The sequence below is a fragment of the Drosophila montana genome, unplaced genomic scaffold (genome assembly GCF_035044405.1).
Source record: "Drosophila montana isolate Dmon_TW-CO22-7 unplaced genomic scaffold, ASM3504440v1 contig_3213_1, whole genome shotgun sequence".
NCBI classification, from domain to species: domain Eukaryota; kingdom Metazoa; phylum Arthropoda; class Insecta; order Diptera; family Drosophilidae; genus Drosophila; species Drosophila montana.
In genome coordinates, this window is record NW_026998093.1 from 1 (window position 1) to 123,114 (window position 123,114).

General features: G+C 41.9%; 14 protein-coding genes across 26 annotated transcripts in view; 5 read left to right on the forward strand and 9 right to left on the reverse strand.

Annotated features, from left to right (window-relative positions):
• The first annotated feature begins 2,010 nt into the window (after positions 1 to 2,010).
• Positions 2,011 to 5,552, forward strand: LOC135432730 (nardilysin). Its single transcript, XM_064688527.1, has one exon. The coding sequence runs from the start codon at positions 2,094 to 2,096 to the stop codon at positions 5,340 to 5,342; it is 3,249 nt and encodes a 1,082-aa protein (XP_064544597.1). The 5' UTR covers positions 2,011 to 2,093; the 3' UTR covers positions 5,343 to 5,552.
• Positions 5,553 to 8,557: 3,005 nt separating this feature from the next.
• On the reverse strand, positions 8,558 to 50,102 carry Mrtf (Myocardin-related transcription factor). The gene is made up of 5 exons (XM_064688405.1): positions 49,931 to 50,102; positions 18,627 to 19,445; positions 18,415 to 18,555; positions 13,935 to 14,000; positions 8,558 to 13,253 (listed from the first exon to the last, which is right to left on the reverse strand). Exons 1-5 carry the CDS (start codon positions 49,992 to 49,994, stop codon positions 8,950 to 8,952), a joined length of 5,394 nt encoding a protein of 1,797 aa, XP_064544475.1. The 5' UTR covers positions 49,995 to 50,102; the 3' UTR covers positions 8,558 to 8,949.
• On the forward strand, positions 21,228 to 22,042 carry LOC135432709 (dynein light chain Tctex-type protein 2B-like). Its single transcript, XM_064688480.1, has one exon. It carries the CDS (start codon positions 21,363 to 21,365, stop codon positions 21,921 to 21,923), a length of 561 nt encoding a protein of 186 aa, XP_064544550.1. The 5' UTR covers positions 21,228 to 21,362; the 3' UTR covers positions 21,924 to 22,042.
• A 6,661-nt stretch (positions 50,103 to 56,763) lies between the features above and the next one.
• Non2 (upstream activation factor subunit spp27 homolog Non2) lies at positions 56,764 to 58,356 on the forward strand. Its single transcript, XM_064688407.1, has 2 exons — positions 56,764 to 56,922; positions 57,008 to 58,356. Exon 2 carries the CDS (start codon positions 57,080 to 57,082, stop codon positions 57,821 to 57,823), a length of 744 nt encoding a protein of 247 aa, XP_064544477.1. The 5' UTR covers positions 56,764 to 56,922; positions 57,008 to 57,079; the 3' UTR covers positions 57,824 to 58,356.
• A 184-nt stretch (positions 58,357 to 58,540) lies between these two features.
• Positions 58,541 to 61,886, reverse strand: AhcyL1 (Adenosylhomocysteinase like 1). The gene is made up of 3 exons (XM_064688406.1): positions 61,254 to 61,886; positions 60,106 to 60,555; positions 58,541 to 60,019 (listed from the first exon to the last, which is right to left on the reverse strand). The coding sequence occupies exons 1-3, from the start codon at positions 61,776 to 61,778 to the stop codon at positions 59,426 to 59,428; spliced, it is 1,569 nt and encodes a 522-aa protein (XP_064544476.1). The 5' UTR covers positions 61,779 to 61,886; the 3' UTR covers positions 58,541 to 59,425.
• Positions 61,887 to 62,344: 458 nt separating this feature from the next.
• LOC135432663 (uncharacterized) lies at positions 62,345 to 63,750 on the reverse strand. The gene is made up of 3 exons (XM_064688420.1): positions 63,212 to 63,750; positions 62,939 to 63,138; positions 62,345 to 62,867 (listed from the first exon to the last, which is right to left on the reverse strand). Exons 1-3 carry the CDS (start codon positions 63,659 to 63,661, stop codon positions 62,429 to 62,431), a joined length of 1,089 nt encoding a protein of 362 aa, XP_064544490.1. The 5' UTR covers positions 63,662 to 63,750; the 3' UTR covers positions 62,345 to 62,428.
• A 3-nt stretch (positions 63,751 to 63,753) lies between these two features.
• Svip (small VCP interacting protein) lies at positions 63,754 to 64,629 on the reverse strand. Its single transcript, XM_064688422.1, has 3 exons — positions 64,372 to 64,629; positions 64,150 to 64,320; positions 63,754 to 63,999 (listed from the first exon to the last, which is right to left on the reverse strand). Exons 1-3 carry the CDS (start codon positions 64,519 to 64,521, stop codon positions 63,985 to 63,987), a joined length of 336 nt encoding a protein of 111 aa, XP_064544492.1. The 5' UTR covers positions 64,522 to 64,629; the 3' UTR covers positions 63,754 to 63,984.
• Positions 64,630 to 64,973: 344 nt separating this feature from the next.
• UGP (UDP-glucose pyrophosphorylase) lies at positions 64,974 to 73,212 on the forward strand. Of its 2 annotated transcripts, none has more exons than XM_064688418.1 (8): positions 64,974 to 65,124; positions 70,513 to 70,699; positions 70,756 to 70,847; positions 71,429 to 71,775; positions 71,828 to 72,053; positions 72,111 to 72,249; positions 72,324 to 72,733; positions 72,802 to 73,212. In XM_064688418.1, the coding sequence occupies exons 1-8, from the start codon at positions 65,098 to 65,100 to the stop codon at positions 72,907 to 72,909; spliced, it is 1,536 nt and encodes a 511-aa protein (XP_064544488.1). In that variant the 5' UTR covers positions 64,974 to 65,097; the 3' UTR covers positions 72,910 to 73,212. The 2 variants fall into 2 exon arrangements, with proteins under 2 accessions (XP_064544488.1, XP_064544487.1); XM_064688417.1 differs by lacking the exon at positions 64,974 to 65,124 and adding an exon at positions 66,440 to 66,693.
• LOC135432664 (uncharacterized) lies at positions 68,764 to 70,026 on the reverse strand. Its single transcript, XM_064688421.1, has 2 exons — positions 69,417 to 70,026; positions 68,764 to 69,355 (listed from the first exon to the last, which is right to left on the reverse strand). The coding sequence occupies exons 1-2, from the start codon at positions 69,852 to 69,854 to the stop codon at positions 68,873 to 68,875; spliced, it is 921 nt and encodes a 306-aa protein (XP_064544491.1). The 5' UTR covers positions 69,855 to 70,026; the 3' UTR covers positions 68,764 to 68,872.
• On the reverse strand, positions 73,198 to 74,848 carry PGRP-LF (Peptidoglycan recognition protein LF). The gene is made up of 4 exons (XM_064688419.1): positions 74,613 to 74,848; positions 74,397 to 74,545; positions 73,854 to 74,238; positions 73,198 to 73,801 (listed from the first exon to the last, which is right to left on the reverse strand). The coding sequence occupies exons 1-4, from the start codon at positions 74,752 to 74,754 to the stop codon at positions 73,353 to 73,355; spliced, it is 1,125 nt and encodes a 374-aa protein (XP_064544489.1). The 5' UTR covers positions 74,755 to 74,848; the 3' UTR covers positions 73,198 to 73,352.
• A 21-nt stretch (positions 74,849 to 74,869) lies between these two features.
• Positions 74,870 to 83,097, reverse strand: PGRP-LC (Peptidoglycan recognition protein LC). Of its 9 annotated transcripts, none has more exons than XM_064688412.1 (5): positions 82,842 to 83,097; positions 79,914 to 80,933; positions 78,333 to 78,500; positions 76,738 to 76,877; positions 76,280 to 76,675 (listed from the first exon to the last, which is right to left on the reverse strand). In XM_064688412.1, the coding sequence occupies exons 2-5, from the start codon at positions 80,746 to 80,748 to the stop codon at positions 76,295 to 76,297; spliced, it is 1,524 nt and encodes a 507-aa protein (XP_064544482.1). In that variant the 5' UTR covers positions 80,749 to 80,933; positions 82,842 to 83,097; the 3' UTR covers positions 76,280 to 76,294. The 9 variants fall into 9 exon arrangements, with proteins under 9 accessions (XP_064544481.1, XP_064544478.1, XP_064544479.1 ...); XM_064688410.1 differs by having other exon boundaries at positions 78,276 to 78,500; XM_064688413.1 differs by lacking the exons at positions 76,280 to 76,675; positions 76,738 to 76,877 and adding exons at positions 77,248 to 77,709; positions 77,778 to 77,905.
• A 1,691-nt stretch (positions 83,098 to 84,788) lies between these two features.
• Positions 84,789 to 88,405, reverse strand: PGRP-LA (Peptidoglycan recognition protein LA). Of its 4 annotated transcripts, none has more exons than XM_064688618.1 (5): positions 88,024 to 88,405; positions 85,961 to 86,200; positions 85,675 to 85,910; positions 85,361 to 85,567; positions 84,789 to 85,050 (listed from the first exon to the last, which is right to left on the reverse strand). In XM_064688618.1, exons 1-5 carry the CDS (start codon positions 88,319 to 88,321, stop codon positions 84,907 to 84,909), a joined length of 1,125 nt encoding a protein of 374 aa, XP_064544688.1. In that variant the 5' UTR covers positions 88,322 to 88,405; the 3' UTR covers positions 84,789 to 84,906. The 4 variants fall into 4 exon arrangements, with proteins under 4 accessions (XP_064544688.1, XP_064544689.1, XP_064544690.1 ...); XM_064688619.1 differs by having other exon boundaries at positions 84,790 to 85,050; positions 88,039 to 88,405; XM_064688620.1 differs by lacking the exon at positions 88,024 to 88,405 and adding an exon at positions 86,294 to 86,832 and having other exon boundaries at positions 84,793 to 85,050.
• A 9,899-nt stretch (positions 88,406 to 98,304) lies between these two features.
• On the forward strand, positions 98,305 to 99,674 carry LOC135432724 (uncharacterized). Its single transcript, XM_064688516.1, has one exon. The coding sequence runs from the start codon at positions 98,345 to 98,347 to the stop codon at positions 99,206 to 99,208; it is 864 nt and encodes a 287-aa protein (XP_064544586.1). The 5' UTR covers positions 98,305 to 98,344; the 3' UTR covers positions 99,209 to 99,674.
• Positions 99,675 to 118,072: 18,398 nt separating this feature from the next.
• Positions 118,073 to 123,114, reverse strand: part of GluRIA (Glutamate receptor IA) — a 13,372-nt gene continuing 8,330 nt past the window's right edge. The window contains exons 5-14 of the mRNA XM_064688623.1: positions 121,857 to 122,110; positions 121,501 to 121,677; positions 121,160 to 121,396; positions 120,133 to 120,493; positions 119,965 to 120,059; positions 119,727 to 119,894; positions 119,194 to 119,646; positions 118,894 to 119,138; positions 118,435 to 118,825; positions 118,073 to 118,364 (exon numbers count right to left, since the gene is read on the reverse strand). Of these exons, the coding sequence (XP_064544693.1) occupies positions 118,329 to 118,364; positions 118,435 to 118,825; positions 118,894 to 119,138; positions 119,194 to 119,646; positions 119,727 to 119,894; positions 119,965 to 120,059; positions 120,133 to 120,493; positions 121,160 to 121,396; positions 121,501 to 121,677; positions 121,857 to 122,110 (2,417 nt within the window). The 3' untranslated portion in view covers positions 118,073 to 118,328. The remainder of the gene's footprint in view (positions 118,365 to 118,434; positions 118,826 to 118,893; positions 119,139 to 119,193; positions 119,647 to 119,726; positions 119,895 to 119,964; positions 120,060 to 120,132; positions 120,494 to 121,159; positions 121,397 to 121,500; positions 121,678 to 121,856; positions 122,111 to 123,114) is intronic.

Sequence of the window (123,114 nt, forward strand, 5' to 3'; positions counted from 1 at the left end):
GATTATACATTTTGCTATACTTACCGATTCAGATTTCTTGATCAGCTCTAGTCGATTCTATAGCATACTTCTTCGCATGGCTCGAGACATAGGGCTCTGCCGGGAGGACTGATCCATATCAAAGTTGAAGAAGCCCTTGTGAAAGTCATTCTCGAAAGCGGCATTAGCGAACTGTGATACCTTGACTTTATCATCGAAGCGTCGTTTCTGGGTTATGGGAGGCGTCGAACTGGGCGCCGCCTCCAGGTTGTGGTTGCTGCTGCTTCTCGCGCTCCGAGAATTCATTGGAGAAACGTAACAGCGATTTGGAGCCGAGATCATCCCAGCCAACGTGAAATGGCAGCTGGACGCAGTGCCACTGGGCGCTGGCGGTGGCGAGCTTTAATTGAAGTCCCATTCATTTTTATTCGTTTAAGTTGACTGGTAAATAGAATTTGTTTGGGGTGACAACTATAGTGACCGTTGTTTTTTTTTGTCATCTGTATATAACTATAACTCATATAATCTTTGTCTACTTTTAGTATTATATAATAATATAAACAGCTGTGATATGTTGGCAATCAACGACGCTTAACTCTAATCGATACCAGAAATATCTGTTCGGCTTTTTATTGACCCAGTCTGAGTGTGCGAATAGAAATTTCTTCCTATTTGTAATAGGGTCATTTTTCAATGGCTGTTCATCCCCGCAAATCATACTTCAGTTTCTTGCTTTTATATACCGTTCCACAGCAGTTGGTATGTTTACTCTCTTAGCAGTACTACTACTACTATGACTACACACACACACAGAAGTACAATTCTGCATATTTACTTTTTCTCAGAAAATTGATCAAAATTTCGATTGCATTGGCAACTGGTATTGGTTGCTAATTGCCTGTCATCAAATTGGATTAAAATTCTATTAAGCTGTCAGCCATTGCAAATGCAATTGAAACTGTCGTCGAGTTCAGTGCACAAATGGTCAAACGGCTGCCATTTGCCCGAGGTTCGTACGACTAAAGGCTTAAGCTAATTTTGCATTTGCCATGACACTCAATTAGTGCAGCCCCAACCAAGGGAAGCGGTGCGAGGTGCCTAATCCTTTGAAGCCTTTCAATGGCAACAAACCAACAACTGCAATTTATAGATCCCATAAAGAAAGATGCGCTAATGAAAGCATTTGAAACGGAATACTGCTGAGTTCTGAAAGCGACTGTTGCACTAAAAGGCAATAATGGGTAGATAAAAGCAGAACTAAACGGCTTTAATACAATGCAGAACTAGTTAATACCATGCTAGTTTTAAATCGTTTTGTTAAATATGATAAATCAGCAGATTAATTAGGTAAACATCAAATTGAGATACTTTAGTAAAACGGAATAAATTCGACTGAACTTGATTAAGTTTAGCAAATGGCGAATTTAGTTAAGCACTGATTAAACCCCTTCTCGATGATAGCCCAGCTCAGTTATATGCCTAAATGCTTTGTTAACTAAATAACGCAATGCTTACATGTACTCGTCCTACTCTGCACTCTCTGGACAACTCTCTGTCTGGGTGTTAGCTGTAATAGAGAAAACAACAAGGAACAGCGCTTCATTACAATTTTAATTTGGCATTTTAGCTGCCGCGAGCCTGACAGAGCTTAATTAGTACAATTTGCGAGGCAGGACAAGTGTCTCCTTAGCTAAGCCTTGCTGCTAGACTGCGTTTAAGACTGGCGACAAGTCGAAATTTTGTTGATTGTTCACTGTAAATAGTTGGGCATGGCAGAAGCAGAGGCAGCGGCTGGGCAGCAAATGCAGAGCTGCAAAAGACGATTTGTTTTTTATACTTTTTTTTTTTGGTTTACAGCAAAGTTAATTGAATTTTCACGCCAAAAAGCTGCCGCCCTGCCTGTGGCTATTGTGCCTGAGTTAAAGTGGGGGTGCTGTAGAGGGCTGGTGTAGAGGTTTGTCAACTGGCTCTTAATGCTTTATTTGACATCATAATTAAGTCGGAATAATGCGCATGGAAATTGCTGTCAAGTGGCTCATAATTTATTAGGCAATGCGGCAGTTAGCTTCTTTGTGGGCTGCCAAAGGTAAAATCATATTGTTAACAGGAGTGTTATGTTGCTAAGGATGCCTTTGAAGCAACGTATTGACATACGCCACTTCTTAAAGCAACTGCAGAAGTTGAGGTCTCGGCACACAAAAAGCACTAACGTCACCCAAATGGACTTACCCGACAAGTCCGAGGGGGATCGGAAGATCTATCGTGCCTTGAACCTATCGAATGGCACGCGCGCCATGCTTATTTCGGATCCCGGCATGGGCGAATCGAATACAGCTTCGCGTACGTCGGTGGCGAAGTCGGCGTCGTCTAAAAGTGGTACCTCCGATTCATCGCTGGAGCACTACCAAGGCAAGTTGGCGGCCTGTGCGGTGTTGATGAGCGTGGGATCCTTCTACGAACCGCCTCAGTATCAGGGACTGGCGCATTTTTTGGAGCACATGATATTTATGGGCTCGGAAAAATATCCAATTGAAAATGCCTTTGATTCGTTTGTAACGAAAAGCGGGGGCTTCAGCAATGCGCACACAGAAAACGAGGACACGTGCTTCTATTTTGAAGTGGAGGAGCAGCATCTAGACAAGACACTGGACATGTTTATGCATCTGATGAAAGAGCCACTTATGTCCATCGATGCTATGGCACGTGAACGCTCCGCACTGCAGTCCGAGTTCGAGCAGACCCACATGATCGACGAGGTGCGACGCGATCAGATCCTGGCCAGCATGGCGACCGATGGATATCCACATGCCACTTTCAGCTGGGGCAATCTCAAGTCCCTTCAAGAGAACGTCGATGATGATGACCTGCATAGAACGCTACACGCGTTTCGACGCAATCATTATGGAGCCAATCGCATGACAGTTTGCCTGCAGGCGCAACTATCGCTGGACGAGCTGGAAGAGCTGCTAGTGCGCCACTGTTCGAGCATACCCAAAAGCGAGCAGTCGCCGCTGGATGTCAGCAAGTTCAACTACAAGCAGGCGTTTCGGGAGCAGTTCTTTCGCGAACTGCTGCTAGTGCAGCCTGTGGAGGATGTGTGCAAGGTGGAAATCACCTGGGTGCTGCCCGCCATGCGCCAGTTCTACAGATGCAAGCCGGACGCCTTTCTCTCGCAGCTGCTGGGTTACGAAGGTGTCGGCAGCTTATGCTCCTACTTGCGCCGCCGGCTGTGGTGCATGAGCGTCATAGCCGGCGTCGGAGGCAGCAGCTTTGAGACGAATTCGATTTACTCCCTCTTCACGATGTCCATTTACTTAACAGACGAAGGCTTCGAGCATCTGGATGAGGTGATGGCCGCCACCTTTGCTTGGATACGCATGCTTAACGAGTGCAACACGCTGCAAACCACCTACAAGGAGATGCAACAAATCGCAGCCACCAATTTCCGCTTTCAAATCGAACTACCCTCCATGGACAATGTGCAAAGCATAGTAGAGGCCCTGAGATTTCTGCCGCCCAAAGATGTGCTCACCGGCACGCAGCTATATTTTGAGTACGATGACGCGGCGATGTCGATGCTCAAGCAGCACCTAAACGAGTTTCGATTTAATATCATGATCTCTTCGCATATACCGTACGAGCATCTGATTTATGATCAGGTGGAACCTTGGTTTGGCACACACTACACAACCGTCGATATGCCCGTTAAATGGCAGGCCATGTGGTCAAAGCCCGAGCCGCATCCGGAATTAAAAATGCCTGAGCAGAATCAGTTTGTAACCACGGACTTTACCGTGCATTGGATAGAGGCGGGCAAGCCGCATGTGCCGCGTCGCCCCAAGGCTCTTATCAAAAACGATTTATGCGAGCTCTGGTTTCGACCAGATGACACCTTCCTGCTGCCAGATGGCTTCGTAAATCTATACTTAATAACGCCCATAATGCGCAGAAGCCCACAAGATTACATGTCGGCGGTGTTGTACACCTATTTGGTGGAATTCAGCATCGCCGAACAGTTATATCCGGCGCTGGTCGCAGGTCTGACCTATGGCCTGGATACGGCGGATAAGGGCTTAGTGCTGCGCGTCAGTGGCTACAATCAGAAGCTGCCATTGCTGCTGGAGATCGTCATGAATGTGATGCAATCGGTGACAATAGATCCCGCTCAGGTGGTATCCTTCAAGGAGTTAAAGAAGCGGCAGATTTTCAATGCGCTTATCACTGGCAGATCCCTCAATCTTGATCTGCGTCTTACAGTACTTGAGCACATGCGCTTCACCCTGCTGCAAAAGTACCATGCCTTGGAAACCATCACCGTGGATGACATACAAAATTTCAAGGATAACTTCTACAAGAAGATGTACGTACAGGCCCTGATCCAAGGCAACTTCACAGAGCAGCAGGCGCGCGACATCATGCAGAAGGTGCACAGCACATACCAAAGCGAAAAAGTGGAAAACTTGGTGGATCAGCACAATCGATTGGTTCAGCTGCCGCTGGGTGAGCATTTTCTGCGCGTAAAAACCCTTAATGAGGATGATCCCAATACCATTGTGAGCAACTATTATCAAATTGGACCGTGCACTCTAAAAATGGAATGCCTGATGGATCTGGTCGATCTGGTTGTGGAGGAACCGTTCTTCAATCAGCTGCGCACGAAGGAACAGCTCGGCTACAGTCTGGGCGTCTACCAGCGCATTGGCTATGGTATTCTTGCCTATATACTGAATATAAACACTCAAGAGAACAAGCACAGGGCCGAGCATGTGGAGGCGCGCTTGGAAGCATTTCGCAGCCGCATGCCGGAGCTGGTCGCTCAACTGACAGATGAGGAGTTCGATGATGTGCGCGAAACGCTCATCAATGGGAAGAAACTGGCTGATTACAGCCTGGACGATGAGGTAATGCGCAACTGGAGCGAAATAGTCAGCATGGACTATTTTTTCAATCGTACTGACATGCAAATACAAACTCTGAACAGCCTCACAAAGGAGGATGTGGTCACATTTCTTTTAGACTACGACAAGTTCCATCTACGTAAACTCTCTGTTCAGGTGATTGGCGCTTCTACCGTGACCAGGCATTCGACAACCCAATCTATTTCCGATTCCGTTGCCGCCAGGCAAAGCTCTGTGACTGGCCTGGGCAGACGACCTGGCTCGCTGGCCATGATGCTCGATGAGGTGCAGCGCAACATATCCGAGGAACAGTTGCTGTTCGAACAGATCGGCGATCGCATCAGACTAGAGTTCATTGGCGTGAGCAATGACCCCTCCCACATAACGGATATATCCGCTTTTAAGAAGGATCTGCTCGTCTATCCGTTCATCACTAGCAATCCGAAGCTCGACAACAAGTCGTAAAAGCCAGCGATATAAGTATATCTGTTTTTATGTTGTTCAAACAACTGTTTAAAAGTCGTCGCGGACGAGCCTCAGGCTCAGGCAACGTGCTGCTAATGGGAAAGAGCCAAGAATTTTTGAAATATGTATTGGTAGACCTATTAGCAATGTACAAATTAGTGTCTTACCTTTTTTGAATCTGAAAAGCCATTAAATTTGTAATACAATTAAGTGTGGGTTTCCTTAAAATGCAACGTTAGATCAAGCAGCAAATCCTTTGCCTGCGAGGGATTAAGCAACCAAATCTCAGACGTCAAGATTTAATGTTGTGACGGAACGGGGCAGGGTCTCAGGAGTCAACTTATTGCTCTAGTCAACAACTGACGCCATTTAAAATAGCCCAAATTACAGTCAGCCGTATAAGTTTAGTTAAAGCCGATGTCTGGGCGTGTGCGCATTGCCGTGGCAACTGTTGCTGGCACATATTGTGGCTGCTGTTGCTTTCATCACCAGCAGCAACGGCAACAAAAAGAACACTGATGCTGCATAAGAAGTAATGGTTAGTAATTATATATGTATAGGGTAATTTATAAGCAAAAGCATATGCTAGACTACACAATACTCTGCATTAAATAGAAATAAAAAATGTATAGCATACTTTTGCGCGCAGGTGGTGTGTTGATTGATAAATTGAAGGAACAGACGTGACTTTGAGTCCGCACCAATATTTTATATACTTATTTTAATTTTCTTATGACAACACTATACTAATTCATGCTTTAATAAAATTTAAAGAAGTTTCTTAACTGAAATAACAAGCATTGCAACAGAATTGTTCACGCGATGATTGCCGTTGGCTTAAAAGGATTCAGCTCCTGCTGGCGTTGTTGAGCACTGAGCTTCATTATGAAAGCATATTGTGTCAGGCACTGTCCGCACTCAAATCTATATATATATTTCTGTGTATGTGTGTGTGTGTGTGTGTTGGAGCTCAGCAGCCTGTGTGCTGCTTGGCAGCTGTCCAACTGTTCGGCATTGTCGTTGCTGCTGGTTATATCTGCAAATTGTGCTGCTGCAATTTTGCGTTATATTGTTTGCGTATTTCGTTTCGGGTCTAAAAATAAACAAAACACAACAACTGCTAATGCCAATTGAAACGCCCCGCCTCCCAAACAGTACCGCCCACCAATCAGGCAATGGCCGGTTTTGCTAATGATAAGCCTTGCTTTGTAGCTATTATTATTATTGCTGATGCTGCTGCTTGTGGCTGGGATTGCCATAAAATAATTATGAGAGCGCATTATTTTGCCATTGATTCTGGATTTAATGAGCTGACTTTAATGGGCAACAACTTTAAGCCTTGAAATGCCATAAAAAGAATTAACAAAAGTTATTATTTAAGTGTTTATCTTTACTTACTTGACAAGTTGAAAGTATACAAGTGCATTGAGTTCACAAAATGCATTTTGCAAAAATGAGTAAAGTTTTATTTACGCAATGATTTCTTGCACAGCTATATTTATATATGTATATATATATATATATATGTAGTATATATAGATATATAAGTACATGTTTATCACTTGTTATAATTAATTTTATAAAACTTGTGTATTCCTTTTGTTTGCCAAAAAAATACACAACTTTTATGAAGTCATAGAATTGATGCACTGCATTTTATTGATTGTATTTGTATTGTATTTAAATTAAATTTTAAACGCAACACATAAAATTTTTAAGCCAACATTAAAGTAAATATATGTATTTATAATATATATTGTGTAATTGAATTATGCATTTAAAAAAAAAAACAATAAATTTAGTTATTGGTAATTAAATTCTGTGCGCCTGTCAGGCGCTTAACAATAAGTAAACTTTTAGCAAACTCTTTTTTTTTGTTTTTATTTTTATTGTTGTTGTTTTGTTTAAATTAATTAATGAATTGATAATAATGGAAACATTTTTTCAAGCGCATTGATGATAATATGATTTATATTAAGCATACAATTGAATTTTCGATGCACTGTAAACCAGTTGCAATTTCATGAATATCTAAATAGATTATTGCAAATGTAAACAAGTGTTAATTGAATTGTTGCCAAAGTTTTTGGGCGCATTTTAACGCTTTTTGACTTAGGCTATAATTTAATAAAGTAATTTACTTATATAAAAATATATGTATATAGTTAGGTGTATTTATGCGTTGATTATTATTTTTTTTTACGATTTTATATTTTTCATTTTTAGCTCAGTTTTTTTCTTTCATTTTAATTGTTGAAATGTGTCGATTAATCTACATATTGTTCAGTTTAATTTTTTTAATTTGGTTTTTTTTCTATTTGCGAGTGTGTAAAACACTAAAAATATGTCCGAATGCTAAGCATGCTCTAAATGTTCACTTACATTTAAGAAAAATGTATTAAACAAAAATTACTTATTTATAAACATTAGGTTTACTTTTTAAATTTCATATAACAAGTTAGAATATGCTGTGAAGTACATAGCGCCTTAAAGAAGTTTTTAGTATATGTTTTAATTATTTTAAGTAACGGAATTTGCTCTTTTTTCTATTTGCCCCAAAGTTAATTGAATGCAAAAATGTGCCCTTTGCGTTTAAAAAATTATTGACTTAAAAGGCATTAAATGAATTATTTTAATTGATTTAATTAAATTTAATTTTTGTTTCGACTACTTTAAAGGCTTTTTCTTTCCTTGTAGGAAATACTTCTCAAATTGTTTACATTAATTTTTATTTGATGTTAAATTAAAGTTTGCAAGTGTTTCTTTTTTTTTTTTAATGATTTTTAGGCTCGCTATTGCTATTCTTTAAAATTAATTTCATTTTAAATAGAACTTAAAACAAAATTCTTGAATGTGTTTTAATTGTTTTTTTCGCAATGACAAGACATGTTTTTTTAATGTTCTTTTGCTCACTCACCAGAACAGGCTCAACCAAATTAAATTGCTGATTAACAATATCATCATCAATTTTTAATTATCATCCTTAAATCATCTCATTCATGCTCTCGAACTCTCTGCGCTCGCTCTTTCGTACCCTCTTTCTCTCTGATAGACTTTTAGTTAGATTTCACTCGCGATATTTTCAAATTGGAATGACCTTAATTAGAAACATGTACTTTTTTCTCGAGCTTTACAACATTTTTGCTTATGTTTTTCTATATATGTATATCTTTTTTTTATTATGTATTTTCACTCATTTCTAAACGTTTTGGCTGTTTTATTTTTTCTCTTTTTTTTTTTTTTTGTTGTTGCTGCTGCTTATAGGAAAGGGTGCTGAAATATTGTGGAGTGTTTTTTGGACTAACTCTCCCGGCAATTTTGGCTTTAGTTGTGTATGTGTATGTGTTTTTTGTTTTATATATATTTTTTTAATTGGAAATAGTAAAGTTTTGCAATTTCATCTATATCGTTCAAATGTTTTAAATGCATTTAGAAAATAAATAGGATTTCTTTTTAGTTGTGTTTTTCATCTTTGTGTTTTTCGTAACGAATTTTCAGGAATATTTGAGAATAGTGAGCCACACGATAGGGTGTATTGCATAAGGATCGTTTAAATGGGCAAAGCAACAAGTTTGTCCAAATTATTGGCCCATTTCAATGTATTTTATTATACGGTAAAATCACCTGCCGCCCAGCTCATCTTGTAGTCATCAATGTTGAACAAATCAAATATATCGCCACTAGCATTGAATGCATCCACAGCACCACCACCGCTGCCGTCCATGGCATTGCCCATGCCGTTGGCCATGCCCGTTGCCGCCGTGGCATAGTCACCATGTCCGCCCGATTGCGGTTGGGTGACCGCCTGCATTATGGAGTTCAATGTGCTCTCGAAGTCATCGCAAACATCCATCGGAGTGCTGCTGTAGTGACCATTTGCCGTGCCACACTCCACGGCGGCGGCATTGTTGCTATTGTTGTTGCTATTGTTGCTGCTGGCGGTGGTGGCAACGTGCTGGCTAAGCTGCGCCACAAAGCTGTCCGCATCGAAGTCAACATCGGCGCCGTGATTGTTATTCAAGAGCACGCTGTCCGGACTGCTGGCATCGAGCAGCTCATTGATGCTGGGCTGCAGGCTGGGATTGAGATCGCGTCGCATGCTGTTGTTATTGGCGCTGTTCTTGCCGGCACAATAGTTGTTCGAGTCGTCGCCAATGTCCATTTCCAGTTGCTGCGACATCAGCTCCAGCAGCTCATACTCATCAAAATGATTGAGTTTGGCATCCGGACTGTTCGGTTTGTCGCTGGCACTGCCACTGACGCTGTTGCTGCTGCATTTGGGCGGCGTGCTGGGCGGTGGCGTGGCATGATGCTGTTCCAGAAATATGTCCAAAGTTTTTGCCACGCTCTCCGCATCAATGGCCGACACATCTGTCTGCAGCGGCGAGGCCATATCAATATTCTCAATGTAACCATGCGTTGTGGCTTGCGGATTGCTGGACGCATAGCTGACGTGGCTGTCGTTGGTGTCCATGGCCATGTCCAGGTTGGGCAGCGATTGTGGTGTGGGCGGCGCCTCCAATTTGGGCACCAGCGGCACAATGCTGGCACCGCCAGCTGCTGTTCTTGGCGTCACACCATTGAACATGGCCAGCTCGGGCAGCGGCGTCAGTGGCGTTATGGGCTCCAGGGCAGCGCTCTCCGGCAGCTCACCCTGCTTGATTAGTATGTCCAGCACATCGCTGACCTGCTCCGATTTGATGCCCGTTGGCTTGCGCTGTATTTGGCATTTTCCGGTTGCCGTTGCTGTTACTGCTGCTGGTGGCGCGGGTGATGCTGCCGGCTCCTCTTTGATCTTCATTAGCGGCATGCTGTTGCCCATGGCAGCGGCTGCTTTGCTGGCTGCCAACTGCTTCGTCGCCTCCTCGTACTGGGGTGGCGGCGCTGTTGTGGGTTTTATGTCTAGTTGTATGAGCTGTTGGCCAGGCTGAAAATGTTGCTGCTGCTGGTGTTGTAGTTGCAATTGCTGTAGCTGCTGCTGTGTGATGATGGGCTTGGCATCAATGGGAAACACAATGCTGGGCAACGAATTTGTGCGCTGGTGTCCATTGAGCAGTTTCTTTGTGGCAGTTGTTGCTCCTGCTGCAACCGCTGGCGGCTGCGGCGGTGTTGCTGTTGTTGTTGTTGTCGCTGTGAGGCTAATGTTGCCCAGCGTGTGCGCCGTCATCTGCTGATCATTGAGGCCCAGCAAAAATATGGTCTGGTTGCCCTCATTCCAGACGAGACCCACGTTGTTTGGATGCGGCACGGCGGCTGTTGCTGCTGTAACTGGCTTGGCTGCATGCAATATTGCTGCCGTGTTGCCAGTAGCATTAACAGCATTTGACTGCTTTGTGGGCGTGGCTGGCAGCTTGGGCACGCTATTTGTATTGTTATTGTTGTTGGATGGAATGAGTACAGTTTGTGTCTTTTGCGTAAGCAAACGCATCTGCTGCTGTTGTGCCTGCTGCTGTTGCTGTTGTAGTTGCTGCTGTTGTAGTTGCTGCTGTTGCAGTGCCGCTGCGGCAGCGGCCGCCTTTTGCTTTTGTATCTTGGCTTCCAGCTGTTGCTTGACCACCATTTTTTGATTGATCGGCGGTGCCTGTTGTCCATTGCCGTTAGCCTGAATGCCGTTGCTGCTGCTGTTGTTGACGGGCTTCTTAGCTTGACTGCTGCTGTTGCTGTTGTGCATACCATTTAGCTTGCCGGCTGGCGTTGTTGTTGCCGGCTTGACGGTCACCTTAGCGGGTATAGTCTTCTCCAGCTGCGGCAGCACCGTCAACGTTTGCTGCGGCCCGTTCGCCGTGGTGGTTATCAGCGTTATCTGCTGCGAGGGCAGCGCATTAACCACCTGAGCTGTAACCGTCTGCTGCTGCTGCTGTCGCCGTATTTGCTGCAGCTCCTGTTGGGAGCGTTGCAGCTGCCGCTGCAGCTCGTCGATTTTACGCTGCTGCCGGCGCAATAGCTCCTCGTTCTGTATAATGGTCGCCGTTTGGGGTTGCGGTGGCAAAATTGTTTGCAGCGTCATCGCATGACTGCTGTCCAGCTGCTGCACCACATCCATTTGCTCGTGCTCCATGGTGCTAGCGGGCGACTCAGCCACCAGCATGGCCACTGGCGGCGGCTGCCCATCCGTGGCTCCACAATTGCTGGTATCCATGGCATCGCTGATGGTGATGACCTCGCTGACAGTAGCAGGCGTGCTGGCCGGCGTGCAGCATTCGATGGGCTCCAGTGGCAGATAGGGTTTCAGTCGATCAATCAACTGCGGCTTAGGCCCCGAGACGGGCAAATTGCGACGCTTGAGGTGCTGCTTCAAATCGGATACCTTCATTTTCTCCAGACGCGTCAGATCTGTTATGGAGCTGGTGGACTCGGCATAACTATTGGCCGGACTGGCCGGTATGGAGGAGCTCACTGAGAGCGCTGGCGAGGGCAGCGGCGGAGGATGTTGCTGATGATGCTGCATCGCGGCCGTAGCAACTGTTGCTTGTGTCTGCTGTGTGGCTATTAGCGACAACGTTGGGGGTGTGGGCGCAGGCGTTGCTACGGGCGTTGCCGCCAATAATGCCGCGTCTCCAAAGTTCAACGGTGCGCCACCCGTGCTGCTGGTTATAGAAATGGTGTTGGGCAGCGCAATGGGCGCCGGTGTTGCCGCCGTCGTGATAGATGTGGCCAGCGCCGGCACCGTCTTAGTGGTCACCGTGATGCTGTTCGCTGTGGTGCTGATGGAGCTGCTGGGGGTGGCTGTGGCAGCGCTGGCTGGGGGCAGTATGGATTGGTTCTTGTTGAGGTTCTCCAGAAACTTGAGCAAATAATTCTGCTGCTCGAGAAGCAGCTGATAGGAGGTTGTTTGATCCGACTGCGTTTGATCCTGTGCTTGGCCCGCGGCGCTGGGTGGTCCCTTATATTCGTGAAATTTGATGGTGCGCGCCTTGGACACAGGCTTCGACTTGGACTTTTTGCGATTCTTGTCTTTGCCGGGCGCATCCGACTTGATGGATACAGGATGCAGCTGCAGCCGTGTCGGCGGCGGCGGCGGCGATGCAATGGAAGACAATGGACTCAATGTGGATGTGCTGGAGCCCAAGGAGCAAGGTGACGCGAGCATCGGCAGCATGTGATTGCTGGCTGGACTGGACGTTGGCCCGGCCACGCTCTGGCACAGCTCCTCAAACAGATTGGCCGTCTCCTGCTTCACCTTGATGGCACTGGCAACAGGCATGGGCGGCGGCGGTGGCGGCGGTGCACTCACAATATGTGTGCCGACCATGTGACAATCTGTCGTATTCAGCAGCTGTATGGAGGGCACCACGCTGAGCATCAGCTGCCCACAGTTGCTAGTCGTTGACGTGGGCGTGGTCAGCGCCACAGTGACAATGCCCGCTGAGGCGGCAGCTGCCTGTAGCATGTCCTTAGGCGTCGATGTAAGCGGCTCGGGTGGCACCACTGCACCGCCGCTTGCCGTTGTGGCCGCTGGGCCCGCAGACATGAGCTCGTCCAGGCGCGGCGGCGTCTGCCGTGTGTCGCTCTCGGAGCTCTGTGAATCCTCCTCGAAGGTGACATAGCTATGCGGATGCTGTGGGCGCGTCAACAGACCCTCACTGGTTGCCTTGAATGGCACCAAGCCCTCTTTGACAATCTTCTCGATGGGCTTCTCCGTATGCAGAATGTTCTTCTTAATGAGCTCGAGCGGTCCCGGTCGATGCTGGATCTGTGAGTTGAGCTGATCGGCCAGGCGCGCCTTCTTCAGCATGCGCTGCTTCTCCGCCAGACTCGGATCGATGTGGCACTCATCCTCCTCCAGTATATGCAATCGCTCGAGATCTTCGCGATTCGGCCGCTGCTGGATTTTGGCCTTCAGCAAATCGCTGGTCTTGGCGCGTTCCAGCTGCTTGCATTGTTCGTGGATGGCGGGCGAGGTTTTGAGCGCTGGCAGAGAGAGAGAGAGAGAGAGAAAGGTAAATTAGATATATAATATATCAAATTATTTATGAAACTCTCAATTCTTTTAGAAATAAAATTAATGCATTGAAAAGCTAAGAAGTATTTGTAGACCGTACTAGGAAATGTCCCTACACAAAAATTTGCTCTATTTTAGGCAAAACTCTGACATTCTGCAACATTTAGAATAAATACGGATTGTATTTTAAATATTTTAAAGTGCCGCCAGCAAGGCAGCTAAATATTATTTTTTTTTTTCATTTATTTTACTTTTATTATTATTCTCTTATTTTTTTCGGCGTTGTCGAAAATTTGTCATTTAAATTCAAATTCAAATTCACTTTCGGCTGCGCTCTGCACATTCAATTGGTTTGTAAATTCGCGTATTTTGTTGATTCTTTTCTGGCTTTCTTCCGTTTGCGTTCGCTCAACTTTTTGTGGCGCCGCGCATAAATTTGGTAAGGAGGCCATTGAAAATGCGCGGATATTTGCATATCCTTTTTGCCAGGCTTTCACGTCTGCCAGGACGTGGCTGTGAAGCACATAAGTGGGGCTAATGTGTACTTTCTGCGGCGGCTCTTCAATACTATTTATCGATTTGGCTAGGCAAAAGCCGGAGTTATATTACGAGAAACAAGTATACCGTGTGCTGCTTGCTGCTTTACTTACATGGTATTATGCCCTGCTCGACAAGTTGCGAGTGCGGCCGTCGCACCATCAGCTTCACTTTGAGCGCTGCAAGGAGAAAAATAAATACCATTATTATACATTTTCAAATCAAAAGCATCGCGCGCTAAATGACAGCTCAACAAGTTGCGGCTACAAATCAAAAACCACAAATTTGGACGCACATAAATTATAGAGTTTAGCTAGTGCAGAGGAGGGCCGCAGGCAGAGATCAAAACAAAAACATAGCTCATAAAAAATTCGTTAAACAGCTGGCCAAAATGCGAACGCCCAAGTTTTCCGCGGGTTTTCGTATTTCTTGACAACCCAAAGCAATAAATGTCGAGCCCAGCACACGAATAGGAAAAGAAAAAAATACAAACAGCTGCAAATGGAAAAACAAGGCAACAAAACGCACAAAAATATTACTGCTAAGCAAAGCAAAGTAAAAGAGCAGAAAAAAAGGAAAACTTTTAATATCTTTATGTGCGGTCTGCCTTTGTTGTTGCTCTCGTTCCTGTGGGTGTATATAACTTTTACTTTATTCATTTTTTCTGTCTTCTTCTGCTTAACACCATCGAGTGTAAAGTTGTCGCCCCCAAAAATTAAATATTTAAGCCGGGCACCAAGAACGACGTATACCCACATGCCGCCCGGACGCCATGGGGCGTATGCGTAATAATATGATTATATGGCAACTGCTACCAAATGACAGATTGATGTCAATTAACTTGACATAAAGTCAGCAAAGTCTCTGCTGCGATAACAGCTTCACACAATGGACGCGGAGAATGGGTGGCAAAAGAATAAATCCATACAAATTGCTTTGATTAAATTTACACTCAACAGCTAGGAAAGATGTTCTAGCTTAGGAAATAGTTCGGTTAGCTCAACAGTTTGTTTTTATAGAAACTTGTAACTTTTATGAATGATTAAACAACTTTTAAATAAAGAACCAAAAAACCAATTGAAAAGAATTTCTTTAACATATACATGAATTACTCAGTTTGCTTGTTAAGCATACGACTTGTTGCCTCAGTTGATTAGCATCAATTAGGCTATGGACATTAGCGAGACTATTGCACAAAATGTGGGACGAGGCATGTAATTAAAATGGAAATAAATCACATTAAGTCAGGAGACTAGAGCCAAAAATAAAAGCCAAAACCACAAATGAAATGAAAACACAAATCTTTTGGCTCCAGCAGGGGGCACTGCACCGTGGCTGTGGTTGTTGTTGTTGGTGCTGCTGTGGTTACAGCTTTGCTGCCAAGGCCAACCGCATGAAATGCCAAATGCAGTGCAGAGTTTATTTTATTTTATTTAATTTTCCTTTTTTTTTTTTTTGTTTTGTTTTATTTTAGCATTTGGTTAACGCGGTTACACATATGCATACATTTATTTGCATGCAAAACGACAAGAGTTTTGTGGCCCAACAGACGGCAGACAGCATCAACACTTGACGCCACAACAAAGTCGCATAAGTGAAAACGGCGACGACATCAAAGTGAGATGCTGACGATGACGTTATTAAAGTAATTTGGGCTCTTGGAAAATCATCATAAAAAAGGAAAAAAAAAACAAAATTTTAAACGAAAAAGAAAAATATCGGCGACCAGAGCGCTGCCAAGGCGCGTAATTGTCTCGCGGGTTGGCGCTGGCAGCTGTCGCCCATTTTATGATTGAAGTGTGCACAGCGCGCAGAAATGTATAAAAAATTCACTTTACCATCTCTCTCGCACTCTCTCTCTCCCTCTCTTTCTCTATCTGATTTGTTGTTGTTGTTTTTCTCATTATGGCAAATATTTGGGCATGTAACACGGCTAAAACAATCTTGGTGACGAAGCCAACGACTGTGCCGTCTGCCAAATTAATTACGCTAGCAATTTATTCTTGGGTTTTCATCTTCCTCTTGTTATTGCATTTTTTTTTTTGGTTCTTCTTCTTAATTTCTAAATGGGCGCTGCTCTGTTTACGTGTCGATTTTACACCTACACACGCGATTGATAAAAACAATAACAAAATTCCAAATTAAACACATAAAAGTTTTTATGCGATAGCAATAAAAGTGTAGACGTAGCTAAATCGTTCTTAATATTGTTGTTGTTGCTGCTGCTATGCTTCTTCTTATTACTACGGTGGGTGAGTAGGTGGCTGGGTGGGTGGTTGCCCTTCTGCTTGGAGGCCCAGTTCCACGGGCGAAGGTCAGGTAAACAAAGCAAAAACCAAAAGAGCGAGATGAGAGCGGCAACAGCTGGCTGACCGCAAATACATATAACACGAATATATAGAGGAATATATGTATGTGCATATATATATATATATACATGTATATAGTATTATAAAATCGATTACGTGATCAGCGGCAGCGCCTCAGCTAAGACGCCATCAGCGTGGGCCAAATCATTGAGCAGGCAGCCAAGTAAACCAAAACATTAGCGGCAGCAGGAGGTACAGTGGGGCCCGCTATGAAATACTAAGTCTAAATTTAGGCACAACAATATATTATATCATTCTTATAATGCCCATTTAACTAGCATATATACAACTCTTTAGCACTTTAGCGAAATTTATTATTATAAATATAGCTTAAGGCATGCCCAACTAAATCTATTTAAATTACAGAGAAACAGTTGCTCGAACACGAATAAAATCTACTGTTTGCCAAGTTCAAACAACTTTCAGAAGTATCTTAAAACAAACATTTCCTAGCCAGCATTATTTTTGTTTATGCACTACCTTGAACCACTGTGCAATGGCATTTTACATGCCTACCGACTGCCGTTGCGGCTGCTATTTCCGCCTTGGCGTTTGCGCGCCTGCAGCAGCCACAGAATTTACAGCAACCACTCGCTTTACATAGGTGCCCCGCAGCCCGCAGCCCGCCGCTAGCATCCCGCGCCCTATACCCTGCACCAGTCCGCCCGCCTTCCGTTTCCACCTCTGCCCGCGCCGAGCGTTTGAAAGTCGCGTGCAGCGTGTTTATTTGTCAAAACATTTTTGCAGCGCCTTCGCCGCCTGCGCCTGGTTGCCATCTGTTTATAATAAATTTTAGTTGCAAATTGCAAAATGTTTACAGTGGGGCCAGGCAGAAAAGAAGAAGAAGAACCAGCAGCGGCAACAGCAGCATTTTTTCAACGCTAATATGCAGTTCATGTTTATTTGTTAGATAACGGTTTTTGGGCGCGTGTATGTGTGCATTTGCATTTGTGTATGCCTGCCGGAAATTTGGGCTGCCCATTGGTTTGCTTTTTGGCAGTTTAATATATGACTTTTAATATTGCAAAAGAAAAAAAGCATAAATAAATAAAATAAAGAAACGAGAAAAACGAAGAGCACATTGCGAAATGCATGCAAATAATTGGCGCCTTTTGTCAGGGTCAGGGTGTTGTGAACTTTTGTTGGGGTTGGGGCTGCCATTTTGGCAGCCACTAAAGACCGACAAAAATGTCAGAATGCCAGCCAAGCGCAGGCGACAAGAGCTGTCAAAACTATTAGCGGCTATGGGACACAAATTTACACACACATATCCACATATTCAGGCCATTCAAAATGAATAAGATTATTTCTCTTCACTCAAAATGCCAAGCAAATATGTAGGCCAAACAGCAAAAAGCCAAAAACGAAACACTGTTGACAATATCTGTGTGTCTGCTCGGACCATGAATGAGTTCTGCTGCCGCTGCCGCTGCTGCTGCTGCAGTGGGCGAATTGGAGGGTGGGCGTGGCAGAACATGTGCACGCCTTAAGTGCCCGCGGCGCACTGACAGCTTCATTAAGACTTTTGCGCGCTTGCAAAATGCCTCCAAGTCGATAATGAGCAAAGATCTCGATGACGCTGCCGCTGTTAATGATGAGGCGGCAAGCAACGGCGGCTACTGTTGGTCAGCGTCGAGTGTCGCCAAGCGTATGACTAAACAAAGCTAAGACAAAAAATAAAAAATAAATAAATAAATAAACGAAACAAGTTGACAAATGTCAAACAGCCGCGAGATGGCCAAAAAGGTGGGCGTTTGCACCAAATATGAAAACATGAACCAACAACAAAGCGAATAAATGAAAACGAAGGGCCGAACGTGAAGCGCCAGAGCTGAGCATGTATAATTTAGTAATATACAAGTTTTGAATTTGAAAATTCAAGATGTCTCTGACACAAGTGCTTCTAGCAGCAGATAAATCTTAAAGTTAAAGGAAAAGAGGAAGAACAAAAAAAATACAATGACTATGCACCCTGAGTTCTAATTTTTAACTATTATTTACCATGAACGTAAGGGATAAATTGCTTAAGTAAAAGCAGATCCTAAACATGGACCGACACCTTTTTTTTTTTAAACGCTTTGGTTATCATTCAAGGTAATAAGTTTCCAAGTTCCATGCAAAAGGTCTTGGAAAGCCACGCTAACGACTCTTATGTCTCAGCGACTCAACTGTTAAGATCCATCTCGACTCAGCAGTTAGCAGACAAAAGCAATCTTTTACTCACATTCTTTATTCTTATCCATGGCCGGCTGCAGCGGACTAGAGTCGACAATGGCCTTTGGCGGTGATTGACGGGCATCATAGCAATCGGAATTGTTGCCATCATCGCTGCTGCCCAGGAACGTCGCATGCAGACGCTGTTCGGCTGCAAAGATAGAAAGTGGTCCATTAGCTGATTGGGCCAACCAGTCAATTTAGATGTAAGGCAATGCTCACCCTCCGACATATCGTCGTAGGCCTCTTGCAGCAGTATTATATTCTGAAAATTATGCTCCAAGGCCTTGCCGCTGAGCCGTGTGGCCAGCAGGCCGTTGCAGCTGTCGCTCGAGATGAGCTCGACGGTGGTCAACGGCGATGTGGAGAAGGTGGCCAGCAGCGAGGAGCCGCCGCTGCCGCTGGCGCTGCTACCGCTGCCGCTGCTCAGGCTGTGCAGCGATGCGGACTTGACCAGTTGGCCAACCTTTGGGCTGTTATTGTGCGTCTTTTGGGTGGCCTTGAGTGTGCGTGTCAGGCTCTTATTGGGCGACGTCGATGTCGACTTGTTGAGCAGACGTTGCGCCGTTGCTGCACTAACTGATTTGGAGCTGGAGCTGGAACTGTTGCTGCTGCAGCTACTCACGCTGCTAACGCTGCTGCTGCTGCAGCTGCTGTTGGATTTTTTGGAACAGTTTGAGCTTATCGATGAGGCGGGCGATGCTGATGAGGAGCAGCTGCTCAGTATGGCCGATTGCTGCTGCTGCTGTTGTTGTTGTTGCTGCTGTTGTTGTTGCTGGAGTGTATTGTTGCTGCTGTTGGCTGATTTGGTATCAATGCTTATGGGTATGATGCTGGCGGCCACCTGCTTCTGCTGTCGTTGCTGCTGCTGTGGCGTTTGTGGCTTGTTTGTTGTCCCGGCGGCGGCTGCTGCTGCTGCTGCTGTGGCGCCTGATGTGCTTTGAAACCAACTAGGAAAGTTGCCCTTTAGCGTATCAATTAGATCCTGATCGAGCGTTAAACGCCACGATGCAGGGCCGCCGTCCACGCTGTGCGTAGACTCTGCAAAAAGAAAGAAAAGCAAAGATATATTAATCAAATTGATTACACGATACGCTGCGTATATTTAATATGCCTAAGGATATACCAAAACGGGTAGGCCTTTCTATCTAATTATTACTCGTGTTTTTTGCTTACTTTTTGTTTTTCAGTTACTTTGAATTATATTTGGCCTTTATGCGTGCAACAAGTGCGCAGCTTAATAAAAGAAAATTCAAAAGGACGCCCAGACACTTGACCCCCTCCACTGCTTAGCGGGCAAATTTTGTTTAGCTGGCATATAGACGGAAATATATTATATTTATTTATTTAGTCAAGCTGTTGCGCACTTATTTATTTTAATCTTCACCCTTTGGCGGCAAAGCCAATGACGCAGCTGCCCGTGTGCTAGTTATTTGTGCTAAACACTGCCAAATAACCTACTTAATGCTGGCCACGCCTCACTCCTCACGCCCAGCCCCCCCGGTGAAAACCTAGCAACGCACGTACTTGGTTTTTCTTTTACTTTATTTTTTTTGTGTTTTTGTGTTTTTCTTCGAATCTTTTTTTTTTTGAGCTTTCTTTGGCGTTTGTTGCCTTGTGTTTATTTACGAACTTGTCAATGGTTTTGCCTATACGCAAATTGTTTAATTGTTTTTTTGGCATATTTCATAAACTGAGTGTGTGAGCATGTGTGTGTGTTGTTTGCTAACTATGCAAGTAATTGTTATAGCTGTAAATGCGTTGAAATTTTTGGCACTGACCGCTATTGCATCAGGCGAGCGCGACATTCCCAGACGCGCCTCAAGTTATGCAACAGTTTGTCAACATTTTTAGCTCTGTCCGCAAATAGAAACCGTGAAAAATAAAAACCTTTTTATACCCTTTGCCAACGAGCTGTGCATTAGACTGACATGCACTTGTCAAATGTACCGTTTTGGCTGAGCTCTTGTTATTTTTGGCAAATGTTTTATTTTTTTCAACTTATTTTTTGTTATTTCTATTTATAGTTAAATTTGTTTAAAGGTTTATTTACTTTGTTGCTGAATGGACCTATTTATAGCTAGCTTAAGGCGACAACTAGCAGCTGCTCAAGTTTGTTTTTCAGTAAATTCCAAAACTTTAAGACATAGCATAGACATGGCATAACGCTGTTGCCACATGTATTTTAATTAATGTGGGGCGCCAAGGTAGCAACTGTAGCAGAGCAAAAGAAAGCGAACAAACAACAATAGCCACTTGCCACAAGCGCTGCCCCACGCGACGCCTGTTTCCGCTTGGCAGGCATCAATGTCGCCATCAGCTGCCGCTGTCCCTGCCCCTGCGTGAGCCTTCTGCAAGACCTCTGTTACCCCAGATGTGTGGTGATGCTGCAGCATAGCTTTGATGCTCGCTCGCTCATTGGCGCGACATGTTGTCCACACGCAGCCAACACAAAGCCATTGCCAATTCTATTTTTGATCAGCCAGCCAGCCACTAGCCAAAATGCAAGTGGTTTTTGGTCTAAAATCGCTCCAAGTCCCATCCAACAGACGCGGACGAACGAGACGCGGATGCAACTGACAACACCTTGCCCATTAACATTTTTGCCAATGGGGCGTATGCGCAACGTTGACGCCAATCCGATGCTAAATAAATTAAAATCAAGAAATTTGATTGTGTGCAAATGCAGATACTATTGAAATGAAGAACTTGTGTCTCAATGAGCTCCTGAAAAGTACTAGGTTTCTACTATTTGAGTATTGGGTACACATAGTTTAAAATTTAATCATATTCTGTATTTAAAACCAAATAAGAGAAGTCAGTTTGTCGTTCACTGTCAAGGAAATCTATTTTATTAATAAATCCAGAAGCCCGTATTGTCGGTTTCTTTTGTTATTTGAAATTTAGAAAACACATCCAAAAACTAACTATACAGAATTAGCAAACAAACGAACAGTCATGGCCGATACACCAGACCGAACTAGCAAGGAAAATTTAGCGGAGGCGGCTGGCAAGGAGGCCAGTCCAGAGCAGACGGTTAAGGAGAAACCAGCAAAGGGCAAAGACAAGGAGAAAAAAGGCAAGGATGATGATAAAGCTGGCCGCCCATCGGGTGCAACGCCAGCGGGCTTAACACAAGCACAAGCTAAGCCAGCGGTGGCACGTTATGCGCCCACGTATCGCCTCGAACCAAAGAACCCGTTGAGGCAGGAACGTCTGGAGTTAATCGTTAAGGCAGAAATGAATAAGAACTATGGCGCGGATTATAGCTTCCATCCAAAGTACTCTTTGCATATGGCTGCTCAGGTCACCGAGGATATCAAGTCTCGCATCAAATTACTGAATTTCGATAGATATCGTTACATAGTGTTGATCACAGTTGGCGAATATCTCATGCAGGGCCTCTACTCGATGGCTAACTTTTTATGGGATGCCGAAAAGGATGGTTATGTCAACTACACCATTGAGACGCCCACGTTTTTTGCAGTATGCACAGTATTTTATATATATTATGATTGAGGCATGGGGCAAGCCCAGAAGTATACATTAGTCCCTCTTATATTTTCAATTTACATAAAATATATGTTGGTTTCGAAGCTCGTGCAAAATGGAAAAATAAAGTCTTATAATAACAATTAGGAAGCAAACCGCGTTCAGATATATATCAGGGAAAGGTTTAATAAATGCAAAATTTATATATCTCCAGTTAGTCTCACAAGAAGACATGGCATGAGCAGAATAACTTGGCTGTTTGTTGCTGATTTATGATTGGCTAACCTGCGTTCTATTTGCAACATAAATTTGTGCCTTTCACCAATTTTATCTATACCCATAACTGACTGAAGAAGTATAACTGCACCAGATAATCGTGCATAAGCCAAGCCAAAGTGGTAGCCCATTGGCAGGTAAGTCGTAAATTTTATGGCCCAAAAGCAACAGTCCTTTTAGCCAACATCTTTTGACTGTCCATGCACAAAACTAATCATTCAAAACGCAGCGGAAGTTGCGGCGGAAATTGTAGCAGCTGTTAGTGCCGCCCCATGTGTGTGTGTGTGTGTGGGTGTGGGTGTGCGTGTGTGTGTGTGTGTGTGTCTGCTCGGGTGTAGTCGCCTTTGCTGCTGCGGTGTAAACATCAATTATGTATGCTCCGGTATATGCCAGTAGCGCCCGCAAAGTATGCTACAGAGCGCGGCACAGTTTCGTGTTGTTGTCGTTTTTGTTGTTGTTGTTGGTTTTCTTGCCGCTGCCTGCGTGTGTATTTGTGTGTGCGTCCGTGTGTCTGTCTGTTTCTGTGGCTGGCACTTCCTCTCGGCAACAGGAAACAGGATGCTGTTAATGTTACAATACGACATAATCGATGCTTGTCGTACGAGACTCGCATTTAACCTGGCAATTTGTCGGCTGCATAAACATTAAGTTTTATTTGCAGTTTATCTGCACGTTACATGGCCTACATCTCACACACACGACCCGCTTGTCGCCTGCCACTGCTGGCAGCCATAAATCAAGCAATGGCAACTTTAATGGCTAGACCAACTTTATGGCACAATTAAATTGAAGGCAACAAATAATAAAACAGCAGCGGAACAAAAAAAAATTGATTAAAAAATGCAAAACGTGCTAAACGCTGACCTTTATAACAGCGTGACGTGGCGAATCGTTGTTTTGATTTTTATTCTTATGGGTTGGTTTTTTTTTATATACACATTTTGGCATTTCTGTAAAACAATCGACGCGACGTTAACATATTCATTTGAATGCCAATAGCAGATGCAGCAGCAGCAGCAAAGCTGCTGACAGCTTCGACAAGCGAGGATTATGCAAGCGCCACAGCTCGTGAATAGAATTCGACCAACCAAAAATCAAATACATCGAATATAACAACAATAACAAAGAACAACAGCTAAACGCACGCCATGTGTCGCTGTGTATGGCTGTGTGGGTGTTTCTTTAGATACAATATGTATTATGTATATGCTGCAAATTGAAACGTGTATTTGTAAACAATATGCAGACGTCATAGACAAAACTCATTTAAATGAAAGAAAAAACCAACAAGAACAACAACAGCAACGACAGCTCCAACAACCACAACCACAACCACTAATATATATTATGAATATGAAAAACAATAAAAATTAGAAAAAAGTACAGAGCCAAGAAGCGCACAGTTCAGCAGCTATTTTTTTCCACTCGCTATATTTTGTTGTTTTTGGTCATAGCGCTGAAAACTTGTTTTACTACAGGCACAACAACGGCAACAAGTTCAAAATGTGTATAATACTATAATATATTTAATAACAATTTATAGCGAACATTTGATTGCTTCTTGCTTTTTTTATAGTTTTAATATGCAGCGAGTCGTTTTTGCCTTTTTGGTGCGGGCAGAAATTTCGCATGTTATCGCAACATGACAAGTGTCAGCGATATGCGCCAAAGGGGGGCAAACGGCGGGATATTTATTGAAAAAAAGCAAAACAAAAATATATTAAGAGCAGCAGCAAAAACTAACAATTTGACAAAACGTGTTAGTTATGGACACGTACTAAAAAAAAAACAACAAACATTTCATAAAAACAGCATTGAAAAACGTTTTTCTACCTGTTTTTTTTTCGTTGAAGCTTATCAGACTTTATGAGTCACATATATAGAAATGGATTAAAGTAATATATTTCTAGAGTTGGACTTACTTCAGGCCAATAACAAAGGCATTAACTTTTTGAGAATATTATTTCTACACATCATTTATATTTTACTATTCTATTATTTGTTTACTTTTGGGCACTCTCTGCAGCTAGCTTTATCTTATCAATACACTTTCGAGCTGCAGCTCATTTTTTTGTTTTGTATTCCTTTTAAGCATATCACTTTTTAAGTATGAGATTAAGTTGAGACTTGGCAAATGAGTCATGGAAGCGCTTTATCAGTTGATTGTCAAAGCGGAACGCGGAGCGTGAAAATGTTGTTGTCCAACGTGAAGAGCGCGCACCGGCAAACTAAGTCAAATTGAATCGAGCGTCGAGAGTCAAGCAACACGTTTGTGGAACAGAGCCGATGACGAGTACTGAGACTGACCAACTGACTGAGTGACTGACTGACTGACTGACTGACTGAGTGCTTGAGGTGTTTGAGATGCCCGAGGTGGGCGTCGACTATCGACACTCGATAGTCATAGACTTAACTGGCATTATGCGCGGTTCTCTTGCTCACTCTCTCTCTCTCTCACTCACTTTTAAATAAAACAGCATTTTATTCTGTTGACATATTTGCGCTGATTGATGGCATACGGCTGAACAAGCAGTAGAAACAGAGAATCGGAGAATTGCAGAATACAGCACAACAATGGCTGGTTAATAAGCGAACAAAGTACGCAAAAAGCTGGCTGCACTGTTGCACACTGCAGCCGAAATTGAATTAAAGCTGCTTCTCTGCGTTTGCTGCATGCAAATGAGTTGTGGGCAACGTCAACGTCAACGCCTGCGGTCGGCCAGTTGTTGGCCGCTGCTGAGTCTCTCCCTTTGTGCTACCTGACCAAACAATTGCAGCACAACAAAAGTCAATTGGACGGGCACACACACAAATACGAACGCACGCATACACGCACACGCACATGCACTCTCTGGACTACCGACTGGCTGTCTGGCAACATGTTTTGCATACAAAGCAGCGCCTGTAATGATGCCGACTGCGTCCATTGCCTGTCCAGGATGTGATGCCTTAGTGTAGCACTTCGGGCACAATGCGTATTGTGTGTGTGTGAGTATAAGTGTGTGTGTATGTCTGTGCAGTATGCGGGCACTTGTCTGATAAGTTTTCACTGGCCAGCAGCCACAGGCATTAGCAGCAAGGTAGAGTGAAGTTTGTTTTTAACTTAAAGTTTATTTATTCAGCACATACTGTAGCTTTAATGTGCTTTGAATGCATCTAAATCTTATAAGCCAAGTGTTGATTAGTAATAAGAAAATAATTTAATATGCCATCAATTATGTGCATACATATATTTTACAGCCTAGATTTAGCTATTGGCAAGTTTCAACTGAACTTTGCCCGAGCGTAAATGTTTTGTTCTACTTCCCTCGACGAGCACTGCACATTGATATATACATAGTTAATACCTTAAAATGCCAGAAAATGTTTGACAGCTGGTAAACAACATTTGCACTACATAAACAAATCAAAATTTATCAATTAGTTCTTGCTTTGCCAATAACAAATCAAAACAGACAAACATAAAACAAAATCATTTTATACGATTTGATTTGATTTCCATGAAATGCATAAATACGCTTGTTTCACAGCTGATGCTGCTGCTGAACAGTGGAAACAGCTGTGGAAACGACAGTGGAAACAAGGCTCGAGGCTTGTCACATTTTGGTAATTGTCTGCGGTTGCTCGTTTCATGGCCTGGCGGCTACTGTTCCGGCTCTCGAGCGCCTTATAAATAGGCTGGCAGGCCGATTGGGCGGGTGTATGTGTGTGTGTGTGTATGTCCTCAATTAAAATTAATTATGCCCAAACGATACGCTCAATAAAAATTTAATTTGCAAAAATATGAGTCAAGAAAATGAGCCACATAGACAAAATTTGACATTTAAGTGCTATGTAACACACCAACACACCCATACACACACAGACACATGCGCACACATACTACAGCTCAAATAATTGAAATTGAATTTTCAATGATAGAGAAGAACAAACACTATATGACGATGTCATCCTGTCTGGTTGTTGTTGCTAGCCACCCGCACGAGCATTTTGGCAAAACTATTTTTAATCAAGTGCACACGTCGGTTGCTTTTGGCAACTGCTGCAAGCCACACACAAACACACACGCACACACGCACAGCATACCATATATTTTGTGGGCTGCTATCGACCGGATGCTGTGGGCGTGACCAGGCCAACAAACAACTGGCCGCCCTTTACAGTTAACAAGCTCTCAGCTCTCCAAAGTATGTCTCAAGTGGGCGGTACGAATAGAACAATAAACACTTGGCCGGAATATGTTCTGCATTTAGTTTTTATCAGATCAGGCGAGAAATACAAATTAAAAATAAATTGGGGAAAAGAAAATAAAAAAAAATAAAAAAAATCAAAAGTGTAAAATTCAACTTGTTGGCTCTGCGATCCTCTTCTTGCCTCTACTTCGGCCATGTTGCGTGCCAAGTGGAAAATATTTCGCAAGTTTTTCTACATGAGTACGTATCAACCGTTGTGGTTGTTGTTATTATTGTTGTTGCCGCTCTACACATTTATTTATTGTGCGAAAAGAAAAGCAAAAAAGAAAATGAAAATGAAAGAAAAAAGTGGAAATACTAGAGAGCAGACGTACTGCGGCTAGCCAGCCGGGCAGGCAGCGTCTTGTGTTTAGTTTTTGTACATTTAATTTGGCATTGTTGTTGGCTTTGGCTCTTGTTGTTGTTGCTCTTGCCGGCTAAACAATAAAAAAAAAGAAAGAAGCATAATAAGCAACGGCACCAGCAACAACAACAACAACAACAAGAATGAACATTTTTTGGCAAACAATTCAGGGCTAAATATTTTGTTTATATGTTTTTATCACACACGGCAGCAGTGAACAGCATTAAAAGTTGTATAAAACAACAACAAAATTTCAAGTTAAAAATTGCAAAATCTGCACACTGATCAAATCAGATGCTCAGTTGGCTGTCTATATACATAGCTTCAACTGCTTAGCTGGCATTTGTGGTGGGCGGCCGGCATCACCTGATTAGAGAAATATGCAAATTATAAGAGCTGGCCATAAACTCTCGAGTGCGTGTAAATATTTACCTAATGCACAAAGTTGCTCGCACGCGTATTGCTCAAGAGTCTGTTTTATTTTCAATTAGCCAATGCTTTGACGTCCTTTTTAATGGCAAACAAGGCAGAAACTAATCGTTTATTGCAGGCTAAAATTAGACCATCACACGGAAATAAAGATCCCGCATCCGAAATTAAGGAGTAAATATAAATTCCATCTCTTGAGCTATAAGTCTTTAGAGCTTCGAATATTTATAAGAACCTTGCTGCAGGCATAACACAAACTAACTGCCAATTTTGCGCAGTGTTAAGCACAACAATAGGGCTAAGCTCATTAAATAATAAACTGCATTCACTATAGCACCATAAAAACATATAAAACTTTAAGCGGATGGCCAAGTTATAAAGCAATTTATATTTCTTAGTAAACATTTAGCAGAATCAATGGAAAACCTTTAATTTGCGTAAATCTGAATGAAAACTCCCATTCAATTAAATACGGTTTCTCACCCAACTTTAGCGGGAACACAAAACAAAAATAAAGCAAATTAAGTTAGTTGAGTTTGAAGTTTATTTTATTTGCTTTGAGTTCGGGTTGGATTTGCTTTTGGGGTTTTGTGGGAAGGTTGAGGTGCCTGCACGCACATATATCTAATTGCAAAAATGCTTAATTATGCATGAAACATTGAAAAAGAAAGACAGCCACACACACGCACAGCCACACACACACACACATACGCAAACAACTGAATAATTAATTTAACCAACAGCAGGCGTAGCGTATGTTGATCGGTTTGCCGCTCTCTCTCTCTCTCTCTCTCTCTCTCTCTGCCCGTCTCTCTTTCGCACCCTTCTGTCTCTCTTACGCTCGCTGGGTGTCTGTGTGTGAGCGCCAGCGTTTTGATTGTATAGCGCGCGCGTTTGTTAAGCAAACAAACAAACACAACACGGCACACTGTGCACACAACAACAACAACTACAAATAGCCTAGAGCCAAGCATTAGCAACAAATAATTTGTGTGCCTAATGACGTCGACGTTGACGCGCCTTTCCAGACGCCAACAACAACAACAACAACTTTTTTTTGGCCTGGCCAACATTTCGTTTGCAATTTGTGCAACAACATCAACAGCAACATATTCCTTTGCACATTTTGACAGCAACGGTCAAGTTTGTTGTGGTATTGAAATTATGGCCTAGCATACCCTTACCGTAGGGTATAACAAATCTGTAACGTAAGCTAAGTAAACAGTTAAGAAGTTAAGAGCAAATCAAATATAATTTCAACCCGTCACATCGGTAAACAAATTATATTGTTATGTTTCCAATATAATTGAATACCCGCCTAACTTTCTCACTTTCACAATGTTATAGTATAGTTATCAAGAATCAAGAGAATTTCTGATTCGGCTTGGTTGGCACTTGTCTACCTTCATGTTTTTGTTATGCACGCACATGTGTTTACATCGCTACAGACACATACACTTACGAGATACATTTGTAGGCTTCGCTGCTAACAATTTGTTTGCTATACCGAAAAGGCATCAATAACAACTGCGGCCAGCGCCAAGAACAACAACAATAACTCACCTGCAATGAGAAAGGGAGAAATATAGATGGTTAGACATCAGTTATATAGAGAAAAGCGTATAAATAATACTAATAACTACAAGAAACAGCAGCAGCAGCAAACATATTTCAACTAATTAGGCGCCCACATTGCGTATACGACGCGTTGCGCTGCGCCATGTTGGTCAACGCACCTTCAAGGCTAACGGCAGGCTGTGGCGGCAAAAGCAGCTGCAAGCATGTCGCTAATCATAATTTTTCGATCTACAAATTAATTAATGTGCGCCAGAGTGTGATTGCAATTTATCGGACATCAATTGAGACGAAAATTTCATTCATAAAACATTACAAAAGCCGCAGCCAGCAAACACTAAAAATTTATTAATTGCCAGCAAATGTTGCGCGTGTGTGTTGCGAATGATTCTAATGTTGTGATGTCGTCATGTCGCTGCCACACGTTGCCAACCACCCGCCCCCCTTCCCCCTCAGCCGAGTGCATCATCCCAAGTCTTGGCCAAAGGCGGCTGCTATTGCAGCTCACAAAAGTTCAAAGTTGCAAAAATCTTTAGAACATAAAAGTTTTTCGCACGTTTTGAGCATCGCATCGATTCGTTGGCAGCGGGTGCGGGCACACACACACACACACATACAGCAGGAGTAGTGGGGCAGGGATAGAGAATATTATTCATGGCGCATACTTTGATGGTTTGGCAATAACTGAGCTGCCGACTGCGAAGCCGGCGTTGTGCACGACGCTAGCAAATTGAAATAAATAATTGCAAATATTATTGGGCACTCAGAGCACATGCCAAATGGCAGCAGCAACTACAACACAACTACAACAATAACACAATCACAATAACAACAAAAATAGCTAACGAAAAATTCGGCGCGCATAGTTTCGCAATAATTTTGCGATGAGTCAAAATGCAAATTGAAAATTAGAACCATAAAAATTATATATTACTTGTGCCCGTAGTATAATGCAAAAGACAAAGAACAAGTGGAAAAATTAAAGGAACGATTTTATTCTTATAGCTCAAGACCCAAAAATACTGGGACTGGGCTTCAGTTAAAAAACTTTTAATTCATACAGATAGTTTAATAGTCCACTTGGCAATCGAAAATTAAAAAAAAAATTGATTTCGCTTTAAATAAAAAGCCTGAACTGATTCCGAGTTTTCTTTTTTGATTTTGAATCAAAAAGACTTCGAGTAAAAATAATATAATGTGTGCATAAGTTATTATTTACCTTTGTAATATTTTGATATGTTATTATTATTCACCTACAATACCCTGTGTCCAACCAATTGTTAGAATAAGATAGACTTTTTGAGTATATTTCAATAGCTCAGCCGATCCAGCTTTTTCGGATTGTCTGTCCATACGCGACCCTAATCCGAAGATAAGCTTCTTTTCCATTAATAAGCTTATTGCTCTATTTAGTAAATAATTTACACGTTTCTTCGATTTTTCTTATTCTAATTGTCTTTTGTTTTACTCTATATACATTAGTTCCTCTTCATTCTACCAATTTTATTTATCCAGCCCGTACTTCTACCGTTGACACACAACGACTGATATAATCCAACGCCAGCCAAAACTATTTTCACAATTGCATTGTTAATAATATTTGCTGCGAAGCGCTCAAATGATCCTGCACTTCAGTAGAAAACAAGTCCTTCGATAGCAGACAGGAGCCAGGTAAGCAGCCAATTGTTGTTGAGTATTTGTTCAGCTGGCGTTTGGGGCGTTTTTACCTTGTGCCATGCAACAAGCGGTTGTCAAGCGTAATTCTGCTGCATCCGCCCCTGACTGCATGCGAGCCAAAAGCAGCCGCAATCTTGGCCGCAACCGCACGTCACCAACACACACACACATACACACCCACACACACGAACAGGTGTATAAACTTTATGACCAATGCAAACACAACAAACGAAGTACAAGAGAACTGCAGTTGTGGTCGCTCGTTTCTCGGCAGCCAACCCACAACCCCGCCCCTTCCCCTCTGATTGCAATGCTTATGTGCTGTGTTGTGTGGGTCATTTCGATTGAATTTATGCGGCTCACGGCCGACGTGAAATTTTTTCGAATGGAATTACGTGAAATTCGATTTTAAATTATTTATATTGGTTGAAGAAGCATTCGCCGAATTGCAGGATTCGTGGGGCTGGCCTTGAATCGGGCGCCATTTGATTTGGACACACTTGTGTGTGGTGTGTGGGGGTAGTCAGACTTAAATGCAGCGCATCTGCATTCCACGCCAGATTTAATTAAAAACTAGCCAGCGCCAACAAAAGCCACACTGATTTATGGGTTTTGTTGGGCGAACATCATTTTTGTGCGCTAATTCCGTTGCCTGAAATTTTGCATGCTAAATTTCGCTTAATGCAAGAACGTAAAGATTTTCATAATTTTCACACTTGAAAGCGCGACGATAGCGGCAGCGCACGTTATTTCTTAATTAAATTTATTAATTGCACACAACATGAGCCAAAACGTACAACGGGGCGTATGTAACGCCCACAACACAAGCAAGAAAAAAAAAAACAATTATATATGTGAAACACCAAAAATAAGCAAAAAGAACAGAGTAATTATAATAAAAGAAAATTTAGATGATTTATTTATGCGTTGATAACTTAATGTCGGTTGCCAAGCAGCGGTATAAAGCTAATAGCTAAGACAATAACCAGACACTCAAATATGGACTTCAATTCAAATATGAAATTTCGATACGATGCTAATTTGTCACACAGACACCCCGCTGTGGTCGTTGCTCGACAAACAATTAGTTTCAAGTGGAGCAAATCGCCTGCCTTTAAACTGTGTCACATTTAAACAAAATAAGAAACACAGAATACTTAAAAATATTCCCTATTTTTGAATACGTTTGTCCCAAACGGCAGGGATTTCTAACGTAAGCTATGCGGCCAAAAACTGTGTGTCAAATGCCAAAGTAATTAAGTGGCCCCGCAACGGCGAAAAAGCTTTAGCCAAAATGTACCACAACGCAGACGAGGTGCGTATGTAAAGGGGCAGGCACTGAGCGACAACCTTGGTCGCGTGTTTTCCATGACAACATTTCCACTTAATGCAATTAATTAGATGAGATTTTAATGCAACAATTTGCGCGCTTCACGTCACACGTTTTGTGCATAATGGACAAACCAAGTCTGGTAAATGCAACAATATGATATATATTGGGCTGGAAGCGTACGCGACCGGAATTCCACTTTATTTTTAACTATAAACCGAACTTTAAAGTTGACCGAAAGCACCGAAAACAAGCATATTGTTTTTCATAACAGCAAAGCAGACATGGAGCTGGTTCGAAGCGATCCAGCGACATTTTTGGGCCCTGAAAATATATTTTAAAGGCATAAAGCTTATTGAAAAGGCAAAAGGCTATAAGTTATAAGATTGTAATGGAATTTGAAGTACGAGTTCCTTGTTATACACATATTAAGTAAAAACAGTTGGTTAAAATAAAAGGAAAATATAGACATTTTATAGCTAAAATAAGGCAACAGTTCTGTCTGCAATTTAGGACACGATTCAAAGCTGACAAAAAAATATGGCGTCGTTTTGGCCGTTAAGCAGCGCAACAGCGTAACAGATGAGAGGCGGGCCATCAAGCGAGCAGCGCCAGCCGACGATGCAGTTCGCCTAACCCAGCCAAAAGGAAGAAGAAGTGCAACAATGTTGCAACACATGTTGCACGTGGGTGTCTCAGGTATTTGCGAATAATGTGTAAAGGTGGACCCGATTGGTGGATGCGATTGGAAAACACAGCAAGATGCGACTCTTACGTATTTTTCAGCTACAGGTGTTTACACAGAGACAAAGGAAAAGAGAGGGCGAGAGAGGCAGCGAGGGTGAGAGGCAGCGAGTGCAGAGACTCTTGCAACGATGGCGTTTAAATATTTCCCAACGGTTTTGCAGCTTTTATTTTTGGCCATTTTGTCGACACTTTTGTTGTTGCTTTTGTTGCTGGCTGTCGCTTTTCTTTATTCGCTTGAGTCGGTTTGAAAAACGTTTTTCGTTTTGGCTTTTTGTTATTTTTATAACGTATGCATAATCTGTCTGATTATTTAACTTGCGCTAAATACAAATATTTAGAAATATTTTGTGGCGATTTTTATGCTATTTTTCTTGGCAACTTGGCTTTGGATTTCTTCATTTCTTTTCTTCTGCTGCTGCTCAACAACAACAACTTTGCGCTGACAAAAATGAGGGTCATTAAAATATATCGAGTATAGCCTTAAGTCTTAAGTATGCATCCATATATCATGGTTCTTTTCTTTTTACGCGTTGTCGCACTTGGGCTTAGACGCAAGAATTTCTATTGTTATTTGTGGCCTACAGGTGGGGTACAATTTTGGACAAAGCAATTTTATAAAAAAAAAAAAATACAATAAACTTTTCTTTTTATACTTTGTTGGCTTTTGCTCTTTGGTCGTCTGCTTAGCTTTTTTTATTATTATTTTTTTTTTATATATCTTAACCTTGAAACGCAATGTTTCAATGAGATTCGTCTATTGACGCCCACAGGAAAGTTTTGCTGGCCTCATAAACTAATTTCTCAATATATATTTTTTTTTTTGCTAAATACCGGCCGGCAAATATCCCAGCACTATACATACAGACAAATGTACATATGTAAGTGGGCAAGATGGATACGAATATAAACCTCAAATTCTCGACACTTAAGAAATAACTAAATACTTAACACAGCGAAACATTTGTGCTGATAATGATTAATAAATTTTAGCGCTTTTAGTATAAAAACAAATATAAACAGCTGCCGCCTGCCTACTTATATGTATTTAGCTGTATTATAATTAATGTTTTGACAATAGAACCACTAAAAACTATAAATTGCTGAGATGAACACTAACAAAATGTGACATTTCAAGTGTGTCTCAGCTAGGCGAAACGATTATAGACTAGGTATAATTGAAAAAATTATTCATTTTCAAATTATTTTTTAAATTTATATATTTTTGTGTGCTTTTTATAAATATTAAGCACATTAAATAAATCTTAGTAGTATGTTTAGTTAATCGTCGAGGTCAGTGAACTAAATGGTCAGCTTAAGGCATTTTATATTTTAGTAAACCCCGTTTTAGAGTACTATTAAAATGAGAGTGCGCTCCCGAGACGGTTTTTCTTTGCGGATAATGAATATCTGGGCACACTTTTTGGCCATTGCTGCCAACATGAAAGCAGCCATTAAATCAGCTAATTTTCCATTAAGCCAAAACAAAGTTCATTTTACCAGCCATCAAAAACATAAATTATAAACATCACATAAAATACTCAATTAAGATGAGACGCAGCGCTCAAAATGTGAAACATGCACAAAAATGTCTGCAACACAAAAATGCAATAAATAAACAAAATACAACTGAAAAAAAATATGGGGAAAAAAAAAATAAAATTAATATATGAAAATGGCAAATGACGCTAGAAAATTTGACAGGCCCGCGACGGGAGGCAGCCAAAGTGCAGCGCCATTTAACACATGAGGCAAATTAAGAGCATAAATATATGCACAAGCCAAATAAAAGAATATCAAATCAAATGGGCATATAGTCAACGTCAAGCGGCCCACGTCTTTGAATGCAAATGCCAGCAAATGGAAAACTGGAGGAAAGTGAAAAGTCCGGCGACAGTCTGTCAGTCAGCGGTTGATACATTTGAATTGAATGAAATTAATTAAAAACCTGTAAATCTGCACGGCGACTGCAAAACATTTATGACATTCTCGGGCTGCGCAATAAAGTTGTCAAATATCCTGCTGCCCCTGCTCCCTTCCACCCCGACTAGCTGACTGACTGACTGCCTGACTCAGTAGATCCAAAAGATTATGATGGATGTGTGTGCGACATTTTGCCAATTGTTCTTGTTTTTTTCAGACGCGCACTTTGCCTTTGTTTAATACATTCACATTAATCATCATTGTTGATGCCCAGTGAAAAGAATATATATACTTATATGAAGAAATTTTCTATTTTATTTGCAATTTATTAGCGCTCAATTTATTTTTAATATCTGTAGACAAGGCGGCATTATTTATTCACATAACTTTTAATTAACACCCATTTCTCAATCATTGTCAACTGAACATTTATGTTATTAGCGAACTTAAGTTCAATGAATTTAAGTTTTTTTTTAAAGCTATAGCTGCACCTAAATGGACGAACCCCTTTTTCAAAAGCCATGCAGCTATTGAAACTTTGCAGCAAAGTTTTAAAAGCCTTATTATAATATCAAAGCTATTACTGACACAAATTGGAACACACAGAGACGCCCACACAAAGTTTTCCTGCACATATACTAGTATATATGTATGTATATATATACTCTTTGTATATATGCATGTATATCTATATGTGTCTCTAATTATGTTGTGCTACCTTAAGGCAGCGCGTCAAAGGTAAAAAGTTTGCTTGTCATGCAGAGAGGGAAGAAAAACGAGAGAGAGGGAGGGCTGTGAAAATGGAACGCAACAAATCTTGTCCAAAAATAGACGACAGCATTGGGGCAGCTTCAGCTTGTTGACTCTTGTGGCAGCCAGCGGTGCGTTTGGGTGCAAAAGTTGCTTGCAGAACTTGTTTACGCATTGTAGGTAAGTATTTAAGCTGATTTCGAATATGAATGGGAACAGAAGCTGCAACTGGAACTGGAACTGGAGCAGGAACAGATGTCTTTTTAACTTTCGCGTTGCGAGTCTATTGCACAAGGCCAAACGGAAATGGGCAACAGTTGTCAGCTGCCTCCTCCCTCAAACCCCCCACATGCTGCCCTTTACGTCTTTGCTCCAAATATTTACATGGTATGTGGACAAATTTGTATGTGTGTGTGTGTGCGTCGTGAAAATTTTCCACGATTTTCTTTTTGCCGTACGTAAATCAAATGAGAGGGCGCCGCTGCACATTTGTGCTTTGAGGGCAACTGTCAAAGGCATTTCACAAGCATTTCCAGCTATGTTCGGCCATTGCCGGCTACTCCTCAACCTACTCCTCCTCCTCAACTCAACATGAGAAGCTATTCTACTCACTCCCTATTGCACATTCTTGACTACCTTCAAGCTTTTCGCTTTGGTTAAATTTAAGCACAAAGTCAAAGTTATTTTTTGAAGAGTTTTTAAGGCGAAATCAGCACACACATGTTCACACACACACAAAGACTTTTACCCACAGGGTGGGCCCTTTATTATTTTTGTTTTTTGAAGTTATTTACATGTGCTGCAGTTGGCTGACAATTGTCAGCTTTACTCTACCGCAAATCCACCCCACAGATCCAGAACAGAAAACTTTTGAGCCCAATAAAAACGAAAAACAAAAGAACAAATATATATAAAATGCCAGCGGGTTTTTGGCGCAGTCAGCTAGTCAGCGTTTTTTATCAAGCGTTCAAATTTGTTGACAACATGTTGCGGCTGATTGTTAAACTCATTGCCATTTCTCGTTCTGTCTCCCTCGCGCCCTTTCTCACCCACTGACATACACACACTTTTACCGTCTCTCTTGCCTGCTACAGTTGAACAAATCGATTGATTGATTTCTCAGGTGTGTTCGATTGCGCTGACGATGTAGAGAATTCCAACCACAATGATTTTTATGCTGCGAACAGTACGGCCATTTTAGCGCCTTTCCCGCTAGATATATTAATGCCAAAAATGGCGGGTATCGTACTCATTTAACCAAGCTTTAAGTTCGAATTGTTTTTGATTAAAATACCGAATTATTCGAATCGTAAATCTAGCTTATAAGCAAGAGTGGAGAGTAATGTAAAGCTTTTAAAATACCGAAAGCTTTAATGTGCTTTCAAAGCTTGATATCAGTTATTATAATGCGAGGAAAGTTGTGTACGTTTTTTAATATATTAAGCTAGATGCTTTAATGTGCTTTTAAAGCTTCAGCCCACCCATAATCTCAAAGATTTAAGCCGCTTCACCCCACCCATTATTTCTACAAGAATAGAAAATGTAAACTTTCAAAAAGAATATTTCTTAATGCTTAAATTTGCCTTTAAAGCCTAAAACCCACACCCAAAGTAGTGTAAAGTTTTAAGATATAATGTTGCTTAGAGCTTTTATGGGCTTTTAAGATTATTTTATTTGCGAATCGTAAAATAGTTATAACTAAAACTTAAATAAACATTTTAAATCAACAATTACCGCCTTTCAGCTAAATGCTTTTGACTCTTTAGCTAGTGTTCCAGCCAAATTGTCTGAAATCAACTCTAACGAGCTTACAGCGTTTAGTTTTGTGTAACGCCATTTTGTTTTTATGAGCTTGCGTGTGCGATGTTTGCATTTGTGTGTCACTCACACACATACAAATGGTTCTGCTTGACTTGGCGCGGCTTTCAGTTGTCGTTGTTAGAAACGTGTTTGCGTTCTGGGTTTGTTTACGGCGCCTGATGGCAACACCGATTGTCAAAGTGTAGCAGATATTTGTGGGATAGATATGAAATAGTTGTGATGACACCGCGACTTGCCGCTATTTGCGGCTACTGTGCAAACGCACAAGTAAAATCATCAAGAGTCGAGACCAAGAGACCAACTGACTGACTGTCTGACTAATTGTCTGTCCGTCCGTTTTTCTGGGCATTTTGCAGCGACTTTCTAGAGCTTGGCAAACGTCAAAGTGATGCGCATTGAATGCGTTTGGTAGAACGACCTAAAACCTAAATACGGCGCTATTTTCGAAAGTGCTTTCAAGTACGCAAAAAATGCGCCTTGTCGTTTGATGTGCATCTCGTCTAGATCAGAACAGAACCGAACTGAACTAAACCGTACACAGCAGGGCAGAGCAGAGTGGAGAGGAGATCGGAGCGCGGCTGACCAGCGTACAAATAAACAAGCCACATCAAGTTGAACAATGCAGCCAAAAAGGGAAGGATTTTGTTTTGTTTTGCTTGCCACATTTTGTGGCTGGCAAATTAATTACGGCAGCCAAATAAAACTCACAGTCGAGTTGGCCAGCCCGTAAAAGTAAGAAAACAAGAAAGAAAGTCACAAAAATACATAATAACAGGCAAGCAATAACAATGCAGCAGTCGAGAGTGCTCGACTTACAGATACCCTTTAGTTCACCCGATAGGAAAAACTAATTGCATAAGTTCTGTGTAACTTACACAATTGGATATATTACTAGCTAACAACATTCGTGTACATTCTACATGTTGCATGTCACAAGCATGTGCGACAGCTTTATACCCTTTTTAGCTTTTAGCAGAGTATAAAAAACTACAAAATGCTGTGCATTTTTTATGCAGTCCAAATGCAGCAGCAACAGAGAACCGAGTCCTAAATAAACAAGACCAAAAACTGCACGGATACGAATTCGAAGTCGACTAAAACACATTTAGCCCCTCCACACAGCCCCGCTACGCTGACCCAACTTAACTTATCGCTCAGCCAAGACACAAGTGAAATTGCATTAGAATCTTTGCTCATGCATGGCCACAGCGTCCCACGTCTGTCGCCCTGTCCGCTGTTGCGACTGTGTGCCAAGTTATTTGCATTGCTAGCTGCTGATGCTGCTGTTGCTGTTGCTGCGTATCTTACAGATACAAGTGCGTGGCATGCGTATTTTTGCGCTTATTTGGGCTAAAAAACATTGCCGTTGGGCTCAACATGGCTGACACAATGCTTAGAGCCCGGCGCGCCCAGTGCGGATTTGCATGCTGATTCCTATGCACGATGTTTTCGCTGCCAGCCTTTTGGGGCTGACAGTTGGCCCGTGTCGATAAAATTTGTTGCTGCCCCGAGCTGGCTTAAGTGGCGACGTTGCTTCCATCTATTTTTAATGCTGGCCGATGCGGCCGGGCCAGCAGCAGTTCCTGATCTTTGTCTGAGTCGCTCTGTGTGTGTTGGTGTGTGTGCAGCACAAATAAAAACTAAATAAAGCAACTGAAAAATTGTTTTTTACTTGGCATAAAAAACCTTTAAACAACAAAATACATTTAGAAATGCACAAAAAAAAACACTCAAATAAAAAACATTTAAAAAAGAAAACTTAAATTATACAAATTTTTCCACTCTTGAAAAACCAACCCAATTAGCTATGACAAATCATATGCAAATCATATAAACTAATATTTTAGGTGCAAAATTAGTCATTAATTTATTTTTTCGGCATTCAGAAGATATGATTTTATAATTTGCTTTGATTATGGCCTTGCATAAGCAGGCTGCATAGCTTTTTTTATGGCCTCAACTAGCTGCTTTTAGCTTTACTATGACAAATTTCTCAATAATCTGGCCATTGGGAATATATATTTAATAAAAAGCTGGCAATAAGCGACAGTTTAAAATCAAATTACGCACATAATTTATATTCAAAGCCCTAAACAAGAACAAAGTCGAAATAAAACGAGAGGCAGACAACAATACACACACGCATACACACACACCACGCACACCCACTACATGGCACACACACACATTCGTAGCTAAAACCAAAATCGACTGCAAAACTTTTATAGTCCGCCCTCAACATTACGTTTGCCTCGCCTGCTACCAATTGCCACGTCGACAACTTTATTGTTGTTGTTGGTTTTGTTGTTGCTGTTGTTCTTGTTTGTTTGTTGCTTGGCTCGACCATTCAATATTTGTCCTTCATTTGAAAGTCAAATGCGTGATGGAGGCAAAGAAATCTGTTGCGCCATGCTGGCCTGCGACTGCCACTGCGACTGCGACTGGGACTGGCTGGGATTGGCTGGGACTGCGACGGGCTACACGGCAATGGGTATGGGAATTGGTGCTGGGCGACATTCACCGCCTAACCAAAGGCAGCAAAAAAGATTTTTATATAGGAAGACAAAAAAACACTGAAATAATGAAAAGCGAATGAAAACCGGCAGCAGACAAACCAAAGAATGTATGTGAAAAACATAACATAAATTCTAAAAGCCTGACAAGCAAATACACACATAAAAATGGCAGCCAGCGCACACACACACGCACACACACACAACAAAATTAAATAATAAAATAAAGTTGATATAAAAACTATGAACGCGAGGAGGCGTCGGAAATTGGTTTAAAAATAAATGCAAGACATATCCAAATTTATGATGATAATATCGCAAGCGTTTTACCTAAAAATCAATTGGAAGCGATTAAGGCACTTGAACACAGTTTAAGCAGTTAGTGCATGACTAAATGTATCACGAAATGTTTAATTTAACAATAACAGCTTGTAAACAAAACACAGACAAATGGGAAATGGGAAATGCGCAACTGAAAACCAATAAAAAAGTCAAATACCAAAACAGACAGCAAAACAAAATAAGTACGCAGCGCGTTGAAATGATCTAAACAAAAAAAAAAACGAACAACAACAAGAAAAAACCAAACAATTTATGCAAAATCAACAAAATTTCCACATAACATGGCCAAGTAACATGGCTCAAATGCGGCTGGCCATCAATTAGGCGCAAGGTGGCAAAAATCGAAATTGATCGCAAATGGGCATCTTGTGAATCCCAATTTCCACAAATTCATTTAATTGGGCTGTTACTTGGCCAAGTCCAAAAATGTACGCAAAGTCGCTAAAAATTCTATAAAAAAAAAAAAGAAGAAAATACTGTGGCGCCTCGCCTCATAAACATGGCCAAAAGGGGGGCGGGGATCGCTGCTGAGTTACATTTTCATTATGCTGCGTGCCATAATTTCCATATTTATTTGTTTGCTTTGAAATGAGGACACAAACGGCGAGCCGCCGCCTGCTAATGGCAGCAAATTGCCAAAATGTCAATGAACCAAAGTGTCTGCATATGGCTAGCGGGAAGGAGGGGGAGGGAGTCCGGGAGTCCGGCCGGGCAAGCGTCAAAACTGCCTGTTAATATCGAGCACAAAGTTCAACGCTTTCGCAAAAAGCAGATTGTCAGGAAACGATTTTCAATTAGCCGCCTGCACGCCTGCCAAACAACAATTCTGCCACAGCATATTTATTTTCCAAGAGATTTGGCCAAATACTTGCAGCCCGACAAAATCAACAAATGATAGCAACAACAACAACAACAGCAATAGCTACACGAACTGCCCCTAAGCATGGACTGTGCAACTTTGGGGGCGTTCACATTGTTGATCGACTTGGCGCGTGTGTTTGTCCAAGTTCTTGGCTTGAAAGCAGGGTGCAGAGGGGCAGCACTTGGCCTGTGTGTTTACCTTGCAGAGGGCAAGGCTTTGGATAAACTTTCCTTTTTAGCAAGATTGTGAAGACAGTTGTCACAACAATGGCTCAATCAGGCAACCAGAAGCTGTTGCCACAGGCCAAAGGTCTGTAACCGGCTTTGGGTTTGGCATTTAATCAAATAGCAGAAAAAAGCTCATAATATTTAATAATAGAATAATGAATTGATGGGAAAACAGATTACACGGCAGATAATATTAATAATAGTAATAACAATCCAACAAGCATTTAAGCACGTAGCCGCCATTTGAATAATTAACTTACAGAAGCTAATTAATAAAACTAATGCATTTAGCAATTCGAAAAGCTGGAACATTAACAGTACTTTTGCTGTTTAAAGTTCGTACAATATAAGCACGATTTGTACAATGGTAATAAATGAAATTGCAGATTTAACAAGTTTGCCTGAAGAGTTGTGTTGCACCTGATTTTTGTAAACATTTTTTAATTAAAGCGTCAGTTTTTTAAACCCAGCTCAAAGTAAAACTCATTTGCGGAGATTTGATCCTCCCTTCAGAGCATTAAACGTGAGTAATTCCAGTTAACAGGTCCCAAAGGCAGCTCAGCGCTGCGCTGGACCGCACACTGCGAGGGCTTAATACAACTTAAGCGCTTCAGCGCTAGATGGCGCCACAGAGCGCACAAGTGACAGCAGCAGTTCGCAGCTCGCATACGCCCGGTTGGCCGCTTGGCCAGCAGCCAAAAATGACTTTTTATGCGCTTTTTTAAGTTGGTTTTTAAGTTGGTTTTGTGTTTTATTTTTTTTTTTGTTGAGTCCTTTCTTTTTTTTGCTTTCCCCTACATATTTTTCAACTTTTCCATTAAGACAACAACTGGCTGAAGTCGACCTTTGTAGGTTGGTTCGAGACCACATTAAAATAGTTTGGGGATTTGTATTTATGTTGATTGCATTGTCGGGCCAAGTAACTGGCATATGTATGGCCAGTGAGTGAGTGTGTGAGTGTGTGCGTGTGTCCGTGTGTGAAGTGGGATTTGTGCGAGAAATTGAAAAGTTGATGCCACGTGCCTGCAGATTTACTCTGACTTGGACGCCCTTTAGCTTATGTGTGTGTAAAATGCAATTCTGTGCCCTGACATATGCAAAAAGTGCAAGCAACTATTACCAAGTGCAATGGGAAAAGTTTAGAGTTCAAAGAATCAAGTAGAAAGTGGTGCCCAGATAGAAATTGCTACCACATATCCACTTCAAAGTTAATGCCAGCCAAAAACATGTACGCATATCAACAACAAATAGCATGGCCAAGCACATGAAAACTGCAAACTTTATTGCCACACGCCGCTCGGCATCAGCAAGCGACATGCACCTGTTTTAACTTCAGTTGAAACTGCTTTATTTATAGACGAGTGCAGCGCCGGCTGCCTACTATTTGCCATGTTTGACCCACATCAAGTGCCTGACAATTTCTAGTTATTAATAAGTACATGCAGACAAGGCAGCCAAGGCAGTCGGAGGAGACTAGATTCCAACTCTAGACTAGCTGTGCCTCTGCCTTCACTGGAAATAACGTTATCAGGCTGCTCTTAATTAACAACATAATTGGTACACAGACCGGCTAATACTCTATGTAATTGCAGAAGAAAAGGCGCATTGAAGGTATAAAGTTTTGCTATCAAAACTTGTTGCGTAAAACTGAAGGGCAGGACTTCAACTGCGACGCACGAGAGTTCCAGGAAAACTAATTTGTAATTTGAGTAATTTCAGAAAATTCAATTTGCAATTCGAGCAACAATCGCCGTTAGGTATATTTATAAATTAGTTATCAGCAGAGGCTTATATCATTGTCATTGATATGTACTTATATAAAGATATATTTCTCACCAGCATAAGTTGATGCGCATATCGTAAGCTCTTCTAATAATAATTATAATTACTTGCAGCACATAAAGTCCACATAAATCTTGTATCGAACGCAACCGTAAGCCCGAATCATAATTCAGAATTACGTGAAATTTCTGATTATAGCTAATTGGACAGTCATGGCACGAGTTCTTCTCTGGAATTGTACATTTCTAGACGAGTTTTGTCTTCGGGGGAGGGGCGCATTGTGAAAACACTCGCGGGGGACTGCAGCGCCTGTTGGCAATTTATCTATATCGAAGTGGCATTAAAAATACAATGACCACACTTCTTGACGTGCCATGGTCAAATTTTTGTGCATTTGTCAAACTGAAAATAAATCAGAAAACAGAAGAAGAAACAACAAAAAACAAAAAAAAAATAAATAAAAAAAAGGACGCTAAACAAACAAACGCAACGCGAAATGACAAATTTTCTTAAGCTTTTTGGCAATTGTTTTCGGACTTTTTTTGCAGTCTGTTTATTTTCTGGCGCTTTCGCTTAGAATAAAGAGAGAAATGCTTCATGCAACCGAGCTAATGAGCAATGTGACACAGTTTTTTTACAGTGGTACGCCCACGTTTGGATAGATTAGGCTGTTTTTTAGCGAAGAGACTCAACCTCGATTCGATGACAGCGGAGGCAGTAGAAAATGTTGCCGTTAAAAATATCAAAATATATCAAAAATATAAAATGCAAATTTTATGCCACATTTAAAATAGCCGGCGCAATGTTTTGTAATTTATCAACGACCGCCCGCATAATGTGGCAGCGGGGCAGCGTGGCAAGGGGACGACGGCCGGCCAATGCGACGCGACGTAATGTGGGGCGTGGCAGGCGTGTGACTGCTGCTACAGCTGTGGGCAAACGCACGACGACAACGACGACGACGACAAAATTGTTGCACACTGGGTGCAACTGCAGCGGCGACGCCAATGCAGACATTTCTCGACACTTCTCTAAATAGTTTTGCGTGCGACGCAATGCGAGAGCAAGTGCAATCTGTGGCAAGAAGGGGGCTGGGTTGGGGAGCACACAGAGAGAGGGGGCCGGACTGACACACGGTCACTCGAGTGCCAAATGTCCCCGCACGCCATTAAAAATGTTGCGAAAATTACACAGCAAACTGAAAGGTGTTCTAATGAGGCGTGCGCCGGAGTCTTCACTGTATGCGTATGCGTATGCGTAAGTGTGTGTACGTGTGTGTGGGTGTGGGTGTGAGTGTGATGTGGGTTGCTTGAATAACTGTGGCATGAGTGAGATCTTTATGCACAAGAAACAAATGTGTTGAAGCATAAACTATGAGTAATAATTGAATTAGTTCAACAAGAGTATTTTTTACGATTAATAAAGAGCTTAAAAATTAATTACAGCGGGTTGAAATGAATGTTGATAGAGCGAGATGCATATAATGCCTTTAAATAATGGCATATATTAGCATTTAAATCTTTTAACAGCTTGCAAAGTTGTTTGTTCTATTATAAAATAACTTATCAATAACTTAAGGCAGCTTTAAATAAATGAAAACTTGGTACAATGAATCTGGCCGAGAGCTTTTCATTACTTTTAAAGCTACTAGTCGAGATTCTTCTTTAAAGATTCAGGCCATAAATCGTGAGCGACTTAAAAGCCCATTTCGAAACCCTAAAACCCGCATTAATTAAATTATATTGACTATCGCAGCCCAGCCTCTTGCCCAGTTAAATAGCCATCTACATGATATACAAGCACCTGCACAACTCCCGCAAATGTTGCGGACCAAAAAAACTCAGCCATTGGCCTCAATTTTAATGCTGCAATCCTCATTAAATGAGTTCAAAATCAAGGTCGCCCCAAGGGGCTTCAGCGAGACGGGCAAAAGGAAAAAAACATTCATGCTACATCAGCCATGTCTCAAAGCGAAGTCCATGCGATGCCATGAATACAAATTGTTGCATTTTACACAATAAAATAAAAAATAAAAAATAAAAGGAAAATACAACAACAACAAATTCATGGCATTCCATTTCAATAGAACGTCGCTACAGCCAAATGCAATGGAAGCAAAAAAAAACAGTAGAAGCTTATTAAATATAAAGCAATGTACAACATGGAGAACGACCTTAGAGTGGATATGAGTGAGGTCTGCGGCCGGGGCTGGGGCTGGGGTGGCACACACATGTTGCACGGCAACGTGGCTGGGAACTTCAACGGTAATTGCCAAGAAAAATATTTTTCAATAAGCAGCAGCACAGAAAGCGAAATGAAAAGAATTTAAAAATACATAAAAACAAAAAGAACAACAACAATTGAGAGGGCAAACAGTAAAAACACACCTGGAAATTGCCAAAGATTTCAACTCTCTAAACAATATCTCCACATGCACACTCTCTCTCTCTCTCTTTCTGTCTATCAAAATCTCTGGTTAATCCCAATAAAACTGGAATGCAACAGCTATACTCCAACTATTTCACAGCATTGCTGAAATTTTTTTTATTCCATTTGTTTATTTGCACAAACGCGTGAGCTTTCATTTCATTTTTCCGGCGAATTCCGAACAGTATTCAACGCTAATCAAATGTGGATGCTACACACACACAAAAATTTGTGGCAGTCGCTGGAAAACAAAAAAGATATATAGAAAAACGCGGCCTGTTGCTCTCTGTCGAACATATGTCTGCAATATGCAAAAGTAATGCACAAGCTCCGACAATGGCAGAATACTCGTAACAACCGTAAGCCCCAAAAATCCGCCCCCCCCCCCGCCCCCCCTTAGCCCACTGTCCAGCAATGACCACCCCCAAAGGCCATGCCCCCCATACTATACAGTGGTTTACATGAATTTTGACTTTGGCGCGCCGTGCGTTGCCAATATATTAGTGTATGTGTGAGTGTGTGTGTGTGTGTAAACATTGCGCAAAACCGAAAACAACAAAATTATTCATACGCCACGTTGTACCGCAGCCGCTTGGCACGGCGAAAGACGTCAGCGCAACGCGGCTGAATCAGACAGCGGCAGCAACGAAATTTGACTACAAAAATGGGCAAAATACAAAACAGAAACAACCGTTTGTGTGTGTGTGTGTGTGTGTGTGTGTGCCTATGTGTGAGAATGTGCCTGTGTGTGAGTGCGTGTGGCTTTTTCGGCAATTTTGCGGCATGTTTTTCACACTTTGGCGCGCAGCTAGGCAAAAAACAATTGAACACGCCGCCCTGGCTGCCATGGATATCAAATTGTTGTTGTTGTCGTTATTGTTGTTGTCGCTGCTGCTGCTGTTGCTGCTGTTGATGATGCAAGTGCAAATTAATTTGCCACTTTGTAGCGCGTCCAGCATGTATTTCAAATATGTTTTGTTGACTGATCAGCCAAAAAGGATTCGATTGATTTGCATTTTGGATTTACGTTCAAGTTTCAGATAGCTTAAATTTAATTAGCCTTATCATATAATGCGCAGATAATCTGAGTACAACGAATTACAATTAGGAAATTATTATAAAAATTGTTTGTCTATAAGGCAGCTTTGTGTTTTTGCAACAACTAAACAGAGATTTTTAAATTAAATTAAAGTTATTTATGTGTCAGTAGAACTTATTTAGTTAAGTGGTATCTAATGCAACTAAGTTAACAGATTTTTTAATTGCATTATAGATCTGTCAGAAATTCCATAAATGGAAAATAATCTAAGTAAACGGAATATGAAATTCTATGAATTTATACGACAAAAGGCAGGTTCTAGAGAAGATAAAACAATGTTAGATTTAATGCAACTATTTACAATGTTTACGTATATTTTGTTTGTTGAATATAATATGAATATTCTGTCTGTTATTGTCGTTAGATTTTGTGACGGGCTAAATTTTACATAGTCAAATTAGTGGGAATTCATAAATGTTCTGTAACATGTTTACAAAAACTGCTTAACTAGATAATGCCACATATTCCAGTGTTTTCTGCGTACACAACAACAACCACAAAAGATTACATCCTATTTCGTTTGAATCAAAATTGTCGAGCTGCAAACGTGCCGCTGGACAGGGAACGTGGCGAACGTTGGGGGCAATACTAAAAATAGCAGCAAAGGCGACACTTACCTAAAGTGTTTAAGAGCACAAATACAAACAAGCACACACACTTACGGACACACACACACACATCGAGGCAAACAAACAAAAAGAACACCTTATGCCCCACTCAACACTAAAAATTACATTGAAAATGGCCATAAAAAAAGGCAGCAAATGCCACAAAAACAACGCGCAGCGACTGCGGCCCTTTTGCTTATATGTATATCTCATTTGGCTTTCATTAAATTTGATTTTATTGTTGTTGTTGCTATTGTTGCTGCTGTCGATTGTCGCACGGCAGCTAATTCTGAGCGCAGGCTGCGCGCGCTTTGCATGTAAATAAGAAAAGTCATAAAAAAAGACGGCATTATGAAAATTTTCCGTTTAGTATACATATATGAGAGACAAAACTGCATTTAAGTGCCACGCCCACGCGGCCAGAGCAGCATCGCGATCAGGCTAATCAAATTGTTATAGCTAAAAGATATACATGTGTATATCTAACAAACTGTATAAAAATCACAACAACATTTTCGAAAAAAAGAGTGTCAAGGCTCGGTAGCAATTCGACGTTGGCCTGGCCCACAGAAATGAGTTTTTCTTGCGGGTTATTTGACTATTTGTAAACACTGCGCTTTGTTGTAAACAAGTCATTTATATGGCTAATGTCTGTTGATCCTCAATGCATGTTGTTCTTTTTGCCCGCTTTTTAGATTGATAAATTCTGGGTATTACAATAATTTATTTATTTTTAAATGCGTTTGATTTCGCAGGCAGCCGCAAAAGATGGAAAGTTACAACTTTTTATTTATTTGTCTGCAGCAATCAGAAATGTTCATCAAAAGTGCCTAAAAACTTGCTAACTAAAGGGCACAAAATAGACTGATTGATAATGGATAAGTTTTTCGCGCGATATTTAACATTTTTTCCAGCATAATTTGACTTATATTATGTAATATTTTTATGTAAATCAAATTCATTTTTAATATTTTTTTTATATTAAAATGATATGCGTACATATCACATATTTAATGTGATAAATGCGTATCTTAACAGCATATTTATGTGCTAACACATTTCTTATTTTATTTGTGAAATTTTATTTATGTTTTAAATATAAATATAAATTAAATATAAAAAAGTGAATAATAAATCCGATAACGCAAGTTGATTAAGTCTCTATAAATCTTAAACATTTGTATGCATTCTTTTACTTTAAATTTTTAATGCATTTAAAGCATTCTTAAAGCTTCTTCTTAATTCACACCTTGGCTAGAACCTGGGCTTATCTTTGAATATATCTAGTGCAAGTTTTAGGGAAGTTTCAACGTCTTTATCTGCGGTCCATTGACTGTATTTTATTCAAGGCTTTAAGCCGGCTTGAGCCCGGATTACCAAATAAGTTTTCCCTGAACTGAATCTTAAGCTAATCCAAAAGAACAGCTTTAAGAAGAAAAGCATCAAACATGTTTTGAATGAAAAGAAAAACGACTTTTTGAGGGTTCGCTCAAAATATAAAACTTTTAAGCGCGACCCAGCATCAAAGTATAAATAACTTTGACCCCAATCGTTGCATACATCTGACCATATTTGGTGAATTTAAAGTTGAGGTCAAATTTAGCCCGCATTTTGTCTAAGAAAATATTTATGGCTTTCAATATTTTCAGTACAACGGGCAATTATAAATGTAAAATAAGATTGTTTTACAATAAATTTGAATATTTTGCAAAGACTAAAGTTTTAGTTATTGGAAATGGAAAACAAAGATGGAAACTAAGTTTGCCAATTTTTAAAAGAGTTCAGGGATATGGAAAACTAAGATGAAAAACAAAGAAGTTTGCTAATTTCGAAATATGGGAAACAAGCTTCAAGAATCGAACTTAAAAACAGAAAGCCCTGACTATATTCTGTGCCATAGTTGACAAAATTTACATTGTTGCAGTTATTTTTGACAGCTCGCTCGCAGGAACAGCAGTAGGTGGGCGGGCAGGGGCTGGGTATTAAGTGGGAGGCCAATGGCCAGCAGCATTTAAATTGACATTGATCGCGTGCCAACGCACGGCTGTCAGAGCAGACCCACAGAAGCAGCCAGAAACCCTACCGAGACCGGCTGCAGCAGCGTCAGCCACAAGCTGCCTCATTTGTGGCAACACAAGTTTTCAAATTTACATAAACAAAATAACAACTAAAACTAAATCTGCTTTTATAATAGAAGACTCGGCCCATCTAGGCATACATTAGCTGAGTGATAAAGGCTTGAGAGACATCTCTGTATATATGTATATATCTTTAAATACATCTTAAAGTCTAGTTTGTTTTAAGCTATTTTTAAATGTAATATAATTAGTTTTGCCTATATTGTTTTGACATTTCCGGCTGTGTGAAAACATGCAAAAGGTATTTGTTTTTTGAAAAAAATAAAATATATTATGTATAAAATAAAAGATTGTTTTTTTTTACGGCTAATTTGTGGGCCCAGAGGCCGGTTAGTGTGGCTGTCATGATTTTGAAAATTTTAAGTAGACACGTCAGCGGCTTTTTAGTGGCAACAAAGCAGGAAAACCAAAGTGCCCTAACAATTGCTGGCGTTCCTTTTCCAACAACAACAACAAGAACAACTGAAAAATTGAAAATTAAAACAAACAAAACTAAGAGTCAAAACTCGGGGGCACAAAGTTAATGCCAGTCAAGACAATCAAGTGCCGACCGAGAGAGAGAGAGAGAGGCAGAGCGTGAGAGAGCCAGCAGCGAGAGAGACAGAGAGAGAGAGAGTTTATAGAGAGGTGGTGAGAGCGAGAGGCTGAGGCAAATTACGCATAAATCTTTCAATTGAAGCAAGCGTGCAATCAAATCGAAACGCTTTCGTCTAGAGTCCGAGTCCGAGCGTCTAGTGTTTGGATTTGCCTCCCAGTTAATTACCGCAGCTAATAGATACCAAAAGTGCGTGGCATCCAGGGATATATGTTGTTGGGTTAGTGAACTCGCCGGCGGCAAAGCGAACAGCAAGTATTATTATATTGTGACGTATATATATTTAATAGAGACTACATGTATATAAGTTCTAGGCATACCCTCACAATATTTGCAACATTTTGCTGGTGGCTCATCGTTGGTGGCATCGGCAATGATCGGCATGGTCCCGGTCCCGGTCCCGGTTCCAGCAGCGCTCCAATTTCCAACTGGCCAACTTTAATCGCTTGCGCTGTCCACGTCGCGTTACGTGTATTGGACTCGACGACGACGACGACGATGACGGCGACGACCTCACGACCAACACAATGTCAGCTGGCACAACATTTGGTTAAGCACAACACACCGATACACACGCACTGACAAGGAACGAGCACACAAACACAAATGCGCACTCAGACACACCGCACACACACGCACGCACGCACACACGCGAGACGCGCCTGCAATGGCTGTGGGTTGGGAGTTTCTTGATGAGAAACTAGAGGAAACCACCTGCCGATCGAAGAAATCGCTAGTTGCAAATCAAAATTAACTTTGCAAAATCTTTTCAACACTTTCGTTTATTTTGTTTTTGGAATGTTAACAGCATTTTCTGCACAGTTGTTCGTTCTCTCACACTTGGCTGGCCATTTGTCAGGCGCGACAGTATTACAGTTACAGGATCAATGGTCTGCGATAATGATCTTATCTGATCTGATCCGATCCGATCTGATATGATCTGATCTGAACTGGGTTCGCTTCGGTTTGCTACTGTCAGTGTCTAGTCTGTTTGGGGACGTCACGCCGTGGCTATTTCTAGTCTTTGGCTTTCACATTGCGCTTTTCCGTGAAAATTGTACGAGACGTTCAAACGTGAAACCTCCGCAGAGACCACTGAGCAGACACACACGGCACGGCCAGGCGTGCAACGGATCGCCAGAGATTTCGAACTTAGAAATATCCGACAGCGAGTGCGAGCGCGAGTGCGAGTCTCCCTGATCTTCGAAAAAAATGCTGAAAAAACCGACGAAAATTCTCAACGCGCATCGTCAGCAACTGTTAGATAATTTGGCGGCGGCGCGGCCAAAAAGTTTTTCACCATTTTCCTCAATGAAACAATGAACTTTCACATTTCGAACAGGCTGAACAACAACAGTTGCCTGCCTGCGGCATTGCGCTCACCATTTCGAAAAAATGTTTTCGAAAATAGCATAGGGCGGAGAGCTCGAGAGAGCGCACACAGCGCCACATTTTCGAAAAGTTTTCAAAAGTTTTTCTATTTTCTACGCTCCGCATTTTCGTTTGTATTTTACACCCTACACGCCAAGTTCTAGGCGGAGCATTCGGGAACTAACACACGGTTCGTACGCTAAGTGGGTTTCTGGGTCAAGGTGCGAGCAATTAGCAAATTTCTCAAGTAAATTGGATTTCTTTTTCTTGGGGAAGACAGGAGGCAGCTGACATTTCGAACCTCGATTCAGGTGCCTTGACGCAAGTTTAGCCAAGGTAACGCCTCAAGTTTCCATTTTGAAAAGTTGAAATTTAAGTTTTTTTCTGTTCAACACTGGTAGCAATTTCAAAAGTTTTCAGCACTGTTTATGAGAAGGGTGGCAATCCTTATCCCAAGGTTCGCTTTGTGTGGGAGTTGATCAGCTCCCGAGCTATAAACATCTCTTTTAAAAACAGTTTTAAATGTTCAAAAATAAAAAATATACAACCAAAAATATAGAAGACCAGAAAAATCTGGTAGGTGCTACATTATTTTTGATAAAACCATAAAAAGTTTTCGCTCAAGAATTTGAAATATTATGAATATGATCATTTTATATGATATGAATGCGTATACTTAACGGAGCACTGTTACTTAACTAAACAGTTTGAAGATTTATAATAGTATGTATTAATTATTTGGCAATGGGCCAACAAATCTTAACTACACACGGCAATACACAATAACGAAAATCCTTGCCAGGCAACAATAACAAAACACAGAACGACCTTGAAAAATAGAAAGAAAAAAAATACAAAACACAAACAGCAATTTTCTTAACAACTTTCGCCAGATCTTAGCATAAATTCGCATAAACAAATTCACAAATTGGCGAGCGCCAATTACCAATATCTAAAATATAATTTATATGATTTGCAGAAATGATCTAAACATTGATCAAATTGTGGGCACGAGTGGTTTATTAAACAAAAAGCGAAATCGTTTTGTGTGCAGCAAAACACCTGCATGACTAATCGCCCCCGCATCTCCCGCCCTGTTGCTTCACGAAGTAAATGGCATGTTTAAATTTAGCCGCCAGCCAAATAATATTTTTAAATTTAGCATAAATATGATTTCTATTCGAAATTTCTTTAGTATAGTGTTCAATAAAATATGTGGAATATATATATAAATATATATAAATATATATATACATATATGTATGCATATATACTTATAAAATAGATTTCGAGCGCAGCGTTGGCAAAAATAAATCGCAATCAACCGAATTTGCCGCTCCGCACCGCGCGGCTAAGAAAAATAGCAACTAAAAATAAGAAAATTGACTCAGCTTTGGCTTTTATTATTGTTGTTGTTGTTTTTGTTGATTTTCTTGTTGTTGTTGTTGTTGTTGTTGTTGCTATTTAGCGACAACATTTTTGTGCGCGAACAAAATTTTTAGAAATAATTTTTCAAATTTATTGCCAAATTGGGCGCAAGTCAAGAGACGAACGTCAACAACTGTGCCTTATGCACCTTACGTGTCCGAGCCGCCCCCCCCCTCCCCCTCACCCCACTCCACCTGCCCCCAGAACAGTGGGCGTGGTTGTTTATGTGACGGATTTACGTGGGCAGGCGCCTAGACTTCGAACTAATTACTCATAATGCACATTTAGCCAAAACAAAAAAAAGTTTTCACAACTATTCGCGCTGTCTGGCAAATTGTCGCAAACAATGCGCACATTTTTCACAGAAAAATTGCAATTTCCACACATTTTCCTCCATGCTCCAATGTCAGGGACAAGCCAGAGAGAGAGAGAGAGAGAGAAAAGTAAGGGAATTTATTGCACAATTTTTGACTGCGTGGCGGGTGGGCGTGGTTGCACAAATTTATTGTGCACATGTTTGAAAACATAAAAATATATGTGCAATGACATTTTGCAACCATAATAATGGCCCCTGATGTTGTTGCTGCTGTCAAGCACCTCGCCCAGGGTCAGTAGAAATTTGCAAATAGTTTTTTGGGGTTTTTGTTTTTTTTTTTTGTTTTTTTTTGGCTTATGAATTATGAGTGGGCCGGCAAACTTTATGGCCCACTGTGCACGCACACTTGGCCGCAGCTTTGGCAATTCGTTTTCAAATGTCTTTTTCGTTGCAGGAGGAGAAACAACATTTTCCTATTTATTTATTTATTTGCCTTCCAATTTTCTTTCGCATATAAATTATAAAGCGGGTAGCATAAAAAAAAAACATATAGAAAGAATGAAAAAAATAAAAGAAAATAAAAGATCGGCCAGAGAAACTGAAATCGAGCGCGTCAGAATTCTTGCGGCGTGGGCGAAGAAATTGAAAAACATTTTTCACCATGCGAAAGTTGCTCGACTTTTGGGGCTGCTCACTTTGACGTCGTTTATAATGACGAAATGGCGAGCATTTAGTTTGGAAAAGCCATAAACAAACAGTAAATGGCAGTGCATAGCAGGGATTTTTTTTAAAGAGATTTGCCAAATTTTAAATAAATCTGCAGTTAACCACGAAATGTGGAAACATTTACTTGTCTATTATTTTTAAGATAAGGTGGCAACTCTTTTAGAAACTAGCTAAAAACTCTTTAAAGCCACAGCGGAACAATAACTAAGCGCGGAACTAGTTCGTAAGTTGTATGGACTTTTTTTGCGCTATTCGTTTAAAAAGTCAGGTGGCAACTCTTTGAGAAACCATCTAAAAACTCTTTTGAGCCACAGCAAGAACTAAGCGGTTCCGCGGAACTAGTTCGTAAATCTAACAGCTTTAGTTGTTGTCTATTCGTTTAAAAAGTCAGGTGGCAACTCTTCGAGGCACCAGCAATAACAAAACGGTTCCGCGAAACTAGTTCGTAATTGAATAGCTTTTGTTTTGGGCTACTCGTTAATAAGAACAGCTGGCAACTCTTTTTGCGGCTGCAGTAAACACCACTTAAGAGAGTGGCAACTCTTTTTTAAACATTATTTTAAAAGATTCCTTTTGAAATATCAACAATTTTAGAATTAAGCTAACGTCTTTCTAACTGTCACATCTCTTGGCCCAAACGAATGACAATCCTCAACAGTTGCCTTTGTGCCCAGCGGGAAAATGGCTGATGGAAATTCTCAACTGTGCTGTGATTTCATAATCGGCGATAATTTATGTGATTACTTAAATGAGCAATGTTATGCGAAGAAACGAAACAAAATAAAACTATGCCAAGAACAACTAATTGGTGCACACAACAAAGAAATCCAAAAAGAAATATGAAGGCATGGCACAGTGCAAACCAAAAGTATGTGCACATGTGTGTGGGTGTAGCAGCTGCAACAGGTGCCAGCAACTGTTGTATATCAACTTTTAACGGCCACTGTGCGCTTTAACAACGCGACAACACGCCACAAACTAGCAACATCAAGAAAACACGACAACAACTCATTAATTGTGGCAAATAAAACTGCTGATGATAGCCGAACTTTTCATTAATATCACGAATATTATATTTTTTTATTAGTCTTATGGTATAATATTCTTGAAAATATAACTTTCGTTATATTTTCATACAATTTTACACAAAATTGAAATAAATTATTCTAATATGGAACTTTTTCCCGGTTAAGAGGAGCTTCCGATAATTTTGGGAGCTCAACTTGAACCGGAGCTTCGATAACTTTGATAATTGCTTCACGATAACTTCCGTGTTTTCGATAACTTGAACTAGAACTTCGTTTTGAGCTGAGCCTGAGACAAAGCTTCAAATCCTTAATTATTTGCTGCATCACAACTGCAGTGCTTCAATAACTTCGTTTCAAGCTGAACCTGAGCCACAGCTTCGATAACTGCCAGATTTTCGATAATCTGTATACACTTCAGCCATAGCCGATAGTTATTTTATGCAGTGATCGATCGCAATTCAGTGATATTTTGCTCATCACTGATGCTAGCGCTACGTTCAACGCCAGGCACTGCAATAAATACCAAAATCAACCAATAATATTACACGAAATTCGTATAAACAGATGTACGTGAAGCAATGTCAACGTTTGAATGCTCTTTTTACATACAAAATATATGCAAAGGCTCCAATAGGATTTTGTGGCACGTAGCGGAATCTTATAGGAATTTCTTGCCCGCAACAGGTTGGAATGAAACATTAAAAATCTTAATGTTTTGGAAAGAGTGTGCGGAATTCGTGAACTGTTGTTGTTTGTGTTATTGTTTTAATAATTGTTGTAGCTGCGGTTTACAGCTGTTTTTTCAAGCACTGCCAAGGGAAAATACAAAAGCCATAAAATCGTAATGGCCCGAAGACGACATCAAAAACCGCCGCCTACAACAACTGCGACAGGGTTGCACAGGGTTAGGCATGGTGGGTGGATAGCTTTTCGTGTTACAATCTTGCACCGAGGCAAGCAAGTGGCACACACACACACACCCTCCAATCAGCCACAATCAGCTACTTATAAATAAACGAGTACCTAGCAATTTATTACAGTAGTCCCTCGACAGAAGGTACTGTAAGAAACCGATGCTCTTTATGTATATTATAGAATGTTGTTATGCTGAAACTTTTTAAAATATTCTAAAAATAATGAATATTAATAACTGTGTAATATAATATAGAACATTCACATACATATACCCTTTCACATTTTTCATTCCCATTATGATTTTTAAATTAGAGATTTCCCAAAGTTGTAGTATATTCTAATCGGAATCCCAATTCGGAAAGTTCCAATTCGCGAGCAAATACTGTGTGGTTTTTATGTACTGTGATGAGATATGCTTTATGAGCTTTCCGATAGAATATTATTGTTCATATACAAGTTCATTTATATTAATTGTAAGCGATGTGTTTTACGCACGTACGCAACGAGCGACACCCATACAGAGACACACGGGCTCACACACACACACACACACACACACACGCGCGCTCACAGAACCAATGAGACCAGCCGCACATGCGACTTCATATTGGAAAAGGGCGTCGCAGCGAAGCCGGCAAAACAAAGACGCGAATATGACACAAAAGCGACAAGGCAAAAGCGCTGCCAATAAGAAAAAAAAAGCATTGCAAGCTTTTGCATTTATTTTACATACACAATTTGTTTGCCAAAAACTAGCTAATACTAGAACAACGCAAATAAAAAAATAGCTAGCTGCAGAGCACAACAACAATTCACACGTCGCCATCTCCAGGTTGCACCCAGAAGCAAATTTAGAAATAGAGCAACTACACTTACACGCACAGACACACGCACGCATACACTCATGTAAGCGGGGCAACAATAAAAATAAACAAAAGCCACATAAAAAATAGCAAAATTACCTCAGCGCTGCTTCTGCCGCTGCTGCTGCTGCTGCTGCGATTGTTGTTGGATTCCGTTCCCGTTTGCTGTGAAGGCGTCTCTGGGGCGATTGTTATTGTTGGCTGCGTCTGTCGCCAGTTGGCACTATGCGTCTGACACTTGCTGTGGAGTGCGCATTGACAACTTTGAGCACTGAGTTTAACTGGGAGCACACAATTTAACTAATTTAACGCATTTATGTTACTTTAATTTCGAATTTTATGCACAGACGTCGCGGAATTCACAAAAACACTTGCATTGCACACTAGCGCCGCCTGCAGCTGTTCGCGTGAACTAACAATCAGGTCATTTGCAAACAGTTGGCAGCCCTGCAGCAGGCAGAGTTGCATTGGAGACAAGCGCGATAGACATGCATTGCAACGCTAAAGACGCCATCATGCAGCTTGAACGTAGTGTATCCAGGCTTGTAAGTTGCAACCCTATTAAGACGCCGGAGAGGGTATAAAGAAAAAAGAAAACGAGCCGCTTAACTCTTGGACCGAAAAAACGCACAGGCAGCGAGAAAATATTATAAACATATTACAGGGTAAGCAACAGTAAAACATATTATTATTAGTATTGAATAAAAACAAAAACAACGTGAACTCACGTGTACTTTTCTCGTATTTCAGTGCTGACGAAACGTGTCTGGCTTCTGAGTCTGCGTCGGTCGTACAACAAAACGAGAAAACAACGAGAACAAAATGTCGGACATCTCCAGCACTCAGCTGAGGAGCGAAATCCAGTCTGTGCTTAAGGATGCAGATCTATCGACCATTTCGGCCAAGAGGGTGCGAGAGCAGGTGGAAAGCAAATTGAATTGCTCGCTGCTGAGCCGTAAGAAGGAGTTTGACAAGATTGTGATGGAGGTTATCAACGAACAGCAGGAGGAGGAGGACGATGACGATGAGGATGATGGCAAGGATCCCGATGCCGAGCCGCAGGACGATAGCGAGCCCAGCGAGGAGGATGAGGTAGCCAGCAGCAGCGAGGAGGAGAAAAAGAAGAAGCCGGCACCCAAGAAACGGCCACAGCCGACCAAGCACAAGCTGTCCTCCAAGAAGAAGCGCAAGAGCCTCAATGCCGATGATTCGGGCACTGAAAGCGATGCTGGCTCCGATTCCGACTACGAGGTGGTAAAGAAACCAGCGCCCAAGAAGAAGGCAGCCAAATCCGCTGGCAGCGGCTCCGGCACTGGTCGCAAGAGCACCGGTTTCACACGCGCCTACAATCTGTCCCCGGAGCTGTCGGCTCTCATGGGCGCCGACTCGTTGCCGCGCCACGAGGTGGTCAAGAAGGTGTGGGCCATCATCAAGGAGCGCGACTTGTACGATCCGAAGAACAAGCAGTTCGCCATATGCGACGATGAGCTAATGAAGGTCATGAAAGTGAAACGCTTCCGCACCTTCGGCATGCTCAAGCACCTCAAGCCGCACTTCCTTGACTAAGCTGCTGTTTGCAGCCACATGCCCAGTCCCATCCAGATGCAATTGGTGAACAAGCACCAACAACAACAGGCACGCACACACACATACATACACCCACGAGCACACACACACACACACACACATATATAAGGAAACGCATATACACATCGCTTAACATTTAGTTTTTTAGTCCCTTTGATTCCTTTGAATGCAAATTTTCGGCTCTGCGACATTTGTTTGTTCCATTTCTCGTTTTTTTTTTTAAGAATTATTTGCACGCGGTGTAGACGACGTCGTCGATGACTTATTTTGGGCTCGGCAAAGGGGTCCACCCCACCAATATGTTAGGATTAAACCTAATTAAGACGAATCTACAATACTTTCATGTAGTCTACGGCATTTTAAGTAACGAAAAAACAAAACAAAAATCAAGAATGTATAATTTTTTGTAACGTGTAATTTACAAATTATGGTAAAAAATATCAAAGAAACATAAAATTTTTAAGGCATAATATCAAATAAAAATAGACGAGTGATGCATCTGATAAAATAAACCGAATTGTATTCTCTTTTGAACTGGGCTCTAGGGGCTGATCAGAAAACCAAACACATTGCTCAATAAAACTTTTTTATTGTTTATATATTACTTTCACAATTTTCGCTTAAAGTTCAGTTGTTTTTTTTTTTTGTTTTTGACAAACATTTTGTTTTTGTTTCACTTTTGTTCAATTGTTTTGGTTTTGTTTTAATACATAAAGTTCTCTAATAATATGTATGTATATGCGTGTATATATAGAATTCTTTATCTGATATATGCCTGCGTGTACATAAGTACCTCAATAATTGAATAAATGGAATTATTTGCACTGCATTTCAATTAACTGTCATCGTGAACGACGCTCAAGGATTAAGGATACAAAAATTACAATAAAAAAGGGAAACATGAAACATGCTTTTAGTATAAAAAAAAAAGTAAGCAAATAAACGAATACAAATAGATACGATTAAACAAGTACAAATAGGTGTAAATATTTAAGTAAATTCCATGCAACGGCAACAAAACGTTTTCAATATAATTAAATTTATATTATAAATTCAAATGCCGCTAGTTAAGTACACCAAATGTGGGCGGCGGCGGGGGGCGGCGAGGGGCTGCGGGTGTGTTAGCAAAGCGAAAGTTTGGTTAGCTACCGAAACCGTTAGTCGCGTGTGCGTGTGAGTGTGGGTGTGTGTGTGTGTAGTGTTTGCAAATGACAAAAATGTGACGAAAAATTAAATACTTTTGCGGCTATTAAATAACTGCCAAAAAATACATTAGTTATTAGTTAAATGCTAGCAACTAAAAAGCGTCAGATTTTCTTGTTTCTTCTGTGATCTGTTTTGTTTTGTTTTGTTTTGGTGTCTCGTGTCTCGCTTACTAAGCAATACAATTTTATAGTAACTTTGTGTTGTCGTGTTTTGTTTTCTCATGTTTTTTGTTTTGTTTTTCTTTTGTGTCAACAATTTGTGAGAAGCTCATCTCTCGCGTAAATAGTTTTATATCTTGCATTGGAAATACTTTCGTTGGCGTTGTTCTTCTAATTGTTGTTGTTTGCGTTCATTTATTGTCCCGTCGTCGCCGCTTTAATAGCGATAATAGTTGGGCTTGAAAGGACCGGCCTTGTTGAGGCCCATGTACTTGGCCTGCTCGTCGCTCAGCTCCGTCAGGTGCGCATCGAATGTGGGCAGATGCAGGCTGGCCACATACTCGTCCATCTTCTTGGGCAGCAGATAGACATCGGACTTGTAGCGACCGGGTGGAGCATTAAAGAGCTCAATCAGCGCCAGCGCCTGCGTGGCGGATGTAATGGAGACCGCGAATGAGGGTATGCTGGAGCAGCTCAAGTTGACCAGCCTTCCCTCGGCGAGCAATATGATATACTTGCCCTCCGGCCAAATGATGTGATCCACCTGAGAGCGCACCTTCTCCCAGGTGAGATCCGGTGTGCGCAGCCCATTCACATCGATCTCCGTATTGGAATGGCCCATGTTGCACACAATGCAGCCACTCTTCATTTTATCCATGTGCTCGCGCACCACCACATTCTTGTTGCCCGTCGCCGTCACCACAATGTCCACATTGCGGATCACCTCGTTCAGCTTGACCACACGGAAGCCATCCATGCTGGCTTGAAGCGCACAAATCGGATCGATTTCGGTGATGTACACAATACAGCCCTAGGGTGGCATGTTGATGCGAGCGAGAGAGATTGAGAATGTGATGTTAAGCGTGCTCTCACGATCGACTGCTAGGCATCTCTTACCTGACCCTTGAGCGCCTGGGCACAGCCTTTGCCGACATCGCCATAGCCACAGACAACGACCTGCTTGCCACCAAACATGACATCTGTGGAGCGCTTCAGACTGTCCAAAATGGACTCCTTGCAGCTGTACAAGTTATCAAATTTGGTCTTGGTCACCGAATCGTTGACATTCATCGCTGGCACCGTCAGTTTGCCCGCCTTGGACAGCTGATAAAGGCGATGCACACCCGTGACGCTCTCCTCGACAATGCCCTTGACCAGCTTGAACATGGTTGGATACTTCTTGAGCATCAGATGGGTGGCATCTCCGCCATCGTCCAGTATCATGTTGGGCTGCCAGTTCTCGGCGTTGACGCAACGATCAATGCACCACCAGAAATCCTCTTCCGTCTCCCCGCGCCAGGCAAAAATCGGTATACCCGATTCAGCCAGTGCAGCGGCCACTTCGTTCTGCAAAGAGTAAACGCAAGGGGCGTTAGAGGGAAAGGCGGGCGGGCGGGCTAGTACAGGTGACTTCGCCTAAGCACAGCACTTGGCTGATAAGCTGAAAGCTACGCAGCGCTTACTGTGTGATTCAGTGTGTCAATAAGAAGTCGATAAGGGCGCTGCCCCGTCCGATCCGTACCCGTGTGGGTGTAGCGATTAATTAGACGGCACATAAAAAAGTGCAAACAGCTTTGGACTGTCAATGCTAATTGCATTCGATATAGTCCCGCCGCCTGGGGTAGATGAGGGGTAGCTGCTCTACAAGCTCGGACTGTAGCCGGAGCTGGGCGCCAGAAACCAGTTTCCCTTGCAGGCCCGTAGAATAAAATAGCGCCCAGAGGGGGCCAGACCCAATTTCGGGCGCGCACACAGAGACACACACATATCAATTATCAGCGTCTCGCTTCTTTGATTGCCAAACCAAGCCACTTGAGCCGCCCGCGACCCCTTTAACTTTGTCCGCGTCATTTGATTGATGATTTGTTTGTCTTTCTATCTGTGTGTGTGCGTGACAACAAATTGGCTCAAGTGACTTGCGTGAAGCAAATGGCGCAGGCAGCACAAAACAGTTGCCACAAGATCCCCCATACAGAATGTTTTGCTTATGTTAAGATCTGTACTTTAGCACTTTGGACTAGATATTCCCCTTTAGAGCTACTCACTTGGGTGGAGTAAATGTTGCAAGCGGCCCAGCGAACGCTGGCGCCCAGCTCTGCCAGTGTCTCAATGAGGACCGCCGTTTGGGCATTGATGTGGGTGCAGCCAACTATTTTGGCATCCTTCAGCGGTTTGTCCTCGGCAGCACGTTTGCGTAGCGCCATGATGCCCGGCATCTCCTGCTCGGCAATCTCGATTTCACGGCGACCGAACGCATGCTGGGCGCCAAGGTTGCGCACACAGAAGTCGGAGCTACCCTTGGAGTTCTTTTGCACCTTTTCGCGCGGCGGCACATCGTCGCCGTCCTCACTGCTGCCCGTGTACGAGGCCGAGCTGAAGGAGTCCGTGGAGGAGGCGCTCAGGGAGCGACTACGATACCGGCTTGTCTTCTTCAGGGCTGAGGATTGCTTGGTGGCAGGTGGGGGAACCACAACGCTGGGATCCTGCGGCTGTGTGGCCACCGCCTGTTGCTGTTTGTCGCCTCCACCAAAGCCCGGATCGATTACCACAGAGTCCGCCAGATTGTTCATGTTTTGCCGCTTGTTATGTAAAAGACGCGTTGCAGGATGTGTGTTGGTTAATTTGCTTGGGGCGTTTGGCAGGAGCAGGAATATTCACGTATTCACGTAATTATCACGTCAGATTGTTCATTGATCACTTTTCTACTGGCAGCTTCGTTACTTTCGCGGTCCCGTGCTCATCCAACAGCGACAATTTATATAAAAAAAATATTAATTGTGTTTTTGTGTGCGCTGCGCCGTCGCCGTCTCCTTTGTTTCACCTCTCCGCTGCTGTTGCTGGCCCTGCTTCTTCTTTACGCTTCCAGCTGGCGTGTAATAAAAACGCAAACACAATCGGCGGAATAATGGGAGTAACGCGTATCGCTTATTAGTTGTTTTAAGCTGTAGAAGAGAAACGAACTGAATGCGTGAGTGCCGCAAAACAAAAGGTATTTATGGTAGAGTGGAAAAAAAACAACAAATTGCCGTGCGTCTATCTGCCGGCCACCACAAAACAATCGGTCTTTCGATATCACATCGATAAGCAGCACTGCGATTTCAATCTGTATCGATTACAGAATTCAAACAAATTCTAATTATTAAGTTGTAAGTGGCCATTAAATATTAAATAATATAAATTTATAAAGGAATATTCGAGTGCAGTAATTAGTTAACAGGTTTCACATGTGCAAATCCAAGTAGCCGCACAGCTCGCTGTCATCCAAATCGGTGACAAGTCGAGCTTCAGTCAGCAGCGCAGCTTTGTAGGTTTCGCGCTTCTCTACCACGCGTGAAAGATTTGGCATAGCCAGTGGCCCCAGCTTGGCATAGTTTCTTATGAACTGGCCAACCAGTTGCTTGTCCACCACCGACATGGTCAGACTATGCCTCCAGGCCAGCAATGCCAGTGGTCGTTCCGGCGTCAGCAGCTGCGAGGGCGTTATAAGATGCCTATAGAGACAGCCGCCCACAATATTCTGCAGCTGCGCCACCTGGCCCTGGTAGGCGCACGGATGGTATAGCATGACAATGGCGCCTTCGGCAAGATTTCGCATATATCGCTGAGGGGGTATGTACTTGTAGGTACCATAGACGGCAGGCAATGGACGGAAGGCGCCGCTATAGAGCAAATGTTTGTTTAAAGATTCGATTAAAGCAGATTATCGGGCCGTTGACAAGCTATTGCTTACCTTGTGGCTGGCTGGTGCGAATAACCAATGGACTCATTCAGGCACTTTGCGGGTGGCACGTAGGCACTGGGCAAAAAGTGTTTCGTCAGCAAGGCCTCATTGTTCAAATTGGGATTAAAGCGGCTTCGGTTGCTTTCAATGCACAGATAATTGTAGTTCTGACGTATATCTTCTGGCTCGTAATCAACATTCAAGTTGTGCTACATAAGTAAACAAAAGTGTGTGGGATGAGTAATCCAAAATGTCGGAAAACCCCACGTTCAGCTTGCTTACCGCTCCGTCATCGCAGATGAAGATCTGCGGCTCCTGCACTGTTTTTTGTTCGTGATGAGCAGCGTCCTTTAAATTGTGATGCTTACCTGGAGCGTGGGGAAACCATCGACCCTGCCAGCTATCTGTGGTTTCAGCAGACGTATCCGTTTCAGAGCTGGCCTGTATATCATTTCTTAATATGTGGGGCTCACCAGGAGCTTGAGGAAACCACTTGCCTTGCCAGGCATCTTTTGATTTAGGTATTGCATTTGACTGCAGTTGCATACGTTGCACTTCTACTGTGGGCGGCTCGCCTGGCGCATGGGGAAACCATTTACCCTGCCAAGGGCTTAACTCATCCAGTGGCTGCAGCAGACTGGCTCCTGCTTTCTTTATGGTTTTTGCGTGGCAACCGAATTGTGTGGCAGAGATCAGGCACAAAACAACAAAGCAATTCGGGTCGAAAAGCATTTTAATTTAATTAAACTCAAAACAAAAGCTTGCAACAGGTGTATAAGAACAAATCCGATTGCGCAGTTGACGCAACGAACAAAAAACAGCTGTTTTAGCGTTAAGCTGTGTTTCCCAACACTGGTCATTTGCCCGATTTAGAATCTTTTATTTTTGGTTGAAAATTTGGTATGTGTGGGATTGGGCTGAATCACAAATATAGTTTGGTGGTACATATTTACACAAATTTTAAAACATATTAATACAAATGCCTTGATACACAGTCAACAATTGGGCACAAAAACACCCGTAAAGGCAGCTGCGGTTGAGTTTCTCCCAAGCCCTTAACTTGCCTGCCACTGTAAGAAAACGGAATAAAAATGTACGTGTTCATTTTTTAATCAAATAAAGAATATACATATCCAATTCAGATATTAAACCCGTCCCCAGTGTTCGGAACACTAATCGAAATTTCCTATTCAATTTTAAGTTCAGTTAGCTACACTCACCCGCAGAGTGGGGCCGTTGTCGCCTTGGCGTGCTGCCTCATCCTCTCTACGTTCCATCTCGGTGGCACGCTGCTGCTGACGACGTACCTTGTCCAGATTTTTAACTCCTCGGGATTCGTTTTCCAGTCGACGCCGCTCTGCTGCCTCTAGTTGCTGCTTGCGACGCTCCTCCTGGAAAGGCAAATCCTTAAATGTATTCAGTCAAAATTAACGACTCCCTACCGGAGGTGGCATTAGATTTGTCTCCTCGGCGCTGTTTCCGCAGCATGATAAACAAACTCCCATGTTATTGTTGTTTTTTCTTTGCGTGTGCAACAAAGTTTTAGTTAATAAGGCTTCTCTTTGAATGGGTTTGCCCTGTTTACTTCGCATTACTTGTCTACCCTTTTGTTTTGGTCTGTCATACTTGTCAGCTGATGTGAGGTTCAAAGTGCCATCGCTAGCACGCAATCAGCTGCTTAAATTATTGGAGATGAGTAATTAATCTGTTATTTTCCAAACAATTATTCCGATATCTCAAGTGCCTCAATTACAATTATAGATATATAACACGCATTGCGTTTGCAATTTAATTTAAATATGGAAATTTGGGCATTTCGATGTCTTACAATACAACTTGAGAAGTATTAATTTGTGCCTTGCTGTGTCATATCGTGTGACAGTCGCAGTGACTCAGAAACGGTTACTCTTTTGCTGCTCATCTCTATTTATTATGCTCAAAGCGTTCTCCAATCAGAGAATCAAACGGCGGCATCACTTTTATATCTTTCTTGCTCTTGTTGTGTTTTTATTGTCAGTTTGTTCAAATACTTTGCGTTGTGTGGTCTTGTTGTTCGGTTAATTTTATTTTGCACTTTGCTTGTAGTTTTAATCAAGTAAAAACGTTTAAAATTGAAATTGGAAATTTGTTTTAAGGGTGCTTTTTTTAAAACAATTACCTGAAGCAAAATGTTGGATGTGCCACAAGAAGCCAAGGTAAGTTTTGTTTTTAACCTAATCGCTCTCTGTCTCCCTCACTTCGCACACGCCTATCAGTCCCTCTCTTTCTCTCTCTCTCTCTCTTTCTCTTATTGAGTGCAGTTCGGTTCAGCAAAAATGCAGTGTTAATTCTCCAGAAAATGCAACAACTGTTGCCGGTTTTGACTCTCTATTTTTAGACGGATATTTGATGGCGGTTGTTGCACTTCAGGTTGGGTTTTCCCACTGCGCTGCACGGCTAAGGTTAACCTTCAAGTGACCTAGCCGCCAAGTACACACAAATGTTTCTACATACTATGTACACAGCCGTTTGAGGGTGTGCATATATGTGTGTTTGAGAGTTTTTGGGGGTCTTTGCCCAAATTTGTTATTGGACTTAATTTGTCGTGTGCGTTATATACATATGTCATATATTTGTGCATGGAACGGCTTGCCAAAAATTCTAATATTTAACAAATCAGAATTCACAATAATAAAAATCCAATAACATATTCTTATCTGTACCATGAGCATATGCTAGCAGCGTTCTTTAGCTGATAAGAACTAGCTCGGTAATCACTGCAATTGCTGACAATTCTTGACACACACAATTGAATGTGGGCGTGGCAAGAGCTTAAGTGTCTTTGCCGCTCGGCTGATAAACAGCACTGCCCCCGCATTTTTTCACTTCGCGCGTTTACTGAACCTTCCTATTCCCTTTTCTAGCATAACTAACTGTGCGTAAGGCATTGCATGTCTAGATGATTCAGGAAGTATTTGAGCTGTGGGAATTGGGAATGTGTTGGGGAACTTTGAAAACCAGTTCATAATTGATTGAACATCAGTTCAACGAACGTTTAGTGAAATGTTGTGCCTTTAAATTCTGAAATACGCTACGCTCTTATGTGTCAAAAATGGTAAAGGGCATTTAACATTCATGTTGAAAATGAAATCTTATCTCATATTTTTGTTGCTGCTTCTACACTTTTCTACGCCTCTCATTAAGTGCTTGCCGTGCTGCTCGTTTACTACTTAATATGTTCATATCTATGTACGCAATTCTGAAAATGTTGTTTTTGCTTGTTTTTTTGTTAATTTTTACTGCTGTCCCAAGAACACTAACACACACACACACTCGTTTACAGTGGCGCTCGGAGGCGCGCTATCACTTGTTGCTGTTTCACTTGTCGCTCAGCCGGCGTCGCAGTCAACGCTAGCTGCGCCGTCGCAGTCGACGCCGCTGTTGAGGCTCTCTGTGTACTCGTGTTGAAAAATTGTATTGAAATTCAAATTCATATTGAATTCTAGCCGTATTTCCAATTGCACAGTCGTCGCGCAAAGTTCGTCAACAGAGCTGTCGGCAGCGTCGGAATATAGTCTTCGCCCGTTCAAGCGCGCTTTTGTGTTGCTAAATTAAAAAAGAAAAAAAAAGTCGAAACAAGTAGTTAAAAACACAAATCAAACAAAACGAAACACATTTGTTTTAAGTGACTAAAAACAAAACAGAGTTAATTAAATATAGTTGCTTACGTTTTAACCATGACGTCAAGCATACGAGCCATTGATGTGCTGCTGGAACGCGCCGGTGTAAGTTTTCAAAGCTTCGGGAGAGCCCTCGTTATGCGATATTTGGGCCAAGTGCAGTCGAGAGTTCTAATACACAATGAAGAAAATTCTTATTAAGTTATTTAAGCGCATTACATGGCATTAGTTACCTCTTCAAGGGGAAGTTTTTATCTATGTAGCGTGTTATCATTATCAGCGGTGTAGCTTCACAACTCTGCGCCCTTTAGTTTAAAACCTTAACATGATTTCTTGCCTCATTGTTTTTTTTTTTATTTCCATTTTCCAAGAATTTTATATTTACAAATAAGGTACAGCTGGCAATTTCCTCCGACTAGCAACGACAGTACAGTCCTGTTTCTTGGTAACAATCTTATCTAAACGACAATTTTGCATCAGTTGTTTGGCAAGAAACCTTGAAATTACTTTAATTGTTAAAGGTTATTTGATAATGCTTGCAGACCTAAAAAGCCAAGTTCAAAGAGTTTAGATCACACGCGCCAGACAGATACCAAGTCATTACAATTGTTAAAATATAAATATTTCGGCAAAGGTTTGTCACCTTTCCCATTTGGCGTGATTATCTGTTTATTATCTTCCCAATTAAAACCCCAACTTGCCAGACAATTAAAACAAATAAAAGGGAGTGTGGCTACGAGTTGTTTTCATTATCTAATATGCTGTAGCTCACAAGTGTGGGGTATATAGGCAGCTACTCCAAGTTAATAAATATGCCAAACACATTTCTTTGCAAGCCTTCTAAATATATATATATATATTTATATGTGTATTATGTATGCATGTTTATTTATATAAACATGTGCAAGAGTAGCAGCTAGAAATCGTCGACATATTACTTATCTGAACAGTTGACCTTCCTGAAGTTCAAACACCTGCCCTCTGACACTTGCCTTATCACTCGGCTAGGCGTTGTTTATAAATAAACCAACATATAATCGTCTCAAAAGGCGTGTCTGATGCTTTTTCATTTAATAATTGCGAACTTTATTGGTTTTTGCGAGCTATCAGTTGGAAAAACGATTATGGCAATTATACGTTTGTATATATGAATATATATATATACATCTTTCCATAAATTGTCAATTTTAATTGATGCGTGCACGCGATTCCGTACGATAGGTGGCGCCAACGGGCAGTGTCATTGGAATAACTAAAGTTGACCCAAGCATGAGAAAACATTTGCTGCAAATATTTAGATATATTTGAGCCTGATTGATTTGCGTTTTGGCCAGTTGACGAACAGTCAGTTAGCCAGCATCGACTCCGTCATCTGTTGAGGGCTTTGCAACCTTGCTGAATGTCAATGCACAGTTGGCAAATAATTACACAACAAAATTAAAGTTTTTGTCATTGCATATTTAACGAATCATTAATATATATGGCCATAAACCTTATTGATAACCAGCTTTGATAAGCAAATGCTATTGTTAAACGCTTCGAACTCTTTCATTTGCCTGACTAATAATAGTTTAGTTTATCTAATGATTCTCAATGTTGGCTTGATTGTGAAATTACAATAGAATTTAGCCTGTGTGTTTTTGAAGGCCTGACAAACGGGGTATTTAATGGGGCTTAGAAATATATCAACTGTAAAGCTAGTTGGTAGGTTTAATAAGCAATTAAAGAGCCCTTTTTCGGAAAAATCTGAAAATGATGTATGTTTTCTTATTGCGAAATTGTCTTTTGTATATACATTGAAGAGTGTCTTTAGCTGTTAGCTGTCATCTCGCGAATGTAAAGTATTTATGTAAAGTATTTATAGCATACCTTTAATATCGATTTCATCATTGGGCAGCGTTCTTTCAATATTGGAATGGCTCTGCGTCATGGCGTCGATGATCTAGATAGTCAGCATGAGCACAAGCCGAGCGATTGCTAGAGGCTGCTTATCATGATGATAGCGTATAATCCAAAACAAAGTCGGGGGATTGACAAAGTGCCAGCCAGGCATAGTTGGGTGTTACATGGAGAGTAAACAGATCATATAATCATATGGATTATATTCAAGTAGTTTAGAGGTCGTTTCATGGAACATTAGGTCCGGCTTATCGCTTGCTGCGAATGTCAGGCTAATTACAAAACAATTTATTGATTTATTGATGAAACTATATAGAACCTAAAACTAAATATAGAAAAAAAAAATTGCGTCTTTGGGTTGTTGGTTAATATTCTTGGGTGCTCTTTAGGGTTTGCCCAATGTTGAATTGCGTGGACAGTACTTGGCAAAGCGGGACTCACAGCCCGCGCCGTACTCCTTAAACTCATCCAAACTGGGCAAATATTTGAAGAACGCATTTGCATTCATGTAACTCTCCTCGTCGAACTCCTCGGGCTCGCCGGCCAAGCGCTTCTTCAGCGAGTTCTGCATGCCCCAAATGATGGGCGAACTCTTGCACATGAGCAGCTTCAGGCAGGCGGCTTCATTGCCATCGGGTGTCTCCTTGGACTCAATCATGTCCACAATGTACTCGGGCAGCTGGCGATCCATGATGCGGCGCACCATGCGTTGTGTATGTGCGCCGGGACGCTTCAGGAACCAATCTATAGGGCTTCCGGGTGTCAAATCACGCGGCTGATGTTCGCTGGGCTCGAAGAGCGCCTCGGGTCCAGTGTCAGCGTTGCTTTCACCGCCGCCACGTGTCGCCTGCATAATTGTGCTGCCAATCTGTGAGAGAGAAATGTTTATTAGTGAGGGGAATTGGGAATTGTGTTTTTAGCAGACGTACCGCCTGTGCAATCATCACAATTGCATTGAGAGCCAGTGCGCCCAGCTTGCGGGGATCGAAGCCTATCATGCGCATCATGTTGGTCAGCATTTGGACGCTGCTGAACTGCAAGGGTCGGCGTCGTGTGTCTCCTTCGACGGGCGGCGACTCCTGTGCATTCTCCTGCTCCTCTTGATCATTTTCCTCCTCTTCCGGCTGCTGGTTCCGCTGTGTTTCGAAGCCCTGCTGCAGCACGCTCATTAGATCGGGTTTCCTGCGCGTTGTCACTCTGGAAAAGGCCTTGGCCACCAGGTTGGCCACATCAGCTGCTGTGTTAATGCCAAACATTTCTCCTGCCATCTTTAGGCCATCGTTCACATTGTCCATAACACCAGCTGTCGCCTGCTGGCTCAGGCTGAGCAGCACCAGACCCACAAATAGCTGCCAACGTCTTGCCATAACTGTCTTAGGAAAACTGTCGCCAAAAGCGCCGAAGATGCGCTCGTCTGGCTGCCAGGCGAAGCTTGTAATTGCCCCAGGCACGCATTACGCGAGCAACAACAATTTGTCTTATTATATCCAATACCCATTAACAATTTTTGGAAAGGGTATGTCAAAGTCTTGCTAATGCCTTTCTATGCGAATTTCATATTTTCACTAGCATTCGACTCTTATTCATTACAAGCTTATACTCACTCTGTCTCGATCACACTGCCGCCGTCTCGTGCTGTCTTTCTCTATCTCATTCTCATTCCACTCCCCCACTTTCCTTTTTGTCTCTTTACTCCTTATTCCTCTTCCTCTATCCCGCTGTAATTTCTGCTATTTCTTTCTCTAACTCTCTCATGCGTCTTTTTTACTCCGAAAAGCCTCCTTTCTATGCGATTTTCATAATGACACTGTTGTTTTTTGCGTAGCGAATAAGTAAATACGACAATTCAGAGCTAGGTGTAGGCTATCTTTCGGTCTAGCAATCTTTCGTCTTGTATTCGTTGTTGTTGCAACTTTTGTCACTTGAGCGCTTTTAGCTTGTTGCGCTTTGGTAGGCAGTTTAATCGTTTACTTGCCGCAATTTCTTACAGTGTATTTAAATTGTTGTTGTTTTTGTTGTTTGCAGATGCGCGGCCATCAGCGCGTCCCATCCGATTCGAAGGAGTTCCATGAGGTAACCAAGCGCGATGCACTGCGTCTGCTGGAAAACGACGTGGATCGTCTGCTGCAGACCACGGAACCGGCTCGTCGCCCAGCACTCCAAGCTGAAATGGGTCGATTTGCGGATTTATTCGGTCGCTTCCTGCAAGAGGGTAAGTTTTTAACTTATAATCTTTGGCTTATAACTCACCTAGGGATATCATTGCAGAGGGACCAGCGCTGGATTGGAACAAAATCCAAAAGCTGCCCGAAAATGCGGTCATGAACTACTCCAATCTCAAGTCGCCCAAAAACGAGCAGGTATTTTATAATTTCTAAGCTCGAGTGACCTTTCAAGGTTTGCTGGCCCTGGTATCTTTCTCCAAAAAAAAAAAAAACACACACACACACAAATTATAAAAAACGAGCGCCTACCTCAACAATCCAACTTAACCTAATGATAACTTTCTTATGTACATAGACATATTTTATATATATATTTTTTTAATCTTTTCATATTTCGTGTACTTTGATTTGAACACTGAATTGTACTCATTGTTGCCGTTGTTATTGTTGCAATGGCTGTCCTATGGCTAATGTCTGCCTATATATACATATCATGAATAGAATGAGGTAAAAGCGTTTTCTCTACTCAACTTCTACGCTTCTCTCTGGCGCTTACGTGTTGAACTCACTTGTTCTTGCTCTCTGCTCAATACTTAATCTATATGGGCTTTTGGAACGCTTATTTAGTTGTTTGCTTAACTAGTCGTTGCATTGGTTCTTTAGCACTAGCGCTGTACTAAATTCCAAATGCAGCTTAACAAATCCTTTTGTGCTAACCCAACAGATATATATTAAAGAGCATCTATTAATTAATTTGTAACTAATGCATAATGCAGATACGCAATATGTTGGACAAACTGGTGGTCATTAAACTGAATGGTGGACTGGGCACCTCCATGGGTTGCCATGGACCCAAGAGTGTCATACCTGTTCGCTCCGATTTGACATTCTTGGATCTGACGGTGCAGCAAATCGAGCATCTAAATAAGACATACGATGCCAATGTGCCGCTGGTGCTGATGAACTCCTTCAATACGGACGAGGATACGGAGAAGATTGTGCGCAAGTACAAGGGTTTCCGCGTGCAGATACACACCTTCAACCAGAGCTGCTTTCCACGCATCAGTCGCGAGCATTTCCTGCCTGTTGCCAAGGATTTCGATGTGGAAAAGGACATGGAGGCGTGAGTATATTATTGACCAAATCTTATGCCCTATAATGCCTTTCACTTTTAGCTGGTATCCACCTGGCCACGGTGACTTCTACGATACCTTCCGCAACTCGGGCCTGCTGAAGAAGTTCATTGGCGAGGGCCGGGAATACTGTTTCCTCTCCAACATTGACAATCTAGGCGCCACCGTCGATCTGAACATACTCAACAAGCTGGTGGGCGAGGAGCGCGCCAGCACGCCCTTCGAATTCGTCATGGAGGTCACCGACAAGACCCGTGCTGATGTCAAGGTAGCTCCAGTGCAGCAAAACTCTTGTGTGGGTGAATACATATTCTCTCTTTTGTAGGGTGGCACGCTCATACAAATGGAGAACAAGTTGCGTCTGCTGGAAATCGCCCAGGTGCCCCCCGAGCATGTGGATGACTTCAAGTCTGTCAAGACCTTCAAGTTTTTCAATACCAACAACATTTGGGCCAATCTGGCGGGTAAGAGTGTACACTAGCCTACTTTTAAGCTGTCTACCGAAAATAGTACCTAAAATGCTGCTTCTTTTCTTTAGCTATTGATCGAGTGCTGCGGGAGCGCACGCTCAACATGGAGATTATTGTAAACAACAAGACACTGGAGAATGGACTGCGCGTCATTCAGCTGGAGACGGCGGTGGGTGCGGCCATGAAGTGTTTCGATGGCGCCATCGGCATCAATGTGCCCCGTTCGCGTTTCTTGCCCGTAAAGAAATCATCAGATCTGCTGCTCGTCATGTCGAATTTGTATACTCTCAAGAATGGCAGCCTGGTGATGTCGCCGCAGCGCATGTTCCCCACCACGCCGCTTGTAAAACTGGGCGAGAATCATTTCTCTAAGGTCAAGGAGTTCTTGGGCCGTTTTGCCAATATACCCGATATTATTGAACTGGATCATTTGACGGTCAGCGGCGATGTGACCTTTGGTCGCGGCGTCTCCTTGCGCGTAAGTTATCAGATATTCAGCTTCAAGCATCAACTCCTTCCTACTCCATTTCTCTATTTGCTCTGCAGGGCACTGTGATTATTATTGCCAATCATGGTGATCGTATTGATATACCCGCTGGCGCCATACTGGAGAACAAAATCGTGTCTGGCAATATGCGCATCTTGGATCATTAATGGATCGATAAATCATATGTGATATGCCAGAATCTGTCGTTATCTCTGTAGCATAATTAACTAAGTTTATGTAGTAGCCATGTTCAAAGTTCCAAATTACGAGTTTCGTTTAGCCAATTGTTGTAAGCACAAAGTGACATCTAGTGAAGCCGCATTATACATATATAGAGAGTGTTTCTGAATTGTACATAGTTAAGTTGGAAGAACAAGAATTTTACATAATTAGCGATGTGCTTTCAAAATTAATTTAAATATCGCAAAGCTGTTAAAAAACTTAATAAAGGCATATTTATATCTAAAGAAGGGTTTTAATTTATCGAGATATGCGCAGCAAACGTGAAATCTTTATAAATTAATTTAAAATAATATTTGGTTGACTACACGGACAGAATACCCAGCCTTATGGCACTGGCAAATGAGAGAGTGTTTGTACAGTTTTTTCTCTATTTCAGTTCATCTATCAGTTGAAAATCCTCCGCCAGTTTGCCCAACTTGATGCCCTGAGCCAGCAGCTCTTGAGCGACTTTCGTTTGACTTGCACTGGGCTTGGACATGCCCAGAAAGCCCACAGTGAGTCCATTGAATGGCGGCTCATCTGTGGAGTCCGCCTCACAGCTGGCGTCCCAGCCCCGGGCCACATAAACGCTGCCATCGCCGCCCACCACAAAGTTGTAGTTGATGTCCTGTTTGTCCAGACTCTCAATGTGCAGGGATTGCAGGTAGCGCATTCTAAAGGTGCACGATGCCTGCGTATCGCAGGACTCTGTTGAGGTGGTCACAAAGCGCACGTTTTTGGCAGGCAGCGCCAAGGGGGGCAGCGCTTCCAAAGCTGGCTGAGCTAGCCAAGCAGCACGTGCAACAAACCTAAGCGGCGCGTTGTTGAGTCTGCGTACTGAAACAAATCGTTGGCTTTATGGCTTTGACAAGTAATAGATGGAGCTTACGCGCGGTCACGTCTTCGGTCCAGCGTGGCCAGTGCTGCATAAGCTCAAACAGTTTCTGTCCGGGACTCTCAGTAGGCCTCAATTGCCTGTGTGCATAGATGTGATAATCCGGGTGCAGCTTATGCAATCGAACGCCCTCATCCATCAGTCGTTTGGCAGCACGCACCTGGTGATCCGGTGGCGCCTCATTACCAAAGGTTCCAATAAAAGCAATGCTAAGTGACACGGGGCCATATCCATTAATGTGCTGGCCCTGTGCGTGCCAACCGCGGCCCACGTAGACTATGCCATCGCCACCGATCAGAAAGTTATATGCAATATCCGTAAAGCCAAGGGAGCCCATATGGAAGGACTGTATCATGCGCATACGATAGATGCACACGTCCTGTAAGGAATTTAATAAATAAATTTAAGTCGCAATTCAAGTAAACAGTTTGTATAATATATGCTAATTTTAAAAAAGTTATTAATATATATAATAAAAAAGTTATTAACCCGCACATGAAATATGTGATTTTTTCTTAAAATTTCGAAGGTACATACCTCTGTATCGCATCCCTCGGTAGCGGTGTGATGTATTATTACATTGGATACGGGGGTTCTTAGCAGCTTGAATCCGCTCGGTGGTTCCCCGAGCCACTCGCTGCGATCGAGTATACGTAAAGAATTGTTAGCCAGTACGTTGTTTTGGCCTGCGGAGTGCACACATGTGGGAATCGTATAAGCTTGGAATATTGTTGGATAGATAGAAATACTTACTCATCAGCCACACAAAGTAGGCGGCAGCGGTGGCAACCAATATCAAGAGAATGGCGCACATCCATATCAGACCCCGCAGCTGTTTCACATTTGTAGTCGGCGCTTGATCTTCGATGCCCGGCGCAGTTTGTTGGATCTTCATTTCGACAATCGCCCAAAAATTTCCAGAGATCGCAGCGTTGTTGTCTTGTCAAGCCGGTTGCCCGTTGTGAACTGAATCCGAGCAAAGCAAGTTGATGATCAACCGCAAATAACGAGCTGTCTGCAGAAAAATCCCCGCATGGAAGTGCGCAGCAACAGCAGCAGCTGCGTGCCAGCGAGCTTTTGTCAAGGCGCGTGTTTAATTGTGGGTTTCGTTTTGAAAGTTCACGCTTATACCCTGTACTTTTGCACCAAGAAGGGTGTTTATAGTGACTGATATATACGAAAGAGTGTTACCAAATATGGGCAGCGGGCAAGAGTTCATGGTAGAGCGTAAGAAAACATTGTTTGAAGCATTCTAAATATAAACTTTTAAGCCTCTTGTCTTACTAGCTATACTTAGGGTATTCTTAGAGCTTATACTCAGTGACACGCATATAGTTTTGTATGTATTGCTATGTGTTTTTTACTCTCACGTCTCTCTGGTAGGTGGAGCCTAACATATAATATTCTGTAGCGCATTTGTGTCTGTGATCTATAAACCAAGCGCTAAACAATATTTCGAACTAAGTCACGTATTTCGGACCCGTCCGTCATATAAGCGAACAAAGCGGACGATTAGGGTGAGTTAAAAATAAGAGAGTATAGTTCATTATTAATAATTCCATAATTATTTTTTTTTTGTTTTTTGTTTTTTTTTTTATAATATCACAATGTTGTATTGAAAGCTTACGTCTACTAGCTTAGGGAAATATGCCACATAATCAAATCGAGAAAAAAAACCAGTCATGACTTCAATTATTTTTGCATTGCTTAGGCTGCCGTTGTCCAGTGTGTCCAATTGGCGAAGCTTTGGTACAACAGCTCAGCGTTGTATTCCGTAATTGTTGGCTCCAAAGTGCTGGCACCGACCAGTTTATAGTTTGACGAAATTTTGCCCAGCTCGACGCCGCGCTCGAGCAGCAAATGGGTGACGCTAAGCTGCTTCGATGAGGGTCGCTGATGCCGAAAGGATCCAATATAGGCGAGACTCAGGCTGCGCGTATTGTAGCCGTGCATGTGGGCGCCGACCACATCCCAGCCACGGCCCACATACACATTGCCATCGCCGCCAATGAGAAAATTGAAGCTTATGTCATCCCTCTGCTGCGACTCAATGTCAAAGGTCTGCAGGAAGCGTACGCGGAAAACACACTGCGCCTGGGTGCTGCAGTTCTCCGAGTTTGTGGGCAATAATATGACCATGGGCACAGGCAGAGCCAGGTCGGGTAGTTGCTTCTGCGGTGGCTGGGCCAGCCAAGCAGCGCGCGGCACAAATCTCAATACCAAGCCACCACCAATATTGTCCTGATCTGTAAAATAAGTGCAAGATAAAATGATTAATCATATAGACAAATATATGTAGAGTATATAGAAGGTTTAAGTGGGTAAAGCAGTTTAGAAGGCGTGGAAAAACAAACCGCCTTTTACTTGAGTTTTTATTTTGTTTATTAAAATATAATAACACAATAATATACTTTGTTAACATTAACACAGGAAATCTAACGTTGCTTTGCAAAGTGTGACCAGGTCTTTATAATATTGTAAAGCTTGTCGCCAGGACTTTGGGTGGCCAGCAGCTGCCTATGGCCATAGATCTTATAATCCGGCGTTAGTTTCTTAAGGCGCACACCCTCCGCAAGGAGCAACTGGCAGGCCCGCAGCTGCAGCTCCGTTGGATTTATCTTATCGAAGCTTCCAATGAAGGCTATGCCAATGCTGTCCCTGTTATATTTGATGGTGTGCGCTCCAATGTAATCCCAGCCGCGACCCGCATAGACGCGTCCATCGCCGCCCACCATGAAATTGTAGCCGACCTGCTCCCAGTCCAATATGTCCATGTGATACGCTTGCATGACTCGTACGCGATAAGAGCACACATCCTGGCATAAATGTCTGGTTAAAAATGGTTTCCTTTACCGAATCCACATTGAGATGCACTCACCAGGGTATCACAGCCCTCAGTTACGGTGTGTGCTATAATAACACGATCCACGGGCAGTTTTAGGGCCTCGAGAGTCGGACGCGACATTCTGCCATCCCACTCATCAATGCTGACCAACACTAGTTCGCTGCCATCGATAGCTGCACAAAGAGGCCTTGGTTAGTGGGTCAGTTGGCAGGGAATGTGATTGTACAACACATATACAGACACACACATGTGAGTATATAGTATATAGAAGCGTGCATAGAGTAGGTATATATATATATAAGTACATACGTGCATCATAAGTATATATTGATATTTACGAGTATATCTATATATTTTCATATTCCATTCAACTCAACATGGCTATGGCCAATTGATTTTTCAACACTGCACAACACTTTTTTAACGGCACAGTTATGAAAGACGCGATATAAATTTATGTGACATGAGTTTTAGTGTAGTGAAAGTGCTTATGAGAGAAATTAAAACATGAAAACAAACTGATCTTCTAAACAAACAACTTAATTAAATGAGCTACCAACTTTATTCAATTACTTAACATACATATTATTATTTTCATCACATTATTCTAAATATCAACTAAGTGGGTATTTTTTTTGTCCAATGCGGCCAAGTCTGTATGATACTATATAGAATTTCACCGGGACTCTCGGTGGCGCTCAGTTGCCGATGCCCGTAGAGCTTGTAATCGGGCACCAGCTTCTTCAGGCGCACACCCTCCTCAAGTAACAGCTGGCATGCCTGAAGCTGTTCTTCCGTCGGGTGAATCTTGATGAAGGTGCCAATAAAGGAGATGCCAATGCTGTCGTTATTATAGCCCAGCGTGTGTGCCCCCTGAGAATCCCAGCCACGGCCCTCGTAGACCGTTCCATCGCCCCCAACGAGAAAATTGTAGCCAATATGATCCCAATTCCATCCGTCCATGTGGAAGTTTTGTACAACACGCACGCGAGCCTCACACACGTCCTTAAAACGAACGGAATATTGTTGAAATTGAATCGGCCTGTGGCTTGGGGAGGAGCAGTTAAGCTTACCCGTGACTCACAACCCTCGGCGGCGGTATGCGATATGATGACACGATGTACGGGCAAAGTAAGGTTCGTGAGCGCTTTTCTCGGCTGCCGTCCACCCCATTCTTTAACACTGAGCACCTCCAGAGTAGCTGCGGCACGATTATCAATTATTATTTCAAACACAAAGAACTATTTATTCATATTCCATTCAATCAAACTAAGGTCACACTTTAAGTTCGAAGCACTTTTCAACACTGTTAAGCTCAGTACAGTTCCCCGTATTCACCGATAATTTGAAGATACGTTTAAATATAAGACGCGTTTTTTTTTGTAATTTGTTATATAGCTTCAACATGATATTGTACGCATTTGCGCTTGTTAAACAGAAATAGAAAATAATAAAATAATAGAGTAGTAGAGAATAGAAGAGAAAAATGTGAGGGGAAGTCTGCCAATTGCAAGCACCAAATTTTAAATTGAAAGCGTTTTCGAACACATAGAAAAGCGACAAAACTGTACCTATTGTTGAATTGATTGGAATATTTTGTCTCGAATCGTCGCCATCACCAAGCTTACTTTTATTTAACGTCTTGCCAAAGAGATTTGTGGTGGTTGCCAGTATGACGATCAACACTAAGGTTAAAATCGCAAAGGCTGACGTTATAATAACGGCCTTGCGTCCGATTGTATGTGGCAGAAACGGGCACAGCACAGGCTCCTTGCAGGACTCATTTAATTTGGCACCTGAAAAATATATAAAAAATATAAGCTTTTTACACTTGCAACTTGTTGCATGGGCTTGGTAAATAATATGACTTATGTATTAATATATCGGACACTCACGCCTCGCTAAGCTCTGTTCTAATATTTGCAAACGTTTCTCATGCTGCTTGAGACATTGTTCCAGCTTTTCACTTAGCTGCTGATTGTTTTGGGCCTGTTTAAGGCAGCTATCGCAGCGCCAGACGATATTGGGCAAAATTTGAATAATTAGCAGCTGCTGCTGGCTTAAGCCACTGCAATGGGCGTGACAGACACGCCCACATGCAGCATCGCATGCGATCAGATCACGCTTGACAAGCCCGCAACACTTAAGACAGTAATTCAACGCGTTGCTCGACATTTCTGCGACCACGGAACATCAGCTACTGCAAAAGTCGCAGCAAAATAAAAATGACATTCCTTATTGCTCGGTTCTTTTTTTTTTTGTTATTGCTCTATATAGTATATGGTAAATACAACAAGTGCGTGCTAGAATTTGCACTTGTTTTTCGTGTTGGAGAAAGTAATTAATGAACATTGTATAATATTAAAAAAAAAGTCCCCCTGCTGGGCAGGGCACGTGACTTTGATCCGAGTTCTATACCCTAGCTTAGGGGAAACACCGACTAGCTTAGTGGCATTAACTAGTTGAACTGTGCGGTTTGCAAGACTGCGCCAATTAATTAGCTGGAATTCATATTCAATTTTATTTGCAGTTGTTGCTTTGGTTCGATCTTTAATTATGGGAATTGTGAGAAGCATTCGAGTAAACAATTGCCAGGTGCCATTGTTTTTGTTTGTTCATGAGTGGGCTGTGTATGCCGTTCGTTTGACTGATTTACGGCAACCGGTCGTATGCGCAATATCTTCAGCACACGATGCGTATGCGCAATCACAATAATTACTGCAACGACCTTGACTTTCTTTATAAAAACTATATATGTACATACAAATTTAACCATTTGAGTATCAAAATATATTATTTTTCTACATCGTATTCGTATTGAAAAATTTCCTAAAAAATCAATTTTTATATTCATTTATGATCGAGTGTGAACCTCTTTAGCACAGCTATTAAATACATTATAAAAAAATGTTAATTTTCCGTTCACTAGCATTTAACACATTTTTCTGAAAGTGTGTATACCCGAATTCTCTGCTGCCAATACATTTTTCAAAATGTCTGCCCTATGGCGATATTGTTAACGCTCTCAGTAAACAAAAAAAATATTATTTGCACGCGTTGAGCATTAGCCGCAGACCGCCAAACAAAACAAATAAGTGAACCAAGGTGAAAACGAAGTATAAATAAAACCAGACAGACCGACAACAAAGTAAAAAATATATATAAAATTCTATTTCTCTCACTAGAAATACTCTCTCAACTAAACTCACCTGCAGTGTTGCCATTTGACGTTGACTGTGGATTAAAACCGGGATTATCCTGACCCGATTCTCCATCGAGCGTTTTGAACTTTTCTCGATTATCAATCAGGATCTGTTGTATCGTGACAGGTCCCTCGTAGTAGTGTTTATCACCAAAAGTAACGTCTGTAGTGTTGGTTAACGCAATGCTGCCGATTTGCTGCGGCGAGGCTGGGGTTGTTGGCGTTGCCAGACTTAGGTTGCCATTGAGCAGCTGCTTGGCCACGACATCGGGTGCTGTGGGCGGCGATGGGCCCTCACCAGTGCTGGGCACCACCTGTCGACTAATCACCGTTAGTCCTTTGTTGAGCTGCGTCAGCTCGGCACTGTGTGGCGGGTAGGTGATCTGTTGGCCCAGTTTTTGGACCGTGCAGCTCTCGTCTGCTTCCGCCTCGGAGTCGCTGTCAATGCAGCTGGAATCGATGGCATTTTCATCGATAGATACGATGGAGATCGTCGTGCTGCGTATTGAGACTGCGGGTGATGATTTCTTCGGCCGATTGGCTGCTGCCTTGTTGAGGCTTACTGTTGCCTCAACCTCAATGCTGATACGATGTGGATTCGCTTCCGCCTCCGCCTGCGGCTCGGACTTCTCCTTTGTTTCCTCACATTTTCTGCTTGTCGTGCTATTGTTATCTTTGGTCGTTGGCCCCGCCTTGAATGTAACTGCATTATCAACCAAACCGACGCCCGAATCTGTTGAGGATGTGCTGCAATTCTTGCCGCTGCTTCGATTTATGATGTGTGTATTTAAATTTGCGCTCGTGCCTAACTCCGTTCCATTGTCGCAATGCATTTTTCGCATTGTCTGGTTTCTGTTATTTGTGATTGCTTTCGTTTTGTAACGTTTCCTCGTTAGGATCGCTGGGTGCTACTTTCAGTAGCTGTTGCATCGCTGTCGAAACATTTTGACTGAATAACTTGTTCGCAAGGTTTTGATGTTTTTGGTGGCCCGGCCTGCTCTCTAGGCAAACATCACATCATGAGCATCTGAAAGTAAATATACTTTTTCACTTGAAATGTTGATAATGACTGCGCCAAATGATAAAATTCAACAGTCAGTGCTTTATTTTTTTTATCTTTTCATGTTGTCTTTGCAGAGTTGTGCTAGGTTTAATGCATTTTTTAATTATTTTAAAATTTTACCAACTTTATCAATTTTATTTCTGTCTTTTTTATGATCAGTCAAATTTCATTTATTAATTGACTTTTGCTTTAATTATTGTTTTATTTTCACTTCCTATATTGTTACAGCCTGTAAAAGTTTTAAGGTTGGCTTTAATTTGTTTGTATTATTGATAAGCAAATGAGGTCAGGTGAGAATATATAAATATGTATATATATAAATGTCTATATATAATATATGAATATGTATGTAAATGATATGCAGATGTAATTCAGTCTCCGTGCGTAATTTGTGCTTATAAAATTAATAAACTGACAGGCTTGTTTGATTTATATTGTCTGGTAAGCAGCAAATGTTTACAATTCAAATAGAATGCTCAAGAAACCGGCTTCAGGTTATGAGCAATTAAAACTCTAACTTATTATGAATGGTGCATTTTATATTTCTTGTTTAGGAGCTGATTCACATATTGTTATAAGTCCCAAGATAATTCTCAAAGACAATTCCTAACGTTTATCCTAATCTTCAAGTTCAAAACTGTAATTAGTTAAATTGAGTGCACCTTTAATTCAGTATAAAAAATGCTTTAATTTATATAATTAAAAATGTGTTCTAATATATAGCTTTGACTTTTGCAAAGTCATGCGTCACATGAATAAAAGGGTATATTTGCAGTCTGCTGGTTGTGACTTAGCGATCAGCCCAGACGGTAGGCGCTGTTATTGCGCATGACTTATGCTAATTAGAATCATTTACGCTTTGAGCTTGTAAAATGCATTCCGAGAACTCAGATGCCCACTTAAATAGCTTTGGCTATAGTTTGTTGCGAAGAGCAAAGCTCAAATTGATTGAACAAGTACGAGTTGATATCTTAGAATTGTGAGACCATTGTAAATCAAGGTCAGCAAGTTATTGATTGATTTGGAGCATTTGGTCTGATCCTCACCCTCCAGGTGGAAGTGGGCCAACAATCAAATTCTTTCATTGCGGAATCGAAGCATTCCCAGAATGAAGCAATAAAATGAGGGCTCAGCTGGGCATTCGGGCAGAGTGCGATAAGGCAGTCGTAGTCGCTCCCGTAATATTCGCACTGAGCGCACTTTCCAGATAACAACTACACAACTACAACAACAACAAGAATAACGAGCACACGGAGACATCGCGTTGCGTCTCTGAGCGCACCAATACAGGCAAACCGGCATTTAAGCGGCGGCCATTGTCACTTATACACATGCAGCAACTGTTCTCTGGGTGTCTGTGTTAGACAACAACGAAAAAAAAAATCAACAACAACAACACGGCAATTACCAAGTTTTGCTTGACTGTTTCATGTGTGTTAACAATTATCATTGAATGGGAATTGCTTGGCGCAAATGAATCGTGTTTTTTATTTCTTTTATTTTTTTTTTTTTTATTTTCTATATGACTTGGATTATTTGCCCCTCTTTTGTCTTGATTATGTTTATGCACACTGCTTCAGTTATGGGTCATTATTTATTTTATAATTTTTAAATATTCATACATTTAATCCTTTTCTTGTTTTAACACTTTCCAACACTAGTTTATTTCAGCTTTGAGCTTTGTTTGTTTTTATGCACTTTTTCTTTCAAATTTTTCAACTTATTCTTTTGTCATTTTTTTTGTAATAATTATTTTCAATTCATAATTTTTTTCTCCACACTCTCTAAAACATGTTTCGCTGCTTCCGTAAAATATAATGCGCTTAATTTATTGTGCTTGCGCTACTAACTTCATTTTATACGCTTGATTACCGTCAATTTAAGGCATCCGTGCGCCGATTTCCGACGGAACAACGGCGTATAAATGTGCACAAGAGTCAAATTCAGACCAACTAATCAACAACTATTACAAAACGTTAGCGACGTAATATTTTGGTTGATGTTTTTAAACAAAGGTTGTATACTATACGTATAAATACTATATATGTATATGGTTTATATATTTTTTAAGGTAAGCGCATGCCACATTAAATTCACCGAGCAGCGACGCGTTCGAGAGGCTCCGATCAACTGAGCGGCGATCAAATCGCGATGCGAGTCGCTGAGCCGAAGACCCTAGAGCGTTGGCGGCTGCTGTCAATCAGAGAGCAAAACAGAGTAAGAGCGAGCGGGAGAGAGTGAGATAGCGTGCAGGCAACAGAGCGCCCGGTCGAGAGAGGCCGCAAGACTTTGGAATTTTGTTCGAAACGCCCATAGCTGAATATACAAATGCGTATTCGATTATTTTCCTGTGGCCAACTGCTGCTGGATTTTCCAAAATATTTTCTGAGTTAGCGCTGAGCCATTCTTTTTTTTTTGGACCGTTTTTTAATGCATAGTTATATACCTGCTTGGCGAGTTTAATTAGCATTTAATGCCCAATAACATGTTATGTCTAGTTGATTTTCCATTTGGTTGGCATCTGTTCCACATTCAAACAGGTTATTGGCCAAAAGGAAAACCCCAAATATATGGAGAGCCAGATGAGTTGGGTTCTGTTCATTATAGATCTGAGTTTCCTGTGCGAACCTGTTCTTCATCTTAGTTATTTAGCGGGAGTTGCTTTGCTTTTGATTTCGGGTTTTTTGAATTTTTAAAGTTATTTCTCAAATTTTAATCATTTTTTGCAGCTAGTTTTTGCTCTTTCTCCAGCCCGCTTAAGTCTCTACTGTTGTGATTATATTTAGAGGATTTTTTTTCTCCGCTGTTTGCACAACTTATAAACAACAAAAAATCACAAACACACGGCAAAAATGCACAACGACAGATGCTATGCGGAGTGTGGGCTAAAGAATTCTACGAATTGTTTTGTTTGTTTTTGGTGAGCAATTTTTTAGCATATTCGACTAGACAGCTAAAATTTGTGCGAAAGAAAGTGACCTTTATCAATTAGCATTGATGATCTATAAAATATTAAACAAAATCTGAGCTAGGAAATTGATTAAGGTTGACTTGGCTAAGGCTCACTTGTACCCGAAAGTCAACTATCAATTGATTCCTATTCAGATTGGGATTTAATCTTTGTAGCATTGCATTGCTTTTGAAGTAGGGGAAACTCTGATAAGTGGTTGAGCATTTGTTAACATAGGTCATTAGTTAGCCAGGTAAGCGGATCACTTAAAAAAGCTTTTCAATCTGACTCAGTAAAAACTTCCAGGCTTCCGTTAATCAGTTTGAGTTTTACCCAGAAATAATGTGTTGCTATTTGTTTTTGTTTTTTTGCTGTGCTTTCTAGTTATCAGTGGAAATTTAATGGTTCCAAATGATATACAGCTTTTAATTAACTCACAAACACAACAAAAAACAATAACAACAAATGAAACAGCATCAATAAAGTGCAAGTGTGTGTGTGTGTGTGTGTGTGTGTATGTATAAAAAACTGACTACAAGTTCTGTCGATAATGATGTTGTACTAACCGCATGCACATGTATACCTATATAGACTTACATACAACCCGTCTCTATATGCTGATAGGTTTTTGTTTCCCGCTTGGGAATTTCCAGCTTTCGAGCGCAGCGCAATATGAACAAAACAGCTTTTGAGATTTAAGAGAGAGACTGACAGAGAGAGAGAGAGATGGAGAGAGGGAGAGAGAGCTTTGTCTGAGCAGAGATTGAGGAGACGTGCTCTATAAATAAAACACCTGTAAGGCACACACCTTCGAACCGGTTTAAGGCCGTACAAATATAACTGAATATTTAATATGAAGCGAAAACTTACGTTTTTTTTTTATTTGGTTTACTTGTATAAAGATGCAGTAATGTGTGTGTGTGCGAGTGTGCGAGTGTGTGTTGTGTGTATTGGTTTTAAAGCTAAGAGTTCTCTTAAAGTCTGTAGTTATTGCCCACCGTTCCAGGAGGCAGCCGTCATGCCCAGCTCGCTGCCACACTTGGGCGCCTGCTCCATGCTGCAGCCATAAAAGTGCGGCCATTTGCTAATCTCACGGTATACATTGATGCCGGGACTCTTGCTGCTTTTGGTCTATAAAGAAGAGCAATAATTACTAAATATAATTTTCTTAAAATAAAAGAACTGTATTGAAAGGGAATCTGTATCTGCATAGAGTACATATTTCTTATAAATTTTTTAAAACGATTTTAAGGAAGTAAACTTAAGAATGAAATACTTAAGTTTCAATTAGGAAAGACTTGATCTTACTCTCTGCTCAAATCTCATGTTAAGCTTTGAATAAAATCACGAAATGCCTAGCTTCAATATATTTCCTGAAATTTCTTGGGCTGTTTGTCTGGGTAAAAGATGGAGGATGGATGGTTGGCTGTAAAGTGCTCACCTGATTCTGTGCGACCAGCTTGTAGTCCAAATCCAATTTGTGATTGGCCACTGCATGGGCCAAAAGGAATTGCACGCCCTCCAGCTGCTTGGCGGTGGGCTGATAGCGGCCATAGTCGCCCATAAAAGTGATGGCCAGTGTCTGATTCGCATACGTGTTGGCCCAGTCCCAGCCGCGACCCACATAAATGTTGCCCTCATCGGAAACCTGGTCGAAATATCAACACAATTTGCGTAAGCAGCAAGCGGAAAACGAAATGTCCAAAAGTGTTAGTCGCCGGAACGTGCTGGGAATTGTGCATGTCGGTTGCTTACGTAAAAATTGGACTGTATATCCGGTAGGTTCTTCTCCGCAATCGCCGAATCCTGTATGGTGCGCATTTTGATGGAGCATTTGTAGAGATTGACGCAGGGTATCGACTGCACGCCAATGTGCGTGATTAGCACATAGGGTATGGGCCGCTGCAGCGGTATCGTCAGCTGCCTGCTGCGATCCGAGGCGCCCCACTGTACACGCTCGATGACCAGATGACCATTTCCTAGATTTGGAACTGCACAACATGTGAATAGGCTATGGCGGTCGCATTTTTTGCCCACTTACACGTGCCATCCTCATAGGTGTTGCCAAAGTAAATGGACTTATGCGGCAGCTCGCCACGCGTGCGGCTCAGCTCCACATAGACAATGACAATGGCGGTGATAAGGACCAAAAGGACGAGCACGCTCAGCAGCAGCGTGTTCCGGGTTAGACGCCTCGACCTGGAGCTGCCGCGGCTGCGCTTGCCCCCGATGCCCGTATCGCTGCTTGTGCTGCTGCTGCTGCTGCTACCACTGTTGATTCCTGTGGAGGGTGACGATAATGATGATGATTGATTTATTACTGAGCGGAAAGCGGGCAGTGTGCAGTTCTAATTCTGACTTATACACAACATACTTGGCGCTGGCGACGCTGTGAAGGTGCGCTCGGGCGTGCGACGATTGCGCGCTGTGCGCTCGCCATGTACTTTTAGCAAAAGCTTCATGATGCGGGGGACGGGTAATTGCGCTATATATTATAACGGTTAGTGTTTGTATAACAGAAGCAAACACTCTCACTCACACACACACACACACGCAAACACATGCGCGCTTATCGATACACACATACACTTTGAATTTGTTGCTTTTAAAAACTTTTTGCTTACGCATAAGTGAATTAAGTCTAATTTTGTGTGTTGTGCGTCAAATCTGTGACTAATGCGGCGAAATTAATTAAATAATAAATGCCTGCGGCAATTGTTGTTGAAATGCCGCGAATAGAATAGATCGCGGAGAGCTTGTTGCCACAGTGGCACGTAGGCGCCTTTGACCGATAAACGAGCGCTGGTCGATTGGCGCGCGCAACTGCCGCACCTGAACCCGTCACTGGAACGACTGAAACAACTGGCGACGACGTCGCGACGCGACGCGACGCGTTGCTGGCAATCGGACAGCTCGCCAAGTGGACACTTCTTGCCCTGCGCTGCCCTACAAGCGCTTGGGTTGACATGTTTAACCTGGCATAGGGGCGGCTGGGGGCGGGCAGGTGCGACTTCGCTGGCTGCGTCATGCTTTGCCGGGCCTTGTTGTTGTTTGCCGGATTTGCCATATCGTTTACACTCTTGTGTTTTCTGCTACTTATTTTTTTGTTTTGCACTTTTGTTTCTCATTGCTTATTCTCTGTGTTTTTTTTCTTTGTTTCTTTTTTTGCTTCTTTAGATTTTAATTTTTGCGAGTCTGTGTTTAATTGCGGCGCGCGTCGCCAGACAACATGACGTATGCGCACTGCACGGCGATTCGCACTCGAAATGCGCTTCTGTTGGGCCGCTCACACAGTGTGTTTGTATATCGGAATATCTCGGTATTAGCTCGTGTTATGGGTCATATCAGAGTGTTTGTGAAGGTGCTCTGCATGTATTTGTACAGCTGTATTACCTGGAACCGGGTGTTAACACATATCAACTACTTGGCGCGGTTTAAAGTTGACTTTCCACTTAGATAAATGGATCTATTTATGGCATGAGCTAGATATGGAACTCTATAAAAACAAGACCGAATATCTGCCTATAGGGTGCACAAGATATGAAAAAAAAACCCAGGCAGAAATCGCTCTTCTAGCGAATATACGAACACATTTGCGAATAGCAATCGGATATAGTTGAGTAATTATAAAATAAAATAATTTATAAGCTAACAAAAAACTAAAAGTGTATACAAAAGAGCAATTTTTGACATTCGTTTTTCTATACACACTTAACTTTGTTTATAAACAATTGTATTTGGCTTTTTGCTCTATTCAAACATTAAGCGTTTCAGGTTTTGCTTCAAAATTATGTTCCCCTATCTAAGGGTATGAAATAAAGCTTTCCCTTAAGCCATTCACCTATGTGAACTGTTTGGTTGCGTTCCTCCCACAATTTAAAATGGGCACTTAAAATGCATAAAGGTCTGTTAAGTTATGCAAATTGTTGCACACAATATAAAAAAAAAGCTTTTTTGTACTTTCCACAGTAAAGATATTTATAGTATTCAAATAAATTCTCGATAAACTTTATTGTACACGTAGAATCGAAGCTTTGCTTGAGGAACTCCAAAAGTATTTGACATATTCTGAGAATATTCGACTTGCTCTTAAACTAGGCTCACCTTTTGGCAACTCACCTGCAGCTGTCTGCATGCTGGCATCCATGTAATATATGCTGACCGGTCCCTGATACTGTGTCATGGGCCCAATGACCACGTCTGTGGAATTGGACAAGTTGATCACGCTGGAGGGCTGTATGGCTGGATTTGTAAAAATATTCTGCGGCATGGTCATCGTGGAGGATGCAGTAAACGTATGATTGTTTAGACCCTGGTTGCCGGCGCCACCTTGACGTCCTTGCCCTGTCCACAGCGCTGTCTCTCCTGAGGTCTGATCCTGTGGTACCTGCTGTGTGTACATGTCGCCGTAGTTTTGCCAACAGCAAAGCTTATTTGTTTCCGGAGTCAGTTGCGAGCTGCGTGCCGTTCAATTGCCAAGCCAAAGAGCGACTGTCCGAAGTTGAACTCAACAGATCCGCTGGTGCAATATATAATATGTATAGAAAAAAGTGTCTGCTACGAGTGCGCTCTCTCAGATTAGTTGGCAAATGTATTTGTATCGGAAATAGGCCCTCACTTCAATATATAAATCTCTGCCAATTTGAACTGTTTTGCTGGCTACGGCCAGCGCCTAAAACAGTTGTAAGTCGAAACATATGAATATATATTATTACAACTGGATGCATACCATCTGTAATAACCTTTGGGCTGAGGCTGACAGAAGTATTATAGTATTTGAGAAGTTTTTGTGAATCTTATTATTAAATTTCTATTGTTATTTTTTTATCTATTATTATTATTATTTTTTCTATATTTAATTTTTTTTAAATTTTTTGTGGCAATTTAAAATAATTTTGTAACAAGAGAAAACAGCTATCACATTTTATTGTTATTCATAATTGGCAACAAATGCGCCATCTATTGTCTGCATTAATCAGGCATATGCAAAAGCTATGAAGAAAGCTTTCGCTAGTTCGAAAAATGGCCAACGCGTCGTTTTCTGAGCAGCGCGTATATATTAATCATACGCCGCGTCAAACAATTCAAATTTGCTGCTATGTTAAATACAATAAAGAAAATTACAAAAAACTTAAAATTAGCATATTGAATTTTAATTAATTTAATTAAATTTTAAATTATATGAATCAGGCTCTTAAGGGAATTCTCGATCAGCTTTAATGAGCCCCGCTCTGTTTCACATTAAATGCAACTGCATCTAATTCATGCACAAACTCTCACTCACTTTCGCCTCGCACGTCAGACGCAACACTTGACTTGCCACGCCCAACTGGTGCCGCCCCGTGTGTCAAGTCATGCAAATGTCGGCGTCTACCACGGTTGGGGGGCTATTAACACGCAGTAGTGGCAGCAACAACAAAGCGCATACTTTGACGCATGGCCTCCTAATGACGATCCCGAGAATGCTCCATAAAGACGACAACGTGGACGCGCCAGCTGCCGCTTTCCCCACTGGGGCCACGACTTTGTTCCTGTTCAGCTGACTTTAGTAGCCGTTTTTTTTTTTTATCCACCTCTGCTCCTTTTTTATTTAACCTCTTTATGCGGTGCGGGTGTGTAGCGACCATTGTGCCAACAACTGGATGCAGTGGCTGGCGCTGGAGCAGCAGCCGTCGCAGGTGAAAACCCCAAAGTGCCCTAGGACAGTGCGAAGTGCTGAGTCAAGTGTCAACTGCAAATGACATTTGCATTTCGCTGGCTGCCTGAAGCTGCCGCCGTAGCGGGTTGGGTGCGAGTTGCGGGTTGGTGCACCAAGTGGCGCTTGGTTGGTTGGTCGGTGGCTACGCGTCAACTACGACTGACATTTGTTTTAGTTTTTCTTCCGCTTTGCGCTAGCCATTTGGCAGTTCGTTGTGTTTCCGCCAGCACAAAAAAAAAAAGCAGAAAATAAAAAATGAAAATTATGAGAAATATGCAACCGCAACAACTACGGGGAATGTCGCTTTGGAAATTTAAACTGTCACAAGGTCTGCTAATACTTAAGTTCCACCGTTAGAAACGCAAAGGCTGTGCGGGGCGTGGCACTTAAGGACTTCACTCTGCAACGCAAAAGCCAAAGCTGCTTTTGCTCCACTTACGAAAAGAAATTCAGTTTTAAATAAAATAAAATTTTAAATATTCAATATTTTCTTGTTGATTGGAAGATTTCTAATCGGAGGTTAATAATTGCGCAAAGTTTTAAAAATATTCTTATCTCTTGATAATCTGTTTCAGGCTATAAATAACATACCATTAAATTATTAAACTTGATTGAATTTTAGTGAGATGAAAATTTATATAATATTTACCTCGTTTTTTTGGACAAACGCTTAAGCTTAAATCTAAGTTAACTTTGAGTGCAAAGAGTTTTAAAATATTGATGGCATGGAATTCAAGTTCTACAGCTTTAATCAGAACAACAAAATTTTCCACAATTCCTGCTACCCATTCAAATATTTCATAATTTTCTTTGAAATTTGAGCATTTAATTTAAAAATTAACACGTTCAGCTGCTAAACAGGTGCAGCTGATCGGGGCAGGTTGAGTGCAGAGTTGGCGTTAGAGTTTCGGCAAGACAGGGCACGTTAAGCATGTATTTAATTATGTTGCACAGTGTGCCGTTTCAGGTTCTTAAATAATTGCCACCTTGGACAGCTTGGAAGCTTGTGCCTCGCCTGCTGCCTGCCAGCTTGTTGCTATTCTCTCTGCTGCTGCTGCTGTTGCTGTTGCCGTTCCTGTCAGTGCTCTAACCTCGACTCTGCAGCTCTTTGTGGCTGCTTGCCACATGTTTGCTTATATTCAACATACATAATTACATTTTCATATGCAGAGTAATTAGTGAGCTGTTTGCACTATGGCAAAAGTCTAGACTTTCGTCCAGTCACTTCCTTTTTATAGATATGGTATGTGTGCTCAGCCAGCTGCTCTTTGGCCAGATGAAACGGTTCATTTCATTAACGCACAACAACAGCCAATTGATTAGATAGCGCCACCTCCATCCCCACATTCCCATCCACCGCCTGCCAGCCACCCCCCGCTCGGTACGCTCTGTAATGCAATTGCATCCGACAATATGCAAATTAGGCGAACCTATGCGATTCACTGCAGCTGCGTGCGTTCGAAATGCTAAATTGTGGGCATAAACTACATTAGCACACATTCCCCAAACCCAACGCTCCCCCTTCATGCCACAGCCCCCTCCCTCCCCCGCAGCTGCTGTGCATAAGTAGCAAGTTGGTTGCTTGGCAGCACGCTTTAAATTGCTAGCGATTTGTTTGCCCGGAAAGCATTGAGCGTTGGGTTGGTGTTGGGGTCGTGGCTGGCAAACAAATGAGTTAAGTTAACTTTAATATGAATTGGTCTATATATACATATATAGAACTACTCTCTCTCCCTCTCCCTCTCCCTCTCTCTCGGTGATTGTATTCTAATTCACTCTGCCAAGCGAAGGCCGCCCACAATTGTCTTATCTAATGTGATTACGGCGCAAACGTAATTTGCCAAAAGACTCGCAGATGATTATTGATCATCGGAGTGTATCGCATTACAGATTGCAGTTAAATCTAACCAATTTGTGTCTGGAACAAATAGAACTAAACGTGTGCATATTGGAAGCATTTGATTTGTCTATGCAACAGATTTTATGTTATATAATTTTAAGTATTTAAGTATTTCAATTTATATATAAAGCAAGTTGAGATATAGAGATTATCAAGGATGTCTATAATACTTTAAAGTAGACTTTCAGTTATTGATAGTACATTATATGGAAGATTTAGTTAATCCCCTAAGAAAGATCGTTAGTAAAACTTTTACTGCTCTCTCTCTAGCTAAATAAATAGATTGCTTTTACAATGTATATTATCAGCCACTTTTATAAATTGTATATATGTCAAATACTTCTTATTTTAATAGGAATTCCTAACTGGAGTTTCACTTACCTCAAAATAATTTTGTTACCTTTTCTTATTTTATTTGCAATGATTTCCTTATGGACTTTTCGCACACTCGTTTGACATATAGAGATGTCATCTTGAGCCTGCAAAGTGCGCCATCAGCAGCCATCAAAATTTGTGAGCCCTTTGGTTGGTTTGGCGGCGCACAATGCGGCGTATGCGTAACGCGACCGCCAGCTGGGTCTGCGCTGCTGTGCCACATTTATGCACATTGCGAGCGCTGTAAATACAATAAATGGTATTTGCAACAATTTTTGACTTTTGGACGCGCTTATGCTGACGCTGACGTTGAAGTTGACGTAGACGTTGACGCTGGCGTCGCATTGCATTATCGCAAAGTACACAAAACACACATTTTGGCTCTCCATGAGGCACGGGCAACGGCAACGGCAGCGGCAGCAACAACGGCTGCTGCTGTCAAATGTAAAACAAACAGAAAACAGACAGCGTAACCAAGTCCCCGCCCCCTTAGCAGCGCCCTTTAACCCACCAGCCACACACACAGACCCAACCCCTCGGCAGGCACTCGTTTAGCTACTCGCACTCTAACAATAAAATCGAAACTTTTGCATTGTGCATGAAAATTGCCATTGCTGTTGGTTGTTGTTGTTGTTTTTTTGTTGTTGTTGCTGGCATTATGCAAAAGAAAAACTTTTTTGCAGAGCGCATAAAATGTTATTTGTTGCTACTTTTGGGCTTGCGCTTGATTTGGCAACTTGCACACACACAAATACACACACACACACATGCACACAGGGCACAATTCATACACATGTAAAGTGCATGGGCGGGCATCCTTGTTACAATTGCTGCACAGCTACGCGACCGCACACGCGCCCCCCTCCCCTCTCAGTGATATTTGGCATATTTTGTGCACATCAATATATCGCGTACTAGTTGGCAGCGTCCGCAACGGCCTCAAGCCCGCCCCCGCCCCCACCCGCACCCAAGCTCTATATCAATCCCAAGTTGCCAAGGCCCGCGGGCGCATTGGCAGCGCGTTTTGTGGTGCGGTTACCGCTCTGACAGGGCTGCTGGAAGGGTAAGGGAAAGGGGCAAAGGAGAGTGGGCAGGGTTAAAGCAGGCTGGTTGGCTCGTACGTGAGCTGAGCGCAGCTGTGTGAGTTCGTCTGTGTGTGTGCGTGCGTATGTGTGTGTGTTGGTGTGCGGCGCATATTTCGTATTTCATTCTTGAACTATGTGAGTTTTGGTTTGCGGCATTTAAGCAAATATTTTCGAAATGCAGTCAGCCTGAGCCTGGCGCCCGTTTCGTCTCTTGACAAGGTATCCTGGGCATCCTTCTGCTGCTGCTTTTGCAGCCGCTTGCTTGAATACTTTTTGCAATTATGGCTGCTGGCTGCTGGCTGGTGGGCGTGGCATGCGCGTGACTTTGGTCTAGCTTTAGCTAAACAAGTTTTTCTAATGACTTTGTCAACAAATGTGCGCAGTAATTGACGACTGACAACTGACTGCAGCAGCAGCAGCAGAAGCTCTTACCAACGCACGAAATCCAACTTGAGTTCTGGTTACATACGATATCTTTTCTTCTTCTTTTTTAAAGGAGTTTTTCTTATTTGCAATCTTAACTTTTCTTTCTTTCTTAGTTAGTTAGTTTAAATTAGCTGGGCATTCGATTATTTCTTGGCTTAGCTAATACGCGCGTTAATACGTGTCACAACTTTGTGCTAATTTATTCGTATTACTCACATTTTACTTTTAACAAAATGTACTTTTTTTTGTATTTTAATTTCAATTTGTTTAATTTGTGTTTTATTATTATTTAAATATTTATTTAAACTATTCAGGAGGATAGTTAACAGTGCCTTAATATATACTGCTTACCAACCCCCTTAACTGGGAACAGTTAAGCAATAATGCGTTCCACAAGCAGGGGTAAGGCCTAAGCAGCGCTGTTAAGTAACATATAACTGCAATGTTATTGTAACAGCTGTAAAGTTGCTATAAATTTCACACAATATATGTTAAGTTGCCATAAATTGGACTAACAGCTGCCACATAACATAATTTTAACGTAAGCCAATCAGAAGGGGCAGCTGTTAGGCTGTAACATTAACATTTTGATAACATGCAGTCCACAGCTGTTGTCAGCTCTGTGGAGCGTAGTGGATTTTATTTACGCATTTTAATTAAGCGAATTCAATTTGCATGTTTAATGGCAATTGGACGTTGGCTAAGTGAATTTCGCACATAAATGCCGTTATGTGATGAATGTCCTTTGCAGCAGGAGCCGGGAGCCGGGAGCAGCAGCAGTTTGCACTTCGCCCCGCAGTCATGTGATTTTCGAACAGCACCCAAAGGTATGCTACAAATTATTGTATCGCTGCGCACACACACGCACGCAATTCCGGTTGCTGTTCGGCACATTGTGGCGACATTAGCATTGAGCAAATTGTCAATTGAATTGTGCAGCATAATTGGAATATTAAATGTTTACAAAATGCAATATACAAATACACGAGCAGCAGATACAGCCAAAACAAGAAGCGCAGCAACAACAACAACAACAAGAACAAGAACAGCAACAACAACTGCAACAATGCTGCAATTTGCACTTAAATGCACACGCACAACAAGCATAAATCAAACAAGCGCAACCGAGCCCCTACACCCCCCGCTGAGCCACGCCCCGCTGCCCACTTGCCACTTGGCACTGCCGTGTTTAGTGGCCTGTTTCCAATGATTTGCATTTGAAACAATGACAGCATTTTGATAGCATACCCCAGAAACCCTATATCAAGTGCTAGCCCGAGCTGTTTGTCAGGTTGTTGAGTGCGTGTGTGTGTGTGTGTGTGTATTGATACCCCCACTGGACACTCGGATATGTGTGTAGTGTGTTTGTGAGAATTGAGTGACCATCATGTAAAATGCAACCAAATTATTTGCCAATTGTTTGATTTGTTGTTGCTGGTGTTTTTGTTGTCGTTGTAGTTATTTTGATAGCTGTGGCGCGGCAATTGGTGCTTCGTTATTGATATTTTTGTTGCCAAGTGCAATATGTCAACAATATTTAAATAACATGCAACAAATAATAGCTCCAACAACAGGAACAACAACAACTAGCTCATAAATATTAACACTTGATAATGGCTGCATTTTTGTCACATTTTGGTCAAATGCATTCGAGAGGCAGCACATAAAATATACATGAAGCATAATGAACTGTCTCTGTGCCCCTATGTGTGTGTGTGTCCCTGTGTGTGTGAGAGTGAGTGCGGTCACGCCCACTGTCCACTGTCCAGCCTGGCTAGAATGTGCAACTGACAAAAGCACCAACAGCACACAAATTCGTTGCCCAAGGAGCAGCTGCGGCCAAAAATATAAAAAAAAAAAATAACATAAATAAAAGAAGAACTATGAAAAATAAAATAAAATCAAGAAAATTTTCGGTACGTTTTGGTTTAGTTTTAAGTTTTTAGTTTTTTGGCCAGCAGCGTTTTTAAGTGCGGATATTTTATGAATTTTATACGCTGCTTGACCTGCCAGCATCATGCCAGCTTGCCAGCCAGCCAGCCTGCCCCTGTCCCTGTCCCTGTCCCTGCCACCGCCCACGAGCCTCCCTCCCCCCTCCATCCCTTTTGCCTGTGCCACTCGGCTGTGGGCATGTCTCTTTATCGCTGCCACTGCCCCAAAAATGGCTCCACTTACTGTTATTGTGTTTGCTTTGGGCTTCCGTTTTTTCGAGCGCTCCGCTCTGCCACATCTTGTCGCAAGTCTTGTTGCTGCTTCGGTTATTTTCTGGTCATTGTGCGGCTTGTTTACGCAGTGGGCGTGCCTACAATGCCACCCAGTTGCCCGCAGGGCCCATCTCTGGGCCCAGTTAGTGACACTCAATTTAAATTTATGCCGGTTTATAATCATTGCCTGCCTGTCATAAAGCCGTGAAATGCTCTCTCGCTTCTTCTTCCTCCTTTCTTCCTGCTGGGGGTTGTTGCTGTGGGGCGGCCTTTTTACAGAATTGTGTAAACTGTTTAGCAGTTTACTGTTTGAAGGTCTTGGCTGCTCAATTAAATGATAATAAGGCATTATATCAGCGGCTTATACCAGCACCTGATGAGCCACATTTTAGCCTGGCCTTGCTACTCTACTCTACTCCTGTGCTTGCTAGACTTTTGGCATAATTTACAGCTGGAGTGTGCGTGTGTGTCGGTGAGAGTGTGTGTGGGTGTGTCTGCTGAGGTGTTGATTTCAGCAGCCAAGCGATGCGTAGTTTGCAGTTTCTTCAGCCATAATTAGACCAACTTTTCTTGCAAGCATTAAAAACTTGTTTCTGCCAGAAAAACTTCATTCTTAAATCTCTCAACTTTTCAACCTAAGCCCAAAACTTGCTTAACTTATGCGAACATTCATAAGGAGTACAATTATAAAAAATAATTATAATAATTATTGGGATTTAAAAATTTAAATCTAGATTATAATCCATGTTGAGTGCAATTTTCAAATTGTTTTCTAATAATTGAGAAGATATTTTGCATAACTTGTTTTCAAGTTTAGGGCATGTTGAATTTGGGGATATAATATATTTTGAAATATATTATAAAAGAGTAACTAAAAAAAAATTGCCTTTGCTATGAGAAAAATATATGTTATTAATTCGCAATTTACAGGATACTGTGCGATGATAAATGAGCATATGCTTTGTAGAATCAATATATGGCAATTGTTGTTCACTGGCAGCCGCACTTGCAACAACAATAAAGTTTAATTATTAACCAATGATTAAGTCGCATTACTCATGCCCAGACTTAATTACATGTGAGCGACTGACAGGACTTAAGTGAATTTCTGCTTTAAATCAATGCCATTTCAAACACACACGCACACACATGGATAAACACACACATTAAAATCCTCGCTGCGGGCTAACAAACTTGCAACCCTTTGCGCTTAAGCTCAGCAGAGCCCAGCCCGCAGTCCACAGCTCGTACCACCGCCAAGCTCTGCCCAGCCCACCGCCCACCGCCCGTTCACGCCACCCACACTTTAAATTGCGGCCATTTGGCCACTCAACGTTTAATGAGCAACAAATGTAATTTATTTATGGCGTCCACTCTTGAGGCCTTTGCCTCAGTTTCAGTCCGCAAAATGCTTCAAGTTTTCAGCACAATTACCATAAGCACACACACACACACACGGGTCAGATAGAGCGAGATAGATAGTGCGAGAAATGCTGTGTAAATCGCTGGCCACTTTTAGCTGACCGTTTTCTCAACGGCGTTGGCCACACTCTACCCCACTTATTCACTCACCCATTCTGTCTCTGTCTCTTTCGCTCACTGGCGTGCTTTGTGTGTGTGTGTGTGTGTGCAAAGTGTTGATATTTATGGATCATTTGCATATGTGTGCCAATGCTGAAGGGGCAGGCAGCTTTCTTTCCTGCCACGCTTGGCCAACAGCAACAATGGGGCAAAAAATGTTAACTGGCGAGACAGTAAAGCATTTGCTGCCACTTCCGCAAAGAGCAGCAGCCGGAGTAGCAGCAGCAGCAGCAGCAGCAGCAGTAGCAGGCGAGGATGTTGGATCTATGGAGCTGCTTTTGAAAGTTGTCCAGTTGCGGTAAACATAAATTCTCGTTGACACGTTAATATTGTTCCCTTTTGGTTTTGTTGAGTGTGAATGTGTATGTGTGTGTGTGTGTGTGTGGCCCAGACCAGGCGCACATTACAGCTGCTGCTGCTGCAGTCAGCTACTGCTATTTTGCTGAAAATGTCCAACAAAAGCTTAAAAACATTTAAAAGGGATTTATAGACATTTGGGGAATATGCCAGACAGCTGGACAGACGCCGCACAGTGCTGCTTTCAGACCCGACCAAGTACTATACAAGCCAGCCACAAAAGTCATTAAGCCACAGAGTGCGAGAGCAGGAGGACAACAGCGAGAGAGAGAGAGAACGAGAGAGACAGCGAATGAGTGAGATGTGGCCGAAAACAATAACAATTTTCGAGCTCAAATCTAATTCATGATTTCATTACCAAGTAGGGCGCGCCCATTTTCCGTTTTTAGAGTTCTTAGAGCAGCACAGAAAATCATTTCCTGTTTAGCACTCAATGCTGACCCCCCCACCCTACCCCGAACCCCCTTTCACTAGGCAAGTAAGCCCGTAATTGTCTTTGGGCCTTTTTTTACGGCCCAGTGATAACAACTGAAAGTGTCACTATCGACAAAATGAAAAGCCATTAAAGAAAATTACCCGACTTGACATTGAGTTTTCCAGGCATTAAATGGCACATCTGAAAACGCCTATGAAGTCCTCAATGTCCTGCTAATCACAATTTCTATTGGGGGGCGTTCACATGGGCGACACACTCTCAAAATTGAATTGGTTTTCGGGGCAGCCACAAAACAAAACAACAAAAACAACAACAACTGTTGCCTTTGATTTTGCCGTCAGTTGTCGTCTTTCTTCACCAAAAATGAATCAAGTTTGGCTGCTCTTCAGGGTGCTGGAGCTGATATTCGGATCGATCTGCATGGCTATTCACATCGCGGGCTCGTTGCACACTGCGGAGCCGGTGCCGCACTGTCTGCTCTTTTGTGGCACCTTTTTCGGCTTTATGCTCCTTGCGTTCATCCGTTGGGTACGGCTCATGAGCGGGCAGCGCACTCTGCTGCATCCGGCCATGTTTATAAGCCTTTCCGGCATGCTCTTGCATTTCATTTGTGCCTTGCAGTCCATGAGCTATGCAGAACACGATTTTCATTTGAAATATATGGGACCGACACAGGAGCTGGATCATATTTTCTTCGGCTTCTGCAAGCGGCAGAGTGTGGCATGCATTGTAACTGGAGCCACATATCTGATGCAATGCATATTGTTGCTCGATCTGATTGTCAAGTTGACGCCCAACGCGGACTTGTATCCCATGCAAATTGTCACAGAGCCACCCGTTTGGGATGATTCGTTTCAGAAAATGACCAACGAAGAGCTTGATAGGCTGGCCAGGACAACGGCAGATATATACCTTCTGGGCAAAAAAGTGGACTTTTGGCTCCGCGTCAAGTCCAAATGGTTTCGCCAATTAGCTGGTGGCCAGGAGATGTTGGCCTTCAACAGGGCGAACGCTGAACGCCATGATGTATCACAAGCTCTGTCAATTGATGTCACCATACGTGAATTCAATGATGATCTACCACTCCGATTGCCTAATCATTTAAATGAAGAACCAAATCCGGATTTAGCCCAAACTAAGTCGATAGGTGATCAGCAGGAAGAGGTCGACGATGAAGATGAGGTTGAAGACGTTGCTGCAGACGACGAAAAGAATATTAGACGCTGAGCTTGCTAGATGCAAGCTCCAACACGACTCAATACGACTTAGCACGAATAAACACGACTGCACACGAAACACACGGCTTTATTGCGTGTATAAACATGTACTTTTCAGAAATAAATACAACACAGCACGACTTAGTACGACTGAACACGGGCCATGTAATCCACACGAACTAACATGATATAGAAATAATTAGCCAAGATAGTCAGAGAAGACAATTAGTATATTTTTTTTAATAACAAACAGTTTTGTATACTGCAAGATGCATGTCTTTGCAGCATGCGTAAATTTGTAGGTCGTGTCTTTTTGAGAAATAAACACGACTTAACACGACTTGGCTCGACTCAATGTAGTAGGTCTTAACCAGGGCAGCTGCAAAGGAGAAACAAATATTAAAAACAAAAGGAAAGGTTTGTGTCTTTCTGTGAAATAAACCAGCAAGCGCTCATCGCTAGCCCATAAATACAAATTTCTGCAATTTTTATTTGAATTTATGCGTTAAATTTAAGCTCAGCTCTCGAAAATAGCAGTAAGTTAGGCATTCAGGTAAGACATACGACATTTGTATTTATGGTATGTCTGGCAGGCTGCAGAAAACCGCCCTCCCCCTCCCCAGAAATTGCTGTCACATATCCATTTCATGCATTTGACTGCCCAAATTGTCAACTTGACATGAAATTAGAAAAGCGCAAAGCATTTAAACATGCTCCAATATGCAAATGAAAATGCTCAAAGAAATATTTGTATATCGTATATACCAGACGTTCATATACAGAATTTATATACGCACACAGTTATACGAGATGCTTATGTATAAATAGAAATTTTTGCATGAATTTTATATTTTGTATGTCTGCGTTTTAAGGCCACAAAATGCTGTGATGACTGCATAAAATATTAAAAAATCTAATTTCCAAGTTTTCTTGCTTTCTCCAAGCTGGCACGCCCCTAAAAAAAAATATGCCAAGCAGCCCGTCAGCTTGCCAGCCCGCCCGTTTCCCTTGTAATTTGTATAAGCTTTTTAGGAGCGCCAAATGCAAAAATCGCTGGCTGAATGTCGCTCCTGTCTGCCTGTCCGTCTTTCCGTCCGTCTGTCTGTCGGACTGTCTCAAATCTCTCTGCACAGCGCTGACAGTCGCTCTGGCAAAATGAAATAAAAATATGCATGTTAAATAAAATGTCAACGATAACGCCATTTAAGGGCGTGGCGTAGGCGGGCGGCTGGGTGGGCTGTGTTGTAAAGTGAGCAAGATTTATGTCAACTAAACCAAATAAAACAACAAAAGGCATTTAAAATGGTAGCCAAACAGAAAACATAATGCGAATAATCATGAAGAAAGAAACTGGTAGTTGCCAAGGCTACCTGGGCTAACCCATAATAAGTGGCCAGCTCGAAGGTCAACGGCACTTGGAAGAGCACTCAAAGTAAGCTATATCTAGAACTATATGAATTGAATCCTCAACGGATAAGTTGGCTAAAGGACAGATGAAGGTAAGCCTGAACCGAACCAAATTGGTTGTTGGATTTGCAGCCTTGGTATTCACAACAATCTTTCAAGGCAAAGGCTTTTAGCTCCGTGCGTATTTCTCGCACGGAGCATCTAAGCAGTTTGAAAAGCACATAAAAGCTGTTGGCTGGATTTTAAATACAATTTAAGCTTTAAGCTGCTATGTTATTCCTATTGTTTTATGCATAAGGCTTTTAGCGTTCAACTCTTTTGCCAGATTATACGAATATTTAAGTGCCAGTTAGCCATAAGCATGCGTAAGCTCATTAGCAGTTGCCTTTGCAGCCAGTCAGTTAGTCTGTCGGGTTGCAGTCTGGTCCGTTTCTCGTTGGAAAAGGTGTAGCTTAAAGCAATCCATTGATTATCAGCTTCCGACTGGCGGCGGCGGCGTTGCCACATATTCCGCAGAAGCCAAAAGACTTGAGTGCTCTATCTCTCTCTCTCTCTCTCGCGCTCTCTCTCTGTCTTACTCTTTGTCTGTCTCATTCAACGTCATCCATCTTTTGTGTGCCAAATGGCACTCGGCAAAAGTTGCTGCAACCACTTCCGGCCATGCAATGGACTCTTGGCCAACCCTTCACCAACTCAATTGCATCTTTTGTCAGCTATTGTTGTTGTATTTGTGCGCCCTCTCTCTCTGTCTGTGTGTGTGTGTGAGTGTGGCTTTAATTGAATTGCTGTAAAAACGCGGCACAAATTATTGACTTCAAGTGGCAGCCAGCCAGGATATTTTCTTCTTGCTGCATTCGTTTCTTTCATTTCATTTCTTTTTTCTTCTTCTTTTTTTTTTGGCAGCCACAAAATTTTTTCCATAATTTGAGTGGCCTGTAGCTTCAAGGAGTTTGGCGAGCCAAAAAGCTCCCCAAAGTTTTCCATCAAAAACGTTTAGAATGTTTTTTCCTGTTGCCTGTTGGCGTACACACATTTCTTTTTATCCCCCACATGCGGCTGTCCCCAGTGTCTGCGCTCTGCCATTGCCCGCCACGCATTTTGCTATTGTTCAAGTTTGATCCCCCTCCCCCCTCTCCCCTCACCACTCTCCCCTCTCACACATTTCCTGGCCCGCCCACCCATGCCCTAACCTACTTTTGACTTGCTCAATGTTGGCTTCTTTTCAGTGTTTCAGTTTTGTTGTTGCGTCTGCTGTTGCTGCTGCTTCTTTTGGCTGGCGCACTCTTATTCTTTTTCTACAGCTTCATCTTCTTCTTGTTCTATTTATTGCTATTTTTTTTTTTTTTTGACATAAATTTGAAACTTTTCAGTTTTATTGTTGCGGACTCGTTGGCAGTAATGGATTTCAAATAGAGTTACTCATGGGTAAAATGTTTCATACTTTGGGGTATTAGCAAATCTGCAAGTTGACGACGACGACGACGAAGTGACTTTTCATATTAATATGTGACTTTACTATGCGACGCAACTGTACTTTTGTTGTTGTTGTTGTTCGTGGTCGTGCTGCGTTTCGATTCCATTTCGTTTCGTTTCGTTTCGTCTCGTTTTGTTTTGCATTGGCCGTTGCATACTTTTGTGCGCACTAAAAGCCTCAAGTTATTTGTTGCTGCCTTTTGGTCTGCTAATGCACATTTTATTGAAATAAATTCCGTGCCCACTTCAAGTTGTTGGCGCTCGCAGTGGGTCGTGGCTTTGGCTGTGGCTCTGCTCGTGGCACTTGCCGCTTCGTGTTTTGTGGCTGCTTTTAGCTGATTTTATGGCCTTAAGAGGCGTCCGCTGCTGCGGTGGTGGCGTTGATTTGCTGCGGTCTATACAGCCCAGGGGCCAGTTTATGGCCTCAAGTTGGCTCCAACAGCTTAAAGACGATACAGCAGTAAAGTCAGCTAGCAGCCAGCAGCAAACAGCTCGGCAGCCAGATTCCAAACGCACTTAAAAATGCAAATGATATTTACGTTTTTAGCTTGAGCTTCTTCTTCTGCTTAAGTGCAAAGTTAAACGACGCCCCAAAGTATGCCATGCTCGGCGTGCCTGGCCTGCATTTTTAATTACGCACTGCAAATCGGTGCAGCTAACAGCTGCTTGTTCTTCTGCTCTATCTTTACCTATTTCTGCCTCCACTTCCTCTTGAGCACACTCTCAAAAACCAATTCTCAGTATAACGATAACGTTCCTCTTTTTACAGCTGGAAATAAAGAGAGCCTAGTCGAATACCAGGCGAAATAGTTTTGATATGTATCTTGATGGTGCACAAAGGCAATTGATGAAACTGAGGCGAACGAGCTATAAGATGCATATTGATGTATCAGCAATTTGCATGCTGATGTTCGAGGATACATACTAACTAATTGGCCAGAACATTTGAATTTTAAGCAAATCTCTTAATATTGGCGATTTACAGGCTAAAGTGTTTAGTGAACCAGATCCATTGTCTGAGAAAAAACTTTGGTGTTGCATAAATGGAATCAGTTTTAATCTAAATATTAATACATCTGATTACAAGCATTTGAAATTCAGCTGACAAAACTGACTGAGCCCAAACTGATTTCTAATTGCATTAAAATTCAAACTTTCGTATTCACTGCATAGTAAATATTTCTTTCCCTGCCTGTTAGGCATGTTCTCCGCAGTAATTCTCGAATTTCGGACAAAATCATATTTTAGAACAGATTGTCAGATACCGTGGACCGCTGTATCTACTGCACGCGCGTATATGGGCCACACTTCCGACGACCGAAACGCGACGTAAGCGCATTTTAATGGCTTTTGTCTTGCCAGCTGCCTGCCAGCCGCGCCCACCTGCCCGGGCAGGTGAGCATAAAGTGGGCGTGGCTTGGCTGAGCTGGAGCATGTGGTGCATGATGCTTCGGGTGGTTTGTTGCATTTCAGTGTCATGCTGGCATTTAATTTCACTCACTGCGAAAATGTTTTATGTCTTGGGTAAACACTTGCTTCGCCTCGTTCGCGCTCAAGTGAATTTTATGCGCCGCACGACATTTTTGCAGCTGGTGCTTTGCATTCGTATTTTTTTTTTTTTCATTTTTTGTTGCCAACTTGGGCGAAAGTGAAAGCTTACAAAAAAAAGCAACAAGAAATACAACGACAACAACAGAGCAGCACACACAGGTGCAAATTTTATGTGCGCATTTCACACCTGCAGCATCACGTGGCACAAAAACACACACACACACAGTCGCACATCTGGAGTGTAGCGTGTAAAAATTTGCTACTTTAAATGTTGGCCAAGGGACGGGGCAGGAACCAAAGTGCTACAAAATCACAACACAAAAGAATTCAATCAGCAGTGCTTAGCAGGTAGCCTGGCACACGCACACACACAAACACACACACACACACACGCACACACACATGGCAGCCATTGCAGTTGCGGTTAACAGGCCAAGCGTAATATAAGCTTGAGCTCAAAAGCGAGCAACGTGTAAAGGTAAAAAGGGGCATCGGGTAGTGGAAAACTGGTGCACAAGTGAGCTTTGTGTGTGAGTGTGTGTGTGTAATGTGTGTTGTGATGTGTGCGTTTGGTCCATGCGTGGCATTTATTTTTGCATTTTAAGTTTGCCAGTGAACTCCCCTGTTGATGGCGACGTTGTCGCCGGCAAAGCGCAAAACCGGAAAGCACCACACACACACACACACACACGCACACATTTCCAACTGAGTGTGTTGCTTAAGCTGCTCGAAAAGGGCAGCTTTTAAACTTGCAAACAAGGTGGCAACGTGGAAAAGCCGCCAACGCCAACAGTTTCGATTTGTGTTTGTTCAATGCTCATTGGGTTTTCCACTTTTACGTTTTATTCCATTTTTGGCCATTTTTATTGCAATTCACCCAAATGGGTATAAATAAGAAAGCCACTTAAAAAGGCAGCCTGAAGTGACTTTTAAACAAATACCCAACACTGGCACTGGCACTGGCACTGCCATTGCTTTTACCTATCGAACTGCATTCGAAATGCAATAAAAATAATAATAAGAAGAGTAGAAATATAGTGGAAGTAGAGTGGAATATACGAGCGTGAAACATTCTATAATAACCTTCAAAATGTGTCCTTCACCTGCTTCAGTTACTTTAAACCGATTACCAACACTGGCAGACAATTTTACACAAACTTATTGTTGCCAATGTGAAATTGATATATGAGTGCACAAATTAAAATAATTCTTTTAAACTTGCGACAATTTATTTTACTCTGGTTGCGAGCGAATAATTAAATTTATTGATATTTAACACTGAACTCAAAGAGCTCTCATTATAAATTGTCTGCCACTGTCAATTTGAATTAAAGTTTTGATTATTTACAGCCTTAAACGCTTGTGAAAGCACACATTAAATTATTGCCCATGAGCATAAAACAATATTTAATTGGGGTCCTGCTTGCGCTGTACGCTTTTATCTGACGCAGCCCAAAAACCACTTGGCCGTGGTATTTATTTTGCCTTAATGAAGCGAGTTTCATTTCTGAAACTGATAAACAAATATGAGAGCGTTAACAGCTGCGCAGCTTTTCCAACCAACTATGCCACTTTTCGTGACAATCTTTTGGGCCAGGATTGAAGCAGCTCGAACAAAATTCATGTGTTGGCAGTTGCCGTAAAGAAATGTTTTTTTTTGTTGTAACTCAGCCTTCGGGTCATTTGCAGCTTAGCTTAAAATTATATTGTTGTTCTTGTTCTGGTTGTTGTAGTTGTTGTTGTGTTAAAAATTTTTCCATTTTTTATGCTTTACGCTGGCAGCTACCTACTAATTTTCTGATACAAACGAAATGTATGTAATTTCCCTGGAGCCAAATTGACATAAGCAAACGTAAAAACCGCCAACAGACATAAATGACAATCAACTTGATGCGGCAGGGCTTGGAGTGCCCGCAAGGGGAGGGGGGGATTGAGATTGTTGTAGCAGGGGCGAGTTGGGCAATGGGCATTGCAAGGGCTGGCAAGATGGCTTCAATCATTACTCATCATCCATCAACGTTGCAAATTTGCTCTTTTTTCGGCACGCAAATGTGCAAGAAAAAAAATGTTGAAAAAAAAAACCAACAGGGAAGAACAAAAAGAAAAATCTGCAACAAAAAATAAAACGAAAAGAAATAAAGTTAAATGAAAATGAAAATGGCAGCCGTTGGCAATTTTACAGCCTTTTCGGCAGCCGGGCGCGGTCTGGCAACTAATTCGTGCGATGCGTTGCGAACGGAGTATAAATTATCATCATGGAAAACAAGTGCAAAATGTCATTTATCATATTTTTCGGTACAACGACAGCAGCAGCAATCACAGCAGCACACACACACACACACTCGTTCACTAACACACACTCACACACACATAGATATGAGCTTTTGTAACCTGCACAGTTTTGCGCCGCATTTTTGCTTAATTCCCAAATACATTTTAAAAGCTGCGCGCCCGAAAACCCATTTCTTGGCAATTACGCGATTTATTTTTGTAGCATACTTTTTGGGGCCTCGCCCCAAATTTACTATAAGCCATGTATGATAGTTATCTGGCACACATTAGCTAATGAAAGCACAAATTTAAAAAACACCAAAAAAAAAAGCATATTTCCTTGGCGCTTTTCAGCAACAAAATGCGACAAGTTGACAAAAGCAACAAAAAGGACTTACATTTCATTTTATTTGTACTATAATTTTTTGTTTTCATGGCTCTCAATGCAAAATTGAGCATATTTGTTCTGTAAGATGTTCTTCAATTTCATTTAAAGCTTGCGTGCTTCGCAGTTAATCAATAAAAATTGCATACTGACAACCTTTTTTTTATAGATTTGGTACAGTTTAAATTCCTTACTTTTAACAACAAGTTAGCTGTTCCCAGCTTTTCCAAGCTGTTTTTCCACTGAAAAGCAGGGTACCACGCAGCCGGACGTTTGCGGCCTCAACGTTTCTCTTTATGCTGCTTTCTTCATCTTTTTCTCTTGGCCTACGCGTTGACAAATTTACAAATGTTTTTGGCCGTTTTCTAGGTCACACTTAATTTTTATTTTATTTTCAGCAAATATTTCTTGCTATTGGTTGGCCTTTTTTGCTGCTGCGACTGCTGCTGCTGCTGTTGTTGTTGTCCCGTGCCACAAAAGGCACATTCAGCGTGTGGGTCGTGGTGCTGGGTCTTGGCTCGCTGCCTGTCAACTTCATTAACATTTTTATGATGCGCCTTGGCGACCACACTGTGTGATCTGGACAAGGAAATCCTCCGCGCTGCTTAGGTCTATTCGGCTATTCAGCTATTCCTAGAGCCGCATGCCAAATGTTTTTTCTATTTGTTGTTGTTGTTGTCGTTCTCCTGTTTGTTGTTGTCACACGCAGCCTTGACGCTGTTTTTTTCTAACTTTTTTTTTGTTCGTTTTGTATTTTTTTATTTTGTTGCTCACGCTATTATAAAGATTTTTTTATCTAACTGCTTTTTGTTTTTTATTTGTAGCAAGGTCCAGGCTCTGGCCGTGTGGGTGGATAGGCGCCGGAGGGTTGAGGCGGGGGGAGGCATAACAATGTCAGCGCCGTGCTGCGTCCTTTGCTTTGTGCCTTGGCACCTGAGCCATGACCAAAACAAAGCCATTACAGTTATTTGTGCGCTATGCTGCGCTCTCTTGTAATTTACACAATAAATATATACAAAAGGCGACCCTCAGACCTCAAGTGGAACGCGCATTGAATGGCAAGCAAGGACCAGGAGACGATAAGGGGTCAGGTTGTGGGGGTGAGTGGCAGCAGGCGGGCAAGGGACTGCAATATAAAGCTGGTGGCTGCCACGTAAATCTGCAGCTAAAGCTTGTGTCATCCAGCCGGCTGGAAAGCGCCAGTGATCCATGACTCTCCCGGCCGCGTCTACACATGACATTATTATTTGCGCAGCCTATGCAGGCGAGCCGCAATACCAGTTATCCTACCGTTCCCCGCCACATTCCCCGCAAAGGACACGTCGGGCCTGTCAAGTTGACTTCACTTTGAGCGCGTGTGTTTTTCTTTGCGTTGTCATTTTGCTTTATTTTCTTATGGCTCGCTTTTAGTTCGTGTGCTTCCTCTTAGTATTTGATTTTCTTTCTTTTTTTTGTCTTTTTAGTCTTTTATTGTTTGTTTTTTGTCTTGTTGCTAAGCGTTTTGGCTGCAATCACGACTTTTCCGCAGATTTCGAGTGCAATTTTTTTCCTCTCCTTTTCTCTGTATATGTGCCGCTGCTCAGTTTTTGCTCAACTGTTTGCTCAAAGACAGCGGAAAATGCAGACGATGACAGCGCTCGCAAGAAGGGAATGACAACAGCGTGGAGTCAAGGAAGGGGAAGGGGAGGGGGAGGGGGAGGGGGGGAGGGACGGTCGTAGCAAGGGAATACGTTTATAAGAATGGCAATGACTTTGGTAATGTTGATGCTGCTGCAGATTGTTCGCAAGTGTCAATTGTTTTTGGTGGAGGGGCAAACTTCTTGGGGGATTGTAACTTTGTGCACCACTCGAGAGTCCTTTAAAATGAAAAATAATACAGCTTATACTTGTTAAAGGATTGCGCATTGTGGTATAGAATGCGTATGTGGCATAGGATTTAAGACCCCACAGATAACACTATACAACTTGTTAGCCCCGAAAACCAATTAGGCAACATTTTGGCTTTTAACTAGCTAATTAGCTTTTCATGTACTTGCAGCTTGTTTTTTTGGGCTCATGGCCTTTGCCTCAACTGCTACAAATTTCGCTCAATATTTCACTTTGTGCGCCAATCAATGCCGACCCCTAAAAACAACCAGCAGCAGTCAGTGCTGCATATGTGAGGGCGCTTCTCAGCTGCCCTCTACAGCCCTTCACTTGCCCCTTCGACTATGGCTTTGCATGCCATAGATGCCACTGCATAGTTACAAAAAAAAGGAAGCAAAAAAAAAAAAAGAAAATATATAAAAAGCGAAAAATTTCCAATAGTTTTTTGCTGGTTGCTGCTGGCACTGCCGCTGGGCAAAGCATTTTTTAACGCCAAACCCCAAAACATCAAAAAGCGAATACGCCAACACACACAAACACACACTCACAAACAGAGCATCAAACACATGCATGCAGAGGAAACCACGTACACATCCTGGCCATCATGCTGGCCAGCATATTGGCCGACCCGCCAGGCACCAACAACCGCATTTGGGTGAAGGTTGCCTGGTGAATGCCAGTGATAAATTTGTGCATACCGCGCATAGATTTCCACGCATCGGGAGCTAAGCAGAGACGTAGACGTAGACGCAGACATCTGCAGACCCAGCGCCGCGACCGCATTTAACTTTACCACAAATATGAGCGCTCTGTGGGCGTGTGTCCTTTGTAGTTGCGGCTGCCTGTGCAGCTAACTACGAAAGCTCAGCTAAATAGTGGGGAAGTAAAACGGATTATGGTACGGGAACCTGCACTCTGATTAACTTTATGAGCTACGTGCGGCATTTTAATAGCAAACGTGGCCCGAGTTTGCGCTTATCACGCATACGGCCGATTGCACCGGGCCCCAATGCCCGTCGCCATGCGCTACCAGAGCTGGGCCTCGTCTCAAGTGTAACATTTTGTGGGGGGCTGTGTGCAGTTAAAATTTATGCAGCTGCCAGGATGCAAGAGTCCTGGACGCTAGCTGGCATTTTATTTTATTTTATTTGCATTAATCACGTCGCCGGCGACGCTATTGAAAAATATATTTGCCTGCTGGGAAATTTCGCGAGCTCTCTCATCGCCACGCGGCATCGCTGCACAGAATGCCGAACACACACACACACCCACACACTGTGTGTGCAAGGACACGCAGCGCAGCAGGACGAACACCAGCAGCAGCAGCAAGAGAAGCAGTCGTCTTGGCAAGTTACGTTTCGCTTTGGCTGTTAATGTGAAAACGATGGCTCAGGTTTTTGGCTGCCAGCTACGAAAAGAAGCTGGCGAAAGTAAAAAAATAAAATAAAAAATAATAAACCAAAGAAATGCACAGAAAAATTGCATAAAGCACAGAGAAATATAATAAAATACGACCAGCCACATACATATATGAACGAGTGCATGAATAAGTATATATATATAGATATATATATATATACGCAACTCTGTACATATATCTTTAGTTGTACTTGCATTGTACAAGATTTTCTCAGCGCCAGCTGCAAATATTGTAGCAACATTTTTATTGAGGTTTTGTCTGTTTGCGCAACAAAAGCAAAAGACGTCCAGCGGGGGAGCTATTACTCTTCTTCTTCTGTGTTTTTTCTCAAAGTTGTTTTTTTTTTTTTTTTGGTTCTTCGACGTCGTCGCCTTGCATAATTTCAATGTAAAATTGCAGCTATGAAACTTGCACAGAAATGCATTGGGGCGCAGACACACAAAAGCCAACGCGGCGTATGCGCAATTATTTAAAACTGACGTCGAGCATGCTGCCGGAGTTTGCACGGCGGAGGGAATGCTCTGCCAAAATAGCAAACAAAGTTAGTTTCAGTCTATATGTCATACATTAATAGAAAGGAATTGATACAAGTACACTGAAAGTGATAGTTTAAAAAGGGAATAGATGTCCAACTGTAGACAAGAAGCTTAAGAACTTAAGTAACAAAAGTCGTTTATAAAGAAAACATTTCAGCTAGGTTAGAGCTTTCACGTGCTTTTGATTTAAATCTCTCACATTTAACAATTTTCTCTGTTCCTCTAATTTTCAATAATCGCAGCTTAAATAAGGTCAAATCAGAAAATGTTCATAAATAGAGCATTTAACTCATGTAAAGCTTTCATGTGCTTTTAAATTTCTTATTCGGCTATTCAGCTACCACAAATTCAAATTTAGCATGCGTCTGCTTTCACTTAGTCTTAAATTATCGTCAATCAATCGTGTTAAAGCCTTATTGTGCTTTCAAAGCTCATTGTTCAAACGTTAAAGCTTTAATGTGCTCTCAAAGCACATTACTCAAATACTTAGCCTTATCTGGCATTCGCAAACTGTTGCAGCCAGCTGATAAGCTTGGCTTGGTGATAGCCATTGAAATTGGGGGCATAAAGCGAATTGTTTGCCATGTGCAAATCTTTTGTGTTGGCATTGAATCTTTGCGTATGCGCTCCCTTTCCCTCCAGCGCTGCTCCGCTCTCGCTCGCACATGTGAGCGTTGCCTTTTAATTCGTTTCATATTGCAGCGTTTTGTTTAAATGCAGCGCTTTGTTTGGCTGCTGTTGTTGGTGTTCTTGTTGTAGTTGTTGTTGTTATTGTTGATTCCCAGGCTGGCTGTTGCATTTATGAAAATTCAATTGGTTTCGTTGTCGTCAACAAAACAAAGCGAAACGAAACGAAACAAAACAAAACAAAACAACGCAACACACAAAAACAAAAACAAAAATGAAACGAAATGAAACAAAGCTCGAGCTCGCGTCTGCATATTTGGTTAAAATCGTTGCGTTTCACTGTTTGCCATTTCAATTATGTGCAACGCGGCGTATGAACAATGTTGTAATGAAATGGGCACACTGGCAGCACCAGCAAAAGCAACAGCAATAACAAGAAGAAGAGCGGCATACGCATAAATATTGCGAGAAATGGCCATTGGAATTGCTGTTTGCTGGCGCTGGTGCAGTAGCCGGAGTTGTTGGAGTTGGCTCAGTTTTTCAGTTTCACGAATTGGATTCTGTTTCGGTTATTTAAAAGGGCAGTTTCTCGTTTAGCGCGAACGCAAACGAACGACAACGACGAGGACGTGGACGTGGACGTGGACGTGAACGTGGACGTGGACGTCGCTGCAGTTGGCTGCAGCTGTTTCTGCATAGTGTTAAAACTTCATGCATATTTATGGAGTCATTCATATTAAAAACGTTGAACATAAAACGCATTTAAACGCTCGCAACAGGCCAAAAGCTGTTAAAACACATAAAAGTAATCGCTCGCATGGCAATTGCAGCTCCTCAATTTAATATTTTCCCAGCTGTGCCTATCAATCATTAAAGTGCTCACTGATCCAAACGAACTAATCAAAATTTATCTTCATTTATCAATTTATCTTCAATATTGCTGATAAGTTTCGTTCTGCATTCAAATCCAATCCGACAGTCACTCATATGTCGGATTGTACCTCTGCCAACTAATTCATTTTATTTTTCCTCACACACCCCTGGTGCCTCTGCTGCCCGATACCCCTGGTCAGCTGTATAATAGGGCTTATTTTGTAAAAGTTGCCTTTGGCAATTTACAAAGTTTACTACAACTTCGGCTTAGTTCTATCCCCAGCACCCAATACCCCACTCTGCGCACTTACCCAGTCCCAACTTTTCAATCCGCATTCACCATTAGCAGCTACTTTTCAATGCGGTTAGCTAGCAAACAAAGCGTTGCACATTTCCGCAGATAAAGTTCTCACTCAATACCAGAGCGACGAGGGGTGTCGGAACCTGGAAATAGTTAAAAATATGTAAAAGTATTTTACTTTACTTTTTCTATTTTTTATTTTTGTTGTATGCCCTCAGTACTTTGTGTACCCTTCTTTTGATATGATATGTGCATGTTTTAAAACTGGCATTTTCGAATAGTTAAAGCGTAAACTCACATGAGCAAAAATAAAGATCAGTATCGAAGTCGTCTCTTTCAGCTGCACCAGTTTACTCCATCGCCTCTCTCTTCCACCGTAAATGCTTCCAACTTCTCCCTTATTGAAGCTGCTTACCGAAACTGCCATCTTCTCCATTATTGTAGCTGACGCTTCCTCCATATTGACGCCGCCGTCTCCTTCCTTATTGAAGCTGTTTCCTCCATGTTGAAGTTGCTGGTTTCCTCTTTGCTAAAGCCGACGTCTCCTCCTTGTTGAAGCTACCGCCTCCTCCATTACTGAAGCCGGCCCCTTCTTGCTGAAGCCTACTTGAATTCATGAGAATCGAGTAGTAGAGCACTAGTTAAAAAATTTTTTTTTATTTGCAGCACAACTAGTGTTGCATTATATATGAACATAAAAATACATACATACATACTTGCAAACATACATGCATACATACATACATGCATATATATCTACACACATACATGCATGAATGCATGCATACATACTTACATGCACACATTCAAGCATTCATACCCACATACATATACACATATATACAAACATTGACATACACACATAAATACTCGCACTTACATACATATTTATTCATGTACATGCTTACATATAAACACACAGATATTCATACATACATATATGCAGACATATACACACACATGCATAAATACATACATAAATACATATATACATACATACATAATACATACATACCTTCAAACATACATACATATATACATACATACATACATACATACATACATGCATACATATATACATACATACCTTCAAACATACATACATACATACATACATGCATACATATATACATACATACATACGGACGTTCATACATACATACATACATACATACATGCATACATACATACATACATACGTACGTTCAAGAAAAATGATCTGTGAAAATGACTGAAACAGGTCGGATGATAAGCTGTTCCTCACAACCGTTTTCCTCCAATCAGTTATATATAAAGTAAATAATTTAATTATGAAATATACAACTTTAAAATTACTGCAAGAGTGTATAATCTTCGTCAGCAAAAACCCAGCGCTCTTTTCTTATTTTTCCCATTTTATTTCCGAAAAAGTTCAGGCAAAATGCACAACAAAAGTTGACCATAGAAAACTGCACACATAGTAAAAGTTAATTGCGTATGTGGCTGTGTGTGCGTGCCAGCTTGTGCATGTGTGTGTGTCTGAAAACTAAACTTTTTATTTAGGCAAGTTTATGGGTAGAAAACATTAAACACGACCCCAAAGCGACTCCGTCTGACTCCTAATAATTAAACACACATTTTATGCTGCTAATGAAACATTAGATGTTTACATTTAATTTGCTATTTACTTAACACCCCTTTAGCTATCCTTGGCATATGTGTGTGTCTGAGAAATTAAAGAGACATTGAGTGCTATGCAAAATGGTCAAAAATCGATCATTAAAGTGCAATTTAATGGCCCAGCTATTAGGGCGTATATGAAATTTCAATTGTTCTTATTTCTTGGCAATCAACTTTGCTGCATGGCCCCGAGCGATATTTTGGTTTTGATTTGTTGATATTTCACAAAGATTTATATAACACACATTGTTTGCTGTATTTTATGTAGGCCAAGCAAAAGCCGTTTATGTATGCAAAAGTCTGCAGATTACATAAAATGTTGCACTGGTCTCCAACCCTCTCGCCATCAAAAACTTATTTGTAATTTATTGGCCAGATAAAAAGAAATAAAGAAATTGCCAAAAATGCATGCAATAAAGTCAAGAAAAGGCAAAATTTGACTAGGTAAATATGATAAAATCATTGGAAAATTGGAAAATTGAAAAACGTTATATACTAAAGTTCAAACGTCTCTATTGACACACGCACAATGGGGAGCCGTGACATTTATCATTTACATTGATTACCCTATAGGTTTTCAGAGTGGGCAAAGAAAAGTCCATAAAAAGCGAATATAATAATATATATATGTACGTATTTATATGTATATACATAGATACATCCTAGCGTATAAGCCAGGTAATGGCAGCTGGTAGCAAGTTTCAGTAACATTTATGGCAAATTGTATGCAACGATGCATGAATTTCATTTTGTGTGGGGAGCACAAATGTGGAACAGTAGGGAGCCAAAAAAAAAAAAAGAAAGTATTAAAAATTGCTCTTCAAAGTGCTGCCTACATGTGGGCAAATGTTTGCGGTTAGAGTGGGTGGGATTGCCAGCCTTTGGGCTTGGGCCGGGTTCGCTGACTGTGGATTACATTTATGTGGTTGCAATTGGCAAATACATACATACATACAGCAAGTATTCACAAATTGTTACACATTGCCAGCTGCTGCGCTCGGGGGCATTCAATTTGTGCCCCCTTGATGGGATTTTGCATAAATATTAAATTTAATATTTTTGGAATTTTTCTGCACGTTTTTTCTTCAATTAATTAATATGCCAATTTGACAAGTTGGCAAATAGAAGAGAGTAAAGCAAAAAAACTTCCCAACTAATTGAAACTGTCAAAATCATGACCAACTAATTAATGAAATTTCGCAAAAGTAAAAGCAAATGGCTAACATAAAAATCAATAGAAATTAATTATTATCATAATAATAAAAATGGGAAAGAAAACCATTCAAAACAATTATTGCGCATACGCCACATGTGCCCGAAAAGCATTCCCAACAGAAAGTCCCAATGCTTAATTACTTTTAGTTGCATGTTTTGTCATATTTCATAACATAAAACGATTAAAAAGTTCACATATATGTGTACACATAGAGCAGAGAGCATTGTTTTGACTGCATAGTTGACCAAACAAATCCAGGCGTTACGTATAAATCTCCTGCAATAGCATTTGCTATATACATACATATATGCGCATATTTATATGCATTTTTCGTACCTGTTCAGCATTTTTAAGCTGCAGCTCATAAATTTCGAGCGCTTTTCGAATAATGAAATTATGGTTTTGTTTTTTCTTCATTTCTTTCATTATTTATTTTTTTTTGAATGCCCGCCTTTTGATAACTCTATGACAAAAGTTCTTGCTAAAATGCCCCCCCGCATGGGCGCCAACTTATCAAAAACTTTCACGTTCGTCATTTGCAAATATTATGAGATTTCGTGCGACCCAAACTCTAGAATTTGTTAGAGTGTTGAGCATGCATATGGGTAGCATCATATTTTTTATTGCAAATGCGTGGCTCACACGCCGACACGCTCCAAGCCGCCCTTCCCCTCACCAGCCCAGCCCAGCCCTCTGTCGCACGCTCTCCCGTTGCGCCACTTGATCTGTGTGTCATTTTGCACGAGTTACAAAAAAAAAAAGAAATGAAAAAGTAAAAAAAAAGCGAATCCGCTGTGATTTTTGGCCATTACCAGGCAGCCACGCTTATCTCTGGCAACAAAGCATGGAATACATGGAATTCGCATGGAATACACATGGTACATATGAAGCTATATCTATGCACATATCGCACGGCAGAGATCTGCGACACACATTCATTTCTCAAACGCATTCCTCATGCTCTCTCGCTAGCACCCGGCTTCCCTTGCCCAACTCCTGATTCCGGCTCTGACTGTGCGCTCGTCGTCGTCGTTTTCATTTTTGGTCCTGCGAAAGTTTCAACCACATACGCCATATTACGCAAAATGCAAAGCATGGCGGATTGACAAAATAAATAAATATGAAAATTTACGGCAAAACTTTTTTGTATTTTGGCAGTTCACTTAAAACTGTTTTGAGTGGGGAGTTGTTCTGGGCAACAACGGCTTTGAACTTTTGCCGCTCGTTCATCTGATGCTGCCGCTGCCGTTGCTGCTGTTTCGCAATTTATTGAAAAATCGATTTTTAAGCATTAAATGCGTCCCGGCAAAAAGTCAGCCTGCTTCAAGTCCCACAAATCCTGCGGCTTTTCAGCAAATCAACACGGCTTGAAGCATCCGTTGCCTGGAGCCAGCAGCAGCAGAAGTATGAGCACCTCCTTCTACCTCCAACCCAATCTGCAGTAGCAGCAGCTCGCAACTCAGCGCGTGACTCTGTCGAACTTTGCTGCCCTAAAGAACCAACAAAATAAAAAAAAAAAACAGAAAAAAATGAAACCAAGAATAAACCCAAAGAAAAATGTAAAAATTTATGCAAAGCGCTGCGAGTTACTTTAAGTAAAGCCAAAGCTGCTGCTAGTTTTTCTCAACGCACGAGAATGGCCCAAAAATTGAGACTCGTAAGCTGGGGTTGCTACTTGTTAAGGGTTAAAGGTGAAACTTTGAGTTTGTCTTGGGTTACCAAAGTGCCAGAGCGTGATGTATAAGTATTGTAGAACGAGCCAGTGCGAATGAGATAAGTTTCCTGTTGGCTGCTCCAAATGGCTCCGGGTAGCAGGCGATTTGTCGTCTATTCACGAAAAACTGTCAGCGCATTTGGGCATTAGTTCGAAGGGTGTCTTGTGCTCCTTTAAGTAATTCAAAACTATTCGAAGCACGATTAGTGCTGATAAAAACTTTCAAAACATAATAAAAAAGGAATATTATTGGAACTAATTCCAAAAAAATATAAAAAATGTTTTTAAATCTGGGCTGTAAGCTATAACCAGTTCGAGGCCTGAGCTCGAACCCAACTTATTGTTTTGAAGCGAAGTCTTTAAAAATTTTGTAAAACTTGAATTGCGTTATATAAACTTTGAAAGTCTATAGCAATACATGTCTTACACCAAATCCCGGGCTTACGGATGTGCAAGACCACAGAGCAGGGATTTTGTTTGAACAGTAAGCCGACAAATTTTAAATATTTAGTGGCTATTTATCGAAAAGTATTGTTTTTAATAATGGTTGTCACCATTATCATAAATGCCATGTCAATTGGTGGCCTAATAGTCTGGGCCTGTAATAATCGATTTTTGTGAAATTCTAAATATAAACAAAATGTTGTAAATGTATCATATTAATTAGTTCATAGATTAGTCCTATAATTTGCGCATGTAAAATCAACAGCTATGCAATTATATTTGTGCGCAAATATTGTTTTTCAATTTAACAAAAACAAAAAGTTAAGCGGCATAAAGGAAAACACAGAAAATGGAATATAAAACTTTCGATTTAACCATCAAACTGAAAATCTGGCTAATTCTCACAAAAGATGATTTGCCACAATTTAATATAATTGAAAGGCAGCTGTAAAAATAATTTGCAAGGCCATTAATGTACATGAAACTCAATTCGAATTCCAATTGAATTGATAGCCAATATCTAATTAAATGTACTCAACCGCAAACGCACACATTCGCACACATAAACATGCAAACAGGCTGATAACAATTATCGAGAGCACATTACAATTTGTTATTTGTATTTATTTGAATCAATTACAAATTGAAGCTAGGCGCGACTGAAAAATGTAAAAAGTATTTAAGAAAAAAATAAATTGTTTCAGCCAACTATAGTTTTACACGAGCAGCGCGAGCTTTGTTGACGTGTTTGTGTTAACTTGGCGCGCATGCATAATTTACAGCCACGCCAGGCCGAGCCACGCCGTGCCACGCCCACTGCTAACCCAGTTGCCCACCTCGTGCCACCTGCCGCCTACCGCCCGCGCGAAGCTAAACGCAAAGTTTACATTGAAAGCCGCTTAGGTTGTGCAGTCGCGGTGGTTGCTTTGTTAAAACTTTAAGTCAGCTAAGCGGCTTACCCTGTACACACACACACACACATGCAGACACACACAAACCGCCGCACATCTACGCACAGGTGCGTACACTGCATAGCTCATACGCAGCGTGGGCCAAAGCCAAGTGAATCCACAGTTCGCATGTAAATGATGAGCTCTGCTTAAAATGTATGCTTTATTATTTTGAATAATTTTTCACTTAAGCGCTAATTACAGCTACATTTTTTTTTTTTGTTTTATTATTATTTTAATGCAATCCCACGTTGTATACATTTATCAAAAATACAAATAATTATGCTGTACAGTTTTAGAACGCCGCTGCTCATCCTCATCATCATCCGCATCCTCATCTGTCCTTCCCCTGCACGTTGATTGCCAGCGTCGTTTATTTAATGCGTTTCGAATACGATTTAATGCTATATACAAGTTAGATCGGGGCTCAATCGCATTTACATGCTGTACTGATAGCGCACATTGGAGGCCAGCTATACGTTGTGTATAATGATAGAAGAAATAAATTCCTTGTTCGTTTCGATCACTTTTGGAATCACCCACCTCAACGCCGACCAAACGCTCATCGTAGTCGCTGCCCGCTTGCATGGCCAGCTTGGCCTGGGATTGCATGATGGCATCCGAGAGTGAATCCCGCTGATATGTAGAGGAGCCCAGCATGCCGCTAGTGGCGCCGTTTGCTGGTACCTTCAGGCGCGCCGTCTTGCTGCGGCAAAGGAACTCCAGAATGGCCACCAAAACCGAGAGCAGCAAACCGCAAATTAATATATAATAGATGCCGGCCACATTGCTAAGGGAGAGCTCGTTGGGTGTGGAGGTCTCCTGGCTGTCCGAATTGGGATTACACTCGGTTTTGTCGAACCACCATTTGTTGCGCAGCTTCAGCAGTTCGCCGTTCTCTTTGAGCGACAGCACCGCCAAATTGAGACGGTTTCTAAAGGGGCCAAGGGTAAAGGATATGGACGCTACCCCACTAACTAACCTATTTAATCAATCACTTACCGCAATGGTGAGCCAATGGGCGTGGCTATGCCAAAACCCTTGGTGTCTATGTTGCGACCCACTTTCATGGTGTCACACGGCGCCCTCGCGTTGACATACTCATTCTTGGGCGACTCCACAAGGAGCGCGTACTTGCCCTTGGAGGTGCGCACACGCCTAATGCCCTCGTCGTAGGTGTGTACGGACAGATGCGGATTGGCGTTCATGTACTCCCACATTTTGGTATGCAAGCCAATCTTCGAGCGCTATATGGAAAGCAGCTATAAAATGGGGCCTGCATTGAAAATATAGGCAACTTACACGAAAGAAATCCCAGGTGGAGCCTTGCAGCAGTGTGCCATACTGTACATCGGTTTGCATGGCCAGATCCTCGGGCGACTTGATGGGCGCCACCATGCGCTCCACGGTGAGAAATGCAGCCAAATTAGCTGTATAAGATGAGATCAATATGATGGTAAAGAACCACCACACGGCGGCTGCAATGCGCCCAGCTATCGACGGTGGTGTCAAATCGCAGCCCTGCTGCATAAAGGCAGCCAGCGAATACCAAAAGGAGTTGAGCAAACTGAACTCATTCATTGGCACCGCTGCCGACTGATGCTGCTCTGGTGGCTCGCCGCCAATAATGCCCGGTGGCTGCTGGGCATTGGTATCGTTCGCCGAGCGACGCACGATGCGCCACTCGTGGGGCGGCAAACGGGTGACAAAATAGAGCACAATGCTAACGCCCACATAGCTCAGGATGACGCTCATCTGCAGAGCAAAGAGAGAGAAAAAGAGAGAGGGAAAATCTTGAGCACTGGCAAAGTATCTGAAAGATTTGTTTGACCTACCCAAATCTCCTGAGAGAGCGGATTCAGAAAGCTGAAGACACCTGGAGTTTGCTTCACCGGCTTTTTAATCATTATAGAGATGCCCAGGGACATGAATGGCTTGGTAAAGTCAATGACGCGCTCCCGCTCCGCGGTTATCGTCATGGCAGCAATCGCAATGTCCGCTTCCTTTAATCGCAATGACAACGAAGCAGTTACAAAGTGTTGACAAGTGTTGCCAGCTGTGTCTGTATCTCACCTTGCGCACCAGCTCGCCCACCATGCCATCCCAGCCGCCAGGCGCAAACTGATTCTCGGCTCCATAGCTGCCATCCTGCACCAGACGCAGCTCAACTGGCCATGCCAGAAATGAAAGGAGAACCATTCATTGACTTGCACAGGTTCACAAGTGGAAATCTGAACTTACATTTTATGCCCAGCCTGGTGGCAATCAGCTCAGCCATATCCTTGCAATATCCCTCAAAGCGTTCGTTGCCAACCAGCTGCTGGCCGTAGCCAGCCCTGTGCATTAGATATGGTTCCTCCAGCACACTGGTCACAATGTACGTGTGATTGCGTGTATAATCCCCATTGCTGGCGGCCGATGTACCCGAGCTTGGGCCATGATTGCGTTGGCCATGGAACGGCATGAAGCCAGCATCATCTCGCCATTCGGCCACCTGTTGCAGTGTGCTATTCACGGACATTTCCACCACCTGCAAGGTGTAGTTGACGCGCCGGCCATCGTCATCAAAGCGCACAGCCCCAGTTAAGCCATCGATTTCCACCTGCAAAGCAAATGTAAACAATGAGATTAGCTATGGGAATTGGGAATCGCTTTAAAAATACCCACAAAAAAATTAAGAAAACAAGACCTTGGAGCAAGTGAAACAAAAATATTGCATAGAAAGGTTTCCGCGCCTGTTGAAGCACAACTTCTTCGTTCATTTTTATAGACAAATATTTGCAATCAAAAACTTTTATAATTTCAGTCTATCAGACACCTACTCTCAAAGCAAACGTTTCATAAATATACTTATGCAATTATCAGAGTTCGCTGTTCTTTATTTTGTATACCCTGTATGTATTCAGCTGAGCTAACGGGTGGTATTAAGCCGAATAGAGCTTCATAAATTCCATAATGTATTAGTCTGCTATGGATCATATATTTGGCAAATATATTTCTAGGATATTTTAATTTATTTAAACCCCAAAGGGGTATGCCTGATTCTTCAAAAACAATATATGGTAACCCATAAGAATTTATTTGACCTGATTACAGAGTATTTTCTAGTCCCTCATATGTGTTTACCTAAATCCAAAGAAATAATCTAAAACAATTTCGCCTCGAAATTTAAGATTTAAAATAACTTCCACCGAATACTTCAACTTTTGCGTGGAAAAATTCTCATCAAAAAATTGTTGCGCCCGCAACGGAAAATGTTTAATCTTACCTTGCGCAGGACTCGTGAGATTTTCTCCCCCTGCTCCCAGGGCGTGACCCAGCCCTTGGAAGTGCTGCAGTCCAGCAATGCGCTGGATTCGTTCAATGAGTTGGTGTTGCCGGAGCCGCCCGCATGACTTCGTCGCTGCAGATGATTGGCACGAAACTGATCCGGTTTCTTGCGCAGAATGCGATTGAAGGCCTCGACAAGCACAAAAACCGCATCGTACATGAGCGCCGCCTGTGCCTGCAGTGCGGACGGGTGTGGTGGTTAGGTGGGCGTGGCAAGTGGACAGGAAAGGTGCGTTTAATCTACTGGCTTTTACAACTTTGGACTGTGTGAAAATTTACCGAAATGGCTGGCAAGCTGCCGCCGCCCGCTGCGCCGGTACCACTCGCCTGCTCCAAGCGCTTCCGGCTGTCATGAAAGTCACGCAAGGCGCGCCGATTAGTGTCCACAATGCGAAAGCCAGTTATGTTGATAGCTCCAAACTCCACGACATCGCTGGGCCAGTGGTTGTCCATGACCTACGCACAAAAAATAAAAGCGAGCGAGAGCGAAAAAAGAAGGAGAATCAGAAAGGATAACAAAAGGCCAACGGATGCTGGTAATAATTGCTTATTAAAGGCACACACAGCGGGTGGTTGGGGGGAAATAAAAGCTGGTAAGTTGCCACGGAATTTGTTGTCGGGTATTTTGCACTCACCAGGCCGCTGAGCAGGTAATGATAGGTGCGCCTGCCGAGCTTTACGTCCCGCACATGCTGTATGATGATCTCTTTGGCCATTTCCGCCGGGCAGTCGAGCACGATGCGCTTTTTGCTGAAACGCCCCAAATCCTCCATCGTGTGCAAAAATTCAATGGCCATCGTTACGTTGGCGATGCGTTTGACCATTTGCACACGAAATGTTTCATTTCCGGGCTTCAGTTCTTGATAGATTTGCTGCAGGCGCAGTAAGCCTACGGCAGCCAAGTGGGTGGGGCCCAAAAAAAATGATATACAAAACAAACAGACAAACAAACAAACAGCAGCGCCCGGTGGCGTATGAGTAATATTGAGTGTCATATAAGCCATATATATGTATGTAGTGAGGTTTGCTGGTGTGTGTGGGCGAGATGGATGGCAATCAAAAGTAAAACGGCAGATAAACGCGATTTCAGAGATAAATTCAACTGAAGACTTCGCCCCACAACGAAAAGGCCCATCAAAAATGTTATTAAAGAAAGAAATATTTGAAATGCCCGCTTTAAGGACTTTGTTCAACTTATGATATAAGAACAATTTCTTAAAGCTAAAATTAAGAGAATTTTCAAATAAAATGCTCGATAAGCTTATAAGCATTAAATCGAACCCACAAAAATTAATCCACAATTTTTTAAGTTATTCATTTATATAATTAAATATATCCCAACAAAAGTTCTGGTATTTCTCCCTCTCCCCATCCCAAAAGTTTAGCACTGCAAATAACCATAAAAGTTTGATTTAACTGTTGCATATGAATCTCATTTTATAGCTTTTGAATATGATTTCATGATTTTGGCCATGTTTCTACGGAAAAAAGCCGAACACTATAAAATGTTTATTTATCTCTTACGGCTATTTGCTATTGGCCCATATTGCTTGGCATGTTTTTCTTCATTTTTTTAGGGAATGTGGGAAGAGTGTAGCCCTGTCTGCTTATGAATACTTTATATACACACTCAGTCCCACTCAATCACTACCCCAATCTCTCATTGCCAGGCCGCAAAAAACATTTTCACACGCCATTTGTTGCACGGCGTTGTTGTCACAGATGTTCTTCTTGTTGTTGTTGTTGTTGTTATTGGCTTTGATTTCGGGCTGCATGATTTGTTGGCATTGGCCACAAAACAAAAATAACAACAACAACAACGAGAACAACACTCACTCAAACCAAAGAGGAAGCGGAAGTGCACAGACAATTGAAGTACTTTTTGTGGCACGT

Excerpts from the sequence above, each read along its gene's own strand:
- LOC135432730 (XM_064688527.1), top strand. The coding sequence starts at position 2,094 with ATGTTGCTAAGGATGCCTTTGAAGCAACGTATTGACATACGCCACTTC.
- LOC135432709 (XM_064688480.1), top strand. The coding sequence starts at position 21,363 with ATGGCCGATACACCAGACCGAACTAGCAAGGAAAATTTAGCGGAGGCG.
- Mrtf (XM_064688405.1), bottom strand. The coding sequence starts at position 49,994 with ATGCCGATCATTGCCGATGCCACCAACGATGAGCCACCAGCAAAATGT. Across the intron at positions 18,556-18,626 it reads CTACGACGATATGTCGGAGG|CCGAACAGCGTCTGCATGCG; the intron begins GTGAGCATTGCC and ends CTATCTTTGCAG. Across the intron at positions 14,001-18,414 it reads CATGGATAAGAATAAAGAAT|CGCTCAAAGTGAAGCTGATG; the intron begins GTGAGTAAAAGA and ends TTCTCCTTGCAG.
- Non2 (XM_064688407.1), top strand. The coding sequence starts at position 57,080 with ATGTCGGACATCTCCAGCACTCAGCTGAGGAGCGAAATCCAGTCTGTG.
- AhcyL1 (XM_064688406.1), bottom strand. The coding sequence starts at position 61,778 with ATGAACAATCTGGCGGACTCTGTGGTAATCGATCCGGGCTTTGGTGGA. Across the intron at positions 60,556-61,253 it reads GCAACATTTACTCCACCCAA|AACGAAGTGGCCGCTGCACT; the intron begins GTGAGTAGCTCT and ends TACTCTTTGCAG. Across the intron at positions 60,020-60,105 it reads CCCAGGCGCTCAAGGGTCAG|GGCTGTATTGTGTACATCAC; the intron begins GTAAGAGATGCC and ends ATGCCACCCTAG.
- LOC135432663 (XM_064688420.1), bottom strand. The coding sequence starts at position 63,661 with ATGCTTTTCGACCCGAATTGCTTTGTTGTTTTGTGCCTGATCTCTGCC. Across the intron at positions 63,139-63,211 it reads TCATCTGCGATGACGGAGCG|CACAACTTGAATGTTGATTA; the intron begins GTAAGCAAGCTG and ends TTACTTATGTAG. Across the intron at positions 62,868-62,938 it reads TCGCACCAGCCAGCCACAAG|CGGCGCCTTCCGTCCATTGC; the intron begins GTAAGCAATAGC and ends TTTGCTCTATAG.
- Svip (XM_064688422.1), bottom strand. The coding sequence starts at position 64,521 with ATGCGAAGTAAACAGGGCAAACCCATTCAAAGAGAAGCCTTATTAACT. Across the intron at positions 64,321-64,371 it reads CAAATCTAATGCCACCTCCG|GAGGAGCGTCGCAAGCAGCA; the intron begins GTAGGGAGTCGT and ends TTGCCTTTCCAG.
- UGP (XM_064688417.1), top strand. The coding sequence starts at position 66,646 with ATGACGTCAAGCATACGAGCCATTGATGTGCTGCTGGAACGCGCCGGT. Across the intron at positions 70,700-70,755 it reads CGGTCGCTTCCTGCAAGAGG|AGGGACCAGCGCTGGATTGG; the intron begins GTAAGTTTTTAA and ends ATATCATTGCAG. Across the intron at positions 71,776-71,827 it reads GTGGAAAAGGACATGGAGGC|CTGGTATCCACCTGGCCACG; the intron begins GTGAGTATATTA and ends TTTCACTTTTAG.
- LOC135432664 (XM_064688421.1), bottom strand. The coding sequence starts at position 69,854 with ATGGCAAGACGTTGGCAGCTATTTGTGGGTCTGGTGCTGCTCAGCCTG. Across the intron at positions 69,356-69,416 it reads TTGTGATGATTGCACAGGCG|ATTGGCAGCACAATTATGCA; the intron begins GTACGTCTGCTA and ends TCTCTCTCACAG.
- PGRP-LF (XM_064688419.1), bottom strand. The coding sequence starts at position 74,754 with ATGAAGATCCAACAAACTGCGCCGGGCATCGAAGATCAAGCGCCGACT. Across the intron at positions 74,546-74,612 it reads CTACTTTGTGTGGCTGATGA|GCCAAAACAACGTACTGGCT; the intron begins GTAAGTATTTCT and ends TGCACTCCGCAG. Across the intron at positions 73,802-73,853 it reads GACCGAAGACGTGACCGCGC|TACGCAGACTCAACAACGCG; the intron begins GTAAGCTCCATC and ends GATTTGTTTCAG.
- PGRP-LC (XM_064688408.1), bottom strand. The coding sequence starts at position 80,748 with ATGCGAAAAATGCATTGCGACAATGGAACGGAGTTAGGCACGAGCGCA. Across the intron at positions 78,501-79,913 it reads GTCAAATGGCAACACTGCAG|GTGCCAAATTAAATGAGTCC; the intron begins GTGAGTTTAGTT and ends TATATTTTTCAG. Across the intron at positions 76,106-78,275 it reads TCCAATCAATTCAACAATAG|ATCAGGACAATATTGGTGGT; the intron begins GTACAGTTTTGT and ends CTTATTTTACAG.
- PGRP-LA (XM_064688618.1), bottom strand. The coding sequence starts at position 88,321 with ATGTACACACAGCAGGTACCACAGGATCAGACCTCAGGAGAGACAGCG. Across the intron at positions 86,201-88,023 it reads TGCAGGTGAGTTGCCAAAAG|GAATCAACAGTGGTAGCAGC; the intron begins GTGAGCCTAGTT and ends CACCCTCCACAG. Across the intron at positions 85,911-85,960 it reads CACCTATGAGGATGGCACGT|TTCCAAATCTAGGAAATGGT; the intron begins GTAAGTGGGCAA and ends CATGTTGTGCAG.
- LOC135432724 (XM_064688516.1), top strand. The coding sequence starts at position 98,345 with ATGAATCAAGTTTGGCTGCTCTTCAGGGTGCTGGAGCTGATATTCGGA.